We start from the raw sequence: 144,179 nt of genomic DNA, 5'->3' as shown, positions 1-144,179 counted from the left end.
CTTTGCTGTTTGTACGCTGCTGTGCAAACCAACTGCTTTTTTCAAAGCACAAATCCTGTTGCTCCTTCCTTTCTGCACAGCTATCTTGTTTGTTTGTCCACACTTTTGTGTGCAGCAGTCCTTTTTATTGCTGCCTGCCATACTTTTCTGAGATTATTGTAGGGAGATAGTAATTGTAGTACAGTCCCTTTTTTTATATCTTCAAGCCACTTTCTGCCCCTGAAACTGTGCAGTGTGAAACAGTGGGCCTGTATTTTTCTGCACTGTCCCACACCTAAAAAGGGAGATTTATATTGCCAATCAGTGCATCTGTGCCAGTCCAGTCGGTGGTATCTGTCAGTCATTTTCTGCCACAGAAACTACACTGTAAAACAGTGGGCCTGATTTATTCACTAGTCTCCCATATAAAAAAGGGGAGATTAATATTGGCAAATCTGTGCATGTGTGCCAGTCCAGTCTGTGGTATCTGTCAGTCATTTTCTGCCACAGAAACTATACTGTGAAACAGTGGGCCTGATTTATTCACTAGTCTCCCATAAAAAAGGGGAGATTAATATTGCCAATATTTGCATCTGTGCCAGTCCAGTCTGTGGTATCTGTCAGTCATTTTCTGCCACAGAAACTATACTGTAATACAGTGGGCCTGATTGTTCTGCTGTCTCCCACACCTAAAAAAGGGAGATTTATATTGCCACTGAGTGCATCTGCATCAGTCCTGTTTGTGGCATATCTGTCATCCACTTTCTGCCACTCAAACTGTGTAGTGTAATACGGTGGGCCTGATTTTCCCAGCAGTCTCACACACCTATAAAGGGAGATTTAAACTCACAACAAGTTTACGTACACCTTCTAACTGGTTTTACAGTACCATATAACGTTTGTTAGTTTGGTTACATTTTTCCAAGAACGAGGAAGTCTGGTGGAAGAGGTCGTGGCCGTGGGCGGTCATTGCCAGCTGGTAATGATGGTAGTGGTGGTGGAGCATCAGGTGGTCGTGGGAAAAGCAATATAGCACCTAAGTCTCGAGCTGTTGAGCCAGCGTCATCGCCTGGCTACACAAGGTCTCGAACGCTCCCTTTTCTGGGAGTAGAAAAACCGCTTTTAAAGCCGGAGCAGCAGGAACAAGTTTTGGCTTTCCTTGCTGACTCTGCCTCTAGCTCTTTCGCCTCCTCTTCAGAAAGTGCAAAATTTAAAAGCAGTGCATCGTCAGTGGATGCTCCCGGTCAGGAACAAGTCGCTTCCTTGTGTCCTTCACCTAGAACAACAGAGAAGGATGCGTCAGGCGACATAACAGGTTACTCCATGGAGCTCTTTACACATAACGTGCCTGGGTTAGAAGGGGAAATTGTTAACAGGCCATGCCCATTACAAGATGAATCAGACATGGAGTGCACAGATGCACAGCCACAGCTAGATTATTATGCTGTTCCATTGACTCAGATCACAACATTGCCCTCGCAGTGTAGTGAGCCAGAATCTGACCCTGATGAGACTATGGTGCCCCGTCACGAACGCTATAGCACCAGCTTACACAGAGGAAGGTGCACAGGAAATAGAAGAGGAGGTCATAGATGACCCAGTTGTTGACTCCGATTGGCAGCCATTGGGGGAACAGGGTGCAGCCAGCAGTAGCTCTGAAGCGGAGGAGGAGGAGCCGCAGCAGGCATCAACATCGCAAAAGCTTCCATCTGGCAGGCCCGTATCTGGCCAAAAACGTGGGTCAAAACCTAAAACAGTTGTAGGACAGCGTGGCCATCCAGTTAAAGTAGCTCAGTGTGCAATGCTTGAAAAGGTATCCGATAGTAGGAAGAGTGCAGTCTGGCACATTTTTAAACAAGGTCCAAATGATAAGTGTAAAGTCATCTGTAAGAAATGCTCAAGGACCTTCAGCAGAGGTCAGAATGTTAAAAATCAAAATACAAGTTGCATGCATAGACATTTAACTACCATGCACTTGCAAGCCTGGACTAACTACCAAACGTCCCTTAATGTTGTTGCACCTTCTCTCACAGAAGCTAATCAGCAACGTTACATTCCTTCCCTCACTGTAAGCCCACCATTTATCACACTACCTGCAGCAAATGTGGAGGTTTCGTCGCAAGGCCAAAGCTGTCAGGGAATCACCAGGTTTGTGTTAGGAAACACTGTATGTAGGCCAACTGCAAGAATAACATCATCAGCAACCCTCAGTCTGCCATATCCACCGGCACCCCCACTAGTTCCACCATATGCAGTTCTCCAGTCCAGCTCACCCTACAAGAGACTCTCGTTAGGAAAAGGAAGTACTCATCCTCTCATCCGCTTACACAGGGTTTGAACGCCCACATTGCTAGACTAATCTCGTTAGAGATGATGCCCTACCGGTTAGTTGAAAGCGAAGCTTTCAAAGCCCTGATGGGCTACGCTGTACCACGCTACAAGCTTCCCAGTCGACACTTCTTTTCGAGAAAAGCCATCCCAGCCCTCCACCAGCATGTAAAAGACCGCATTGTCCATGCACTCAGGCAATCTGTGAGTAGAAAGGTGCACCTGACAAGAGATGCATGGACCAGTAGGCATGGCCAGGGGCGTTACGTGTCCGTCACGGCACACTGGGTTAATGTGGTGGATGCAGGGTCCACAGGGGACAGCGCTATTGGGACAGTTCTGCCTAGTTCACGGTCTAGGAAACAGTTGGCTGTAGGCGTTCGCCCCCCTCCTCCTCCTCCTCGTCCTCCAGCAGAAGCGAGAGCTCGTCCACAGACCGCAGTCGCACAACCACTCCATCCGCAGCTAACACTGTTGCACACGAGGTGTCCCATTATGGAACAGCTAGTGGCAAGCGTCAGCAGGCTGTGTTGGCAATGAAGTGTTTGGGCGACAACAGACCAGACACACCGCGGAAGTTCTGTCCGAGTTCTTGCAGCAAGATACTCAGTCATGGCTGGGCAGTGTACATCTTGAGGCAGGCAAGATAGTGAGTGATAACGGAAGGAATTTTTTGGCTGCCATAGCCCTTTCACAACTGAAACACATTCCTTGCCTGGCTCACACCTTAAACCTGGTGGTGCAGTGCTTCCTGAAAAGTTATCCGGGGTTACCCAACCTGCTCCTGAAGGTGCAAAGACTTTGCTCGCACATCCGCCGTTCGCCCGTACACTCCAGCCGTATGCAGAACCATCAGCGATCTTTGAAGCTTCCCCAGCATCGCCTAATCATCGACGTTGCAACAAGGTGGAACTCCACACTGCACATGCTTCAGAGGCTGTGCAAACAGAGGCGTGCTGTTATGTATTTGTGGGAGGATACACATACACGGGCAGGCAGTTGGATGGCAGACATGGAGTTGTCAGGTGTGCAGTGATCGAAGCTACAAGACCTGTCTCAAGTCCTTCAGTGTTTTGACGAATGCACATGCCTGGTTAGTGCAGACAACGCCATAATAAGCATGAGCATCCCCCTAATGCGTCTGCTGATGCAAAGTTTGACACACATAAAGGAGCAGGCGTCTGCAGCTGAGGACGAGGGAGCCTTGATGACAGTCAGCCATTGTCTGGTCAGGAAAGTCTACTGGACGAGGTGGCGGGCGAAGAGGAAGAGGACGAGGAGGATGATGGGGATGAATATTTTTTGGATGAGGAAGCTTCTCAGGGGGCAATGCAAACTGGTGGCGTTGCAAGGCCAGGTTCAGGGTTTTTGAGGGAGACAAGTGATGTTGATTTGCCCGAAAGTGCTCCTCAACCCAGCACAAGCAGTGAATTGACAACTGGAATATTGGCCCACATGGCGGATTATGCCTTGCGTATCCTAAAAAGGGACCCCCGCATTATAAAAATGATGACCGATGATGATTACTGGTTGGCCTGCCTCCTGGATCCACGCTATAAAGAGAGATTGCAAAATACCATGCCACATGAGAACCTTGAACAAATATTGGCAACCAAACAAGCAACTTTTGTAGACCGTTTGATTCAGGCATTCCCAGCACACGGCACCGGTTATGGATCTCACACGAGCTGCAGGGGGCAACAGGACAGAGGTGTTAGAGGTGCACAAATCAGAAGTGGCGTTGGACAGAGGGGTTTTATGACCAGGTTGTGGAGTGATTTCGCAATGACCGCAGACAGGACAGGTACTGCAGCATCAATTCAAAGTGACAGGAGACAACATTTGTCCAGTATGGTTACTAACAATTTTTCCTCCCTTATCGATATTCTCCCTCACCCGTCATTCCCATTTGATTACTGGGCATCCAAAATAGACACCTGGCCTGAATTGGTCGATTATGCATTGCAGGAGCTTGCTTGCCCAGCAGCTAGTGTGCTATCAGAAAGAGTATTCAGTGCTGCTGGTTCAATACTGACCGAAAAAAGGACTCGTCTGGCTACCCAAAATGTTCATGATCCAACTTTCATTAAAATGAACCACTCATGGATTTCTAATTATTTTGCCCCACCTTTCCCGGCTGACACCTAGCTTTCCTGTAAAAAGGTCTTGCTTTTGGACTGGTCTTACTGACTGTTCCAATTTCTCAATTTGCAGCTGCTGTATGTCCAGCATATGACATGTTTACACCTCCCTAAATGGGCTGACTCCCCCCACGGGGCCGTGGTCACCACATGGTGCAAGCACCCGTGAGAGTGCCATTTGTCTGAAGAGGTATGTGTGCCCACTTTTGGGCGACCGCACTGGCACTAGGTGCCTCATAGTACAATGAAGTGTCTCTGGCGGTGGTGGTGCGCACCCAATGTTAGGCACACCGTTGTTACATGAGGGGCCCTGGGCCAGTACCGCTGGCCATGAGAGAGTGTCCCCCGCCCCAGCTCAAACAGTGCTCTACCACTTGCAAAATTATCTCTCACTGCTCCACTACTGTTTAGTCTATGCGGTGAAATCCTTCAATGCCTGGCACTGACAATACCAATTTGTTGATGTATGTATGATGCTAGTTAAAATATTCAGGGGCCCTGTCCTACATTTACACCAGTAAATACTTGGCGCCAAATAACAATGTCTGAAAGTCAGCAGAGGAGCCTACCCCTGTACCTAAGTATGCCACCCTTTTTTTATTTGATTTGTTTTTTTGCGAGACATTAACATCTATTTATTATTTTGGAGTACTAACTGTGTCAGACACTACTTCCAATTGTCCTCCCTTGACCACACCAATGCTGCCTGTGCACCCCTACAACATAATTAAACCTGCATTGAGCCTACTTTTTTATTTTAGGCCTACTAAGTCTGTCTGCGGTCCCTCCTGCCAATTGTCCTCCGCTGATCACAGCAATGCTGCCTGTGTACCCCTGTAACCTAACAAAACCTGCATCGAGCCAACTTTTTTTAATTTAAGGCCTAGTAAGTCTGTCTGCAGTCCCTCCAGCCAATTGTCCTCCGCTGACCACAGCAATGCTGGCTGTGTACCCCTGTAACCTAATAAAACCTGCATCGAGCCAACTTTTTTAATTTAAGGCCTAGTAAGTCTGTCTGCGGTCCCTCCTTCCAATTGTCCTCCGCTGACCAGAGCAATGCTGCCTTTGTACCTGTGTAACCTAATAAAACCTGCATCGAGCCAACTTTTTTAATTTAAGGCCTAGTAAGTCTGTCTGCGGTCCCTCCTTCCAATTGTCCTCCGCTGACCACACCAATGCTGCCTGTGCACCCCTGCAACATAATTAAACCTGCATTGAGCCTAATTTTTTTTATTTTGGGCCTACTAAGTCTGTCTGCGGTCACTCCTTCCAATTGTCCTCCGCTGACCAGATGTTGTGAATTCCGCTCTTGGGCTCCCTCCGGTGGTTGTAAGTGGCACTTTTGTGAGTTCTGCTCTTGGGCTCCCTCCGGTGGTTTTAAGTGGAATGGCTGCTGTTGTGAATTCTGTGGTCAGGCTCCCTCCTGTGGTCATGAGTGGTACTTCGGCTGGTTCTGTCTATGAGCTTCCTCTGGTGGATGTGAGTGGGGCTGCGGCTTCTGAGTTTCCTTCCTCAGGTGACGAGGTTAAGTCGTTAGGTGCTGCTCTATTTAACTCCACCTAGTTCTTTGTTCCTGGCCTCCAGTCAATGTTCCAGTATTGGTCTAGCTCTCTCCTGGATCGTTCTTGTGGCCTGTCTGCCCTGCATAAGCTAAGTTTTGCTTGTGTTACTTTTGTTTGCTATATTTTCTGTCCAGCTTGCTATATTGGTTTTTCTTGCTTGCTGGAAGCTCTGAGACGCAGAGGGAGCACCTCCGTACCGTTAGTCGGTGCAGAGGGTCTTTTTGCCCCCTCTGCGTGGTTGTTTGTAGGTTTTTGTGCTGACCGCAAAGCTATCTTTCCTATCCTCGGTCTATTCAGTAAGTCGGGCCTCACTTTGCTAAAATCTATTTCATCTCTGTGTTTGTATTTTCATCTTACTCACAGTCATTATATGTGGGGGGCTGCCTTTTCCTTTGGGGAATTTCTCTGAGGCAAGGTAGGCTTGTTTTTCTATCTTCAGGGCTAGCTAGTTTCTCAGGCTGTGCCCGAGGCGCCTAGGTTTTTGTCAGGAGCCCTCCACGGCTACCTCTAGTGTGGTTTGATAGGATTAGGGATTGCGGTCAGCAGAGTTTCCACGTCTCAGAGCTCGTCCTATGTTAGTAACTATCAGGTCACTTTGTGTGCTCTTAACCACTAGGTCCATTGTGGTTCTGAATCACCTCTTCATAACAGTACTGGAGGCCAAAAGTACTAATGCTTCTCAATAGAGGGAAAAGAGAAGTTCTGAGACCCTTTTTTTTCTCTGTACTGTATTTTGTCTTTCTTTTCCCCTAGACATTTGGGTGGTTCAGGACACAGGTGTAGTGATGGACATTAAAGGTCTGTCTTCTTGTATGGATCATCTCACTGCAAGAGTACAAAATATTCAAGACCTTGTGGCTCAGAATTCTATGTTAGAACCAAGAATTCCTATTCCTGTTTCTGAGTTTCAAGAATAATTGTAAACTGTTTCTGGCTTTGAAACCCCGCTCCTCTGGTGACCCAGTTCAACAAGTTAAGATCATTATTTCTTTATTACGTGGCGACCCTCAAGACTGGGCAGTTTCCCTTGCGCCAGGAGATCCTGCATTATGTAATATTGATGCGTTTTTTCTGGTGCTCGGATTGCTGTATGATGAACCTAATTTAGTGGATCAGGCAGAGAAAAATTTGCTGGCTATGTGTCAGGGTCAGGATGAGGTAGAGATATATTGTCAGAAGTTTAGGAAGTGGTCTGTGCTCACTCAATGGAATGAATGTGCGCTGGCAGCAATTTTCAGAAAAGGTCTCTCTGAAGCCCTTAAGGATGTCATGGTGGGATTTCCTATGCCTGCTGGTCTGAATGAGTCTATGTCTTTGGCCATTCAGATCGGTCGACGCTTGCGTGAGCGTAAAACTGTGCACCATTTGGCGGTATTATCTGAGCATGGACCTGAGCCTATGCAGTGCGATAGGACTTTGACCAGAGCTGAACGGCAAGAACACAGACATCAGAATGGGCTGTGTTTTTACTGTGGTGATTCCACTCATGCTATCTCCGATTGTCCTAAGCGCACTAAGCGGTTCGCTAGGTCTGCCACCATTGGTACAGTACAGTCGAAATTTCTTTTGTCCGTTACTTTGATCTGCTCTTTGTCATCCTATTCTGTCATGGCATTTGTGGATTCAGGCGCTGCCCTAAATTTGATGGACTTGGAGTATGCTAGGCGCTGTGGGTTTTTCTTGGAGCCCTTGCAGTATCCTATTCCATTGAGAGGAATTGATGCTACGCCTTTGGCCAAGAATAAGCCTCAGTACTGGACCCAGCTGACCATGTGCATGGCTCCTGCGCATCAGGAGTATATTCGCTTTTTGGTGTTGCATAATCTGCATGATGTGGTCGTGTTGGGGTTGCCATGGCTACAAGTCCATAACCCAGTATTGGATTGGAAATCAATGTCTGTGTCCAGCTGGGGTTGTCAGGGGGTACATGGTGATGTTCCATTTCTGTCTATTTCATCATCCACCCCTTCTGAGGTCCCAGAGTTCTTGTTGGATTACCGGGATGTATTTGATGAGCCCAAGTCCAGTGCCCTACCTCCGCATAGGGATTGTGATTGTGCTATCGATTTGATTCCTGGTAGTAAGTTTCCTAAAGGTCGACTGTTTAATTTGTCTGTGCCTGAGCACGCCGCTATGCGGAGTTACGTAAAGGAATCCTTGGAGAAGGGTCATATTTGCCCGTCGTCGTCGCCATTGGGAGCAGGGTTCTTTTTTGTGGCCAAGAAGGATGGTTCGCTGAGACCTTGTATTGATTACCGCCTTCTAAATACAATCACGGTCAAATTTCAGTACCCCTTGCCGCTGCTGTCTGATTTGTTTGCTCGGATTAAGGGGGCTAGTTGGTTCACCAAGATAGATCTTCGTGGTGCGTATAATCTTGTGCGCATCAAACAGGGCGATGAATGGAAAACAGCATTTAATACGCCCGAGGGCCATTTTGAGTACCTGGTTATGCCATTCGGGCTTTCTAATGCTCCATCAGTGTTTCAGTCCTTTATGCATGACATCTTCCGTGAGTACCTGGATAAATTCCTGATTGTATACTGGGATGATATTTTGGTCTTCTCGGATGATTGGGAGTCTCACGTGAAGCAGGTCAGAATGGTGTTCCAGGTCCTGCGTGCTAATTCTTTGTTTGTGAAGGGGTCAAAGTGTCTCTTTGGTGTTCAGAAGGTTTCATTTTTGGGTTTCATTTTTTCCCCTTCTACTATCGAGATGGACCCTGTTAAAGTTCAGGCCATTTATGATTGGACTCAGCCGACGTCTCTGAAGAGTCTGCAAAAGTTCCTGGGCTTTGCTAATTTTTATCGTCGCTTCATCAATAATTTTTCTAGTATTGCTAAACCGTTGACTGATTTAACCAAGAAGGGTGCTGATGTGGTCAATTGGTCTTCTGCTGCTGTGGAAGCTTTTCAAGAGTTGAAGCGTCGTTTTTCTTCTGCCCCTGTGTTGTGCCAACCAGATGTTTCGCTCCCGTTCCAGGTCGAGGTTGATGCTTCTGAGATTGGAGCAGGGGCTGTTTTGTCGCAAAGAAGTTCTGATGGCTCGGTGATGAAACCATGCGCCTTCTTTTCCAGGAAGTTTTTGCCTGCTGTGCGTAATTATGATGTTGGCAATCGAGAGTTGCTGGCCATGAAGTGGGCATTCGAGGAGTGGCGTCATTGGCTTGAAGGAGCTAAGCATCGCGTGGTGGTCTTGACTGATCACAAGAACTTGACTTATCTCGAGTCTGCCAAACGGTTGAATCCTAGACAGGCTCGTTGGTTGCTATTTTTCTCCCATTTTGACTTTGTGGTTTTGTACCTTCCGGGCTCTAAAAATGTGAAGGCGGATGCCCTGTCTAGGAGTTTTGTGCCCGACTCTCAGGGTTTGTCTGAGCCGGCGGGTATTCTCAAAGAGGGGGTAATTTTGTCTGCCATCTCCCCTGATTTGCGGTGTGTGCTGCAAAAATTTCAGGCTAATAGACCTGACCGTTGCCCAGCGGAGAAACTGTTTGTCCCTAATAAATGGACGAGTAGAGTTATCTCTGAGGTTCATTGTTCAGTGTTGGCTGGTCATCCTGGAATCTTTGGTACCAGAGATTTGGTGGCTAGATCCTTTTGGTGGCCGTCTCTGTCGCGAGATGTGCGTTCGTTTGTGCAGTCCTGTGGGATTTGTGCTCGGGCTAAGCCCTGCTGTTCTCGTGCCAGTGGGTTGCTTTTGCCCTTGCCAGTCCCGAAGAGGCCCTGGACACATATCTCTATGGATTTTATTTCGGATCTCCCCGTCTCTCAAAAAATGTCGGTCATTTGGGTTGTTTGTGATCGCTTCTCTAAGATGGTCCATTTGGTACCCTTGTCTAAATTGCCTTCCTCCTCTGATTTGGTGCCATTGTTCTTCCAGCATGTGGTTTGTTTACATGGCATTCCGGAGAACATCGTTTCTGACAGAGGTTCCCAGTTTGTTTCGAGGTTTTGGCGAGCCTTTTGTGCTAGGATGGGCATTGATTTGTCTTTTTCCTCGGCTTTCCATCCTCAGACAAATGGCCAGACTGAACGAACCAATCAGACCTTGGAAACATATCTGAGATGTTTTGTTTCTGCCGATCAGGATGATTGGGTGTCCTTTTTGCCTTTGGCTGAGTTCGCCCTTAATAATCGGGCCAGCTCGGCTACTTTGGTTTCACCGTTTTTCTGCAATTCTGGTTTCCATCCTCATTTCTCTTCAGGGCAGGTTGAGTCTTCTGACTGTCCTGGTGTGGATACTGTGGTGGATAGGTTGCAGCAGATTTGGACTCATGTGATGGACAATTTGACATTGTCTCAGGAGAAGGCTCAACGTTTCACTAACCGCAGGCGCTGTGTGGGTCCCCGACTTCGTGTTGGGGATTTGGTTTGGTTGTCATCTCGTTATATTCCTATGAAAGTTTCCTCTCCTAAGTTTAAGCCTCATTTCATTGGTCCGTATAGGATTTCTGAGGTTCTTAATCCTGTGTCATTTTGTTTGACCCTTCCAGCTTCTTTTTCCATCCATAACGTATTCCATAGGTCATTGTTGCGGAGATACGTGGCACCTGTGGTTCCATCCGTTGATCCTCCTGCCCCGGTTTTGGTTGAGGGGGAGTTGGAGTATATAGTGGAGAAGATTTTGGAATCTCGTATTTCGAGACGGAAACTCCAGTACCTGGTTAAGTGGAAGGGTTATGGTCAGGAAGATAATTCCTGGGTCTTTGCCTCTGATGTTCATGCTGCCGATCTGGTTCGTGCCTTTCATTTGGCTCATCCTGGTCGGCCTGGGGGCTCTGGTGAGGGTTCGGTGACCCCTCCTCAAGGGGGGGGTACTGTTGTGAATTCTGTGGTCAAGCTCCCTCCTGTGGTCATGAGTGGTACTTCGGCTGGTTCTGTCTATGAGCTTTCTCTGGTGGATGTGAGTGGGGCTGCGGCTTCTGAGTTTCCTTCCTCAGGTGACGAGGTTAAGTCGTTAGGTGCTGCTCTATTTAACTCCACCTAGTTCTTTGTTCCTGGCCTCCAGTCAATGTTCCAGTATTGGTCTTGCTTTCTCCTGGATCGTTCTTGTGGCCTGTCTGCCCTGCATAAGCTAAGTTTTGCTTGTGTTACTTTTGTTTGCTATATTTTCTGTCCAGCTTGCTATATTGGTTTTTCTTGCTTGCTGGAAGCTCTGAGACGCAGAGGGAGCACCTCCGTACCGTTAGTCGGTGCGGAGGGTCTTTTTGCCCCCTCTGCGTGGTTGTTTGTAGGTTTTTGTGCTGACCGCAAAGCTATCTTTCCTATCCTCGGTCTATTCAGTAAGTCGGGCCTCACTTTGCTAAAATCTATTTCATCTCTGTGTTTGTATTTTCATCTTACTCACAGTCATTATATGTGGGGGGCTGCCTTTTCCTTTGGGGAATTTCTCTGAGGCAAGGTAGGCTTATTTTTCTATCTTCAGGGCTAGCTAGTTTCTCAGGCTGTGCCCGAGGCGCCTAGGTTTTTGTCAGGAGCGCTCCTCGGCTACCTCTAGTGTGGTTTGATAGGATTAGGGATTGCGGTCAGCAGAGTTTCCACGTCTCAGAGCTCGTCCTATGTTAGTAACTATCAGGTCACTTTGTGTGCTCTTAACCACTAGGTCCATTGTGGTTCTGAATCACCTGTTCATAACAGGCTGCTCCTTGGATTTAGCAGTCTGCAGCTGCTTCCACTGATTGTCTTTCTGCTCAGCTATTTTTGCCTGGCTCTTTCCTTCAGCCAGTGCCACTTGTCAATGGTTCCTGGTTGGATTCACATCTCTCTTGGATTTCCCTGATATCCTGACCAGTTCAGCAAAGATAAGTCCTTGCTTTGCTCTTTTCTGTCCACATGGTGTGGACTTATTCGTTCTGTGCATTCTATGTTTTGTCCAGCTTGTCAGTATGGATTAATTCAGTTAAGCTGGAACCTCTGGGAAGCAGACTTACCCTCCACACCTTTAGTCAGGTGTGTGGAGATTTTTGTAAACTCTGTGTGGATTTTTGTACTTTTTAATACTGACTGCACAGTATTCTATCCTGTCCTATCTATCTAGCTAGACCGGCCTCCTGTGCTACATCCTGGTTTCATTCTGTGTATGTCTTTTCCCTCTCCACTCACAGTCATTATTTGTGGGGGGCTATCTATTCTTTGAGGATTTTCTCTGAGGCAAGATAGCTTTCCTGTTTCTATCTTTAGGGGTAGTTAGTTCTCAGGCTGTGACGAGGTGCCTAGGGAGTGACAGGAGCATCCCACGGCTACTTCTAGTGTTGTGTTGAGCTTAGGGACTGCGGTCAGTATAGGTACCACCTCCTTCAGAGCTCGTCCCATGTTGCTCCTAAACCACCAGTTCATAACAGTACAAGTGGCCAAAAATGAATTACCGTATATACTCGAGTTAAGCCGAGATTTTCAGTCCAAATTTTTGAGCTGAAAGTGCCCCTCTCGGCTTATACTCGAGTCACGGTGGGTGGCAGGGTCGGCGGGTGAGGGGGAGAGAGCGCTGAGGCATACTCACCTAGTCCCGGCGCTCCTGACGTTCCCCCTGCTCGTCCCACGGTCTCCGGGTGCTGCAGCTCTTCCCCTCTTCAGCGGTCACGTGGGACTGCTCATTAAACTCATGAATATGGATTCCACTCCCATAGGGGTGGAGCCACATATTCATTGCTCTGAACGGTGCCAGTGACCGCTGACAGGAAGAGCTGCGGCACCTGGGGACAGTGTGACAGGCAGGGGCAGCGTCAGGAGCGGCAGGACTAGGTGAGTATTATATTCACCTGTCCCCATTCCAGCCGCCGGGCGCCGCTCCATCTTCCCGGCGCCGCTCCATCTTCCCAGCGTCTCTGCGCTCTGACTGTTCAGGTCAGAGGGCGCGATGACGCTTATAGTGTGCGCGGCGCCCTCTGCCTGATCAGTCAGTGCAGAGAGACACCAGGACGAGACGCCGGAACGAGACGCCGGGAGCTGCAATCAAGAGAGGTGAGTATGGCTTTTTTTTTTATTATTGCAGCAGCAGCAATGGCACAGCTTTATATGGAGCATCTATGGGGCAAAAATGAACGGTGCAGAGCACTATATGGCACAGCTATGGGGCAAGAAAGAACGGTGCAGAGCACTATATGGCACAGCTATGGGGCAAGAAAGAACGGTGCAGAGCACTATATGGCAGTTATGGGGCAAGAATGAATGGTGCAGAGCACTATATGGCACAGCTATAGGGCAATAATGAATGGTGCAGAGCACTATATGGCACAGCTATGGGGCAAGAAAGAACGGTGCAGAGCACTATATGGCACAGCTATGGGGCAAGAAAGAACGGTGCAGAGCACTATATGGCACAGCTATGGGGCAATAATGAACGGTGCAGAGCACTATATGGCACAGTTATGGGGCAAGAATGAACGGTGCAGAGCACTATATGGCACAGCTATGGGGCAAGAAAGAACGGTGCAGAGCATTATATGCCACAGTTATGGGGCAAGAATGAACGGTGCAGAGCACTATATGGCACAGCTAAGGGGCAAGAAAGAACGGTGCAGAGCACTATATGGCACAGCTATGGGGCAATAATGAACGGTATGGAGCATCTATTTTTATTTTTGAAATTCACCGGTAGCTGCTGCATTTTCCACCCTAGGCTTATACTCGAGTCAATAAGTTTTCCCAGTTTTTTGTGGCAAAATTAGGGGGGTCGGCTTATACTCGGGTCGGCTTATACTCGAGTATATACGGTAAATGCATCTCAAAAGAAGGAAAAAAAATTCTGAGCCATTTTTTTTTCTGTGCTCTGTTTTGTCTTTTTTTTCCTCTTGATCTCTGGGTGGTTAAGGATTTATGCTCTGGCACGGATGTTCAGGGTTTGTTTTCTCGTGTGGATCAACTTGCTGCAAGAGTACAGAGTATCCAAGATTATGTTGTCCAGACTCCGGCTTTGGAGCCTAGAATTCCTACTCCTGATTTGTTTTTGGGGGACAGATCCAAGTTTTTGAACTTTAAAAATAACTGCAAATTGTTTTTTGCTTTGAAACCCCGTTCTTTTGGTGATCCCATTCAGCAAGTTAAAATCATCATATCCTTGCTGCGTGGTGACCCTCAGGACTGGGCATTCTCCCTTGAATCAGGGGATCCGGCATTGCTGAATGCAGACGCATTTTTTCAAGCGCTCGGATTATTGTATGACGAACCTAATTCTGTGGATCATGCAGAAAAAACCCTGTTGGCCCTGTGTCAAGGTCAGGAGCGGCAGAATTATACTGCCAGAAATGTAGGAAATGGTCTGTGCTCACTAAATGGAATGAGGATGCTCTGGCTGCTATTTTCAGAAAAGGTCTTTCTAAAGCCCTTAAAGATGTTATGGTGGGCTTCCCTACGCCTGTTGGTTTGAGCGAATCTATGTCTCTAGCCATTCAGATTGATCGGCGTCTGTGCGAGCGCAAAGCTGTGCACCATATGGCAGTGTCCTCTGAGCAAAGTCCTGAGCCTATGCAATGTGATAGGATTTTGACTAGAACAGAACGGCAGGAATTCAGACGTCAGAATAGGCTGTGTTTTTACTGTGGTGATTCTACTCAAGTTATTTCTGATTGCCCTAAACGTACTAGGAGGGTCACTAGGTCTGTTACCATCAGTACTGTACAGTCTAAATTTCTTTTATCTGTGACCCTGATTTGCTCATTATCGTCCTTTTCTGTCATGGCATTTGTGGATTCAGGCGTTGCCCCGAACTTAATGGACTTAGAATTCGCCAGGCGCTGTGGTTTTTCCTTGCAGCCTTTGCAGAGCCCTATTCCTTTGAGGGGCATTGATGCTACACCATTGGCCAAGGATAAACCTCAGTACTGGACGCAGATGACCATGTACATGGCTCCAGCACATCAGGAAGATTGCCGTTTTCTGGTGTTGCATAACCTGCATGATGTTGTTGTACTGGGTTTTCCATGGTTACAGGAACATAATCCGGTGCTGGATTGGAAAACTATGTCTGTGACTAGTTGGGGTTGTCAAGGGGTACATAGTGACATTCCTTTGATGTCAATTTCCTCTTCCCCCTCTTCTGAGGTCCATGAGTTTTTGTCGGATTTCCAGGATGTATTTGATGAGCCCAAGTCCAGTTCCCTTCCTCCACATAGGGACTGTGATTGTGCTATTAACTTGATTCCAGGTTGTAAGTTCCCTAAGGGCCGACTTTTCAATCTGTCTGTGCCAGAGCATGCCGCCATGCGGAGTTATGTTAAGGAATCTTTGGAGAAGGGGCATATTTGGCCGTCTTCGTCACCATTGGGAGCGGGTTTCTTTTTTGTTGCTAAGAAGGATGGCTCCTTGATACCCTGTATAGATTATCGTCTTCTTAATAAGATCACGGTCAAATTACAATACCCCTTGCCTTTGCTTTCTGATTTCTTTGCTCAGATTAAGGGGGCTAGTTGGTTTACTAAGATTGACCTTCGAGGGGCATATAATCTTGTTCGTATTAAACAGGGTGACGAATGGAAAACTGCATTTAATACGCCCGAAGGCCATTTTGAATACCTCGTGATGCCATTCGGGCTCTCTAATGCTCCATCTGTGTTCCAATCTTTCATGCATGATATTTTCCACAATTATCTTGATAAATTCATGGTTGTATATTTGGATGATATTTAGATTTTTTCCGATGATTGGGAGTCTCATGTGAAGCAGGTCAGGATGGTATTCCAGATCCTTCGTGATAATGCTTTGTTTGTGAAGGGGTCTAAGTGCCTATTCGGAGTTCAGAAGGTCTCTTTTTTGGGTTTTATTTTTTCTCCCTCGTCTATGGAAATGGATCCTGTTAAGGTCCAAGCTATTCATGACTGGATTCAACCCACATCTGTGAAGAGCCTTCAAAAATTTTTGGGCTTTGCTCATTTCTATCGTCGTTTCATTGCCAACTTTTCCAGTGTGGTTAAGCCCCTTACTGATTTGACGAAGAAAGGCGCTGATGTGACGAATTGGTCCTCTGCGGCTGTGGAGGCCTTTCGGGAGCTTAAACGCTGATTTACTTCTGCCCCTGTGTTGCGTCAGCCGGATGTTTCTCTTCCTTTTCAGGTTGAGGCTGACGCTTTTGAGATTGAGGCAGGGGCCGTTTTGTCTCAGAGGGATTCTGATGGTTCTTTGATGAAACCGTGTGCTTTTTTTTCCAGAAAGTTTTCGCCTGCGGAACGCAATTATGATGTCGGCAATCGGGAGTTGTTGGCTATGAAGTGGGCGTTTGAGGAGTGGCGACATTGGCTTGAGGGAGCTAAGCACCGCATTGTGGTCTTGACTGATCATAAGACTCTGATTTACCTCGAGTCTGCCAAGCGGCTGAATCCTAGACAGGCTCGATGGTCCCTGTTTTTCTCCCGTTTTGATTTTGTGGTCTCGTATCTTCCGGGATCTAAGAATGTTAAGGCTGATGCCCTCTCTAGGAGTTTTTTGCCGGATTCTCCTGGAGTCCTTGAGCCGGTTGGCATTCTTAAGAAAGGGGTGATTCTTTCTGCCATCTCCCCTGATTTGCGGCGGGTGCTTCGGGAATTTCAGGCTGATAAGCCTGACCGCTGTCCAGTGGGGAAGCTGTTTGTTACTGATAGATGGACAAGTAAGGTAATTTCTGAGGTTCATTGTTCAGTGTTGGCTGGTCATCCTGGGATTTTTGGTATCAGAGATATGGTTGCTAGGTCCTTTTGGTGGCCTTCCTTGTCGCGCGATGTGCATGCTTTTGTGCAGTCCTGTGGGACTTGCGCCTGGGCCAAGCCTTGCTGTTCCCGCGCTAGTGGGTTGCTTTTGCCTTTGCCGGTCCCTGAGAGGCCCTGGACGCATATTTCCATGGATTTTATTTCGGACCTTCCTGTTTCCCAGAAGATGTCTGTTATCTGGGTTGTTTGTGACCGGTTCTCTAAAATGGTCCATTTGGTACCTTTGCCTAAGTTGCCTTCCTCCTCAGATTTGGTTCCATTGTTTTTTCAGCATGTGGTTCGTTTGCATGGCATTCCGGAGAATATTGTGTCTGACAGAGGTTCTCAGTTTGTCTCTAGGTTTTGGCGGGCCTTTTGTGCTAGGATGGGCATTGATTTGTCTTTTTCTTCGGCGTTTCATCCTCAGACTAATGGCCAAACTGAGCGAACTAATCAGACCTTGGAGTTCTATTTGAGATGCTTTGTGTCTGCTGATCAGGATGATTGGGTGGCTTTCTTGCCGTTGGCCGAGTTTGCCCTTAATAATAGGGCTAGTTCGGCTACTTTGGTTTCACCTTTCTTTTGTAATTTTGGTTTTCATCCTCGTTTTTCTTCGGGGCAGTTTGAGCCTTCTGATTGTCCTGGTGTGGATTCTGTGGTGGACAGGCTGCAGCAGATTTGGACTCATGTGGTGGACAATTTGACGTTGTCTCAGGAAAAGGCTCAACGTTTTGCTAACCGCCATCGGTGTGTTGGTCCCCGGCTTCGGGTGGGGAATTTGGTTTGGTTGTCTTCTCGTCATGTTCCTATGAAGGTTTCTTCCCCTAAGTTTAAGCCTCGGTTTATTGGTCCTTATAAGATTTCTGAAATTATCAATCTGGTGTCTTTTCGTTTGGCTCTTCCAGCCTCTTTTGCCATTCATAATGTTTTCCATAGATCTTTGTTGCGGAGATATGTGGTGCCCGTTGTTCCCTCGGTTGATCCTCCTGCCCCGTTGTTGGTTGAGGGAGAGTTGGAATATGAGGTTGAGAAAATTTTGGATTCTAGTTTTTCGAGGCGGAGGCTTCAGTATCTTGTCAAGTGGAAGGGTTATGGCCAGGAGGATAATTCTTGGGTTGTTGCCTCCAATGTCCATGCCGCCGATTTGGTTCGTGCTTTTCACTTGGCTCGTCCTGATCGGCCTGGGGGCTCTGGTGAGGGTTCGGTGACCCCTCCTCAAGGGGGGTACTGTTGTGAATTCCGCTCTTGGGCTCCCTCCGGTGGTTGTAAGTGGCACTTTTGTGAGTTCTGCTCTTGGGCTCCCTCTGGTGGTTTTAAGTGGAATGGCTGCTCCTTGGATTTAGCAGTCTGCAGCTGCTTCCACTGATTGTCTTTCTGCTCGGCTATTTTTGCCTGGCTCTTTCCTTCAGCCAGTGCCACTTGTCAATGGTTCCTGGTTGGATTCACATCTCTCTTGGATTTCCCTGATATCCTGACCAGTTCAGCAAAGATAAGTCGTTGCTTTGCTCTTTTCTGTCCACATGTTGTGAACTTATTCGTTCTGTGCATTCTATGTTTTGTCCAGCTTGTCAGTATGGATTAATTCAGTTAAGCTGGAAGCTCTGGGAAGCAGACTTACCCTCCACACCTTTAGTCAGGTGTGGAGATTTTTGTAAACTCTGTGTGGATTTTTGTACTTTTTAATACTGACTGCACAGTATTCTATCCTGTCCTATCTATCTAGCTAGACTGGCCTCTTGTGCTACATCCTGGTTTCATTCTGTGTATGTCTTTTCCCTCTCCACTCACAGTCATTATTTGTGGGGGGCTATCTATTCTTTGGGGATTTTCTCTGAGGCAAGATAGCTTTCCTGTTTCTATCTTTAGGGGTAGTTAGTTCTCAGGCTGTGACGAGGTGCCTAGGGAGTGACAGGAGCATCCCACGGCTACTTCTAGTGTTGTGTTGAGCTTAGGGACTGCGGTCAGTATAGGTACCACCTCCTTCAGAGCTCATCCCATGTTGCTCCTAAACCACCAGTTCATAACACCAGAGCAATGCTGCCTGTGTACCCCTGTAACCTGATAAAACCTGCATCTAGCCAACTTTTTTAATTTAAGGCCTAATAAGTCTGTCTGCGGTCCCTCCTTCCAATTGTCATTTCCTGACCACACCAATTCTGCCCGTGTATCCATGTAACCTTTTTTAAACCTGCATCAAGCCAACTTTGTGGTGTAAGGCCTACTACCAGTGTCTGTCTGCGCCACTCAATACAGCTGTCCTCCTCTTAAAAAAGCTGAGCTGAAATTGTCAGGTTTTCAGCCTATCGGAATTTGAAAACTGCATTGGGGCCACAAGTTTGGTTGGGTTCTACAAACGGTGTCTGCAGCTCCAAGGTATTCTCCTGGTTTCCTGTCCTGAGCTTCGATCTTCAGGCTCTCATTAAGTAGTTGTTAATATAACACTGCAGTTGGCCTACAAGTTTGGTTGGGGCCTACTAACGGTGTCTGCCGCTCCTTGCTGTTCTCCTGGTTTCCTGTCCTGTGCTTCGATCTTCAGGCTCTCATTAAGTAGTTGTTAAAATAACACTGCATTTGGCCGACTGGTTTGGATGGGGCCTACTAACGGTGTCTGCCGCTCCAAGGTGTTCTCCTGGTTTCCTGTCCTGAGCTTCGATCTTCAGGCTCTCATTAAGTAGTTGTTAATATAACACTGCAGTTGGCCTAAAAGTTTGGTTGGGGCCTACTAACGGTGTCTGCCGCTCCTTGCTGTTCTCCTGGTTTCCTGTCCTGAGCTTCGATCTTCAGGCTCTCATTAAGTAGTTTTTAATATAACACTGGATTTGGCCTACTAGTTTGGTTGGGGCCTACTAACTGTGTCTGCCGCTCCTTGCTGTTCTCCTCCACTGAACAAAGCAGTGCCGCCTGTTTACTACTGTTACTAATTTTGAACTGCATTTAGACTACTTACTGATTTGGGCCTACTCACTGTGTCAGCCTCTCATTCCAGTTGTCCTCTACTGAACAAAGCAATGCCACCTGGTTAGTCCTGTTACCAATTTTCAAATGCATTTAGCCCACTTTATTATTTGGGCCTATATCTGTGTTTCCTCCGCATCCTGCTCATTGCCCAGCTAGTGTTAGATGACTCTGCTGGTACATTGTCCCAGACTGCTACATTCCTCTTGCACGCTACACAGCCAGATTCTGACCCTGCTGAAAGTGAGGTTCCCCTTCCCGCATACTATACCACCTTACACGGGGACAAAGAGGAAGGTGCAGATGAAAGTGCAGGTTCCTTCATCAGGTGGGGGGGGGGGGAACACTCGTTGGCGATGTCACTGGCACATGGCCCCTCATAGTACGCAAAAGTGTCGCTGCCGGTGGCAGGCTCCCTGTTGTGATAGGCAATTCAGTATCACAATGGACATAGCGGTCAGAGCACATACAGTGATCTGACAATAACCCAAAATAATAGAACGAGCTCTGAGACGTGGTAACTCTGCAGACCGCAATCCCTAATCCTCTCCAAACAACACTAGAGGCAGCCGTGGATTGCGCCTAACTCTGCCTATGCAACTCGGCACAGTCTGAGAAACTAACTAGCCTGAAGATAGAAAAATAAGCCTACCTTGCCTCAGAGAAATACTCCAAAGGAAAAGGCAGCCCCCCACATATAATGACTGTGAGTTAAGATGAAAAGACAAACGTAGGGATGAAATAGATTCAGCAAAGTGAGGCCCGACTTTCTTAACAGAGCGAGGATAGGAAAGATAACTTTGCGGTCTACACAAAACCCTAAAGAAAACCACGCAAAGGGGGCAAAAAGACCCTCCGTACCGAACTAACGGCACGGAGGTACACCCTTTGCGTCCCAGAGCTTCCAGCAAAACAAATAGACAAGCTGGACAGAAAAAATAGCAAACAAATAGCAAAGAAGAACTTAGCTATGCAGAGCAGCAGGCCACAGGAATGATCCAGGGAAAAACAAGTCCAACACTGGAACATTGACAGGAAGCATGGATCAAAGCATTAGGTGGAGTTAAGTAGAGAAGCACCTAACGACCTCACCAGATCACCTGAGGGAGGAAACTCAGAAGCCGCAGTACCACTTTCCTCCACAAACGGAAGCTCCCAGAGAGAATCAGCCGAAGTACCACTTGTGACCACAGGAGTCAACTCTGCCACAGAATTCACAACAGTACCCCCCCTTGAGGAGGGGTCACCGAACCCTCACCAGAGCCCCCAGGCCGACCAGGATGAGCCACATGAAAGGCACGAACAAGATCGGGAGCATGGACATCAGAGGCAAAAACCCAGGAATTATCTTCCTGAGCATAACACTTCCATTTAACCAGATACTGGAGTTTCCGTCTTGAAACACGAGAATCCAAAATCTTCTCCACAATATACTCCAATTCCCCCTCCACCAAAACCGGGGCAGGAGGGTCAACAGATGGAACCATAGGTGCCACGTATCTCCGCAACAATGACCTATGGAATACGTTATGTATGGAAAAAGAATCTGGGAGGGTCAGACAAAAAGACACAGGATTAAGAACCTCAGAAATCCTATACGGACCAATGAAACGAGGTTTAAACTTAGGAGAGGAAACCTTCATAGGAATATGACGAGAAGATAACCAAACCAGATCCCCAACACGAAGTCGGGGACCCACACGGCGTCTGCGATTAGCGAAACGTTGAGCCTTCTCCTGGGACAAGGTCAAATTGTCCACTACATGAGTCCAAATCTGCTGCAACCTGTCCACCACAGTATCCACACCAGGAAAGTCCGAAGACTCAACCTGTCCTGAAGAGAAACGAGGATGGAACCCAGAATTGCAGAAAAATGGCGAAACCAAGGTAGCCGAGCTGGCCCGATTATTAAGGGCGAACTCAGCCAAAGGCAAAAAGGACACCCAGTCATCCTGATCGGCAGAAACAAAGCATCTCAGATAAGTTTCCAAGGTCTGATTGGTTCGTTCGGTCTGGCCATTAGTCTGAGGATGGAAAGCCGAGGAAAAAGACAAGTCAATGCCCATCCTACCACAAAAGGCTCGCCAAAACCTCGAAACAAACTGGGAACCTCTGTCAGAAACAATATTCTCTGGAATGCCATGCAAACGAACCACATGCTGGAAGAACAATGGCACCAAATCAGAGGATACAAAAAAACCCTGTTTGGGAGAGAAGAACAGACAAATCGCGGCGCCCTAAGTGCGTAAACACAATATTATAGTCTTTAAAGGGTGCACAATTTTATGCACTCACCTGATAAAAGACTAAAATGGCTTTAGATCGTGTATCCTCCAAATTCCCTCTGAGATACTTTTCAATATACAGGGCTTGCAGCTTGCCTCGGGTGGATCCAAGTGAGAGAGCCAGAGTAAGGCTCACACAGGATGAGTAGTTCAAGAAAAGCACATCCAGCCCATGAATGGCAGCGCTTCCCAGGACTCACATTCAAAGATGATATTTCATATTTTTTTATTTCATAACTTAAAATAGAAGTATCTCTTCTATTTTAAGTTATGAAATAAAAAAATATGAAATATCATCTTTGAATGTGAGTCCTGGGAAGCGCTGCCATTCATGGGCTGGATGTGCTTTTCTTGAACTACTCAACCAAATCAGAGGAGGAAGGCAATTTAGACAAGGGTACTAGATGGACCATCTTAGAAAAGCGATCACAGACCACCCAAATGACCGACATCTTTTGAGAAACGGGAAGATCTGAAATAAAATCCATAGAGATATGTGTCCAAGGCCTCTTCGGGACCGGCAAGGGCAAAAGCAACCCACTGGCACGAGAACAGCAGGGCTTAGCCCGAGCACAAATCCCACAGGACTGCACAAAAGTACGCACATCCCGCGACAGAGATGGCCACCAAAAGGATCTAGCCACTAACTCTCTGGTACCAAAGATTCCAGGATGACCAGCCAACACCGAACAATGAACCTCAGAGATAACTTTATTCGTCCACCTATCAGGGACAAACAGTTTCTCTGCTGGGCAACGATCAGGTTTATTAGCCTGAAATTTTTGCAGCACCCGCCGCAAATCAGGGGAGATGGCAGACACAATTACTCCTTCCTTGAGGATACCCGCCGGCTCAGATAAACCCGGAGAGTCGGGCACAAAACTCCTAGACAGAGCATCCGCCTTCACATTTTTAGAGCCCGGAAGGTACGAAATCACAAAGTCAAAATGGGCAAAAAACAGCGACCAACGAGCCTGTCTAGGATTCAAACGCTTAGCAGACTCGAGATAAGTCAAGTTGTTATGATCAGTCAATACCACCACGCGATGCTTAGCTCCTTCAAGCCAATGACGCCACTCCTCGAATGCCCACTTCATGGCCAGCAACTCTCGGTTGCCCACATCATAATTTCGCTCAGCAGGTGAAAACTTCCTGGAAAAAAAAGCGCATGGTTTCATCACTGAGCAACCAGAACCTCTCTGCGACAAAACAGCCCCTGCTCCAATCTCAGAAGCATCAACCTAAACCTGGAACGGAAGAGAAACATCTGGTTGACACAACACAGGGGCAGAAGAAAAACGACGCTTCAACTCTTGAAAAGCTTCCACAGCAGCAGAAGACCAATTGACCAAATCAGCACCCTTCTTGGTCAAATCGGTCAATGGTTTGGCAATACTAGAAAAATTGCAGATGAAGCGACGATAAAAATTAGCAAAGCCCAGGAACTTTTGCAGACTTTTCAGAGATGTCGGCTGAGTCCAATCATGGATGGCTTGGACCTTAACCGGATCCATCTCGATAGTAGAAGGGGAAAAGATAAACCCCAAAAATGAAACCTTCTGCACACCAAAGAGACACTTTGATCCCTTCACAAACAAAGAATTAGCACGCAGGACCTGAAAAACCGTTCTGACCTGCTTCACATGAGACTCCCAATCATCCGAGAAGATCAAAATATCATCCAAGTACACAATCAGGAATTTATCCAGGTACTCTCGGAAGATGTCATGCATAAAGGACTGAAACACTGATGGAGCATTGGCAAGTCCGAACGGCATCACTAGATACTCAAAATGACCCTCTGGCATATTAAATGCAGTTTTCCATTCATCGCCTCGCCTGATTCTCACCAGATTATACGCACCATGAAGTTCTATCTTAGTGAACCAACTAGCCCCCTTAATCCGAGCAAACAAATCAGATAACAATGGCAAGGGGTACTGAAATTTAACAGTGATCTTATTAAGAAGGCGGTAATCTATACAAGGTCTCAGCGAACCATCCTTCTTGGCTACAAAAAAGAACCCTGCTCCTAATGGCGACGATGACGGGCGAATATGCCCCTTCTCCAGGGATTTCTTCACATAACTGCGCATAGCGGTGTGCTCAGGCACGGATAAATTAAACAGTCGACCTTTTGGGAATTTACTACCAGGAATCAAATTGATAGCACAATCACAATCCCTATGCGGAGGTAGGGCATCGGACTTGGGCTCATCAAATACATCCCGGAAATCAGACAAGAACTCTGGAACCTCAGAAGGGGTGGATGACGAAATTGACAGAAATGGAACATCACCATGTACCCCCTGACAACCCCAGCTGGACACCGACATGGAATTCCAATCCAATACTGGATTATGGGCTTGTAGCCATGGCAACCCCAACACGACCACATCATGCAGATTATGCAACACCAGAAAGCGAATAACCTCCTGATGTGCAGGAGCCATGCACATGGTCAGCTGGGTCCAGTATTGAGGCTTATTCTTGGCCAAAGGCGTAGCATCAATTCCCCTCAATGGAATAGGACACTGCAAGGGCTCCAAGAAAAACCCACAACGCTTAGCATATTCCAAGTCCATCAAATTCAGGGCAGCGCCTGAATCCACAAACGCCATGACAGAATACGATGACAAAGAGCAGATCAAGGTAACGGACAGAAGAAATTTTGACTGTACAGTACCAATGGTACCTAGCGAACCGCTTAGTGCGCTTAGGACAATCAGAGATAGCATGAGTGGAATCACCACAGTAGAAACACAGCCCATTCAGACGTCTGTGTTCTTGCCGTTCAACTCTGGTCATAGTCCTATCGCACTGCATAGGCTCAGGTTTAATCTCAGGTAATACCGCCAAATGGTGCACAGATTTACGCTCACGCAAGCGTCGACCGATCTGAATGGCCAAAGACATAGACTCATTCAAACCAGCGGGCATAGGAAATCCCACCATGACATCCTTAAGGGCTTCAGAGAGACCCTTTCTGAATATAGCTGCAAGCGCAGATTCATTCCATTGAGTGAGCACGGACCATTTTCTAAATTTCTGGCAATATACCTCTATCTCATCCTGAGCCTGACAAAGAGCCAGCAAATTTTTTTCTGCCTGATCTACTGAATTAGGCTCATCGTACAGCAATCCAAGCGCCAGGAAAAACGCATCGATATTACTTAATGCAGGATCTCCTGACGCAAGAGAAAATGCCCAGTCCTGAGGGTCGCCACGCAAAAAAGAAATGACGATCCTAACCTGTTGAGCTGGGTCACCAGAGGAGCGAGGTTTCAAAGCCAGAAACAGTTTACAATTATTTTTGAAACTCAGAAATTTAGTTCTATCTCCAAAAAACAAATCTGGAATAGGAATTCTCGGTTCAAACAAAGAATTCTGAACCACAAAATCTTGAATATCTTGAACTCTTGCCGTGAGCTGATCTACCCATGAAGACAGACCTTTAATGTCCATTGTTACACCTGTGTCCTGAACCACCCAAATGTCTAGGGGAAAAAAAAGGCAAAACACAGTGCAAAGGAAAAAAAATGGTCTCAGAACTTCTTTTTTCCCTCTATTGAGAATCATTAGCACTTTAGGCTTCCTGTACTGTTATGATAGGCAATTCAGTATCACAATGGACATAGCGGTCAGAGCACATACAGTGATCTGACAATAACCCAAAATAATAGAACGAGCTCTGAGACGTGGGAACTCTGCAGACCGCAATCCCTAATCCTCTCCAAACAACACTAGAGGCAGCCGTGGATTGCGCCTAACTCTGCCTATGCAACTCGGCACAGCCTGAGAAACTAACTAGCCTGAAGATAGAAAAATAAGCCTACCTTGCCTCAGAGAAATACCCCAAAGGAAAAGGCAGCCCCCCACATATAATGACTGTGAGTTAAGATGAAAAGACAAACGTAGGGATGAAATAGATTCAGCAAAGTGAGGCCCGACTTTCTTAACAGAGCGAGGATAGGAAAGATAACTTTGCGGTCTACACAAAACCCTAAAGAAAACCACGCAAAGGGGGCAAAAAGACCCTCCGTACCGAACTAACGGCACGGAGGTACACCCTTTGCGTCCCAGAGCTTCCAGCAAAACAAATAGACAAGCTGGACAGAAAAAATAGCAAACAAATAGCAAAGAAGAACTTAGCTATGCAGAGCAGCAGGCCACAGGAATGATCCAGGGAAAAACAAGTCCAACACTGGAACATTGACAGGAAGCATGGATCAAAGCATTAGGTGGAGTTAAGTAGAGAAGCACCTAACGACCTCACCAGATCACCTGAGGGAGGAAACTCAGAAGCCGCAGTACCACTTTCCTCCACAAACGGAAGCTCCCAGAGAGAATCAGCCGAAGTATCACTTGTGACCACAGGAGTGAACTCTGCCACAGAATTCACAACAGCTCCCCCACCGTGCAAACACACCGCCGTACTTTGAGGGGCCCTGTGCCAATGCGATCGAGTGGGCCCCCCCTGCTTGCTTAGGATCACAGCACTTGCAAAGTTGAAATACTTACCACTCCCTGCTCCACTGCCGTGACGTCGTCCACGTTTCCTGGGCCCACTAAATACTTGAACCAACCATACCCCCCACAACTTTAGCCAAATGACCCCCAATTTCCAATGCCTTACTATTATTATAAGGTAAATTAAGATTGACAAGCTTCAGTACCAAGAATGGATGTTTTTGCCATTAAAATGGGCACTGTAGGTGTTTTCCTGGCCTCCACTCAATCCCGACTATGCTTCCCCATTGACTTGCATTGGGTTTCGTGTTTCGGTCGATCCCCGACTTTTCGCGATAATCGGCCGATTTCACTCAACTCGACTTTTGAGATAGTCGGGTTTCAGGAAACCCAACTCGACCCTTAAAAAGTAAAAGTCGCTCAACCCTACTCCTGGCATCATGATGTTCATCGGCCAGACGAGCGGCTTCCTAAAGAGTCATTGGCCGCCTGTCCCGAAGCCATTCCTGTGTCCCGGGGGTCAGTCCATTAAAGAATTGTTCTAACAAAAAGAGCTACAGGACGTCCTCCTCAGTGGTTGCTTGGCTCCCTTGTACCCACTGTAGCAGTGACCACCATAATTTACAGGCCCATTCAGCGTGGGTATCGGTTACGCATTTTATATGTCCGCGGAACTTTTGGCGGTATGCCTCTGGTGTCAGCACATACCGGGCCAAGATCACTTCTTTGATTTGCTCATAGTCCATACAGTCCTCATCAGGTACCGTGTGATAGGCGTCCGCTGCCCGACCTGTCAAGCTTGCTGGCCAGAATCTGAACCCGTTCCTGCGGCTTCACTTGATGAAGGGCACACTGCTGCTCAAAGTCCTGCAGAAAGCCATCAATGTCTTCCTCTGCCTCCCCCAACTGTCGGAAGGCATTATACTGGATCTTTTTGTGGCTTACTGTTGAAGGTACCTGGTCGAAGACCAGAGCTCCCCCTGCTCGCTGACTCTCCTCTCTCCGCTCTGCCATCTTCATCTTGGCTAGCTCTACTTTGGTCCACTCTGCCATCTCCATCTTGGCTAGCTCTATCCTGGTACGCTTGGCCATCTTTTCCTTCAGATCAGTACGCAAATCAGCCATCACCTCTCGTACGATCTCTACTGCAGGGTTTGGGCCATAGAACGCCAGTCTGTTCTTTACCTCCTTCTGGAATTCAGTCTCCTCCACGTTCACATTGGGGGGCGCAGCACTGTCATGTTCCATGATGGCTGCTATTAAATCCGCTTATGTTTTGTTGCTGGCGATCAACCCTCGGGCTTCCACCAGATCTTTTAATGTAGTCCTCTTTAACTTCTGGTAGTTGTTTTCCATTCATTCCTTTCCTCCTGTAGAAGGGGTATCAGATCCCGCTGTCTGCCACCAGTGTAACAGGGTCTACCAAGCTGGGGTACCTCTTTCAGTACCACCCCGTGTTTCAGGAGACCACTCTGCTTTGGCTGGAGTTTGAATGAAGGACGCTGGCTGGAATTGCTTGGTTACATGGGTGGTTATATAAAAGATCACTGCTTCTCCACATATTTCCAGTCTGACAACACTTTACTCACAGGACACAGAATATATCACACAGACACAGAGGGCAGGCCAATAGAAAAGCGGCAGGCCAGACATACATTACAATAGCCGCAGGTGGCCGGAGCCTGACGATACTTACTGTGGGAATTACAAAAGGTGGGGGGTGGACAAAAGGGGAATATCGTGTCCCCTCTGCCCAGGGGCGCAGCCTGTGGGCTGATGCATTAGGGACATGCATCTCCCATGGAACCTATTATACATACATATAACTGCACAACATATTCTGGGTGCTGAGTGGTTCCGTAACACGTAACAGTAGGTCTTCAGGTTCTTTTTGAAGTTTTCGATGGTAGGTGAGAGTCTAATATGTTGTGGTAGAGAGTTCCAGAGTAGGGGTGATGCGTGAGAGAAATCTTGTATGTGATTGTGGAAAGAGGAGATAAGAGGGGAGTAGAGAAGGAGGTCTTGTGAGGATCCGAGGTTGCGTGCAGGAAAGTACTGGGAGACGAGGTCACAGATGTATGGAGGAGATAGGTTGTGTATGGCTTTGTATGTCATGGTTAGGCTTTTGTACTGGAGTCTCTGGGTAATGGGGAGCCAGTGAAGGGATTGACAGAGGGGAGAGGCCAGGGAATAGCGGGGGGACAGGTGGATTAGTCGGGCAGCTGAGTTTAGAATAGATTGGAGGGGTGCGAGAGTGTTAGAGGGGAGGCCACAGAGAAGGAGGTGACAGTAGTCGAGGCGGGAGATCATGAGGGCATTGACTAGGGTTCTTGCAGATTCTTGGTTTAGGAATGTACGGATCCGTGAAATATTTTTGAGTTGAAGGCACCAGGAAGTGGAAAGGGCTTGGATATGCGGATTGAAGGAGAGATCAGTGTCAAGGATTACCCCGAGACAGCAAGCTTGTGGGACTGGGGAGAGTGGGCAGCCGTTTACTGTAATGGATAGATTCGTTGGGGGGGTCGCGTGAGATGGGGGAAAGACAATGAATTCTGTTTTGTCCATGTTAAGTTTTAGAAATCTAGCTGAAATAGCAGATAGACATTGAGGGAGTCTGCTTAGTAGGGTGGTGATATCTGGTCCAGAGATATAGATCTGTGTATCATCAGCATAGAGATGATACTGAAAACCGTGAGATTCTAGGAGCTGTCCCAGGCCAAAAGTGTAAATGGAGAAGAGCAGGGGCCCTAGCACTGAACCCTGCAGGACTCCGACAGATAGAGGGCGAGGTGAGGTGGCGGTGTGTGAATGAGAGACGCTGAATGTTCGGTCAGTTAGGTATGGCGAGATCCAGGATTGGGCCAAGTCTGTGATGCCAAGGGATGAGAGGGTCTGTAGTAATAAGGAATGGTCCACTGTGCCAAAGGCAGAGGACAGGTCCAGGAGCAGGAGGATAGAGTAGTGTTGCTTGCTCTTGGCAGTTAATAGGTCATTGGTGACCTTAGTTAGGGCAGTTTCAGTGGAGTGGTGTAACCGGAAGCCTGATTGTAAGCAGTTGAAGCGGGAGCAGGAAGATAGATGGGAGGACAGTTTAAGATGGAAGTGTTGTTCCAGTAGTTTTGAGGCATAGGGGAGAAGTGATATAGGGCAATAGCTAGATACAGAGGATGGGTCAAAGAGGGCTTTTTGAGAATAGGTGTGATTGAGGCATGTTTAAAGCTTGAGGGGAAAACACCAGTTGTTAGTGATAGGTTGAAGAGATGGGTTAGGGTTGGGATGAAGACTGTGGCAAGGTTTCGGATGAAGTGGGAAGGGATCGGGTCAAGTACACAGGTGGTGAGATGCGATCTTGAGAGTAGAGTGGAGAGTCGATCTTCTGTAATGGTGGAGAAGTTGGTTTTGGAGGTGGAGGACTGGGTAGTTGGGAGGAAGGGCTCTGGGGGTTGTCGGCTAAAACTGTCTCTGATATTCTCAATCTTCTGCTTGAAAAATGAGCCAAAGTCTTCAGCTGAGATGAGTGGGGAGGGAGGTGCTGGTGGACGGAGGAGAGCGTTGAAGGTGTTGAATAACTGTTTAGAGTTGTGAGACAGGGAGGATATGAGAGATGAGAAGTACGTTTGTTTTGCTGTAGCGAGTGTCGTCTTAAAAGTAGTGAGGGAATGTTTGAGTGCGATAATGTGCTAGTTGGAGTGGGAGTGTTCCAGGGCTGTCTGTTGATTTTGCGAGCTTTGGTATGTGTGAGAGGGGCAAGAGATTCCAAAGCTGCAGCTATTGTGGTGTTATATAGAGCGGCAGCGTCATCCGCATTGTGTAGGGAACTTATGTCTGTGAGAGGGAGGAGGGATTCAGAGAGAGAATGTAGATCAAGGTGTTTAAGATTTCTGTGAGGGTGTGCAAGTTTGTGGGGTGGGGATAGTAGACAAGGAGTGGAGAGGGAAGAAAATGTGAGGAGATTGTGGTCAGAAAGAGGAAGAGGTGAGTTAGAGAGGTTAGATAGGGAGCAGAGGCGGGTGAAAATGAGGTCCAATGTGTGACCATCTTTGTGAGTGCAGAAGACCATTGAGTGAGGCCGAAGTAGGAAGTGAGAAATAGAAGTTTAGTGGCAGCTGAGAGGGAAGTGTCAATGGGTATGTTGAAGTCACCCATGATGATAGTGGGGATGTCCGTAGAAAGGAAATGAAATAGCCAGGTGGTGAATTGGTCAAAGAAGGTGGTGGCTGGCCCTTGGGGGCAGTAAATGACAGCCATTTGGAGGTTGGTGGGGTCATAGATGCGCACAGAGTGCACATCAAAGGAAGGGATGGTAACAGAGGTTGGCAGTGGGATTGGGGTGAAGGAGCAGTTATCTGACAGGAGAAAATCAACTCCTCCGCCATGCTTGATGCTGGGGCGGGGTGTGTGAGAAAGGTGGAAGCTACCATATGAAAGTGCAGCAGGAGAGGCTGTGTCAGAAGGAGAGAGCCATTTTTTGGTCATGGCGAGGAAGGAAAGTTTGGTAGTAACAAAAAGATCATGGATGTAGGAAAGTTTGTTGCAGACAGAGCAAGCGTTCCACAGAGCTCCTGTTAGTGGGACAGGGCAAGTGGGGGCTGGGCGAATGGGTATAAGGTTAGAGAGGTTACGGAAATTTGTGATAAGAGCGTGGATGGGCGATAGAACTGACTGTGGGGATGTGGTGAGGAGGACCAGGATTTGGAGAGATATCATCAGCAGTGAGAAGGAGCGGAGAAAGTGTTAGCAGGTGGAAGCAGGACAGGGCATGAGTTGGTTGTCTTTGCTTGGAGACAGGATTGTATGTTAAGGAACAGTTTTGAGGAGGAGGTGAGATGGATGGGGAGGATTGAAGAAGAGATGAACAGTTCTTTACTAGGAGAAAGGATTAGGGGAGTTTGCAGAAAGTGAGGAATTATAGGGGTGAAAGTGAAAACAAACATAAACATTGTTTACAGTGACTGGCCAGTTACATTCAGTTCCCTTCTGGTTCAATTCTGGTTTTAATTCTAAATTAATCTTCACACTTCTAGGACACACTTATAGGAATCACACTGCAGACTAAAGTCAATGCAGACTTGTTCTCTGCAATATATGTACAACTAAGTGCATTCAGGTGTGAAGCAGAGAGGAGTGGTCTCTGCTCATCTTGGTCAGAGAATTAAGAGTGGACCAGATGCATACAATCAAGCCAGAGTAAGCAAAGTCATAAATAACACTGGTATGATGGTTCCCTTTGCACAATTATTTACAGGAGAATTTTGCAATTTTATTTGACATGTTTTTAACACTAAGGTTCAGATACGGCTTTAAAAAAGGCAAATACTTGCAATACAAGGCAATTTTATTGCCAACTACAAAATTCAAGGAATAGTTTGATTGAATAGTGTGAGTGCGTACACTTTTTTGTATGTGTTAATGTAAGAGAAGGGATTTCCAACCTACTCAGGTGTTCTGTCTTTTAGGTACCTACGCAATGAAGCAATAATCAGAGAGACACACGCTCGTTGTCTGTCCAAATAGTCTCTGGTCTTTTATTTTTAGGGCTGGGCTTATAAAGGCCCAAGATCAAAAGGAAATGTAGAGTTACATAATAAATTGGCACAAATGAATGTCTTATACAATAAGTTGAAAAAAAAACATCCTGGGATACAAGATGGATGAGGTGAATGAATGCGGGGAGTTGTTGTTCATGTCTGCGGTTTTATGGGATGTTGGCTAGAACTACACATTTTTGGGTGTTTTCGGACAAATACAGATGTCCTTGACATATTCTGGGAAATCTTGACCAGAGTTATATAGATATCCGGGAAATGGTACTAAATTCTACTGAGATGATAACGTTATGCAAGACTTGTTTTTTAAGCTATTTTTCTGATATTTAACAAAATGAAGATTAACCATTTCTTTAACAGAACTGCTATAATTTCGTTAACAATTCCCCTCTTTTTATCATCTGATCTACCTTGCCCTAGCTGATTCCTTCCAATCCCTAGGCCTGCAAGATAGCCCTACTTCCCAAATACACGGCTTTTCCTATGTATATCATGGGATACCAGTCCTGCTGCGTATCCTGTTGTGAATTCTGTGGTCAAGCTCCCTCCTGTGGTCATGAGTGGTACTTCGGCTGGTTCTGTCTATGAGCTTCCGCTGGTGGATGTGAGTGGGGCTGCGGCTTCTGAGTTTCCTTCCTCAGGTGACGAGGTTAAGTCGTTAGGTGCTGCTCTATTTAACTCCACCTAGTTCTTTGTTCCTGGCCTCCAGTCAATGTTCCAGTATTGGTCTGGCTCTCTCCTGGATCGTTCTTGTGGCCTGTCTGCCCTGCATAAGCTAAGTTCTGCTTGTGTTACTTTTGTTTGCTATATTTTCTGTCCAGCTTGCTATATTGGTTTTTCTTGCTTGCTGGAAGCTCTGAGACGCAGAGGGAGCACCTCCGTACCGTTAGTCGGTGCGGAGGGTCTTTTTGCCCCCTCTGCGTGGTTGTTTGTAGGTTTTTGTGCTGACCGCAAAGCTATCTTTCCTATCCTCGGTCTATTCAGTAAGTCGGGCCTCACTTTGCTAAAATCTAATTCATCTCTGTGTTTGTATTTTCATATTAACTCACAGTCATTATATGTGGGGGGCTGCCTTTTCCTTTGGGGAATTTCTCTGAGGCAAGGTAGGCTTATTTTTCTTTCTTCAGGGCTAGTTAGTTTCTCAGGCTGTGCCGAGTTGCATAGGGAGCGTTAGGCGCAATCCACGGCTACCTCTAGTGTTGTATGATAGGATTAGGGATTGCGGTCAGCAGAGTTCCCACGTCTCAGAGCTCGTCCTATGTTAGTAGCTATCAGTTCACTTTGTGTTCTCTTAACCACTAGGTCCATTGTGGTTCTGAATCACCTGTTCATAACAGTATCCATTCAGACTATACTTGGTTCCAGGCCTACCTTTCCCTTCGCAGCCCTATTTTTATAGGAACCACTATATAAGGGGATACAGATATGTATATGGAAATAATAATAATAATAAACATTGTTAATATATTAATATATATGAGTGAGTATAAAATCTAGAATATAGAAAATAAATGAATTATCCTATTAGTTGTCATAATCAGGAAAAGTCCATATAAAGTTCTTTTGTTCTTTTGGTCAAATAGCTCTCCATGGGCTTTCCGCAGTGCATGCAATCGGCCAGGTCCACGGATGTTTGCTTGTTGCAGAATATGCATTCAGGTTGGAGTGCAGTTATTGAGGTAGTCATCACTTGGGTTTACTTTATTATCAAGGTAGTCATCACTTGAGTTTGCCTTATCTCAGAGTCAGTATCGATTTTAGCTTTACGTTTACCTGGAAAACATTTGCAATTAGAACTAAGAATTTTCATTATTTCATACACAGGTTAAGGCTATGTTCACATTGCGTTAATGGGACCGTGCTAATGAACAGCGTTGCACGGCGAAATTAAAGCCGTGCAACACGTCCGTTAGCGCGCCCATTGGCAGCAATGGGAACGCGCATCGCTAGCACGTGCCATTTTCGGCACGCGCTAGCGATCTGCCGGTGTTTTGTGACGCGCCTCGGACCCTGCTTGCAGCATCTGCGGCGCGCCTGAGGTCCGTTCGGGGATCTGCGAGAGCGGGGATGTTAAACGCGACCCCGAAAAAGACAATTGCGTTAGCGCAATCCGCTAGCGCTTAGCGCTAAACGGATTGCCCTAACGCAATATGAACCTAGCCTTATAAGTACATATAAGGATTAAATAAATATAGTGATTACGTATATATGAAGATTAACTACTTACAGAATAGTTTTATCATCACCAAGAGACTTTTAAGCATCATCCGTCTGGAATATCAGAGAAGCAACACCAAGACAGAAAACCCCTGGCAGATTACCTACACTGCATGGGCGTCCCCAATTATGCAGGTATCAGCACACTGTACAGGTACCCCAGTTTTGACATCTGTCTTAGTCATGTTTCTCTGGTCTTATATAATGAATAACATCAAACCCCCACAGGCAGAGTTTCAGTAAATCTTAATGTTTTACAATGACTAACAGCAAACATATAGAGGCTTAGAACTGTTTGTGAACTGAATAAACAAACATTTATCAAGATTGTGTCACTATGAGCATTGTATGTCACATCTGTAAATGTTTTACAAGAAATGCAGCTTTGTGATTGTCTAAATGCATTCGGTATACAGTATTTCAATCTTGTTTACAAATCGCCATTTGTATATTCTCCATTTGTACATTTGAGGCAGACAAAGTTAAGGCTCGCAAGGAGAGAAACAAATATAGTGGACCAAGCTATATTTTTAATGAACTACTGAGGCAAAGAAACAGCATTGCTTTATCAAATTTATATGAAGTGTATTATGTTCAATGTTAGCAATCAGGCAACACAAAAAGGAGCTTTTCAAGTGAGCTCTTTAAGGTACACAAATGTTATGAAGTGTTTTACAACAAGGATGTGGTTTCACCAATGGGGGGTACCTTTTGTAAAAATAGACTAATGCCATCACAGCCCACCTTGACCAAACGTCGCCGGCCTATTACAGTACAAATCACGTTCACCCTGGTGATCTAGTGGCAATTAAACAAGAGATATTACAGGAGACAGAGTTAAGAAGTAGGCCCAATGGAATGCCATGCCCAATTCTCCAATGCGGGGTCCTTTTTGGACTGATTAAAATAGTGCCATCACAGCCCCCTAGACCTAAATGCCCCGTACAGACCACTTTCACCCTGGTGATCTACTGGCAGGACCTGGACAGATTGCAGGAGACAGAGTTAAGAAGTAGGCCCAATGTAATGTCATGCCCAATTCCCCAATGTAAAATTCTTTTTTTTTTAAATAAAAGAGTGGCATGACAGCCCCCTTGGCCAAAATACACCGTACAGTACACGTTGACCCTGGTGATCTAGTGGCAGGTACAGGACAGATTTCAGGAGAAAGAGTTAATAAGTAGTCCCAATGTAATGCCATGCCCAATTCCCCAATGTAAAATCCTTTTTTTTTAAATAAAAGAGTGCCATCACAGGCCTCTTGGCCAACATGCACTGTACAGAGCACGTTCACCCTGGTGATCTACTGGCAGGTACAGGACAGATTGCCGGAGACAGAGTTAAGATGTAGGCCCAATGTAATGCCATGCCCAATTCCCCAATGTAAAATCCTTTTTTTTAAATAAAAGAGTGCCATCACAGGCCCCATGGCCAACATGCACCGTACAGAGCATGTTCACCCTGGTGATCTACTGGCAGTTGCAGGACAGATTGCAGGAGACAGAGTTAAGTAGGCCCATGTAAAGCCATGCCCAAATCCCCAATGTGTTGTCCTTTTTTAAAAAATATAAAAGACCGCCATCACAGCCCCCTTGGCCAAAATGCACCATACAGAGCACGTTCACCCTGGTGATCTAGCGGCAGGTCCTTTTTATATTGCAGGAGACCGAGTCAAGAAGTCTGCCCAATGTAATGCCATGCCCAATTCCCCAATGTGTTGTTCTTTCTTAAAAAAATAAGAGTGCCATCACACCACAGCCAAAATGCACCATACAGACAAATTTCACTCTGGTGATATAGTGGTTCTGGATGAGGAGGATTAGGATAAGGAGGAAGATAAAAAAAAAAAAAAAAACAGACCAAATCTGGAAGCGCATACCCATGTGTGGTTCTGAAGAGGTGCATGAGAATACACCTCCCCAGAAGAGAGAATGTATTTGAGGTTATGTTTCACTGTTTTCACTAAGTGGTGTACAGAAGACTTTCCCAATCCAGCCATTGTTCATTTTTATAAGAGTCAGCCAGTCAGGATTTTCAGTTGACAGGCGGATACGCTTACTGTTATAATTCCACCAGTGGCACTAAAAACCCTCTCTGACAGAATGCTAGCAGCAGGGCAGGCCAGGACCTCCAATGCGTAGAGAGCCAGTCCATGCCACGTGTCCAGCTTGGATACCCAATTATTAAAAGGCACAGAGGAATCACGGGGGATGCTTGTATGATCTGCAAGGTACTCCCTCACCATCTTCCCAAACATTGCACTTCTTGTGACAGCAACCCTAGATCCTGTTCTTCCTCCTCCTCCTCATTGTATACCAATCCACGTTGAGAAGGCATGAGGCTAGGCTGAGTGTAATCCACCTGTACAGGTCCTTCTCAAAAAATTAGCATATAGTGTTAAATTTCATTATTTACCATAATGTAATGATTACAATTAAACTTTCATATATTATAGATTCATTATCCACCAACTGAAATTTGTCAGGTCTTTTATTGTTTTAATACTGATGATTTTGGCATACAACTCCTGATAACCCAAAAAACCTGTCTCAATAAATTAGCATATTTCACCCATCCAATCAAATAAAAGTGTTTTTTAATAACAAACAAAAAAACCATCAAATAATAATGTTCAGTTATGCACTCAATACTTGGTCAGGAATCCTTTGGCAGAAATGACTGCTTCAATGCGGCGTGGCATGGAGGCAATTAGCCTGTGACACTGCTGAGATGTTATGGAGGCCCAGGATGCTTCAATAGCGGCCTTAAGCTCATCCAGAGTGTTGGGTCTTGCGTCTCTCAACTTTCTCTTCACAATATCCCACAGATTCTCTATGGGGTTCAGGTCAGGAGAGTTGGCAGGCCAATTGAGCACATTAATACCATGGTCAGTAAACCATTTACCAGTAGTTTTGGCACTGTGAGCAGGTGCCAGGTCGTGCTGAAAAATGAAATCTTCATCTCCATAAAGCATTTCAGCCGATGGAAGCATGAAGTGCTCCAAAATCTCCTGATAGCTAGCTGCATTGACCCTGCCCTTGATGAAACACAGTGGACCAACACCAGCAGCTGACATGGCACCCCACACCATCACTGATTGTGGGTACTTGACACTGGACTTCAGGCATTTTGGCATTTCCTTCTCCCCAGTCTTCCTCCAGACTCTGGCACCTTGATTTCCGAATGACATGCACAATTTGCTTTCATCAGAAAAAAGTACTTGGGACCACTTAGCAACAGTCCAGTGCTGCTTCTCTGTAGCCCAGGTCAGGCGCCTCTGCCGCTGTTTATGGTTCAAAAGTGGCTTTACCTGGGGAATGCGGCACCTGTAGCCCATTTCCTGCACACGCCTGTGCACGGTGGCTCTGGATGTTTCCACACCAGACTCAGTCCACTGCTTCCTCAGGTTCCCCAAGGTCTGGAATCGGTCCTTCTCCACAATCTTCCTCAGGGTCCGGTCTCCTCTTCTCGTTGTACAGCGTTTTCTGCCACATTGTTTCCTTCCAACAGACTTACCATTGAGGTGCCTTGATACAGCACTCTGGGAACAGCCTATTTGTTGAGAAATTTCTTTCTGGATCTTACCCTCTTGCTTGAGGGTGTCAATGATGGCCTTCTTGACATCTGTCAGGTCGCTAGTCTTACCCATGATGGGGGTTTTGAGTAATGAACCAGGCAGGGAGTTTATAAAAGCCTCAGGTATCTTTTGCATGTGTTTAGAGTTAATTAGTTGATTCAGAAGATTAGGGTAATAGGTCGTTTAGAGAACCTTTTCTTGATATGCTAATTTATTGAGACAGGTTTTTTGGGTTATCAGGAGTTGTATGCCAAAATCATCAGTATTAAAACAATAAAAGACCTGACAAATTTCAGTTGGTGGATAATGAATCTATAATATATGAAAGTTTAATTGTAATCATTACATTATGGTAAATAATGAAATTTAACACTATATGCTAATTTTTTGAGAAGGACCTGTATACAGTGGCGCTCAGTGACCAGCTATGGAATAATGCTGCAGATTAGGACAACAACCACTAAGTTGTCATGATAAACCTATGAATAAAATTATAAATAAATAAATACGTGCAGAAAACCATATAGAAAACCCAAAAGCTTTTACTTGCCGATATACAAGTACCTTCCACATATAAATATTGCACCTCCCCTATTTACATACAATGGGTTTAGAAACAATACACTATAACTCTACGCGGTGGAACCTGAACAAGAAACAAACATATGCACTATTGTAGAGTGTACGTATATGCTGCTGTTCAAATGGCCATATTATATATAATCAATAGTCTTAGTAGGCCAGACTGCGGATGCCCAGTCAGAATGGAAAAAAACAGGAGACTATGAGTCTATGTTATGAAGAAGGGAGAGATCTCTCATGCACCGTGGAAAACAGCGAGCAGAACAACGGAGAAAGTAAAAAGAAGAAAAAAAAAAAAAAAAAAGGAAGAAAAAAATCCTGTGGAAACTAAATGTACTACTGTGACACCGCCCCGGCCGGTGCCGGGTGTTGCAAAGGATAGAAGTAGCAGCGTGGGACAGACGGGTTAACCGGGTCGGAAACCCGCTGTACGAGCCTACTGTTACCTTAGATGGAGCTCATATACTGCCGCTGGCTTTTCTTCAGTATACCTCCACTGAAGAAAATAATAGATCCTGGGCTGTTGGTGTGGTCGCGGCTTCCAGGCGTTCACTGCTTCCTCGCGTCTGCGATCTTCGGAGCAGGACCTGCCGTGACGTAACCAGTCATATGGAAAGAGGAGTAACTTGAAGACTGAACATTCAGTAGGTACGGGTCGCCTCGTGGCAGTATATGAGCTCCATCTAAGGTAACAGTAGGTTCGTTTCCACAGGATTTTTTTCTTCCTTTTTTTTTTTTTTTCTTTTTATTTTCTCCGTTGTTCTGCTCGCTGTTTTCCACGGTGCATGAGAGATCTCTCCCTTCTTCATAACATAGACTCATAGTCTCCTGTTTTTTTTCCATTCTGACTGGGCATCTGCAGTCTGGCCTACTAAGACTATTGATTATATATAATATGGCCATTTGAACAGCAGCATATACGTACACTCTACAATAGTGCATATGTTTGTTTCTTGTTCTGGTTCCACCGCGTAGGATGTTACATTAGTCTGACATTCATGTCCACTCCTGAAGTCTTATGTGTGAAGTCTGACCTGAAATTCGACTGCCTTGTTGCTGTTGGTAGTCAACAATGGCCCTCTTCTGCTCACAAATCCTTTCCAACATACGTATGCAGCAATATTAAAACACAGAAACACCAGAGATCACTAAAAATACTTCTGTAAAAAAATATAAAAATATTAAAATTACTAACTAATCACGGTGCTCTATGAACATTGGTGACTACCACCACCAAGTATGAGAAAGAACCAACAACCCTATGGACCGCCAGAGGAACCCCACACAGGTGTTATATCACAAAATATCTTTATTGCAAATTACTCATGACAACCATTTTAAAACAATAGATATGTACGCGCAACAGGACATATAAGATGTTTAATGACTACCTGGTATCGAAATAAATAGTCCCATAAAGTGAAACCAAGATATAATTAAATGTCCCTCATAAAAAAGCAGTGTACCCCAATCCACCGCATATTACACATATCCATACCAAAATACAATATATAAGGTGCTATGTGTTGTAAACCGACAGCAGGCAAAAACATGTGCTCAAATTCATAAAGTGCTAAGTGCAGAGGGGACAAAAAGAATAGTGGTTATATACCTTTAAGGGTTATAAACCAACAGCAAGCAACATGTGCTCTCATTTAAATAAAGGACCTGGCAACTCTTAATGTATATACCGAATATATATATTTTATGTCCCTCCTGCACATAGCACTTTATTTATGTAACATGCAGTGGATTGGGGTACACTGCAGCGTGTGGGGACATCACACAACAGTCGGTGAGCAGGAAGCTGAAACCACTGCTGTAGCACGGCAAGGGCGGCTGAAGCTGTAGCTGACTTTCTAAAATGGGCAGACAGACGGCATACTTTCGCTCCTGGTAGCTTTTCAGAAAACGTTGAACCATGAGGTTAAGCACAAGGTCCAAGCAAGGTACGTGTGTGAGCTCACCTTGCCTCAGAGCCGCCACCAGGTTACGGCCAGTGTCACACACGACCATGCCTGGTTGTAGGTTCAGTGGTGTCAGCCAAACATCTGACTGTTCTTTCAGCGCTGTCCACAACTCTTCTGCACTTTGCGGTTTGTCACCAATGCAGATTAGCTTCAGCACAGCCTGTTGCCACTTGCCTGAGGCAGTGCTGCAGTGCTTCCAGCTTCTGACTGATGTTACATAGTTATTACTTATTAAGGTTGAAGGAAGACTTTAAGTCCATCTAGTTCAACCCATAGCCTAACCTAACTTGCCCTAACATGTTGATCCAGAGGAAGGCAAAAAAAACCCCATGTGGCAAAGAGTAAGCTCCCCCTTGGGGAAAAAAATTCCTTCCAGACTCCACATATGGCAATCAGACTAGTTCCCTGGATCAACACCCTATCAAGGAATCTAGTGTATATACCCTGTAACATTATACTTTTCCAGAAATGTATCCAGTCCCCTCTTAAATTTAAGTAATGAATCACTCATTACAACATCATACGGCAGAGAGTTCCATAGTCTCACTGCTCTTACAGTAAAGAATCCGCGTCTGTTATTATGCTTAAACCTTTTTTCCTCTAAACGTAGAGGATGCCCCCTTGTCCCTGTTTCCGGTCTATGATTAAAAAGATCATCAGAAAGGTCTTTGTACTGTCCCCTCATATATTTAAAGAGAAGTTTTGGCGTGCACTCAGTCTGCTAGAGGCGAGGTGCTGGTGTAATGGACCAATTGGTCCTAAGTAATAATAAATATTTGTAATTCACCGCACACTCTAATTAAATTCTGTACAATGAGTATATGCAAATAAAATGTGGATTTATTTATACACTTGGGAGCATAACAGAATAAAGCAGCTCATGTGATCTGACACAACGTTTCGGCTCCTCCGGAGCCTTTTTCACGTGATCGCTGTAAATGAAACATATATACACCAAGTAAATAAACCAAAAAATGATAATAATAAAGGGAGAAAAACAAGAAGAAAATATGTACAAAAGAAAAAACATTACAACATCCTAGTGTCCGTGTGATGTAGACACTTTTGTTAATATAGTCTTATCTCTGGATCAATGTAGAAGGCTGTTGGACTGTCGCGGGGAACAAGACAGGGATCACTTGTGGTACAAACGAGGCGGCTGGGAGAAACAGGGGGGGGCGGGAAGGGAAGGGAAAGGGGGAAGGACGGGGGGGGGGGAAGAAAAGGGGAAGAAGGGGAAGGGGTGGGGGGAAGGAGAAGGAGGAGGGAATTCCTGAGATAGGCATCATCCACAGAGCAGCATGAATATAGGATGGCAAAAACATGGGATGACAGTAATAAAACATACCTTATTCCAGTGTGAGAGGAACATACGAATGAGGGAAAGAGATCCCAATGGTGACACTTACACTGTAAGGAACAGTGGAATATAGTTAGTATAACCAAGAAGAAGGTAAATGTGCCCAAAGATACAGACGAAAAGGGTACCTAATGAGGTTGCAACGGCCTATGATTGACTGCTGGCCAGATGAGGGTACTCTGTAACGAGAATAGTATGTGGGTACCGCTGTGTATATAAGTGTATATCAATGTATATCAATGGTGATCAGTGGTAAAGGTTTCAGGGGAAACCTGACCCTAGATGGTTACCTGTTTCAGTCGCTGTGCTAAGCGGCGCTCCCGCGCCCTGCTAGTGCTGGCGTGTGCTGCACATGGTAGGGGTCCGGCTTAAATGTAGTACCGTACCGCTGTACCGGAAGTACGCGGTCCGGACCGGAAGTGACGTATCGCCAGTGATACCCATGGAGTGCGCGTGCGCTGCCGGCGCCATTGTAACCTAGTCTATCTGACCATCAGGGTAGCTGGTGTAGTGCGCAGGCGCATAACAGCGCTGGGTAGCCTAGGAATGTACGTACGGGTGTGCGGTACGGATGTGCGGTGGTGTCACAATAAATGCTAATTAATGACCACCATGTAAATGCATATGATGTATAAGTGCTGAGATGTACAGAGACACAATTGGGTCTGTAAGTGGGCAAAAGGGATCTGGTAACTACACAAGGGGATGGGGTAGCCTACAGAGAAAAGGGGAATATATGAAAATGCAAGAGAAAATTATCTAGGGTACCAGTGAGGGGTAAGGGCAAACTCACCTAGTGCCATAGTACCTTAGCGGGTCTGTAGGGTAAAAAAGGAGAGGATAGTTAATAACATGCTCATGATAGCCAGTCTATTTCCCTATTAAGCCCTTTAGGAGTAAGGGTATCTAATTTATGTATCCAGAACGTTTCACGTGATTTGAGTAGTTTTATGTGGTCTCCCCCTCTTCTGGGACGGGGGACACGCTCGATGACCTGGAACCTAAGTTGGGCCACTCTCTCATCTCTGCATTCCAATAAGTCTATTATCTTAAAACCTGCAGACAAGGGGGGAGCCATTGTAGTGATGAACCGTGTTCATTACATACATGAAATAATCCGCCAATTATCTGACACTACCACATATGGTATTATACCACGAGACCACGAGACCCGGTTGCCACAATTAGTAACAAAATTCGTAGAGTAATCGATACATATCTCGGACGTCATATCATTGATCAGAAAAACGGCAACTTACTTAATAAATCCTCATCCAGTCACACCGGTTTTTTATGTATTGCCTAAGATTCACAAATCACTACAAAATCCCCCTGGTAGACCTATAGTCGCCTCAACGGACTCAATCTTGTCCCCACTATCTGTATTCCTAGAAAAAATCATGACACCATTGATCAAATCAACCCGTTCTTTCCTCCTTGACACTGGACATTTTCTTAAAGTAATAAACCAACTTGGCACAGTTCCATCAGACAGTACCCTTGTCACTATGGATGTCAATAGTCTGTATACCTCAATCCAGCATACTAAGGGTATAGAAGCCACCGGGTACCTATTACATCAATCCTCCCTGTCGGGAGAAGCCATTCAATTTTGCCTTGACTTACTCCATCTGGTACTCTATGAGAACTATTTCTTATTCGAGGACACTTTTTACGTACAGAAATGCGGCACAGCAATGGGCTCAAATGTTGCGCCAGCCTATGCAAATGCCTTCATGGACCATTTTGAAACCACTCACATATTTAACAACAACTCGTTCCAACAATATGTCATAGGATATCACCGTTACATTGATGATATCTTTTTTATTTGGACAGGCACTCTAGACTCTCTCAAATCCTTCCATGTTTTTCTCAATTCCATTTTCCCTGAACTCCAGTTCACCATGCACCAGAGCACTGAATCTGTACCGTTCTTGGACACCATGGTTCTAAAAGACAATGAGGGGCACCTTTCTACCGATATCTATTGCAAACCCACAGACTGTAACAGTCTCCTGCATTTTACCAGTTGCCATCCGCGAACCATGAAAAATAGTTTGCCAAGATCCCAATTCAATAGGGTAGCACGCATTGTCTCAGATTTCACTACCTTGAATGATAGATTGGATACAATGGCAAAAAAATTTCAGTCGAGATGCTATCCACCTAAACTCCTCAATCAAGAAAAAATACGTACTCTAGCACCTTCATCTCCTTCCCCTCAGACGGGATCAAAAGAAAGGATCCCCTTTGTACACACGTTCCACCCACTTATGCCAAAAGTATATTCCATTATCAAGAAACATTGGCCACTACTTACGAAAGCCTTTCCTAAAATTGCCCCCTTTGGGGAACCGGCCCTGATGTGTACAAAAAGACCTTCCAATATCAAGGACAGACTAATCAGAGCGGATATCGGCAGTGCACACCCTAATACTACACAAAGGTTCCTTACAACCCGACGCAACGGTACCTTCCCTTGTTTAAACTGCGCAGCCTGTTCCAACATCATTAAAGCAGACAATATAACCCATCCCAGGACTGGGAAAACGTATCCAATACGTGGTTTCCATACATGCAATTCTAACTTTGTTGTCTACTTAGTCAAGTGCCCATGTGGTCTCCTCTACGTGGGGGAGACCACACAACATATAAAAGACCGCATCGCCAGCCATAAGTCCACAATTAGGTGTGGCAAGACATGGCTTCCCCTGCCGGATCATTTCTCAATGTACAATCACACAGTGGCCCAACTTAGGTTCCAGGTCATCGAGCGTGTCCCCCGTCCCAGAAGAGGGGGAGACCACATAAAACTACTCAAATCACGTGAAACGTTCTGGATACATAAATTAGATACCCTTACTCCTAAAGGGCTTAATAGGGAAATAGACTGGCTATCATGAGCATGTTATTAACTATCCTCTCCTTTTTTACCCTACAGACCCGCTAAGGTACTATGGCACTAGGTGAGTTTGCCCTTACCCCTCACTGGTACCCTAGATAATTTTCCCTTGCATTTTCATATATTCCCCTTTTCTCTGTAGGCTACCCCATCCCCTTGTGTAGTTACCAGATCCCTTTTGCCCACTTACAGACCCAATTGTGTCTCTGTACATCTCAGCACTTATACATCATATGCATTTACATGGTGGTCATTAATTAGCATTTATTGTGACACCACCGCACATCCGTACCGCACACCCATACGTACATTCCTAGGCTACCCAGCGCTGTTATGCGCCTGCGCACTACACCAGCTACCCTGATGGTCAGATAGACTAGGTTACAATGGCGCCGGCAGCGCACGCGCACTCCATGGGTATCACTGGCGATACGTCACTTCCGGTCCGGACCGCGTACTTCCGGTACAGCGGTACGGTACTACATTTAAGCCGGACCCCTACCATGTGCAGCACACGCCAGCACTAGCAGGGCGCGGGAGCGCCGCTTAGCACAGCGACTGAAACAGGTAACCATCTAGGGTCAGGTTTCCCCTGAAACCTTTACCACTGATCACCATTGATATACATTGATATACACTTATATACACAGCGGTACCCACATACTATTCTCGTTACAGAGTACCCTCATCTGGCCAGCAGTCAATCATAGGCCGTTGCAAACTCATTAGGTACCCTTTTCGTCTGTATCTTTGGGCACATTTACCTTCTTCTTGGTTATACTAACTATATTCCACTGTTCCTTACAGTGTAAGTGTCACCATTGGGATCTCTTTCCCTCATTCGTATGTTCCTCTCACACTGGAATAAGGTATGTTTTATTACTGTTATCCCATGTTTTTGCCATCCTATATTCATGCTGCTCTGTGGATGATGCCTATCTCAGGAATTCCCTCCTCCTTCTCCTTCCCCCCACCCCTTCCCCTTCTTCCCCTTTTCTTCCCCCCCCCCCCGTCCTTCCCCCTTTCCCTTCCCCCCCCCCCGTTTCTCCCAGCCGCCTCGTTTGTACCACAAGTGATCCCTGTCTTGTTCCCCGGGACAGTCCAACAGCCTTCTACATTGATCCAGAGATAAGACTATATTAACAAAAGTGTCTACATCACACGGACACTAGGATGTTGTAATGTTTTTTCTTTTGTACATATTTTCTTCTTGTTTTTCTCCCTTTATTATTATCATTTTTTGGTTTATTTACTTGGTGTATATATGTTTCATTTACAGCGATCACGTGAAAAAGGCTCCGGAGGAGCCGAAACGTTGTGTCAGATCACATGAGCTGCTTTATTCTGTTATGCTCCCAAGTGTATAAATAAATCCACATTTTATTTGCATATACTCATTGTACAGAATTTAATTAGAGTGTGCGGTGAATTACAAATATTTATTATTACTTAGGACCAATTGGTCCATTACACCAGCACCTCGCCTCTAGCAGACTGAGTGCACGCCAAAACTTCTCTTTAAATATATGAGGGGACAGTACAAAGACCTTTCTGATGATCTTTTTAATCATAGACCGGAAACAGGGACAAGGGGGCATCCTCTACGTTTAGAGGAAAAAGGTTTAAGCATAATAACAGACGCGGATTCTTTACTGTAAGAGCAGTGAGACTATGGAACTCTCTGCCGTATGATGTTGTAATGAGTGATTCATTACTTAAATTTAAGAGGGGACTGGATACATTTCTGGAAAAGTATAATGTTACAGGGTATATACACTAGATTCCTTGATAGGGTGTTGATCCAGGGAACTAGTCTGATTGCCGTATGTGGAGTCTGGAAGGAATTTTTTTCCCCAAGGGGGAGCTTACTCTTTGCCACATGGGTTTTTTTTGCCTTCCTCTGGATCAACATGTTAGGGCAAGTTAGGTTAGGCTATGGGTTGAACTAGATGGACTTAAAGTCTTCCTTCAACCTTAATAAGTAATAACTATGTAACATCAGTCAGAAGCTGGAAGCACTGCAGCACTGCCTCAGGCAAGTGGCAACAGGCTGTGCTGAAGCTAATCTGCATTGGTGACAAACCGCAAAGTGCAGAAGAGTTGTGGACAGCGCTGAAAGAACAGTCAGATGTTTGGCTGACACCACTGAACCTACAACCAGGCATGGTCGTGTGTGACACTGGCCGTAACCTGGTGGCGGCTCTGAGGCAAGGTGAGCTCACACACGTACCTTGCTTGGACCTTGTGCTTAACCTCATGGTTCAACGTTTTCTGAAAAGCTACCAGGAGCGAAAGTATGCCGTCTGTCTGCCCATTTTAGAAAGTCAGCTACAGCTTCAGCCGCCCTTGCCGTGCTACAGCAGTGGTTTCAGCTTCCTGCTCACCGACTGTTGTGTGATGTCCCCACACGCTGCAGTGTACCCCAATCCACTGCATGTTACATAAATAAAGTGCTATGTGCAGGAGGGACATAAAATATATATATTCGGTATATACATTAAGAGTTGCCAGGTCCTTTATTTAAATGAGAGCACATGTTGCTTGCTGTTGGTTTATAACCCTTAAAGGTATATAACCACTATTCTTTTCGTCCCCTCTGCACTTAGCACTTTATGAATTTGAGCACATGTTTTTGCCTGCTGTCGGTTTACAACACATAGCACCTTATATATTGTATTTTGGTATGGATATGTTGGATATGGATATGGATATGCATTTACCTTCTTCTTGGTTATACTAACTATATTCCACTGTTCCTTACAGTGTAAGTGTCACCATTGGGATCTCTTTCCCTCATTCGTATGTTCCTCTCACACTGGAATAAGGTATGTTTTATTACTGTTATCCCATGTTTTTGCCATCCTATATTCATGCTGCTCTGTGAATGATGCCTATCTCAGGAATTCCCTCCTCCTTCTCCTTCCCCCCACCCCTTCCCCTTCTTCCCCTTTTCTTCCCCCCCCCCCGTCCTTCCCCCTTTCCCTTCCCTTCCCCCCCCCGCCCCCCCCCCTGTTTCTCCCAGCCGCCTCGTTTGTACCACAAGTGATCCCTGTCTTGTTCCCCGGGACAGTCCAACAGCCTTCTACATTGATCCAGAGATAAGACTATATTAACAAAAGTGTCTACATCACACGGACACTAGGATGTTGTAATGTTTTTTCTTTTGTACATATTTTCTTCTTGTTTTTCTCCCTTTATTATTATCATTTTTTTGTTTATTTACTTGGTGTATATATGTTTCATTTACAGCGATCACGTGAAAAAGGCTCCGGAGGAGCCGAAACGTTGTGTCAGATCACATGAGCTGCTTTATTCTGTTATGCTCCCAAGTGTATAAATAAATCCACATATTATTTGCATATACTCATTGTACAGAATTCAATTAGAGTGTGCGGTGAATTACAAATATTTATTATCCCTCATATATTTATACATTAACATAAGATCACCCCTTAGTCTTCGTTTTTCCAAACTAAATAGCCCCAAGTGTAATAATAACCTATCTTGGTATTGCAGACCCCCCAGTCCTCTAATAACCTTGGTCGCTCTTCTCTGCACCCGCTCCAGTTCAGCTATGTTTTTCTTATACACCGGAGACCAGAACTGTGCACAGTATTCTAAGTGTGGTCGAACTAATGACTTGTATAGAGGTAAAATTATGTTCTCCTCATGAGCATCTATGCCTCTTTTAATGCATCCCATTATTTTATTTGCCTTTGTAGCAGCTGCCTGACACTGGCCACTGAATATGAGTTTGTCATCCACCCATACACCCAGGTCTTTTTCATTGACGGTTTTGCCCAGAGTTTTAGAATTAAGCACATAATTATACATCTTATTACTTCTACCCAAGTGCATGACCTTACATTTATCCCCATTAAAGCTCATTTGCTAATTATCAGCCCAAGCTTCTAGTTTACATAAATCATCCTGTAATATAAAATTGTCCTCCTCTGTATTGATTACCCTGCAGAGTTTAGTGTCATCTGCAAATATTGAAATTCTACTCTGAATGCCCCCTACAAGGTCATTAATAAATATGTTAAAAAGAAGAGGGCCCAATACTGACCCCTGTGGTACACCACTGCTAACCGCTACCCAGTCCGAGTGTGTTCCATTAATAACCACCCTTTGTTTCCTATCCCTGAGCCAGCTCTCAACCCACTTACACATATTTTCCCCTATCCCCATTATTCTCATTGTATGTATCAACCTTTTGTGTGGCACCATATCAAAAGCTTTTGAAAAGTCCATATACACTACATCTACTGGGTTCCTATGGTCCAGTCCGGAACTTACCTCTTCATAGAAACTGATCAAATTAGTCTGACATGAACGGTCCCTAGTAAACCCGTGCTGATACTGGGTCATGAGGTTATTCCTCTTCAGATACTCCAGTATAGCATCCCTTAGAATGCCCTCCAGGATTTTACCCACAGTAGAGGTTAAGCTTACTGGCCTATAATTTCCAAGTTCAGTTTTCTTCCCCTTTTTGAATATTGGCACCACATTTGCTATATGCCAGTCCTGTGGTACAGACCCTGTTATTATGGAGTCTTTATGGAGTCAGACACATCTGACTGATGTGTTGATTTCAGACATGATTTAAAAAATAGCCAGACTCGGGAAGATCTCACAGGTGGAATGGCAACTTCACTCATGTTGGTGTTACTGGGAACGGATGCACGCCTTCTGTCTGTGGCCACCATACTGCTTCTTCCTGCATGTTGGGTGGATATGCCTCCTTCCCCATTTGTGCTGCTGTCCTCGCTATGCCTATCCTACTGCCAGGTTGGGTCAGTCACTATGTCATCCACCACCTCGTCTTCCATATCCGCACCCTGCTCCTCATCCTGACTTTCTGGCAATTGTGTCTCATCATCGTCCACCTCTTGTGACACTTTTCCACCATCGCCTTCGTGTGACTGGGGCTGGTCAAAGCTTTGGGGAGCTCTACATGCGATCGCATCTTTCCCCACTTCAAGTTGACCAGCAGAGATTTCTGAATCTTAAAATGGAAAACTGAACAGCTCTTCAGAGTGTCCAAGTGTGGGATCAGTTGTCTCAGGGCACTCGGCATGGTGGGAGGAAGGAGCATCAGGGTGAGGAATATCCTGGCCACACTCACGGCTACTAAGACTTGACTGTGTGGAAGACAAGGTGGTGGAGGTGGCTAAGTGACTGGAAGCATTATCCGCTCTACAACCAACAACCGTTTCACACTTCTCTGGCTTCAATATTGGTGTTCTGCGGTCCCCTAGAAACTGGGACAGGAAGGTCAAGCGAGAAGATGTGGGTCTTTGTTGTTGCCCACTTTCACCTTGCCCATGGCCTCGTCCTCTGGATGCACCATCAGCATCACGTCCACTTCCCCATCCCTTGCCTTGCCCATTTTAAATGGACTACTGCACTATTTCAAATGCTCAACACAACACAAATGTCTTTATTAGTAGCGAATTAATATGTGATCAGTATGCCTGCAAATCTATGATTTTTCAAACCCAAACACCAGGCAGGCCTCAGACTGTATTCAATTTTTTTTTTTAAAGTTCATTTATGCAAAATAGTGCTGCATAGGATTTGAGTATCTCACAGCCAAAAAATAAGTACACCGGCCTCCAATGCCAAAACTTGGATCAGAGATATATGACGGCTGTAACAGAAATACCACACTGGCAAATCTGTGGCCTTTCAAATTTTTTTTAGGCTGAATAGCGCTGTATAGAATTTGAGAATCACACAGCCAAAAAAAAGTACACGGGCCTCCAATGCCAAAACTTGGAGCAGAGATTTATGACAGCTGTAACAGAAATACCACACTGGCCATTCTGTGGCCTTTCAAATTTTTTTTAGGCTGAATAGCGCTGTATAGAATTTGAGTATCACACAGCCAAAAAATAAGTACACTGGCCTCCAATGCCAAAACTTGGAGCAGAGATATATGACGGCTGTAAAAGAAATACCACACTGGCAAATGAATGGCCTTTAAAAAAACTTTTACGCTGAATAGCGCTGTATAGAATTTGAGTTTTTTTCACACAGCCAAAAAATAAGTACACCGGCCTCCAATACCAAAACTTGGAGCAGAGATATATGTTGGCTGTAACAGAAATACAACACTGGCCAATCTGTGGCCTTTCAATTTTTTTTAGGCGAAATAGTGCTGTATAGAATTTGACTATCAGACAGCCAAAAACAAAATACACCGGCCTCCAATGACCAAACTTGGAGCATGCAGATATATGAGTCCTTTTTCGGTGAATTTAAAACACCCCAAAAAAAGGGACACAAGGGTAAGCACACACAACTATGCTACGTATGCCTGACAAACTATAATTTTTCAACAGGCCTCAGTCTCACAGAACAGACTGTATATTTTTTTGTTTGGGGGGGAATTTTTGGGGAAAAAAAAGGTATAAAGACAGTAAATAAGCTGCAGCAGCAGGCAGTTATGGAGCTTTGGGAAGGATGCAGTGGGACCAATGGACGCACATACAGTGTCTGCAGGCCTTGCACTGATGTGGATATGTCACGCTCTGCCTGCCTAGCGCTGCAATATCGGGACCCACGAATTAGCCCTAAAAAGGACTGTGGATTTAAGAGTTGCAGACCTACACTAACTCTAAAACCACGATTCTGACCCTATCTTGGCAGCAGCTCTTCCTACTCTTGCTGAAACAGGAACGGAATGCGGCGAGCAGGGCGGCGCCAGGTCTCTTATACTCGGGATGATGCTGTGCGACCCAGCCAATCACTGCACGACCACAACAAAGATGGCTGCGGCGTTTCATTCCTGGCAGACAATCCCTGCACCGTGATTGGGTTTCTAAAGTCCGCCAAAACTGCTGAAGACTGAAATTACTGCCGAATTATCCCGTAAATGCTCGCTGCTCGCCGAGTACGCCAAGCATAGCGATACCCGGGCGTCTAACGACTAGTGATGAGCATTCCGATACTGCAAATATTGGGTATCGGCCGATATTCGCGGTATCGGAATTCCGATACTGAGTTCTAATACTTTCTCAATATCGGATACAGGAATCGGAAGTTCCCATAATTCAATTAGCCAGTTTGATTTAATTCAGCCAATGAGGAATCCTAAGAAGTGTGAGCACATCCTGTTATGCATGTTAGGCATGTAATTAAGGGCATGGCTGTGATTGGCTGCTGAAATGATGTCATGATGCACTATAAAAGCCGCTGCCGCCATTTTGGGTTCACTCTGCTGTGAATTCCGTTAGGGACAGAACACTGCTGTTCTGACTGAGGGATAGTTTGAGATAGCGATTTGCTTCATTGTGCTAAACCCAGGCTAATTTAGCAACCGCTGTGTGAGAACCTTGTTTTTGCCTCGCAGCGCTGTTCACGGCTGTCTGCAAGGTCTGTTGTTATGATCCGGTGACCTTGGAGCAGCATGAGAACTTTCACTGGGGAAGGTGGTCACTATACTGACCGCAATCCTGAACTTAACATCACAACTAGAAGTAGCCGTGGAGTGTACCTAACAATCCTAGACACCTCGTCACAGCCGGAGAACTAAATACCCCTAAAGATGGAAATAGGAATACTATCTTGCCTCAGAGCAGATCCCCAAAGGATAGACAGCCCCCCACAAATATTGGCGGTGAATCGGAGAGGAAAAAACATACACAGGCAGAAAAACAGGATTTAGCACAGGAGGCCACTCTAGCTAAATAGGACAGGATAGGACAGAGTTCTGTGCGGTCAGTATTAAAACCCTTCAAAAATATCCACAGCATAATATACAAAAACTTCCTACATCTAACTAAAGATGTAGGAGTGTATATCTGCAACTCCAGCGAATCCTACAATAAGAGCAGGAATACAATCAAAAACAAGCACACAGCAGTGTGCCACAGACACAAAAAACAAACACTTATCTTTGCTGAATTTGGCAGCTAAGCAGGAGAAGCCAGAAAGTGATCCAACACTTCACAAGGAACATAGACAACTGGAAAGGGCTAATGAATCCTGCACACCTAAATATCCCAGTCAGAATTGTAATAAGCAGATACACCTGGCCAGGACTGTGACTCAGAGACAAGTGCATTCCCACTTACAACCACTGGAGGGAACTCAAGAGCAGAATTCACAACAGTCTGTGTGTGAGTGCAGCTCACTCTGTAGTCTGTTCTGCAGCCACAGCTGGTTGTAGTCAGCTCAGAGTGCGTCACTGCCTCATACTGTTCCATTGTCCTTTTTTCAATTAGTGCAGCCTGTTGCACCTTTTTTAGATTTATCCTATTAGTGGGTTTCCATCCGTATCCTGCTGGATTGTGGAAAAACACTATATAGGATTACATAGAGGAGCTGTTTTGGCCTTGCAGTGCTGTTCACGTCTGTCTGCAAGGTTTGTGTGTGAGTGCAGCTCATACTGTAGCCTGTTCTGCAGCCACAGCTGGTTGTAGTCAGCTAAGCGTGCGTCAATGCCTTATACTGTTCCATTGTCCTTTTCTCAATTAGTGCTGCCTGCTGCACATTGTTGCAGATTTATCCTATTAGTGGGTTTCCATCCGTATCCTGCTAGATTGTGGAAAAACACTATATAGGATTACATAGAGGAGTTTTTTTTGGCCTTGCAGTGCTGTTCATGGCTGTCTGCAAGGTCTGTGTGTGAGTGCAGCTCACACTGTAGCCTGTTCTGCAGCCCCAGCTGGTTGAAGTCAGCTCAGCGTGCGTCATGGCCTCATACTGTTTCATTGTCCTTTTTTTCAATTAGTGCTGCCTGCTGCACATTTTTTCAGATTTATACTATTAGTGGGTTTCCATCCGTATCCTGCTAGATTGTGGAAAAACACTACATAGGAGTACATAGAGGAGCTTTTTTTGGCCTTGCAGCGCTGTTCACGGCTGTCTGCAAGGCCTTTGTGTGAGTGCAGCTCACACTGTAGCCTGTTCTACAGCCACAGCTGGTTATAGTCAGCTCAGCGTGTGTCACTGCCTTATACTGTTCCATTGTCCTTTTTTCAATTAGTGGTGGCTCTTGCACATTGTTCCAGATGTATCCTATTAGTGGGTTTCCATCTGTATCCTGCTAGATTGTGGAAAAACACTATATAGGATTACATAGAGGAGCTTTTTTTGGCCTTGCAGCGCTGTTCATGGCTGTCTGCAAGGTCTGTGTGTGAGTGCATCTCACGCTGTAGCCTATTCTGCAGCCACAGCCGGTTGTAGGCAGCTCAGCGTGCGTCACGGCCTCATACTGTTTCATTGTCCTTTTTTTCAATTAGTGCTGCCTGCTGCACATTTTTTCAGATTTATCCTATTAGTGGGTTTCCATCCGTATCCTGCTAGATTGTGAAAAAACACTACATAGGAGTACATAGAGGAGCTTTTTTTGGCCTTGCAGCGCCGTTCACGGCAGTCTGCAAGGTCTCTGTGTGCGTTCAGCTCACGCTGTAGTCTGTTCTCCAAAAAAAACTAAAAGTTAATAAAGTTCACCAAACACTCCACTTTACAGTTGTGTAGACCACATTAGTTCATATTAAAGTGTAGTCCACACTTTATAAAATTAGTGTTTCTTATACCTGATAGCAGCTGTTCAGGAATAAGCACACTAAAGCCCTTAGTACTTTTCTGCCTATCTTTATCAGTCTAACAAGATGAAGAAGGCAGGGAGTAAGGCACGTGGTCGTGGGCGTGGAGTTTCTGCAGGGAGAGGTTGTGGGAATTCTGTGCCTGCTGCGGGCACCAGTGACTCGTCATCATCCCCCAGTTTTAGCAGGGAACAGTCCTTCATGCGCAGCTTTGTAGGAGCTCACCATACCCCACTGCTGCGGGACGAACAAATTGAAGCCGTTGTCAGATTGATGGCAGCTAATGCATCGACTTCAATTGGTGCCATATCCTCTCAGGCACAGCACTGAAGAGCACCCATCTGTCTCCTCACCACCTGCCAAATTGCCCTGGCAGTCAGAGAGCCCTGTACAGGAGCCATCTCTACTTCAGTTCTCTGAATCTCTTGGTGTGGAAAGAGGGGGCCAGCCAAGCAGCATTCAACTGCTTTGTCTCTCTGAATCTGAAGAGGCGGGTGGGCTAGTGTCTCCGGTCAGCACACTTCAGTACGCATCTGATGAAGAGACTGAGGTGCCACTTTCTGGTGTGTACTGTGCTGCCAAGACTACCCAGGAGAATCAGGTGTTGGAAGAGGGTAGTGTAGATGATGAGGTCCTTGACCCATCATGGCGTGAGGTGCAGGAAGGTGGTGGGAGCAGCTCTGAGGAAGAGATTCCCCGAACGGCACAAAAAGGAAGGGAGAGGGAGTGGGAAGACTGCGTTGCCTGTAGTCTCCACTTCGGCACCCATTAGGAGCATGCCTCTTCCAAAAGCCAAAATGGGTGCTCCCAAGACTTGCAGTGCCTGGTCCTTTTTTGACACAGTTGCGGATGACATTTGCTTTGTCAAAAAGTCAAAAGAGGGAAGTGTCAGCAACCTCAATACCACAAATATGTGGAAACATGTGTGGAACAAGTGCGTGGTTGAGTTACAAAAACACACTGAAGACCTAGGCCAACCTACAGCGGCACCTACCACCTCTTCAGCTCGTGTTGTAGCCTCTCCCTCCAGCTCACACACAGCTGGTTTGGCTTCCTCAGAGGATCACCATGGAAGAACCTCTGGCACTGTTGTACAGAGACCAAGTGTAATTCCACTCAGAGCACCACGTTCCCTGTCATCCTCACATTCCCAGCCCAGTCTACAGCCATCGGTAGCACAGGCATGGGAGAAAAGGCAGCCATTCTCGGCAAACCACCCCCGAGCACAGGCTCTGAATGCTGGCATTGCAAAACTACTGTCCCTTAAAATTCTGTCATTGAGGCTGGTGGAGACTGACACCTTCCGTAACTTGATGGCATTGGCAGTCCCACAATACAACATGCCCAACCACTTTTATTTTAGCAGGCAAGCCGTCCCTGCCCTGCAAAAGCATGTGGAAGGAAACATTAAGCATGCGCTACTAAACACCGTCAGTAGCAAGGTCCACCTCACCACTGATGCGTGGACCAGTTACCATGGACAGGGACGATACCTTTCCCTCACTGCCCATTGGGTAAATGTTGTGAAGCCGGGTACAGATCTTCGGAGTGGCGCTGTACGTGTTCTGCCAACTCCAAGGATTGCAGGAATCCAGTCTGTACACATTGACTTCTCATCCTACTCCAGTTCCTCTGAATCAGCACTGTAGGAGTCAACACAGTCTACCTCCACATGGACCCGTGAACGCTTACCTGTTACAACCGATATGAGCACAGCCGTGGCCAAACGTCAAAAGGCCATATTGAAATTAATTTCTTTGGGGAATCGAAGCCACGCAGCGCAGGAGCTCTGGAATGCCATCAAGCAGGAGAGCGACGTGTGATTTGTGCCAGCGAATCTCCAGCCAGGCATGGTAGTGTGTGACAATGGCCAAAATCTTGTGGCAGCACTGGGCCTAGGCAACCTCACTCACATCCCATGTCTGGCACATGTGCTTAACTTGGTCGTGCAGAGTTTTTTGAGGGACTATCCAAATCTTGATGCACTGCTGCACAAGGTCCGCCTAGAGTGTGCTCACTTATAGCGTTCCAGCATGGAAAGATAGCGCATTGCAGCCTTCCGGAACATCGCATCATATGTGACCTACTCACCAGGTGGAATTCAACGTTAAATATGTTGGAGCGGTTGTGTGAGCAGCAGGCAGCAGTAATGGAGTACCAGCTGCATCAGGCGCAAAGAAGTCGCACTGTGCACCTGTCAGACTTCACAACCACTGAGTGGGAAACTATGAAGGACATCTGCCAGGTTTTGCGGGCCTTCGATGATTCCAAGCGGATGGCGAGTGCAGATGATGCACTAGTCAGCATGACTTTCCCCCTTATCTGCCTGTTTCAAAAAACACTGCAAGCGCTAAGGGATGAGGTTGTGGAAGAGGTGGAGGATGAGGAGTCACAAATGCCATCTGCTTCTGGACAGTCTGCGCAACGTGGTTCCTCACAAAGGCCTAGGCAGGGGGCACTTTGTGAGGAGGATGAGGAAGAGTCAATGGAGGAGGAAGACATCTGTCCAGAGGAGGGAGTTACACAATGCTCCAGTAGTCAGTATGTAGAGCAAGAGTGGGGTGATGCAGAGCTGGCAGAGATCACGCCTCAAGCAGTAGACAGCGTTTCTTGGCCAGTGGGCAGTCTGCAGCACATGGTTGATTTCATGCTGCTGTGCCTGAGAAACAACCGCTGCATCACCCACATTCTCAACACGGCTGATTATTGGGTGTACACCCTCCTAGATCCGTGCTACCGGGACAACTTACAAAGCCTCATAACACCGTTGAACCGGGAGCGTAAAATGCGGAAGTACCAAGACACACTGGTGCATTCCATCATCTTCTCAAGTCCAACCGAGAGCAGTGCTGCTAGTGCAGCTCAGTGCGTCAAGGCAGTAGAGGAAACTCTGCACAAAGAGGGAGCAGAAGCAGTGCATCAGCATAAGGCAAGACCAGTATGGCCCAACTGTGGCAAAGTTTTGTGTGCCCGCCGCAAATGTCTACACCATCACAGATGGCTCCAGTCAGCAGGAGGCAACGTTTCCGTCAGATGGTGACAGACTACATGTCTTGCCCTCTCCGTGTACTCCAAGACAGCTCTTCCCCCTTCAAGTTTTGGGTCTCTAAGCTGGATACATGGTCAGAGCTTAGCCAGTATGCATTGGAGGTGCCGGCTTGCCCTGCTGCTAATGTATTATCGGAACACGTCTTTACTGCCGCAGGTGGTGTACTAACAGATCGTCGTATGCGACTATCCTCTGATAACGTTGACCGGCTTACTTTTCTGAAAATGAACAAGGCCTGGATCACGCAAGAATTTGCCACTCCTCTTCCAGATTAAATAATTGGTTGGCAACAGTATCCAGGTCTCCTGTTGTGTTCATGTTTCTACCACCTGAACTGTAATCCCTGGGCTCCAACACCGCCAGTTGCTGCTCAGAAGTGCCATCTGCACAGTGAACACTTGCTGCCATGTTATTGGGTTTCAGTAACATCAGCTGATCCCCAGCTGTGTATCCGGCAATTTGTCCTGCTACCTCCACACTCACACTACTTCACATATTAAACTTGCTCCAATTAGGCCTCGGCCTACTCTCTGCTTCTCCTGGATTCCCTGGGCTCCAACACTGCCAGTTGCTGCTCAGAAGTGCCGTCTGCACTGAGGAAAATACTAGCTCCTGTGTTAGTGGGGTTCAGTAATGTCAGCTGATCCCCTGCTGTGTGTGCGGCAATGCCTCCACTCTGCTTCTCCTGCATTCCCTGGGCTCCAACACCACCAGTTACTGCTCGGAAGTGCCGTCTGCACAGTCAACACTTGCTGCCGTGCTATTGGGTCTCAGTAACATCAGCTGATCCCCTGCTGTGTATCTGGCAATTCTTCCACTCTGCTTCTCTTGCATCCCATGGGATCCAACACTGCCAGTTGCCGCCCGGAAGTGCTGTCTGCACAGTCAACAGTTGCTCCTCTGTTATTGGGGTTCAGTAATGCCAGCTGATCCCCTGCTGTGTGTGCAGCAATTTCTCCTGCTACCTCCACACTCACAATACTACAGATTTGAAACTTGCTCCAATTATGCCTCGGCCTACACCCTGATTGACCCTGGGCTCCAACACCGCCAGTTGCTACCCAAAAGTGCTGTCTGCACAGTCAACACCTGCTCCAGTGTTATTGGGGTTCAAGTAACGCCAGTTGCTCCCCTGCTGTGTGTGCGGAAATTTCTCCTGCTACCTCCACACTCACAATACTACAGATTTGAAACTTGCTCCAATTAGGCCTCGGCCTACACCCTGATTGATCCTGGGCTCCAACACCACCAGTTGTTGCTCAGAAGTGCCATCTGCACAGAGAAAAACACTAGCTCCTGTGTTAGTGGGGTTCAGTAACGTCAGCTGCTCCCCTGCTGTGTGTCTGGAATTTGCTCCTGCTCCCTCCACATTCACATTACATCAGATATTAAACCTGCTGCAATTTGGCCTCAGCCTACACCCTGATTGACCCTGGGCTCCAACAACGCAAGTTGCTGCTCAGAAGTGCCGTCTGCACAGAAAAAAAACACTAGCTCCTGTGATAGTGGGGTTCAGTAACGTCAGCTGCTCCCCTGCTGTGTATCCGGCAATTGCTCCTGCTCCCTCCACATTCACATTACATCAGATATTAAACTTGCTGCAATTAGGCCTTGGCCTACACCCTGATTGACCCTAGGCTCCAACAACGCCAGTTGCTACTCAGAAGTACTGTCTGCACAGAGAAAAACATTAGCTCCTGTGTTAGTGGGGTTCATGTTATGACCTGGTGGTTAGGAGCACCAGGAATGACCTGATAGTTAAACCTCAAACAGGACAAGCTCTGGGATGTGGGAGCTCTGCTGACCGCAATCCCTAATCCTATCACACACACTAGAAATAACCGTGGAGCGCTCCTGACGCTCCCTAGGCGCCTCGTCACAGCCTAAGAACTAGCTAGCCCTAGAGATAGAAAATAAAGCCTACCTTGCCTCAGAGAAATTCCCCAAAGGAAAAGGCAGCCCCCCACATATATTGACTGTGAGTAAAGATGAAAGTCACAAACGCAGAAATGAAACAGGTTTCAGCAAAGGGAGGCCAGACTTACTAAATAGACAGAGGATAGGAAAAGTAGCTTTGCGATCAGCACAAAAAACTACAAAAGACCACACAGAGTGTGCAAAAAAAGACCTCCGCACCGACTAACGGTGCGGAGATGCCACTCTGCATCCCAGAGCTTCCAGCTAGCAAGACAAAATCATGATATCCAGCTGGACAAGAAAACAATGAACGAATTAGATAATATCAGGAACTTAGCTTCTGCTGGAGTAGACAGGTCACCAGAAAGATCCAAGAGCGAACTGAAGCAATGCAGAAACATTGACAGCTGGCATGGAGTAACGATCTAAGTGGAGTTAAATAGAGCAGCAAACCAAAGGATAAACCCCGTCACCTGTGTAAGGAACCTCAGAAGCAGCAGCTCCACTCACAGCCACCAGAGGGAGCCCACGGACAGAACTCACCAAAGTACCATTCAAGACCACAGGAGGGAGCTCGACAACAGAATTCACAACAGTACCCCCCCTTGAGGAGGGGTCACCGAACCCTCACCAGAGCCCCCAGGCTGATCAGGATGAGCCAAATGAAAGGCACGAACTAGATCGGCAGCATGAACATCAGAGGCAAAAACCCAGGAATTATCCTCCTGACCATAACCCTTCCACTTGACCAGGTACTGGAGTTTCCGTCTTGAAACACGAGAATCCAAAATCTTCTCCACCACATACTCCAACTCCCCCTCGACCAACACCGGGGCAGGAGGATCAACGGAGGGAACCATAGGCACCACGTATCTCCGCAACAACGACCTATGGAACACATTATGGATGGCAAAAGAAGCTGGAAGGTCCAAACAAAATGACACAGGATTAAGAATTTCAGAAATCTTATATGGCCCAATGAAACGAGGCTTAAACTTAGGAGAGGAAACCTTCATAGGAACATGACGAGATGACAACCAAACCAAATCCCCAACCCAAAGTCGGGGACCAACACAGCGCCGGCGGTTAGCGAAACGTTGAGCCTTCTCCTGGGACAATGTCAAATTGTCCACCACATGAGTCCAAATCTGCTGCAACCTGTCCACCACAGTATCCACACCAGGACAGTCCGAAGGCTCAACCTGCCCTGAAGAGAAACGAGGATGGAATTGCAGAAAAAAGGAGAAACCAAAGTAGCCGAGCTGGCCCGATTATTAAGGGCGAACTCAGCCAAAGGCAAGAAGGACATCCAATCATCCTGATCAGCAGAAACAAAGCATCTCAGATATGTTTCCAAAGTCTGATTAGTTCGTTCGGTTTGGCCATTAGTCTGAGGATGGAAAGCCGAAGAAAAAGACAAATCAATGCCCATCTTAGCACAAAAGGACCGCCAAAACATTGAAACAAACTGGGAACCTCTGTCCGAGACGATGTTCTCCGGAATGCCATGCAAACGAACCACATGCTGGAAAAACAATGGCACCAAATCAGAGGAGGAAGGTAATTTAGACAAGGGTACCAAATGGACCATCTTAGAGAAGCGATCACACACCACCCAAATGACCGACATCCTTTGAGAAACAGGGAGATCAGAAATAAAATCCATGGAAATATGCGTCCAGGGCCTCTTCGGGACCGGCAAGGGCAAAAGCAACCCACTGGCACGAGAACAGCAGGGCTTAGCCCGAGCACAAGTCCCACAGGACTGCACAAAAGAACGCACATCCCGTGACAAAGAAGGCCACCAAAAGGATCTAGCCACCAAATCTCTGGTACCAAAGATTCCAGGATGACCAGCCAACACCGAACAATGAACCTCAGAGATAACTCTACTAGTCCATCTATCAGGGACAAACAGTTTCTCCGTTGGACAACGGTCAGGTCTATCAGCCTGAAACTTCTGCAGCACGCGCCGCAAATCAGGGGAGATGGCAGATAAAATTACCCCCTCTTTAAGAATACCCGCCGGCTCCGGAACACCCGGAGAGTCAGGCACAAAACTCCTTGACAGGGCATCAGCCTTCACATTCTTAGATCCCGGAAGCTATGAAACCACAAAATCAAAACGGGAGAAAAAGAGCAACCATCGAGCCTGTCTAGGATTCAACCATTTGGCAGACTCGAGATAAGTCAAATTCTTGTGATCCGTCAAGACCACCACGCGATGTTTAGCTCCTTCAAGCCAATGTCGCCACTCCTCGAATGCCCACTTTATGGCCAACAACTCTCGATTGCCAACATCATAATTGCGCTCAGCAGGCGAGAATTTTCTAGAAAAGAAGGCACAAGGTTTCGTCACCGAGCCATCAGAACTTCTTTGCTACAAAACAGCCCCTGCTCCAATCTCAGAAGCATCAACCTCGACCTGAAACGGGAGCGAAACATCTGGCTGGCACAGCACAGGGGCAGAAGAAAAACGACGCTTCAACTCCTGAAAAGCCTCTACAGCCGCAGAGGACCAATTGACCACATCAGCACCTTTCTTGGTCAAATCAGTCAACGGTTTAGCAACACTAAAAAAATTAGCGATGAAGCGACGGTAAAAATTAGCAAAGCCCAGGAACTTCTGTAGGCTCTTCACCGATGTCGGCTGAGTCCAATGATAAATGGCCTGGACCTTAACAGGGTCCATCTCGATAGTAGAAGGGGAAAAAATGAAACCCAAAAACGAAACCTTCTGAACTCCAAAGAGACACTTAGACCCCTTCACAAACAAGGAATTCGCACGAGGGACCTGGAACACCATTCTGACCTGCTTCACATGAGACTCCCAATCATCCGAAAAGACCAAAATGACATCCAAATATACAATCATGAATCTATCCAGGTACTCTCGGAATATGTCATGCATAAAGGACTGAAACACAGATGGAGCATTAGAAAGCCCGAATGGCATTAACAGGTACTCAAAATGGCCCTCGGGCGTATTAAATGCTGTTTTCTATTCATCGCCCTGTTTAATTCGCACAAGATTATACGCCCCTCGAAGATCTATCTTGGTGAACCAACTAGCCCCCTTAATACAAGCAAACAGATCAGACATCAGCAGCAAAGGATACTGAAATTTGACTGTGATCTTATTAAGAAGGCGGTAATCAATACAAGGTCTTAAAGAGCCATCCTTCTTGGTCACAAAAAAGAACCCTGCTCCCAATGGTGACGACGACGGGCGAATATGACCCTTCTCCAAGGATTCCTTTATATAACTCCACATAGCAGCGTGCTCTGGCACAGATAAATTAAACAGTCGGCCCTTAGGAAACTTACTACCGGGAATCAAATTAATAGCACAATCGCAATCCCTATGAGGAGGTAGGGCACCGGATTTGGGCTCCTCAAATACATCCCGGTAATCTGATAAAAACTCAGGGACTTCAGAAGGAGTGGAAGGCGAAATTGACAACAATGGAACATCACCATGTACCCCTTGACAACCCCAGCCGGACACAGACATAGATTTACAATCCAATACTGGATTATGGACCTGTAGCCATGGCAACCCCAAAACGACCACATCATGCAGATTATGCAACACCAAAAAGCGAATATCCTCCTGATGTGCAGGAGCCATGCACATGGTCAATTGCGTCCAGTATTGAGGTTTTGTTCTTGGCCAAAGGCGTAGCATCAATTCCTCTCAATGGAATAGGATACTGCAAGGACTCCAAGGAAAAACCACAGCGCCTGGCAAACTCCAAGTCCATCAAATTCAGGGCAGCGCCTGAATCCACAAATGCCATAACAGAATAGGACGACAGAGAGCAAATCAGAGTAACGGACAAAAGAAATTTAGACTGTACTGTACCAATGGTGGCAGACCTAGCGAACCGCTTAGTGCGCTTAGGACAATCGGAGATAGCATGAGTGGATTCACCACAGTAAAAACACAGTCCATTCCGACGTCTGTGTTCTTGCCGTTCAGCTCTGGTCAAAGTCCTATCACACTGCATAGGCTCAGGCCTATTCTCAGAGAACACCGCCAAATGGTGCACAGCTTTGCGCTCACGCAAGCGCCGATCGATCTGAATGGCCAAGTACATAGACTCTTTCAGACCAGCAGGCGTGGGAAATCCCACCATGACATCCTTATGAGCTTCAGAAAGATCCTTTCTGAAAATTGCCGCCAGGGCACACTCATTCCACTGAGTAAGCACAGACCACTTTCTAAACTTCTGACAGTACACCTCCGCTTCATCCTGACCCTGACACAATGCCAGCAAGATTTTCTCTGCCTGATCCACTGAATTTGGTTAATCATAAAGCAATCCAAGCGCCAGAAAAAACGCATCAACATCACGCAATGCAGGATCTCCTGGCGCAAGGGAAAATGCCCAGTCTTGAGGGTCACCACGCAACAAAGAAATAATGATTTTTACTTGTTGAGCGGGGTCACCAGAGGAGCGGGGTTTCAAAGCTAGAAACAGTTTACAATTATTTTTGAAATTCAGAAACTTAGATCTATTCCCAGAAAATAAATCAGGAATAGGAATTCTAGGCTCTAACATCGGATTCTGAACCACAAAATCTTGAATGTTTTGTACCCTTGCAGTGAGATGATCCACACAAGAGGACAGACCTTGAATGTCCATGTCTACACCTGTGTCCTGAACCACCCAAACGTTTAGGGGAAAAGAAAGACAAAACACAGTGCAAAGGAAAAAAATGGTCTCAGAACTTCTCTTATCCCTCTATTGAGATGCATTAATACTTTTGGCCAGCTGTACTGTTATGACCTGGTGGTTAGGAGCACCAGGAATGACCTGATAGTTAAACCTCAAACAGGACAAGCTCTGGGATGTGGGAGCTCTGCTGACCGCAATCCCTAATCCTATCACACACACTAGAAATAGCCGTGGAGCGCTCCTGACGCTCCCTAGGCGCCTCGTCACAGCCTAAGAACTAGCTAGCTCTAGAGATAGAAAATAAAGCCTACCCTGCCTCAGAGAAATTCCCCAAAGGAAAAGGCAGCCCCCCACATATATTGACTGTGAGTAAAGATGAAAGTCACAAACGCAGAAATGAAACAGGTTTCAGCAAAGGGAGGCCAGACTTACTAAATAGACAGAGGATAGGAAAGGTAGCTTTGCGATCAGCACAAAAAAACTACAAAAGACCACGCAGAGTGTGCAAAAAAGACCTCCGCACCGACTAACGGTGCGGAGATGCCACTCTGCATCCCAGAGCTTCCAGCTAGCAAGACAAAATCATGATATCCAGCTGGACAAGAAAACAATGAACGAATTAGATAATATCAGGAACTTAGCTTCTGCTGGAGTAGACAGGTCACCAGAAAGATCCAAGAGCGAACTGAAGCAATGCAGAAACATTGACAGCTGGCATGGAGTAACGATCTAAGTGGAGTTAAATAGAGCAGCAAACCAAAGGATAAACCCCGTAAGGAACCTCAGAAGCAGCAGCTCCACTCACAGCCACCAGAGGGAGCCCACGGACAGAACTCACCGAAGTACCATTCACGACCACAGGAGGGAGCTCGACAACAGAATTCACAACAGGTTCAGTAACATCAGCTGCTCCCCTGCTGTGTATCTGGCAATTGCTCCTGCTACTTCCACACTCACACTACTTCAGATTTTAAACTTGCTCCAATTAGGCTTCAGCCTACATGCTGATTGAAAAAATGCATACCACGAGATACGGTTAGCTGTTTTTGATATTAGTGTTAGGACCCGCAATATTATGGGGACCCTTGACGTTGGGTTGCGGGCTTACTTTATTTTGGCCAAAATATTAAACCAATACCTCATATAGTGTATGTATTTATCATCCCGCTACATTTAGCCCAACTTGGGTCTCTCCCTAAGGTGGCTAGCATGTATGTATTTATCATATGCATGCATTTTTTGCACTATATCATATCTATTTCTGCAGGATGTGGCCAGGCCTCTTTATGTTGGCTAGGTTTTTCTGGGGCGTCTTTCACTGTGCGCTGCATTTTTATAGTGCTGGGCAGCCCGCCTGTTAATACAAGGGGCGTCATCAATAGGTTGCATACAGACACTGTGCACCGCACCTATCAGTGTGACTGGCATCCTATGTGAGTTATATCAATGTGCATTTTTTCTGCTAGGCAGCCAACCCCTGCAATGTTTGGTTGGGGTGGTTGTTTTTATCAAGTAGTTTGCACCTGTGCCGCTCCTAGCCTGTATCAGTGGAGGCCTGCTGCATCCTGCTAAGTGTGCATTTGTCATCAGACAGGGTTTTGGGAAGGCCGTATCTTGTGGTATGCATTTTTTCTGAATTTTTTCTATGTTAGGTGTACATGCTGATTGACCCTGGGCTCCAGCACCGTCAGTTGCTGCCCGGAAGTGCTGTCTGCACAGTCAACAGTTGCTCCTCTGTTATTGGAGTTCAGTAACGCCAGCTGCTCCCCTGCTGTGTGTGCGGCAATTTCTCCTGCTACCTCCACACTCACACTACTACAGATTTGAAACTTGCTCCAATTAGGCTTCGGCCTACACTCTGTTTCTCCTGTAATCCCTGGGCTCCAACACCACGAGTTGCTGCTCAGAAGTGCTGTCTGCACAGTCAACACTTGCTGCCGTGTTATTGGGGGTTCAATAATGTCAGCTGATCCCCTGCTGTGTATCTGGCAATTTCTCCTGCTCCCTCCACACTCACAATACTACAGAAATTAAAGGGAACCTATCCCCCCCAGGCGTTTGTAACTAAAAGAGCCACCTTGTGCAGCACTAATGCTGCACAAGGAAAAGGTGGCTCTTTGAGTTATGCTCCTTGCACACGCTGAACTAAACACTTATAAAATGTTTCCCCTCATACTGTGAAAGTCCCAGAGGCGGGATTTTCCTTCCTAATCAGAGGCGGCACAGCTGTCATTCATACTTCCTTGGCGCCGTGCGTCACCTCCTGAGCGTTGTTTGAATCTGTCCTGGAGCCTGCGCTGTTGTTATCCCTTGGCCATGCGCAGTTAGCGCTGCCCATCTTCTGACATCATTTGATGTCAGGCTGACTGCACCTGTGCGGCCGCGCTGCCCGAGATCCCGCCCCGCAGTGTCTTCTGATTTATTCACACTGCGGGGCTGGTATTCATGCGCATGCGCAGTGCATCTCTTCGCCTCTCACTCATCTCCCTCCGCCTTCTTCAGACTGTGCGGCGTCAGCTGATCCCTAATCACCGTGGCATGCGCTTAGGGATCAGCTGACGCCGCACAGTCTGAAGAAGGCGGAAGGAGATGAGTGAGAGGCGAAGATATTTACAGCGCATGCCCATGAATCCCATGGTTGTCGTATTCGCTCATCACTAGTAGTCTGCAATCTCTCTGTCAGTGTCAGTGACTAAAGACAAACAGGGGCCTTATGGAGAGTGACATACCAGCTCTGGCTTGTCTAGGTAAGGAGGCTTATTTGCTGTGCAATGCTCCTCTGGGAAATTTATTATGCAAATTGCTTCTTCAGAGAAAAAGAGGACTTAAACTCTATAGCGCCACCTGTTGGAAGTAGCGATCCTACAACTCACAATCAACCTTTTAACGAGTCGTGCAATATGACTTAGGGTAAAAGCCAAATCAGTATCTCCAACAGGTGGTGCTATAGAGTTTAAGTCCTCTTTTGTCTTTAATATGCAAATTGCCTCCTCAGAGAAAAACACTAATGTGAATCATAAGATGAAAATTGCCATTACTTTTGGCGATGTATTCAATTTGGTATCTAAGAATTCTTGTATTTTTGTAACCTTGCCATGGTTGTCTGGTCTAGAGTTGTGACCATATTCTTAGCTTTGGTTGCTTGGGTGTGTGGGAGTCCTGGATGTCTGAAGAACGAGTGTCCTGTCTGACAGATGACTTGACTGTATACCTGGACCTGGTTGACAGGAGGACTGAATGTATACTTAGCCCTAGTTATCTGGAGGAATCCATATATACCTGGCCCTGGTTGACTGGAAGAATAAGTGTTTATGTAGCCTTGATAGACAGGAGTAGGGAAAGTGCAGCGCCCCAGAGACCTGGTTGTTGCAGTATGGCACTCTGCCGCTAAGGAGAGTGGCGGTACGTCTGATGGCACTAAGGAGTTCTCCTCACCAGGTATCACCAGAACACATTACACTTCACACTCTGGCCACTAGGGGGAGAAAAAGGCTTTATTTATTGGCCCACTCCTCACACTGGTAAAACTAGGGGCTGGGGAGGAAGTTAGTCAGAAGCTGACTGGGTTGGAACCAGGCAACATCCCGTGGCAGGGGGTGTTGCAGGGAGAAGGCGTGGGAACCTGGCAGGTGCCTAGCGAACAAAACAGAACGTAATGGAACCGCGCCTGCACACCCTGCGGCGGTATCCAGGAGAGAGAAACGAAGGGAAGGATATTGTGGAACAGTGTAAACGAGATCAAGCACAAAGGAGAGCCAGTAAGAGTCGTGCCAAGAGAGAGAGAGGCAACATCTTACTGAGGCGCGTAGTCGGTGGCCAGAACACGGCAGGAGTAACTGACTTCAAGCCTTACTTCAATCTCCGCCGGACAGTCAATTATAGGTTGGCTGTCTACCTTAAATTTCCTAAGCAGACATAGGGGCAACATTGGGAGAGGGGCGTCTCTAGGGTCCCGGAAGACCTCCAAGCCTTCCCGTCATATGGGTGCGTCCTAGCCAAAACATACTAGGGGACGAGAAACTAGTGACATCTGGAACTGAAGAGAGAGAGAGAGAGCTGTAGAGAACGAACGAACGAGAACAGCAGTTGTGAGGACTATTCGGAATGCTCAGCAGGGTAGGACTACAACACACAGGCGCTAGTGGTAGGCAACGATTTCCATCTGCGAAGGAAACTCTGGATGTGCCCATCGGACCGGCCGGTCTCTGATAGCCCTGTTAAACGTGCTCTGGATTGAGGATCCTGAAGTCTTCAGTAAAGAGGTAAAGAGACTGCAACCCTGTGTCCTCGTTATTGCCTGCACCTCACACCATCACCATCCACCTTACTGGGAAGCCCTGGGGACACACTTCACCTGTGAGAAATTATACCATCCAGATGCCATTCCATCACCCCAGCGGACCCCACAGCAGCGTCGGTCACCCTGACCGAATACCACAGGTGGCGTCACGAACCCCTGACAGACTGTATCACCACCTTCATTGGATGCCCCTTAGCAGGGTCGCGGACCGGGCCTAGCCACCGTGACAGCCTCAGAACCGAACCAGAGAGGCTCGGTACCGAGAACCCGTGGCCCTGTGACTGGGGGCGATCCAACTTGGCGTCACGAACAGGATCGTACTTAAGCCTGAAGAATTGGGTCATGTGTGCCTTGGAACTGTGATTGAAACATATTGGACTGTGATTTATTGCAAAGACTGTGTATTGCTATTGACGCATGATTCCCGCCAAAACCGCCGCCATTGCCGCGCCACGAGGAGCGCAGGAGAAGAAGGAGGACGTGTCATGGGAGGAGATCGAGAAAATGGCGCGAACACAAGACCCACCCACTCCGACTACGGCTGCAGGAGGACGAGCTCAGGAATGGAGGAGCTCACACCCCAGAAGATGACGGAGCCTCGTGCGTGTGCTGCTGCAGACCCAGGAGCGGAGCTGATGACCAGCGGGTACCTGAACGACAACGGAGTGACCCGGGAGCACCGCAGCCCAGCGGAGCCGGACCAGGGTTTGCCATCACAGGGAAACCCGGATCCCCTGGAGTTGCCGGAGGAGGCCCCGGACCACCCGACTCCAGACGAGGGGTCGGCGACTTTGAGGAAATGGAAGTCGGTGCTGTGCTGGAAGGCCGCCCAGGGGGAGCCGTGGTCAGGGCCGCAGCGGACTCCAGCGTCCTCATCAGCGGAGCCGACCGACATCGGTGGAACCACATCAGACGCAGGTACCAACAGCGCCCCTGCCCCACCAACTGTTCCGGCTCTGGTGACCGCTCCCCAGCCCATTGATGACTGGTGTCCCGCTACTGAGATCGTGGTGGCAGCCCTTTACGCCATGAAGGGGATCCTGCCCCCACTACTGACACCTCTGGGTATACCGATCGACATCAGCCCCAGGGGAGTGGTCTTTGAGTGGAATGCTCCCCGGTTTCAGCCAGACGGGTCCCGACAGGAGGGCTCCTACGTCATCAGGCTCACCTGGGATCAGTATAGGCGAAGCCTGATCTCACAATGGGAAGATTGGGAGCGAATGGAACAGACTGTCCGACCCGAGGAACGGGTGCCCCTCGTCAATTGCTGCCCTGAGAGTTTGATAAAACAGGGGATTGTGCTGGCCTTCCACCGAGGGAGGGGTTGTGGCTTCATATTAGACCCAGGGCTGCTGACCGAGGTCTATGTGACTAGCTGCAACGTGGAACCCCAGTCCCGCAGTGTACTTCCACTCTGAAACTTGTACAGAGGGGACCATGTGACCTACACCCGCCACTGGAGTGAGCGAGGGTGGTATGTCAAGAGAGTCAAACGCTGTGCGCTAGTGGTTGCGCCATCTATGATCATGACTGAAACTGGTGGCGGGACTCCACTGACCCCTGACCCCACAGGACCCAGCACTACCACCTTGGCGCATGGTGTCCTGCTTGCGGAATCTGCCACCGGCATCGCCGCTCGTACCCAGACCGCTGAAGATCCGACAACCCGTGGCAGGGGGTGTTGCAGGGAGAAGGCACAGGGGGGTCCCTGTCAGGCGTGGGAACCTGGCAGGTGCCTAGCGAACAGAACAGAACGTAATGCAACCGCGCCTGCACACCCTGCGGCAGTATCCAGGAGAGAGACACGAAGGGAAGGATATTGTGGAACAGTGTAAACGAGATCAAGCAGAGCCAGTAAGAGTCGTGCCGAAAGAGAGAAAGGCAACATCTTACTGAGGCGCGTAGTCGGTGGCCGGAACACCGCAGGAGTAACTGACTTCAAGCCTTACTTCAAACTCCGCCGGACAGTCAATTATAGGTTGGCTGTCTACCTTAAATTTCCTAAGCAGACATAGGGGGCAACATTGGGAGAGGGGCGTCTGTTATGAACTGGTGGTTTAGGAGCAACATGGACGAGCCCTGAAGGAGGTGGTACCTGTACTGACCGCAGTCCCTAAGCTCAACACCATACTAGAAGTAGCCGTGGGATGCTCCTATCACTCCCTAGGCACCTCGTCACAGCCTGAGAACTAACTATCCCTAAAGATAGAAACAGGAAAGCAATCTTGCCTCAGAGAAAATCCCCAAAGGATAGATAGCCCCCCACAAGTAATGACTGTGAGTGGAGAGGGAAAAGACATACACAGAATGAAACCAGGATGTAGCACAGGAGGCCAGTCTAGCTAGATAGATAGGACAGGATAGAATACTGTGCAGTCAGTATTAAAAACTACAAAAATCCACACAGAGTTTACAAAAGTCTCCACACCTGACTAAAGGTGTGGAGGGTAAATCTGCTTCCCAGAGCTTCCAGCTTAACTGAATTAATCCATACTGACAAGCTGGACAAAACATAGAATGCACAGAACGAATAAGTCCACAACATGTGGACAGAAAAGAGCAAAGCAACGACTTATCTTTGCAGAACTGGTCAGGATATCAGGGAAATCCAAGAGAGATGTGAATCCAACCAGGAACCATTGACAAGTGGCACTGGCTGAAGGAAGAGCCAGGCATAAATAGCCGAGCAGAAAGACAATCAGTGGAAGCAGCTGCAGACTGCTAAATCCAAGGAGCAGCCATTCAACTTAAAACCACCGGAGGGAGCCCAAGAGCAGAACTGTTGTGAATTTGCTTTTTGGCTCCCTCTAGTGGTTACTAGTTTTTTGACTCTGGTTTTTCTGTCTTTCCTTTTATCCGCACCTGGGTCGTTAGTTAGGGGCGTTGCTTTATAGCTCCCTGGACACTCAGTTCTATGCCTGGCAACGTAGTTATCAGAGCTAATCTGCTGTGCTCTTGTCTACTGATCCTGGTCCGGTTATTCAGCTAAGTCATTTACTTTGCTTTTTGCTATTTGTTTTTGGTTTTGTATTTTTGTCCAGCTTGTTCCTAATCTGTATCCTGACTTTTGCTGGAAGCTCTAGGGCGCTGGTGTTCTCCCCCCGGACCGTTAGACGGTTCGGGGGTTCTTGAATTTCCAGTGTGGATTTTTGATAGGGTTTTTTGTTGACCATATAAGTTACCTTTCTATATTCTGCTATTAGTTAGCGGGCCTCTCTGTGCTAAACCTGGTTCATTTCTGTGTTTGTCATTTCCTCTTACCTCACCGTTATTATTTGTGGGGGGCTTCTATCCTGCTTTGGGGTCCCTTTCTCTGGAGGCAAGAGAGGTCTTTGTTTTCCTCTACTAGGGGTATTTAGATTCTCCGGCTGGCGCGAGTCATCTAGGATCAACGTAGGTATGACCCCCGGCTACTTCTAGTGTTGGCGTTAGGAGTAGATATATGGTCAACCCAGTTACCACTGCCCTATGAGCTGGATTTTTGTATCTTGCAGACTTCCACGTTCCTCTGAGACCCTCGCCATTGGGGTCATAACAGTTTGCCAGGCCCATATTAAATGTTTAATGCATTGCAAAAGAGGGATTATAAGAAAGAAGATTCTGAGTTTTTTTTTTTCTCCTCTCTCATTTTTTTTTTTTTTTTCTTCATCCCCTTTACCTCAGAGTGGCTTATGCTTGCTGCAGACATGAATGTCCAGACCTTGATTACAAGTGTGGACCAGCTGGCTACTCGTGTGCAGGGCATACAAGATTATGTTATCAGAAGTCCTGGGTCAGAACCTAAGATACCGATTCCTGAACTGTTTTCCGGAGACAGGTTTAAGTTTAGGAATTTCAAGAATAATTGTAAATTGTTTTTGTCCCTGAGACCCTGTTCATCTGGAGACTCCGCTCAGCAAGTAAAAATTGTTATTTCGTTCTTACGGGGTGACCCTCAAGATTGGGCTTTTTCGCTGGCGCCAGGAGATCCGGCATTGGCTGATATTGATGCGTTTTTTCTGGCGCTCGGTTTACTTTATGAGGAACCCAATCTTGAGATTCAGGCAGAAAAGGCCCTGCTGGCTATGTCTCAGGGGCAGGACGAGGCTGAAGTGTATTGCCAAAAATTTCGGAAATGGTCCGTGCTGACACATTGGAACGACTGTGCACTGGCCGCTAATTTTAGAAATGGTCTTTCTGATGCCATTAAAGATGTTATGGTGGGTTTTCCCATTCCCACAGGTCTGAATGATGCTATGGCACTGGCTATTCAAATTGACCGGCGATTGCGGGAGCGCAAGACCGCAAATTCCCTCATGGTGTTGTCTGAACAGACACCTAATTCGGTGCAATGTGATAGAAAAACCGCAAATTCCCTCATGGTGTTGTCTGAACAGACACCTGATTTAATGCAATGTGATAGAATCCTGACCAGAAATGAGCGGAAAATTCATAGACGCCGGAATGGCTTGTGCTACTACTGTGGTGATTCTACACATGTTATCTCAGCATGCTCTAAACGTATAGCTAAGGTTGTTGGTCCGGTCACCGCTGGAAATTTGCAACCTAAATTTATTCTGTCTGTAACTTTGATTTGCTCACTGTCGTCTTATCCTGTCATGGCGTTTGTAGATTCAGGTGCTGCCCTGAGTCTTATGGATCTGTCATTTGCTAAGCGCTGTGGTTTTACTCTTGAACCATTAGAAAATCCTATTCCTCTTAGGGGTATTGATGCTACGCCATTGGCAGCAAATAAACCGCAGTATTGGACACAGGTTACCATGTGCATGACTCCTGAACACCGCGAGGTGATACGTTTTCTTGTTTTACATAAAATGCATGATTTGGTTGTTTTAGGGCTGCCATGGTTACAGACCCATAATCCCGTCCTGGACTGGAAGGCTATGTCAGTTTCTAGTTGGGGCTGTCGTGGTATTCATGGGGATATCCTGCCTGTGTCTATTGCTTCTTCTACGCCTTCGGAAGTTCCGGAGTATTTGTCTGATTATCAGGATGTCTTTAGCGAGTCCAGGTCCAGTGCATTGCCTCCTCATAGGGACTGTGACTGTGCTATAGATTTGATTCCAGGCAGTAAATTTCCTAAGGGAAGACTCTTTAATCTGTCGGTACCTGAACATACCGCTATGCGTTCGTATATCAAGGAGTCTTTGGAGAAAGGACATATTCGTCCGTCTTCTTCCCCTCTTGGTGCAGGATTCTTTTTTGTGGCTAAAAAGGACGGATCTTTGAGGCCTTGTATTGATTATCGGCTTTTAAATAAGATCACTGTCAAATTTCAGTATCCTCTGCCGCTGTTGTCTGACTTGTTTGCCCGAATTAAAGGTGCCAAGTGGTTCACCAAGATAGACCTTCGTGGTGCGTACAACCTTGTGCGTATTAAGCAAGGTGATGAATGGAAAACCGCATTCAATACGCCCGAAGGTCATTTTGAGTACTTGGTGATGCCTTTTGGGCTCTCCAATGCGCCTTCAGTTTTTCAGTCCTTTATGCATGACATTTTCCGGAAGTATCTGGATAAATTTTTGATCGTTTATCTGGATGATATTTTGGTTTTTTCTGATGATTGGGACTCGCATGTGGAGCAGGTCAGGTTGGTCTTTAAAATTTTGCGTGAAAATTCTTTGTTTGTCAAAGGCTCAAAGTGTCTCTTTGGTGTACAGAAGGTTCCCTTTTTGGGGTTTATTTTTTCCCCTTCTGCTGTGGAGATGGACCCGGTCAAGGTCCGAGCTATTCTTGATTGGACTCAGCCCTCGTCAGTTAAGAGTCTTCAGAAGTTCTTGGGTTTCGCTAACTTCTACCGTCGTTTTATCGCTAATTTTTCTAGCGTTGTGAAACCTTTGACGGATATGACCAAGAAGGGCTCCGATGTAGCTAACTGGGCTCCTGCTGCCGTGGAGGCTTTCCAGGAGTTGAAACGCCGGTTTACTTCGGCGCCTGTTTTGTGCCAGCCCGATGTCTCACTTCCCTTTCAGGTTGAGGTGGATGCTTCGGAGATTGGAGCAGGGGCCGTTTTGTCGCAGAGAGGCCCTGGTTGCTCTGTTATGAAACCTTGTGCCTTTTTCTCTAGGAAGTTTTCGCCTGCCGAGCGAAATTATGATGTGGGCAATCGGGAGTTGTTGGCCATGAAGTGGGCATTTGAGGAGTGGCGTCATTGGCTCGAGGGTGCTAAGCATCGTGTGGTGGTCTTGACTGATCACAAAAATCTGATGTATCTCGAGTCTGCTAAACGCCTTAATCCGAGACAGGCCCGCTGGTCATTGTTTTTCTCCCGCTTTGATTTTGTTGTCTCGTATTTACCAGGTTCAAAGAATGTGAAGGCCGATGCTCTTTCTAGGAGCTTTGTGCCTGATGCTCCTGGAGTCGCTGATCCTGTTGGTATTCTTAAGGATGGAGTTATCTTATCAGCTATTTCTCCGGATCTGCGACGTGTGTTGCAGAGATTTCAAGCTGATAGGCCTGAGTCTTGTCCACCTGACAGACTGTTTGTTCCGGATAAGTGGACCAGCAGAGTCATTTCCGAGGTTCATTCCTCGGTGTTGGCAGGTCACCCGGGAATTTTTGGCACCAGAGATCTGGTGGCCAGGTCCTTTTGGTGGCCTTCTTTGTCAAGGGATGTGCGGTCATTTGTGCAGTCCTGTGGGACTTGTGCTAGAGCTAAGCCTTGCTGTTCTCGTGCCAGCGGGTTGCTCTTGCCCTTGCCTGTCCCGAAGAGACCTTGGACACATATCTCCATGGATTTCATTTCTGATCTTCCGCTATCTCAGGGCATGTCTGTTATCTGGGTGATATGTGATCGCTTCTCCAAGATGGTCCATTTGGTTCCTTTGCCTAAGCTGCCTTCCTCTTCCGATCTGGTTCCTGTGTTTTTCCAGAACGTGGTTCGTTTGCACGGCATCCCTGAGAATATTGTGTCAGATAGAGGATCCCAGTTCGTTTCCAGGTTCTGGCGATCCTTTTGTAGTAGGATGGGCATTGATTTGTCGTTTTCCTCTGCTTTCCATCCTCAGACTAATGGACAGACGGAGCGAACCAATCAGACTTTGGAGGCTTATTTGAGGTGTTTTGTCTCTGCTGATCAGGACGATTGGGTGACATTCTTGCCGTTGGCTGAGTTTGCCCTTAATAATCGGGCTAGTTCCGCCACCTTGGTTTCGCCTTTTTTCTGCAACACTGGTTTCCATCCTCGCTTTTCTTCAGGTCATGTGGAGTCTTCTGACTGTCCTGGGGTGGATTCTGTGGTGGATAGGTTGCAGCGGATCTGGAATCATGTGGTGGACAACTTGAAGTTGTCACAGGAGAGGGCTCAGCGCTTTGCCAACCGCCGCCGCGGTGTGGGTCCCCGACTACGCGTTGGGGATTTGGTATGGCTTTCTTCCCGCTTTGTTCCTATGAAGGTCTCCTCTCCCAAATTTAAACCTCGTTTTATTGGTCCTTACAAGATATTGGAAATCCTTAATCCTGTATCTTTTCGTCTGGATCTTCCTGTGTCGTTTGCTATTCACAATGTATTTCATAGGTCCTTGTTGCGGCGGTACGTTGTGCCTGTAGTTCCTTCTGCTGAGCCTCCTGCTCCGGTGTTGGTTGAGGGCGAGTTGGAGTACGTGGTGGAGAAGATCTTGGATTCTCGCCTCTCCAGGCGAAGACTTCAGTACCTGGTCAAGTGGAAGGGCTATGGTCAGGAGGATAATTCCTGGGTGGTCGCCTCTGATGTTCATGCGGCCGATTTAGTTCGTGCCTTTCATGCCGCTCATCCTGATCGCCCTGGTGGTCGTGGTGAGGGTTCGGTGACCCCTCACTAAGGGGGGGGTACTGTTGTGAATTTGCTTTTTGGCTCCCTCTAGTGGTTACTAGTTTTTTGACTCTGGTTTTTCTGTCTTTCCTTTTATCCGCACCTGGGTCGTTAGTTAGGGGCGTTGCTTTATAGCTCCCTGGACACTCAGTTCTATGCCTGGCAACGTAGTTATCAGAGCTAATCTGCTGTGCTCTTGTCTACTGATCCTGGTCCGGTTATTCAGCTAAGTCATTTACTTTGCTTTTTGCTATTTGTTTTTGGTTTTGTATTTTTGTCCAGCTTGTTCCTAATCTGTATCCTGACTTTTGCTGGAAGCTCTAGGGCGCTGGTGTTCTCCCCCCGGACCGTTAGACGGTTCGGGGGTTCTTGAATTTCCAGTGTGGATTTTTGATAGGGTTTTTTGTTGACCATATAAGTTACCTTTCTATATTCTGCTATTAGTTAGCGGGCCTCTCTGTGCTAAACCTGGTTCATTTCTGTGTTTGTCATTTCCTCTTACCTCACCGTTATTATTTGTGGGGGGCTTCTATCCTGCTTTGGGGTCCCTTTCTCTGGAGGCAAGAGAGGTCTTTGTTTTCCTCTACTAGGGGTATTTAGATTCTCCGGCTGGCGCGAGTCATCTAGGATCAACGTAGGTATGACCCCCGGCTACTTCTAGTGTTGGCGTTAGGAGTAGATATATGGTCAACCCAGTTACCACTGCCCTATGAGCTGGATTTTTGTATCTTGCAGACTTCCACGTTCCTCTGAGACCCTCGCCATTGGGGTCATAACACAGAACTCACAAAAGTGCCACTTACAACCACCGGAGGGAGCCCAAGAGAGGAATTCACAACAGTACCCCCCCTTTAGGAGGGGTCACCGAACCCTCACCAGAGCCCCCAGGCCGATCAGGACGAGCCAAGTGAAAAGCACGAACCAAATCGGCGGCATGGACATCGGAGGCAACAACCCAAGAATTATCCTCCTGGACATAACCCTTCCACTTGACAAGATACTGAAGCCTCCGCCTCGAAAAACGAGAATCCAAAATTTTCTCAACCTCATATTCCAACTCTCCCTCAACCAACACCGGGGCAGGAGGATCAACCGAGGGAACAACGGGCACCACATATCTCCGCAACAAAGATCTATGGAAAACATTATGAATGGCAAAAGAGGCTGGAAGAGCCAAACGAAAAGACACCGGATTGATAATTTCAGAAATCTTATAAGGACCAATAAACCGAGGCTTAAACTTAGGGGAAGAAACCTTCATAGGAACATGACGAGAAGACAACCAAACCAAATCCCCCACACGAAGCCGGGGACCAACACACCAACGGCGGTAAGCAAAACGCTGAGCCTTTTCCTGAGACAACGTCAAATTGTCCACCACATGAGTCCAAATCTGCTGCAGCCTGTCCACCACAGAATTCACACCAGGACAATCAGAAGGCTCAACCTGCCCCGAAGAAAAACGAGGATGAAAACCAAAATTACAAAAGAAAGGTGAAACCAAAGTAGCCGAACTAGCCCTATTATTAAGGGCAAACTCGGCCAACGGCAAGAAAGCCACCCAATCATCCTGATCAGCAGACACAAAGCATCTCAAATAGGTTTCCAAGGTCCGATTAGTTCGCTCAGTTTGGCCATTAGTCTGAGGATGAAATGCCGAAGAAAAAGACAAATCAATGCCCATCCTAGCACAAAAGGCCCACCAAAACCTAGAGACAAACTGAGAGCCTCTGTCAGACACAATATTCTCCGGAATGCCATGCAAACGAACCACATGCTGAAAAAACAATGGAACCAAATCTGAGGAGGAAGGCAACTTAGGCAAAGGTACCAGATGGACCATTTTAGAGAACCGGTCACAAACAACCCAGATAACAGACATCTTCTGGGAAACAGGAAGATCCGAAATAAAATCCATGGAAATATGCGTCCAGGGGGTCTCAGGGACCGGCAAAGGCCAAAGGCAACCCACTAGCGCGGGAACAGCAAGGCTTGGCCCGGGCGCAAGTTCCACAGGACTGCACAAAAGCACGCACATCCCGCGACAAGGAAGGCCACCAAAAGGACCTAGCAACCAAATCTCTGGTACCAAAAATCCCAGGATGACCAGCCAACACTGAACAATGAACCTCAGAAATTACCTTACTTGTCCATCTATCAGGAACAAACAGCTTCCCCACTGGACAGCGGTCAGGCTTATCAGCCTGAAATTCCCGAAGCACCCGCCGCAAATCAGGGGAGATGGCAGAAAGAATCACCCCTTCCTTAAGAATGCCAACCGGCTCAAGGACTCCAGGAGAATCAGGCAAAAAACTCCTAGAGAGGGCATCAGCCTTAACATTCTTAGATCCCGGAAGATACGAGACCACAAAATCAAAATGGGAGAAAAACAGGGACCATCGAGCCTGTCTAGGATTCAGCCGCTTGGCTGACTCGAGGTAAATCAGATTCTTATGATCAGTCAAGACCACAATGCGGTGCTTAGCTCCCTCAAGCCAATGTCGCCACTCCTCAAACGCCCACTTCATAGCCAACAACTCCCGATTGCCAACATCATAATTGCGTTCCGCAGGCGAAAACTTTCTGGAAAAAAAAAGCACACGGTTTCATCAAAGAACCATCAGAATCCCTCTGAGACAAAACGGCCCCTGCCCCAATCTCAGAAGCGTCAACCTCAACCTGAAAAGGAAGAGAAACATCCGGCTGATGCAACACAGGGGCAGAAGTAAATCGGCGTTTAAGCTCCCGAAAGGCCTCCACAGCCGCAGAGGACCAATTCGTCACATCAGCGCCTTTCTTCGTCAAATCAGTAAGGGGCTTAACGACACTGGAAAAATTGGCAATGAAACGGCGATAGAAATTAGCAAAGCCCAAAAATTTTTGAAGGCTCTTCACAGATGTGGGTGGAATCCAGTCATGAATAGCTTGGACCTTAACAGGATCCATTTCCATAGACGAGGGAGAAAAAATAAAACCCAAAAAAGAGACCTTCTGAACTCCGAATAGGCACTTAGACCCCTTCACAAACAAAGCATTATCACGAAGGATCTGGAATACCATCCTGACCTGCTTCACATGAGACTCCCAATCATCGGAAAAAATCTAAATATCATCCAAATATAAAACCATGAATTTATCAAGATAATTGCGGAAAATATCATGCATGAAAGATTGGAACACAGATGGAGCATTAGAGAGCCCGAATGGCATCACGAGGTATTCAAAATGGCCTTCAGGCGTATTAAATGCAGTTTTCCATTCGTCACCCTGTTTAATACGAACAAGATTATATGCCCCTCGAAGGTCAATCTTAGTAAACCAACTAGCCCCCTTAATCTGAGCAAATAAATCAGAAAGCAAAGGCAAGGGGTATTGGAATTTGACCGTGATCTTATTAAGAAGACGATAATCTATACTGGGTCTCAAGGAGCCATCCTTCATAGCAACAAAAAAGAAACCCGCTCCCAATGGTGACGAAGACGGCCAAATATGCCCCTTCTCCAAAGATTCCTTAACATAACTCCGCATGGCGGCATGCTCTGGCACAGACAGATTGAAAAGTCGGCCCTTAGGGAACTTACAACCTGGAATCAAGTTAATAGCACAATCACAGTCCCTATGTGGAGGAAGGGAACTGGACTTGGGCTCATCAAATACATCCTGGAAATCCGACAAAAACTCAGGGACCTCAGAAGAGGGGGAAGAGGAAATTGACATCAAAGGAACGTCACTATGTACCCCTTGACAACCCCAACTAGTCACAGACATAGTTTTCCAATCCAGCACCGGATTATGTTCCTGTAACCATGGAAAACCCAGTACAACAACATCATGCAGGTTATGCAACACCAGAAAACGGCAATCTTCCTAATGTGCTGGAGCCATGTACATGGTCATCTGCGTCCAGTACTGAGGTTTATCCTTGGCCAATGGTGTAGCATCAATGCCCCTCAAAGGAATAGGGCTCTGCAAAGGCTGCAAGGAAAAACCACAGCGCCTGGCGAATTCTAAGTCCATTAAGTTCAGGGCAGCGCCTGAATCCACAAATGCCATGACAGAAAAGGACGACAATGAGCAAATAAGGGTCACAGATAAAAGAAATTTAGGCTGTACAGTACTGATGGTAACAGACCTAGCGACCCTCTTAGTACGCTTAGGGCAATCAGAAATAACATGAGCAGAATCACCACAGTAAAAACACAGCCTATTCTGACGTCTGAATTCCTGCCGTTCTGTTCTAGTCAAAATCCTATCACATTGCATAGGTTCAGGACTCTGCTCAGAGGACACTGCCATATGGTGCACAGCTTTGCGCTCGCGCAGACGCCGATCAATCTGAATGGCTAGAGACATAGATTTGCTCAAACCAGCAGGCGTAGGGAAGCCCACCATAACATCTTTAAGGGCTTCAGAAAGACCTTTTCTGAAAATAGCAGCCAGAGCATCCTCATTCCATTTAGTGAGCACAGACCATTTCCTAAATTTCTGGCAGTATAATTCTGCCGCTTCCTGACCTTCACACAGGGCCAACAGGGTTTTTTCTGCATGATCCACAGAATTAGGTTCGTCATACAATAATCCGAGCGCTTGAAAAAATGCATCTACATTCAGCAATGCCGGATCCCCTGACTCAAGGGAGAATGCCCAGTCCTGAGGGTCACCACGCAGCAAGGATATGATGATTTTGACTTGCTGAATGGGATCACCAGAAGAACGGGGTTTCAAAGCAAAAAACAATTTGCAGTTACTTTTAAGGTTCAAAAACTTGGATCTGTCCTAAAAAAAACAAATCAGGAGTAGGAATTTTAGGCTCCAAAGCCAGAGTCTGGACAACATAATCTTGGATACTCTGTACTCTTGCAGCAAGTTGCCAGAGCATAAATCCTGAACCACCCAGAGATCAAGAGGAAAAACAAAGCCAAAACAGAGCACAGAAAAAAAAATGGCTCAGAATTTTTTTTTCCTTCTTTTGAGATGCACTTAATTCATCTTTGGCCACTTGAACTGTTATGAACTGGTGGTTTAGGAGCAACATGGACGAGCTCTGAAGGAGGTGGTACCTGTACTGACCGCAGTCCCTAAGCTCAACACCACACTAGAAGTAGCCGTGGGATGCTCCTGTCACTCCCTAGGCACCTCGTCACAGCCTGAGAACTAACTACCCATAAACATAGAAACAGGAAAGCTATCTTGCCTCAGAGAAAATCCCCAAAGGATAGATAGCCCCCCACAAGTAATGACTGTGAGTGGAGAGGGAAAAGACATACACAGAATGAAACCAGGATGTAGCACAGGAGAACAGTCTAGCTAGATAGATAGGACAGGATAGAATACTGTGCGGTCAGTATTAAAAACTACAAAAATCCACACAGAGTTTACAAAAGTCTCCACACCTGACTAAAGGTGTGGAGGGTAAATCTGCTTCCCAGAGCTTCCAGCTTAACTGAATTAATCCATACTGACAAGCTGGACAAAACATAGAATGCACAGAACGAATAAGTCCACACCATGTGGACAGAAAAGAGCAAAGCAACGACTTATCTTTGCAGAACTAGTCAGGATATCAGGGAAATCCAAGAGAGATGTGAATCCAACCAGGAACCATTGACAAGTGGCACTGGCTGAAGGAAGAGCCAGGCATAAATAGCCGAGCAGAAAGACAATCAGTGGAAGCAGCTGCAGACTGCTAAATCCAAGGAGCAGCCATTCCACTTAAAACCACCAGAGGGAGCCCAAGAGCAGAACTCACAAAAGTGCCACTTACAACCACCGGAGGGAGCCCAAGAGAGGAATACCCAACAGGCGTCTCTAGGGTCCCGGAAGACCTCCAAGCCTTCCCGTCATACGGGTGCGTCCTAGCCAAAACATACTGGGGGACGAGAAACTAGTAACATCTGGAACTGAAGAGAGAGAGCTGTAGAGAACGAACGAACGAGAACAGCAGTTGTGAGGACTATTCCGAATGCTCAGCAGGGTAGGACTACAACACACAGGCGCTAGTGGTAGGCAACGATTTCCATCTGCGAAGGAAACTCTGGATGTGCCCATCGGACCGGCCGGTCTCTGATAGCCCTGTTAAACGTGCTCTGGATTGAGGATCCTGAAGTCTTCAGAAAAGAGGTAAAGAGACTGCAACCCTGTGTCCTCGTTATTGCCTGCACCTCACACCATCATCATCCACCTTACTGGGAAGCCCTGGGGACACACTTCACCTGTGGGAAGTTATACCATCCAGCTGCCATTCCATCACCCCCGCGGACCCCACAGCAGCGTCAGTCACCCTGACCGAACACCACAGGTGGCGTCACGAACCCCTGACAGACTGTATCACCACCTTCATTGGATGCCCCTTAGCAGGGTCGCGGACTGGGCCTAGCCACCATGACAGCCTCAGAACCGAACCAGAGAGGCCCGGTACCGAGAACCCGTGGCCCTGTGACTGGGGGCGATCCAACTGTATACCCAGTGATGGTTGCAAGGAGGAAAAAGAGTATAAATAGCACTGGTTGTCAGGAGAAGTTAGAGTATACCAAACCCTGGTTGTCTGGAGAAGTGAGAGTATACCAAACCCTGGTTGTCTGGAGAAGTGAGAGTATACCAAACCCTGGTTGTCTAAGGAATTAGAGAATACCATGCCCTGCTTGTCAAGAGGAGTTAGAGCATGGCAGGCACGGTACTGCATAAGGAATGTGCCTCTAACTGTGGAGCCCATATGACAAATGCCAAGAAAATACTGTCAGTGCACAGTTCCCCCCTCGCACCACTTCCCTTGGTGATGCACTAATTGGGATGCCCAGATGGCCAATGGTTCTTAAATGGGAAGGTTCCTACGGCCGCACCTACAGGGGTTAAATCCAGGTGTCCGGGGCAGTAACTTCCACTTTCCCCGGCGGGCATCTGGAATCTTTTGTCTCTCTTGAACTCCCTGGGATCCCCCTGCAGCATGTCAGATGCTTTGATAATTGAGGACATGAGGAGAGTGGCACAGGAAGGTGAGCACTGGATTCAAATCATTATTAATGGATTTAGTGTTCAACCCCCCCCTGTTCCCTCTCCTCAACCCTCTCCCAGGCCTGCGTCCATTCTGTTTTTGGGCAGGGCTCCCTCAGTGCACCACCGGCCATTACTGTCCCATCGCACACAGTGGGCCCATCGGCCCCGGCGTTATCCCCGGAGATAAACTGCCCGCCACTGGTGCAGCAGCCTCAACCCTCATTCTCCCCTGCCGAGATCCTCATTGCTGGCCCACCTGCGGTGTGTCCGGCATCTGCTGCCATGATGGCGCACGCCGATCCTCCGGCACCAGGCTCAGGGTGGAGGGGTTTGCCTCCAGCGTGGGGAGGCCGCCAGTCCATGTGGTGCCCCTGCCATCCGGAGTGCCTGCAGGTCAGAGATGTGGCCGCGTTCCTGGCCGTGAAGCTGCGAGCCTTCCGGCAGCAGGCCAGGACGCGTGGGGCCCAGGTCCATGCTGCTTCCGCTGGGCTTCTGACGTGTCACAGGCAAGCCCCGCCCACTCCTCCATGTAATTTTCAGTCCCCAGAGAGGCAGCGGCAGCTCAGCCCGGGCCCAGTTTCCACACTATCCCCGGCAGGTGCAGCCCCTATGCCTGCACAGGGGTGCTGGGAGACCTGCCTGAGAGCCACTATGGCAGCTGGAGAGTGCACTGTTTGGTCCAACCTGACTGATCATAGCGCTCTACCGCTGCAAGATGCATATTATTCCAATATAACAGTAGCCGCACTAAATACTGACACATTTACAGTCATGGACAAAAATTTTGAGAATGAGACAAATATTAATTTTTCCAAAGTCTACTGCTTCATTTTTTCTAATGGCAATTTGCATATACTCCTGAATGTCAGAGTGATCAGCTTAACAGCAATTACTGTACTTGCAAAGTCAATATTTGCCCAGAAAATGAACTTTAACCCCCAAAACACATTTCAACATCATTGCAGGCCTGCCTTAAAAGGAGCAGCTAACATCGTTTTGTGATTGATCCATTAACACAAGTGTGGGTGTTGATAAGGACTTTTTTTTGCAAAAAAACGTATTAACTAAATACCCTGTATTTTTTCATTTTTTAACTAGCACTTGCTTATTTACTGTGACCTTTTTACAACAGAGTATTTTTTTACCTCTCTGTGCGCTTTTGTGTCTTCAAGTTCTTTGGTGGTGTGAACAGGTTTTTACAGACCTGTTCACCGTGCAAGTAGCCTATGTGTTTTTGGTTTTATAATTGTTCTCTTGTTTCTACAAGACTGGGGAGTCCACCACTCCTCTGTGGGTCATTTGCATTGTAGCTGTTCCATCTTTCAAGTTCTGCATGGATATTTTCTCTCTGAACCCTGTTCACACAGGTACTATACAGATGATCAGGTTTTTAAATACATCAGATAGGGATTATATACATTAGACAGGACGGCTCTATTATGGGTATACCTTGGCGATTGGTGGAGCAGCTTAACATACTTTTTTTGCAAAAAAACGTATTAACTAAATACCCTGTATTTTTTCATTTTTTGACTAGCACTTACTTATTTACTGTGACTTTTTTTACAACAGAGTATTTTTTTACCTCTCTTTGCGCTTTTGTGTCTTCAGGTGGTGCTATAGAGTTTAAGTCCTCTTTGTCTTTAATATGCAAATTGCCTCCTCAGAGAAAAACACTAATGCGAATCATAAGATGAAAATTGCCATTACTTTTGGCGATGTATTCAATTTTGTATCTAAGAATTCTTGTATTTTTGTAACCTTGCCATGGTTGTCTGGTCTAGAGTTGTGACCATATTCTTAGCTTTGGTTGCTTGGGTGTGTGGGAGTCCTGGATGTCTGAAGAACGAATGTCCTGTCTGACAGATGACTTGACTGTATACCTGGACCTGGTTGACAGGAGGAGTGAATGTATACTTAGCCCTAGTTATCTGGAGGAATCCATATACAGTATACCTGGCCCTGGTTGACTGGAAGAATAAGTGTTTATGTAGCCTTGAAAGACAGGAGTAGGTAAAGTATACCCAGTGATGGTTGCAAGGAGGAAAAAGAGTATAAATAGCGCTGGTTGTCAGGAGAAGTTAGAGTAAACCAAACCCTGGTTTACTGGAGAAGTGAGAGTATACCAAACCCTGGTTGTCTGGAGAAGTGAGAGTATACCAAACCCTGGTTGTCTAAGGAATCAGAGATTACCATGGCCTGCTTGTCAAGAGGAGTTAGAGCATGGCAGGCACGGTACTGCATAAGGAATGTGCCTCTGACTGTGGAGCCCATATGACAAACGCCAAGAAAATACTGTCAGTGCCCAGTTCCCCACTCGCACCACTCCCCTTGGTGATGCACTAATTGGGATGCCCAGATGGCCAATGGTTCTTAAATGGGAAGGTTCCTACGGCCGCACCTACAGGGGTTAAATCCAGGTGTCCGGGGCAGTAACTTCCACTTTCCCCGGCGGGCATCTGGAATCTTTTGTCTCCTGAACTCCCTGGGATCCCCCTGCAGCATGTCAGATGCTTTGATAATTGAGGACATGAGGAGAGTGGCACAGGAAGGTGAGCACTGGATTCAAATCATTATTAATGGATTTAGTGCTCAACCCCCCCTGTTCCCTCTCCTCAACCCTCTCCCAGGCCTGCGTCCATTCCGTTGTTGGGGCAGGGCTCCCTCAGTGCACCACCGGCCATTACTCTCCCATCGCACACAGTGGGCCCATCGGCCCCGGCATTATCCCCGGAGGTAACCTGCCCGCCACTGGTGCAGCAGCCTCAACCCTCTTTCTCCCCTGCCGAGATCCTCATTGCTGGCCCACCTGCGGTGTGTCTGGCATCTGCTGCCACACTGGCGCTGCACGCCGATCCTCCGGCACCAGGCTCATGGTGGGGGGGTTTGCCTCCAGCGTGGGGAGGCCGCCAGTCCATGTGGTGCCCCTGCCATCCAGAGTGCCTGCAAGTCAGAGATGTGGCCGCGTTCCTGGCCGTGAAGCCGCGAGGCTTCCGGCAGCAGGCCAGGACACGTGGGGCCCAGGTCCATGCTGCTTCCGCCGGGCTTCTGACGTGTCACAGGCAAGCCCCGCCCACTCCTCCATGTAATTTTCAGTCCCCAGAGAAGCAGCGGCAGCTTAGCCCGGGCCCAGTTTCCACACTATCCTAGGCAGGTGCAGCCCCTATGCCTGCACAGGGGTGCTGGGAGACCTGCCTGAGAGCCACTATGGCAGCTGGAGAGCGCACTGTTTGGTCCAACCTGACTGATCATAGCGCTCTACCGCTGCAAGATGCATATTATTCCAATATAACAGTAGCCGCACTAAATATTGACACATTTACAGTCATGGACAAAAATTTTGAGAATGAGACAAATATTAATTTTTCCAAAGTCTACTGCTTCATTTTTTCTAATGGCAATTTGCATATACTCCTGAATGTCAGAGTGATCAGCTTAACAGCAATTACTGTACTTGCAAAGTCAATATTTGCCCAGAAAATGAATTTTAACCCCCAAAACACATTTCAACATCATTGCAGGCCTGCCTTAAAAGGAGCAGCTAACTTCGTTTTAGTGATTGATCCATTAACACAGGTGTGGGTGTTGATGAGGACAGGGCTGGCGATCAATCAGTCATGATTAAGTAAGAATGACATCACTGGACACTTTAAAAGGAGGCTGGTGCTTGGTATCATTGTTTCTCTTTAGTTAACCATGGTTATCTCTAAAGAAACACGTGCAGCCATCATTGCACTGCACAAAAATGGCCTAACACGGAAGAGTATCGCAGCTACAAAGATTGCACCTCAGTCAACAATCCATCGCATCATCAAGAATTTCAATGAGAAAGCTTCCATTGTTGTCAAAATGGCTCCAGAGCGCCCAAGAAAGACCAGCAAGCGCCAGGACCATATCTTAAAACTGTTTCAGCTGCGGTATCGGACTACCAGCAGTGCCGAGCTTGCTCAGGAATGGCAGCAGGCTGGTGTGAGTGCTTCTGCACGCACTGTGGGGAGGAGACTCTTTGAGCAAGGCCTGGTTTCAAGGAGGGCAGCAAAGAAGCCACTTCTCTCCAGAAAAAACATCAGGGACCAACTGATATTCTGCAAAAAGGTACAGGGAGTAGACTGCTGAGGACTGGGGCAAAGTCATTTTCTCTGATGAATCCCCTTTTCGATTGTTTGGGACATCTGGAAAACAGCTTATTCGGAGAAGAAGAGGTGAGCGCTACCACCAGTCTTGTCTCATGCCAACTGTAAGGCATCCTGAAACCATTCATGTGTGGGGTTGCTTCTCATCGGCTCACTCAGTCTTGCCTAAAAACACAGCCATGAATGGTACCAGAATGTCCTCCAAGAGCAACTTCTCCCAACCGTCCAAGAGAAGTTTGGCGCCCAACAATGCCTTTTCCAGCATGATGGAGCACCTTGCCATAAAGCAAAGGTGATAACTAAATGGCTCATGGAACAAAACATAGAGATTTTGGGTCCATGGCCTGGAAACTCCCCAGATCTTAATCCCATTGAGAACTTGTGGTCAATCATCAAGAGGCGGGTGGACAAACAAAAACCAACAAATTCTGGCAAAATGCAAGCATTGATTATGCAAGAATGGACTGCTATCAGTCAGGATTTGGTCCAGAAGTTGATTGAGAGCATGCCAGGGAGAATTGCAGAGGTCTTGAAGAAGAAGGGTCAACACTGCAAATATTGACTTGCTGCATTAACTCATTCTAACTGTCAATATAACCTATTGGTACTCATAATATGATTGCAATTATATTTCTGTATGTGATATAAACATCAGACAAACACTAATAAAAACCAAAGGGCAGCAGATCATGTGAAAATATAATTTTGGTGTCATTCTCAAAAATTTTGGCCATGACTGTACACCTCCCACCATAGCACAAATACCTAACAAAGATTTCCTATTAACCCCTGCCCCGTCACATCCCAGCAATAGTATTAGCTAATAATAATACAGTAACTTTTTAACCTCCCCCTGTGCTTCTGCGAAGTTAAAAGAGTAACCCTCCAGCAAATGCAGGCATTATTGGGTCGACTGACATTTGCCTGCCACGTAATGCCGGTTGGCAGAGCATTCTCGCGCCGACTATCGTTGGCAACCAAAGGCATTTCCCAGTCCGGCCAGACTGAGTTAAAGGCAGATCTGCTAGTATGGAAGATGTTCCTGCAATCGTACAACGGACTTACATGTGTCATGGCTAGAGAAACTGCAAGCAAGGACCTAGGGCTGGCAATAGGGTGGAGCAAAAAAGAAAGAGGGTTTTGCAGCAATCTGCAAAAACCAATGGTAATGGTGCAAAAGCGATTGGCCGGAGTTATGGACAACATCAAACTGGGGGCGCGATCCAGTCCTATGGGAAATTTTCGCAATAGTGGTGGCTGTTGAGATATGGGCTATTCGGTTGAGAAACACTAACATTTGTTTTGAAACCAAAAATATGAGAACAGCAAAGAACCTAAACCACATGTCATCTTCATTCTTTCCCATACTCGCTCTCTTACGCCGGCTAGCGCTGATATACTTGGATACAAACAATATTTGATGTAGAGCCACATTTGTGGTGGAAGTAGACGATAATATCATTAACTCACTGTTATTTTCCGACTGGCAGGCTTTTAGAATCCAGCGCCCCAAAGCGCAACACTGGGGTATTCAGTGTCCACCATCCCTACCGGACAATGGCCAATCACTGATGCCCTTAATCCTTGCCTCCATTTCGCCGACTATCTGGCAGGTCTATGGTATGGCTTGGGAGAAGTGGTGCTCATTAATACAGGGTAGGTGTCATGGCCGCTGCTCCCTCCACTTCTGGCGCTACTTACCTCTCTAGGCGTCGCGCTGTCGTCGTTCCCTTCCCGGTCGCTCCTCCTGCTCCAGGGTCCACTCTCCCGCTTCCTCCTCGCCGTTCTGGACCCCTAGCTACCATCTCCGCTGCTGCAGTCTCTGCTGCCGCTGTCCCCGGAAGTTCTGCTCCCGCTGTCCCCGGAGGTTCTGCACCGCCTCCTTCCTTCTGGCACCGCGCTCTTCCTCCGTCCTCCTTTGCAGCCATCTTTTCTACCGACCTGTGTCTGCTCCTTGCAAACCCCTTATGTTGCGGGCGTGTGCTCTTCCCTGCAGTTAACCCCTTCAGTTTCTTCCCAGCAGTCCTTGCCTCCCAATCAGCCTTCAGCACAGGATATATCAGGCAGTTCCGCCATTATGGCGGCGCCTGATTATCGTGTGCATTCCATAGGTGCTTCTGGCCCGTTCCCTGTTCCGTTCTGTTCATTTAGCAGTGCTTGTATTCCTGTTCCTCTCTGAAACTAGCATCGCTGTTACCCTGTCCTGTGCTTTTTCTCCCCTGAGCCGTCCCTCTTGGTTCCAGCTGTTGCGGCATCTGACTCCCTCGGGCCTGCTCCTCACGGTCCCTGTATAGGGGTTGTTCCCAGGTTCGCTCATCTGTTGGAACCTCAGTGCCATGACCGGACCCAGAGGGTCCACTCTTGTTTCACGTCTTCACGATGTCATAGTATAATCAGGCCATGGACCCCACTGGTTCCTCAGCCGCGACTCAAAAATAATTACTTTTCCTATGAGAGAATCAGACCCGGATCATGTCCATTATGGAATTAATGGATACCCGGCTGTCTGCTTTACAATCGTCTGACCCCGGTAATGCATCCCTTTTGGCCGGACTCCAACAGGATCTCGCGCAGCAGCAGGATACTCAGTCCCAAATTCTCAGTTACATGGCATCCCTTAATGAACGTTTACTTGCTTTGCAGACCTCTGCGGCCGCAGCTGTTTCTGTTCCTCTGCGTGATCCTGTGCCTCACCCACCGCCTCAATTGGGTAAACCCCCCAGATTTGCAGGAGATCCCAAGCTGTGTCAAGGCTTCCTTAACCAGTGCCGCTTACATTTTGAGCTCTTGCCTCAGCAATACCCTTCGGATAGAGCTAAGGTGGCATTTATTGTATCCTACCTCGAGGGGGAAGTTTTGGCCTGGGTGAATCTTTTGTGGGAGAGGGATGATCCGGTAGTTACTAACATCCAAAACTTTTTGGCCACTTTCCGCAGGGTTTTCGATGAACCCGGGCGCTTGGCCTTCACCACCGAGTCCCTTTTCAGTCTCCAACAGGGAACCCTCTCGGTCGGGCAATATGCCATCCGCTTTCACACTTTATCTTCGGAGCTGGGGTGGAATAATGAAGCTTTGGTCGGGGTTTTCTGGAGGGGACTTTCGGGTAAAATTAAGAACGAGCTTGCTGGGCAGGATACTCCTTCTGATCTGGAGGACCTAATATCTCTGGCCACGCGAATTGATTTACGCTTCCAGGAACGCTATTGAGAAGCGGGTAGGGATAAGAGATCTCCTAGGTTTAATCGTTTATCAGTTCCTAGTCCAACCAGTCCTTCCAGTGGTTCGGCTCCTGAACCCATGCAAGTTGACCGTATAAAGTTATCGGAGCAACGTCGCAGAGATAGACTTGCGCAGGGGTTGTGCCTCTACTGTGGAGAAGCTAATCATTTCCTGTGTTCCTGTCCCAAAAGAGTGGGAAACTCCTCCACCACGCCAGGTAAGGTAGGCTTTCCTAGGTGACTTTAACCCCTTCATGACCCAGCCTATTTTGACCTTAAAGACCTGGCCGTTTTTTGTAATTCTGACCAGTGTACCTTTATGAGGTAATAACTCAGGAACGCTTCAACGAATCCTAGTGGTTCTGAGATAGTTTTTTCGTGACATATTGGGCTTCATGTTAGTGGTAAATTTAGGTCGATAATTTTTGCGTTTATTTGTGAAAAAAATGGAAATTTGGCCAAAATTTTGAACATTTTGCAATTTTTAAATTTTGAATTTTTATTCTGGTAAACGAGAGAGTTATGTGACACAAAATAGTTAATAAATAACATTACCCACAAGTCTACTTTACATCAGCACAATTTTGGAGCCAAAATTCTTTTTTGCTAGGAAGTTATAAGGGTTAAAATTTGACCAGCGATTTCTCATTTTTACAGCAAAATTTACAAAACCATTTTTTTTAGGGACCACCTGACATTTGAAGTCAGTTTGAGGGGTCTATATGGCTGAAAATACCCAAAAGTGACACCATTCTAAAAACTGCACCCCTCAAGGTACTCAAAACCACATTCAAGAAGTTTATTAACCCTTCAGATGCTTCACAGCAGCAGAAGCAACATGGAAGGAAAAAATGAGCATTTAACTTTTTAGTCACAAAAATGATGTTTTAGCAACAATTTTTTTATTTTCCCAAGGGTAAAAAGAGAAACTGGACACCAAAAGTTATTGTACAATTTGTCCTGAGTACACCGATACCCCATATGCGGGGGGAACCACTGTTTGGGCGCACGACAGGGCTCGGAAGGGAAGGAGCGCCATTTGACTTTTTCAATGAAAAATTGGCTCCAATCTTTAGCGGACACCATGTTGCGTTTGGAGAGCCCCTGTGTGCCTAAACATTGGAGTTCCCCCACAAGTGACCCCATTTTGGAAACTAGACCCCCCAAGGAACTTATCTAGATGCATAGTGAGCACTTTGAACCCCCAGGTGCTTCACAAATTGATCCGTAAAAATGAAAAAGTACTTTTTTGTCAAAAAAAATTCTTTTAGCCTCAATTTTTTCATTTTCACATGGGTAACAGGATAAAATGGATCCTAAAATGTGTTTGGCAATTTCTCCTGAGTACATCGATACCTCATATGTGGTCACAAACCACTGTTTGTGCACACGGCAAGGCTCGGAAGGGAAGGAGCGCCATTTGACTTTTGAATGAAAAATTAGCTCCAATCATTAGCGGCCACCATGTCGCGTTTGGAGAGTGTTATGATTAGGTAATTCAGAATCACAATGGACCTTGAAGTTTAGAGCACACAAAGTGACCTGACAATAACCAAAAGACATAGGACATAGTAACATAGTAACATAGTAACATAGTTAGTAAGGCCGAAAAAAGACATTTGTCCATCCAGTTCAGCCTATATTCCATCATAATAAATACCCAGATCTACGTCCTTCTACAGAACCTAATAATTGTATGATACAATATTGTTCTGCTCCAGGAAGACATCCAGGCCTCTCTTGAACCCCTCGACTGAGTTCGCCATCACCACCTCCTCAGGCAAGCAATTCCAGATTCTCACTGCCCTAACAGTAAAGAATCCTCTTCTATGTTGGTGGAAAAACCTTCTCTCCTCCAGACGCAAAGAATGCCCCCTTGTGCCCGTCACCTTCCTTGGTATAAACAGATCCTCAGCGAGATATTTGTATTGTCCCCTTATATACTTATACATGGTTATTAGATCGCCCCTCAGTCGTCTTTTTTCTAGACTAAATAATCCTAATTTCGCTAATCTATCTGGGTATTGTAGTTCTCCCATCCCCTTTATTAATTTTGTTGCCCTCCTTTGTACTCTCTCTAGTTCCATTATATCCTTCCTGAGCACCGGTGCCCAAAACTGGACACAGTACTCCATGTGCGGTCTAACTAGGGATTTGTACAGAGGCAGTATAATGCTCTCATCATGTGTATCCAGACCTCTTTTAATGCACCCCATGATCCTGTTTGCCTTGGCAGCTGCTGCCTGGCACTGGCTGCTCCAGGTAAGTTTATCATTAACTAGGATCCCCAAGTCCTTCTCCCTGTCAGATTTACCCAGTGGTTTCCCGTTCAGTGTGTAATGGTGATATTGATTCCCTCTTCCCATGTGTATAACCTTACATTTATCATTGTTAAACCTCATCTGCCACCTTTCAGCCCAAGTTTCCAACTTATCCAGATCCATCTGTAGCAGAATACTATCTTCTCTTGTATTAACTGCTTTACATAGTTTTGTATCATCTGCAAATATCGATATTTTACTGTGTAAACCTTCTACCAGATCATTAATGAATATGCGGTACCCCACTGGTCACAGCGACCCAGTTAGAGACTATACCATTTATAACCACCCTCTGCTTTCTATCACTAAGCCAGTTACTAACCCATTTACACACATTTTCCCCCAGACCAAGCATTCTCATTTTGTGTACCAACCTCTTGTGCGGCACGGTATCAAACGCTTTGGAAAAATCGAGATATACCACGTCCAATGACTCACCGTGGTCCAGTCTATAGCTTACCTCTTCATAAAAACTGATTAGATTGGTTTGACAGAAGCGATTTCTCATAAACCCATGCTGATATGGAGTTAAACAGTTATTCTCATTGAGATAATCCAGAATAACATCCCTCAGAAACCCTTCAAATATTTTACCAACAATAGAGGTTAGACTTACTGGCCTATAATTTCCAGGTTCACTTTTAGAGCCCTTTTTGAATATTGGCACCACATTTGCTATGCGCCAGTCCTGCGGAACAGACCCTGTCGCTATAGAGTCACTAAAAATAAGAAATAATGGTTTATCTATTACATTACTTAGTTCTCTTAGTACTCGTGGGTGTATGCCATCCGGACCCGGAGATTTATCTATTTTAATCTTATTTAGCCGGTTTCGCACCTCTTCTTGGGTTAGATTGGTGACCCTTAATATAGGGTTTTTATTGTTTCTTGGGATTTCACCTAGCATTTCATTTTCCACCGTGAATACCGTGGAGAAGAAGGTGTTTAATATGTTAGCTTTTTCCTCGTCATCTACAACCATTCTTTCCTCACTATTTTCTAAGGGGCCTACATTTTCAGTTTTTATTCTTTTACTATTGATATAGTTGAAGAACAGTTTGGGATTAGTTTTACTCTCCTTAGCAATGTGCTTCTCTGTTTCCTTTTTGGCAGCTTTAATTAGTTTTTTAGATAAAGTATTTTTCTCCCTATAGTTTTTTAGAGCTTCAATGGTGCCATCCTGCTTTAGTAGTGCAAATGCTTTCTTTTTACTGTTAATTGCCTGTCTTACTTCTTTGTTTAGCCACATTGGGTTTTTCCTATTTCTAGTCCTTTTATTCCCACAAGGTATAAACCGCTTACACTGTCTATTTAGGATGTTCTTAAACATTTCCCATTTATTATCTGTATTCTCATTTCTGAGGATATTGTCCCAGTCTACCAGATTAAGGGCATCTCTAAGCTGTTCAAACTTTGCCTTCCTAAAGTTCAATGTTTTTGAGACTCCCTGACAAGTCCCCCTAGTGAAAGACAGGTGAAACTGCACAATATTGTGGTCGCTATTTCCTAAATGCCCAACCACCTGCAGATTTGTTATTCTGTCAGGTCTATTAGATAGTATTAGGTCTAAAAGTGCTGCTCCTCTGGTTGGATTCTGCACCAATTGTGAAAGATAATTTTTCTTGGTTATTAGCAGAAACCTGTTGCCTTTATGGGTTTCACAGGTTTCTGTTTCCCAGTTAATATCCGGGTAGTTAAAGTCCCCCATAACCAGGACCTCATTATGGGTTGCAGCTTCATCTATCTGCTTTAGAAGTAGACTTTCCATGCTTTCTGTTATATTTGGGGGTTTGTAACAGACCCCAATGAGAATTTTGTTACCATTTTTCCCTCCATGAATTTCAACCCATATGGACTCGACATCCTCATTCCCTTCGCTAATATCCTCCCTTAAAGTGGACTTTAGACAAGACTTTACATAGAGACAAACCCCTCCTCCTCTCCGATTTTTACGATCCTTTCTAAACAGACTGTAACCCTGTAAGTTAACTGCCCAGTCATAGCTTTCATCTAACCATGTCTCGGTTATTCCCACTATGTCAAAGTTACCTGTAGATATTTCTGCTTCTAGTTCTTCCATCTTGTTTGTCAGGCTTCTGGCGTTTGCGAGCATGCAGTTTAGAGGATTTTGTTTTGTTCCAATCTCCTCACTGTGGATTGTTTTAGAAATGTTCTTACCTCCCTTCTGAGTATGTTTTCCTGGGTCGTCTTTGTTCGAGTCTAATGTTTTTCTTCCCGTCCCCTCTTCTTCTAGTTTAACGCCCTCCTGATGAGTGTAGCGAGTCTTCTGGCGAATGTGTGTTTCCCAGGTTTGTTGAGGTGTAGTCCGTCTCTGGCGAGGAGTCCATCATACCAGTAATTCACACCGTGGTCCAGGAATCCAAATCCTTGTTGTCTGCACCATCGTCTTAGCCAGTTGTTTGCATCAAGGATCCTGTTCCATCTCCTGCTGCCATGCCCGTCTACTGGAAGGATAGAAGAAAAAACTACCTGTGCATCCAGTTCCTTTACTTTCTTCCCCAACTCTTCAAAGTCCTTGCAGATTGTCGGTAGGTCCTTCCTTGCCGTGTCATTGGTGCCAACATGTATCAGAAGAAATGGGTGGACGTCCTTGGAGCTGAAGAGCTTTGGTATCCTATCGGTCACATCCTCGATCATCGCACCTGGAAGGCAGCATACTTCTCTTGCAGTTATGTCCGGTCTGCAGATGGCTGCTTCGGTGCCTCTCAGTAGTGAGTCTCCCACCACCACCACTCTTCGTTGCTTCTTGGCTGTACTTTTTGCTGTCACTTGTTGCTGTGTGCCCTTTTCTTTTTTGCTTGCTGGTATTGCTTCATTCTTAGGTGTGCCATCTTCATCCTCTACAAAGATTTGATATCGGTTCTTCAGTTGTGTGGTTGGTGATTTCTCCATGGTCTTCTTGCTTCTTTTGGTCACATGCTTCCACTCATCTGCTTTTGGAGGTTCTCTGACACTTTTTGCACCTTCTGTGACCAGTAGAGATGCTTCTGTTCTGTCTAGAAAGTCTTCATTCTCTTTGATGAGTTTCAAAGTTGCTATTCTTTCTTCCAGACCCCGCACCTTTTCTTCTAAAAGGGCCACTAGTCTACACTTCTGACAGGTGAAATTGGATTCTTCTTGTGGTCGATCTGTGAACATGTAGCACATGCTGCAGCTCACCATGTAGGTTGTCACATCTGCCATGTTGCTCCTAGATCCTGCTGACTTGCTGTGTGTTTTCCTTCTTGTGTAATCTACTCAGCCAAGCTCTCTTGCAATAATGTCCTACAGGCAAAAATTCGGTTTGGTGATGCTTTCGAAGCAGCTGGTCCCGGCTGTACCCAACGATCTTCTAGCTTAGGGAGACTTCGCTTCTCCCAGAAGGCACCTGGAATATGCAAATTAGCCTCCTGAAGCTTGAATCCCTGGTTTTGTCGTTCAATAATCTCAGTGAAATGGGGCAACGGCATTCTTGGCTCGGTTGAAGCCTTTTCCAGCCTTTAATGGCTTGCTTAATGAAAAAGAACTTTGCTACATCGGCCTACCCCATTAGTTGAAAGAAAAAAGGCTAATGCCGGGTTCACATTGCGTTAATGGCAATGCGCTGACGGCATCCATTACATAGCGGCACTAACGCTATGAAACAGATGCATTAGCGCACCCATTGACTGCTATTATGTAGCGCATTGCTAACGCATGTCATAATCGGCATGCGTTAGCGATGTGCCGTCATTCTGTGACAGACCCTCGGATGCGGTCTGCAGCGTTTATGGGTCCATCACTGCTAGCGCAGATGGAGCATCTGCGCTAGCACGATCGCGTAACGCGATCTTTAACAGCACTTGCGTTAACGCAGTCCGTTTAAAGCATGCATTGAACAGACTGCACTGGTTTGGTGATGCTTTCGAAGCAGCTGGTCCCGGCTATACCCAACGATCTTCTAGCTTAGGGAGACTTCGCTTCTCCCAGAAGGCACCTGGAATATGCAAATTAGCCTCCTGAAGCTTGAATCCCTGGTTTGGTGATGCTTTCGAAGCAGCTGGTCCCGGCTGTACCCAACGATCTTCTAGCTTAGGGAGACTTCGCTTCTCCCAGAAGGCACCTGGAATATGCAAATTAGCCTCCTGAAGCTTGAATCCCTGGTTTGGTGATGCTTTCGAAGCAGCTGGTCCCGGCTGTACCCAACGATCTTCTAGCTTAGGGAGACTTCGCTTCTCCCAGAAGGCACCTGGAATATGCAAATTAGCCTCCTGAAGCTTGAATCCCTGGTTTGGTGATGCTTTCGAAGCAGCTGGTCCCGGCTGTACCCAACGATCTTCTAGCTTAGGGAGACTTCGCTTCTCCCAGAAGGCACCTGGAATATGCAAATTAGCCTCCTGAAGATTGAATCCCTGGTTTGGTGATGCTTTCGAAGCAGCTGGTCCCGGCTGTACCCAACGATCTTCTAGCTTAGGGAGACTTCGCTTCTCCCAGAAGGCACCTGGAATATGCAAATTAGCCTCCTGAAGCTTGAATCCCTGGTTTGGTGATGCTTTCGAAGCAGCTGGTCCCGGCTGTACCCAACGATCTTCTAGCTTAGGGAGACTTCGCTTCTCCCAGAAGGCACCTGGAATATGCAAATTAGCCTCCTGAAGCTTGAATCCCTGGTTTGGTGATGCTTTCGAAGCAGCTGGTCCCGGCTGTACCCAACGATCTTCTAGCTTAGGGAGACTTCGCTTCTCCCAGAAGGCACCTGGAATATGCAAATTAGCCTCCTGAAGCTTGAATCCCTGGTTTGGTGATGCTTTCGAAGCAGCTGGTCCCGGCTGTACCCAACAATCTTCTAGCTTAGGGAGACTTCGCTTCTCCCAGAAGGCACCTGGAATATGCAAATTAGCCTCCTGAAGCTTGAATCCCTGGTTTGGTGATGCTTTCGAAGCAGCTGGTCCCGGCTGTACCCAACGATCTTCTAGCTTAGGGAGACTTCGCTTCTCCCAGAAGGCACCTGGAATATGCAAATTAGCCTCCTGAAGCTTGAATCCCTGGTTTGGTGATGCTTTCGAAGCAGCTGGTCCCGGCTGTACCCAACGATCTTCTAGCTTAGGGAGACTTCGCTTCTCCCAGAAGGCACCTGGAATATGCAAATTAGCCTCCTGAAGCTTGAATCCCTGGTTTGGTGATGCTTTCGAAGCAGCTGGTCCCGGCTGTACCCAACGATCTTCTAGCTTAGGGAGACTTCGCTTCTCCCAGAAGGCACCTGGAATATGCAAATTAGCCTCCTGAAGCTTGAATCCCTGGTTTGGTGATGCTTTCGAAGCAGCTGGTCCCGGCTGTACCCAACGATCTTCTAGCTTAGGGAGACTTCGCTTCTCCCAGAAGGCACCTGGAATATGCAAATTAGCCTCCTGAAGCTTGAATCCCTGGTTTGGTGATGCTTTCGAAGCAGCTGGTCCCGGCTGTACCCAACGATCTTCTAGCTTAGGGAGACTTCGCTTCTCCCAGAAGGCACCTGGAATATGCAAATTAGCCTCCTGAAGCTTGAATTCCTGGTTTGGTGATGCTTTCGAAGCAGCTGGTCCCGGCTGTACCCAACAATCTTCTAGCTTAGGGAGACTTCGCTTCTCCCAGAAGGCACCTGGAATATGCAAATTAGCCTCCTGAAGCTTGAATCCCTGGTTTGGTGATGCTTTCGAAGCAGCTGGTCCCGGCTGTACCCAACGATCTTCTAGCTTAGGGAGACTTCGCTTCTCCCAGAAGGCACCTGGAATATGCAAATTAGCCTCCTGAAGCTTGAATCCCTGGTTTGGTGATGCTTTCGAAGCAGCTGGTCCCGGCTGTACCCAACGATCTTCTAGCTTAGGGAGACTTCGCTTCTCCCAGAAGGCACCTGGAATATGCAAATTAGCCTCCTGAAGCTTGAATCCCTGGACGAGCTCTGAGACGTGGGAACTCTGCTGACCGCAATCCCTAATCCTATCCAACCACACTAGAGGCAGCCGTGGATTGCGCCTAACGCTCCCTATGCAACTCGGCACAGCCTGAGAAACTAGCTAGGCCTAAGATAGAAAAATAAGCCTACCTTGCCTCAGAGAAATACCCCAAAGGAAAAGGCAGCCCCCCACATATTATGACTGTGAGTAAAGATGAAAATACAAACGCAGAGATGAAATAGATTTAGCAAAGTGAGGCCCAACTTACTGAACAGACCGAAGATAGGAAAGATAACTTTGCGGTCAACACAAAACCCTACAAACAACCACGCAGAGGGGGCAAAAAGACCCTCCGCACCGACTAACGGTACGGAGGTGCTCCCTCTGCGTCCCAGAGCTTCCAGCAAGCCAGAAAAACCAATTAAGCAAGCTGGACAGAAAAAATAGCAAACAAAAATAACACAAGCAAAACTTAGCTTATGCAGAGCAGACAGGCCACAGGAACGATCCAGGAGGAAACAAGACCAATACTAGAACATTGACTGGAGGCCAGGAGCAAAGCACTAGGTGGAGTTAAATAGAGCAGCACCTAACGACTTAACCTCATCACCTGAGGAAGGAAACTCAGAAGCCGCAGTACCACTCACCTCCACCAATGGAAGCTCATAGACAGAATCAGCCGAAGTACCACTTGTGACCACAGGAGGGAGCTCTGCCACAGAATTCACAACAGGAGAGCCCCTGTGTGCCTAAACATTAGAGCTCCCCCACAAGTGACCCCATTTTGGAAGCTAGACCTCCCAAGGAACTAATCTAGATGTGTTGTGACCACTTTAAACCCTCAAGTGCTTCACAGAAGTTTATAACGCAGAGCCATGAAAATAAAAATTCATGTTTCTTTCCTCAAAAATGATGTTTTAGCAAGCAATTTTTTATTTTCACAAGGGTAACAGGAGAAATTGGACTCCAATAGTTGTTGCCGAGTTTGTCCTGAGTACACTGATACCCAAAATGTGGGGGTAAACCACTGTTTGGGCACACGTCGGGGCTCGGAAGGGAAGTACTGACTTTTGAAATGCAGACTTTGATGGAATGGTCTGCGGGCGTCACGTTGCGTTTGCAGAGCCCCTGATGTGCCTAAACAGTAGAAACCCCCCACAAGTGACCCCTCTTTGGAAACTAGAACCCCCTAGGAACTTATCTAGATATGTGGTGAGCACTTTGAACCCCCAAGTTCTTCACAGAAGTTTACAACGCAGAGCCGTGAAAATAAAAAATCATGTTTCTTTCCTCAAAAATGATGTTTTAGCAAGCAATTTTTTATTTTCACAAGGGTAACAGGAGAAATTGGACCCCAATAGTTGTTGCCGAGTTTGTCTTGAGTACACTGATACCCACTATGTGGGGGTAAACCACTGTTTGGGCACACGTCGGGGCTTGGAAGGGAAGTAGTGACTTTTGAAATGCAGACTTTGATGGAATGGTCTGCGGGCGTCACGTTGCGTTTGCAGAGCCCCTGATGTGCCTAAACAGTAGAAACCCCCCACAAGTGACCCCTCTTTGGAAACTAGACCCCCAAGGAACTTATCTAGATATGTGGTGAGCACTTTGAACCCCCAAGTGCTTCACAGAAGTTTACAATGCAGAGCCGTGAAAGTAAAAAATCATTTTTCTTTCCTCAAAAATTATGTTTTAGCAAGCAATTTTTTATTTTCACAAGGGTAACAGGAGAAATTGGACCGCAATAATTCTTGCCCAGTTTGTCCTGAGTATGCTGGTACCCCATATGTGGGGGTAAACCACTGTTTGGGCACACGTCGGGGCTCGGAAGGGAGAGAGCACCATTTGACTAACCCTAACCTTAGTGGGGCTAAGAAAAAAAAAAAAAAATGTCTTTATTTTATTTTTGTCCCTACCTATGGGGGTGATAAAGGGGGGGTTTATTTATTATTTTTTTATTTTGATCGCTGTGATAGAACCTATTACAGCGATCAAAATGTACTTGTAACGAATCTGCTGGCAGATTCCTTGGGCGCACTGCGTATGCGCCCGCCATTTTCCAAGATGGCGGCGCCCATGCAGCAGCCGGATGGACACCGGGAGGCACACGAGAGGTCGGTAAGTATGATGGGGGGGATCGGACAGCGGGGGAGGGGACCGGACAGCGGGGGGAGCGGACAGGAGGACGGAGGGGAGCGGGGGACACTATTTGACCGGACGGAGGACCGGAGGGGGGGTGATCGGTGGCGGGGGGGGCACATCGCGATCTCCAGCCATGGCTGATGCTATTGCAGCATCGGCCATGGCTGGATAGTAATATTTCACCAATTTTCATTGGTGAAATATTATTATCGCTCTGATTGAAAGTGAAAGTGAAACGTCACTTTCAACAGCCAATCAGAGCGATCGTAGCCACGGGGGGGGGGGTGAAGCCACTCCCCCTGGGCTAAAGTACCACTCCCCCTGTGCCCGCAGGCCGGGTGAAGTTACAGTTAACCCTTTCATCCGACCTGCAGGAGCCCAATCCGGCCATGACGCATACCTTGCGTCAAAGGTCGGGAAGGGGTTAATTCCTCTCTACCCCTTACTTTTTCAGTTGTTATCTCTTTAGGTCAGGAGTAGGGTTGAGCGAAATGGATCGGACAAATTGAAAAATCGCCGACTTTCGGCAAAGTCGGGTTTCGTGAAACCCAACTCGATCCTAGTGTGGGATTGACCATGAGGTCGGCGATCAGCACTCCAAAGTTGCGTTTCGTATGACGTTTTCAGCGCCATTTTTCATCCAATGAAGGAGGACGCAGAGTGAGGGCAGCGTGATGACATAGGTCTCGGTCCCCACCATCTTAAAGAAGGGCATGACAGTGATTGGCTTGCTTTCTGCGGCGTCACAGGGGCTATAAAATGGCATGCACGCCGACCGCCATCTTACTTCTGCCGATCTTAGCATAGGGAGAGATTGCTGCAGCTGCATCAGAAGGAGGGATATAGTTAGGGAGGGACAATTAAGCCCCGAAACTGCTTGTACTGTAGCGATTTCCACTGTCCAACACCACCTTTTCTTTGCAGGGACAGTGGAGTTTATATTTTTGGGCATCAGTGCTGTAGCTTATTAGGCTGCCTTATAAGGCTCCCTGATAGCCGCATTGCTGTTTGTACGCCGCTGTGCAAACCAACTGCTTTTTTAAAAACAAAAATCATGTTGCTCCTTTCTGCACAGTTATCTTGTTTATTTGTCCACACTTTTGTGTGCAGCAGTCCTTTTTATTGCTGCCATACTTGTCCTGAGATCATTGTAGGGAGATTGAAATTGTACTACAGTCCTTGTATTTTTTGATATATCTTCCAGCCACGTTCTGCCACTTACATTGTGTAGTGTAATACACTGGGCCTGAGTTTTGTTGCAGTCTCCCCCCCAAAAAAGGGAGATTTAAATTGGCACTAAGTGGATCTACGTCAGTTCTGTTAGTTTGTCGTACATCTTCCAGCCGCGTTATGCCACTTACATTGTGTAGTGTAATACACTGGGAGTGAGTTTTGTTGCAGTCTCCCCCCAAAAAAAAGGGAGATTTAAATTGGCACTAAGTGGATCTACGTCAGTTCTGTTAGTTTGTCGTATATCTTCTAGCCACGTTCTGCCACTTACATTGTGTAGTGTAATACACTGGGCCTGAGTTTTGTTGCAGTCTCCCCCCTCAAAAAAGGGAAATTTAAGTTGGCACTAAGTGGATCTACGTCAGTTCTGTTAGTTTGTCGTACATCTTCCAGCCATGTTCTGCCACTCACATTGTGTAGTGTAATTCACTGGGCCTGAGTTTTGGTGTAGTCTTCCCCCCAAAAGAGGGAGATTTAAATTGGCACTAAGTGGATCTACGTCAGTTCTGTTAGTTTGTCGTATATCTTCCAGCCACGTTCTGCCACTTACATTGTGTAGTGTAATACACTCGGCCTGAGTTTTGGTGAAGTCTCCCCCCCAAAAAAGGGAGATTTAAATTCTCCACAAGTTTATATACACTTTCTACCTTGTTTCACAGTACCATATAATGGTTGTTATTTTGGTTAGATTTTTCAAAAAATGAGGAAGTCTGGTGGAAGAGGCCGTGGGCGGTCGTTGCCAGCTGATACTTATGGTGGTGGTGGTGGAGCATCTGGTGGTAGTGGGAAAAGCAAAATAGCACCAAAGGCTCGAGGTGTTGAGCCAGCATCATCGTCTGGCTACACAAGGCCTTGAAGGCTCCCTTATCTGGGAGTAGGAAAACCACTTTTAAAGCCGGAACAGCAGGAAAAAGTTTTGGCTTTCCTTGCTGACTCAGCCTCTTGCTCTTTCGCCTCCTCTTCAGAAAGTTCGAAATATAAAAGCAGTGATTCGTCAATGGATGCTCCCAGTCAGGAACAAGTCACTTCCTTGTGTCCTTCACCCAAACCAAAAGTGAAGGATGCGGCAGGCGACACTACAGTTTACTCCATGGGAGCTCTTTACACATACCGTGCCTGGGTTAGAGAGGGAAATTGTTGAAAGCTCATTACAAGATGAATCGCACATGGAGTGCACAGATGCACAGCCACAGCTAGATTATTATGCTGTTCCATTGACTCAGATCACTACATTGCCCTCGCAGTGTACTGAGCTAGAATCTGACCCTGATGAGACTATGGTGCCCCGTCCTGAACGCTATAGCACCTTACACAGCGACACAGAGGAAGGTGCACATGAAATTGAAGAGGAGGTGATAGATGACCTAGTTGTTGACCCAGATTGACAGCCATTGGGGGAAGAGGATGCCGCCGCTAGTAGCTCAGAAGCGGAGGAGGATGATCCGCAGCAGCCATCTACATCGCAACAGCTTTCATCTGGCAGGCCCATATCTGGCCAAAAACGTTTGTTAAAACCAAAAACAGTTTTAGGACAGCGTGGCCATCCAGTTAAAGTAGCACAGCGTGCAATGCGTGAAAAGGTATTCCATAGCAGGAAGAGTGCAGTGTGGGAATTTTTTAACCGAGATCCGAGTGATCAGTGCAAAGTTATCTGTAAGAAATGCTCAAAGACCTTTAGAAGAGGGAAGAATCTCCAAAATTTAAATACAACGTGCATGCTTAGGCATTTAACCAGCATGCACATGCAAGCCTGGACTAACTACCAAACGTCCCGTAACGTTGGTGCACATGCTCAAAATGAAGGTAGTCAGCAACGCTACATTGCTTCCCTCACTGTAAGGCCACCGGTTAGGACAACACTAGCAGCAAATGTGGAGGTATCGTCGCAAGGCCAAAGCAGTCAGAGAATCACAAGGTTATTGGTAGGAAACACTGTATGTAGGCCAACATCAAGAATACCATCACCAACCCTCTCTCAATCTGCCATGTCCAACACCACCCCCCGCTAGTTCCACCATATGCAGCTCTCCAGTCCAGCTCACCCTACAAGAGACTCTCATTAGGAAAAGAAAGTACTCATCCTGTCATCTGCGTACACAGGGTTTGAATGCCCACATTGCTAGACTAATCTCGTTAGAGATGATGCCCTACCGATTGATTGAAAGCGAAGCTTTCAAAGCCCTGATGGCCTACGCAGTACCACGCTATGACCTACCCAGTCAACACTTCTTTGCGAGAAAAGCCATCCCAGCCCTCCACCAGCATGTCAAAGACCGCATTGTCCATGCACTGAGGCAATCATTAAGTAGAAAGGTGCACCTCACAACAGATGCATGGACCAGTAGGCATGGCCAGGGACGTTACGTGTCCATCACGGCGCACTGAGTTAATGTGGTGGATGCAGGGTCCACAGGGGACAGCCATAGTGGGACAGTTCTGCCTAGCCCACGGTCTAGGAAATATTTGGCTGTAGGCGTTCGCCATCCCTCCTCCTCCTACTTCTCCAGAAGCAAAAGCTTATCCACAGGGCTCAGTCGCACGCCCACTCCATCCGCAGCTGCCAGTGTTGTACACGAGGTATCATATTATGGAACAGCTAGTGGTAAGCGTCAGCAGGCTGTGCTACAAATGAAGTGTTTGGGCAACAACAGACACACCACGGAAGTACTGGCCGAGTACTTGCAGCATGAAACTCAGTCATGGCTGGACAGTGTACATCTTGAGGCAGGCAAGGTAGTCAGTGATAACGGAAGGAATTTTATGGCTGCCATAGCCCTTTCAGAACTGAAACACATACCTTGCCTGGCTCACACCTTGAACCTGGTGGTGAAGTGCTTCCTGAAAAATTATCTGGAGTTACCAGCCCTGCTCCTGAAGGTGCGAAGACTTTGCTCGCACATCCGCCGGTCGCCCATACACTCCAGCCGTATGCTGAACCATCAGCGATCGCTGAATCTTCCCCAGCACCGCCTAATAATCGACGTTGCAACAAGGTGGAACTCCACACTGCACATGCTTCAGAGGCTGTGCGAATAGAGGCGTGCTGTCCTTTATTTGTGGGAGGATACACATACACGGGCAGGCAGTTGGATGACAGACATCGAGTTGTTTGGTGTACAGTGGTCGAAGCTACAAGACCTCTGTCAAGTCCTTCAGTGTTTTGAGGAATGCACACGGCTGGTACGTGCAGACAACGCCATCATAAGCATGAGCTTCCCACTAATGCGTCTGCTGATGCAAAGTTTGATGCACATTAAGGAGCAGGCGTCTGCAGCCGAGTAGGAGGGAAGCCTTTATGACAGTCAACCATTGTCTGCTCAGGGAACTCTCCTGGACGAAATGGCGGACGAAGAGGAGGAGAATGATGGGGATGAATATTTATGGGAGGAGGATGCTTCTCAGGGGGCAATAGAAACTGGTGGCATTGCAAGGTCAGGTACAGGGTTTTTGCGGGCCACAAGTATTGTTGATTTGCAAGAAAGTGCTCCTCAACCCAGCACAAGCAGTGAATTGACACCTGGAACATTGGCCCACATGGCTGAGTATGCCTTGCGTATCCTAAAAAGGGACCCCCGCATTATCAAAATGATGACCGATGACGATTACTGGTTGGCCTGCCTCCTGGATCCACGATACAAAGGAAAATTACAAAATATCATGCCACATGAGAACCTTGAGCAAATATTGGCTACCAAACAAGCAACTCTTGTAGACCGTTTGGTTCAGGCATTCCCAGCACACAGCGGCGGTGATGGTTCTCACACGAGCTGTAGGGGGCAACATGGCAGAGGTGTTAGAGGTGCACAAATCCGAAGTGGTGTTAGACAGAGGGGTTTTATGACCAGGTTGTGGAGTGATTTCGCAATGACCAAAGACATGACAGGTACTGCTGCATCTATTCAAAGTGACAGGAGACAGCATTTGTCCAGTATGGTTACGAACTAGGCCATTTTTATACCTCCCTAAATCGGCTGACTCCCCCCACAGGACCGTGGTCAACACTTGGCGCAGGCACCTGTGCGAGTGCCGTTTGCCTGGACAGGTGGGTGTGCCCACTCTTGGGTGACGGCACTGGCACAGGGTTCCTCATAGTACAATGAAGTGTCTCTGATGGTGGTGGTGCACAACCAACGTCAGACACACCGTCGTAATATGAGGGGCCCTGTGCCAGTACTGCCGCCCACGAGAGAGTGTTCCCCCCAGCTCGAACAGTGCTCTACCACTTGCAAAACTTACCTCTTCCTGCTCCACCACTGTGTAGACTGTGCTGTTAAATCCTTCAATGGCACTGCCAATACAAATTTGTTGAAATGATAGATGATAGTAAAAATATACAGGGGCCCTGGCCTCCATTTAGACCAGTTAATACTTTGCGCTAACTACCACTGTCTGCTACTCAGCAGAGGAGCCCACCCCTGTACCTAGCTATGCCACCTGTTTATTTATGAACAATATTTTGGCAGACATTTAGCCCACTTTATTATTTTGGCCTACTAACTGTGTCAGCCACTCATTACAGTTGTCCTTCACTGAATAAAACAATGCCGCCTGTTTAGTCCTGCTACGAATTTTTAACTGCATTTAGCCTACTTTTTTATTTTAGGCCTACTGAGTCTGTCTGAGCCACTCATTACAGTTGTCCTCCTCCACTGAACAAAGCAATGCCGCCTGTGTACTCCTGTTACCAATTTTGAACTGCATTTAGCCTACTTACTTATTTGGGCCTAGTAACTGTGTCAGCCTCTCTTTACAGTTGTCCTCCGCTGAACAAAGCTATGCCGCCTGAGTACTCCTGTTAAAAATTTTAAACTGCATTTAGCCTATTTACTTATTTGGGCCTAGTAACTGTGTCAGCCTCTTATTACAGTTGTCCTCCGCTGAACAAAGCTATGCCGCCTGTGTACTCCTTTTACCAATTTTGAACTGCATTTAGCCTATGTCTCGATTCACACTGTGACCGTCACCCCCAGGTCACGGATCGGGGTGACTTTAGGCCAATAGACGGCTATTACATGTGCAGGGGGGCTTATCTTATTTACCCCTCTACTGCAACAATGTGATTAAAAAAACACACACAAGGCTATTGACCTCTTAGTTTACAGCAGGGGCTTATTTTAGGTATCCCACTGCTCTTCAATATAACACGAACTGCAGGGATTTATGTATATCCCGCTTTACAGTTCTGCTTGAATTTGCAGCTCTCTGGCACCACCCTTACCTGAGGTCATATTAGGTACTGCACCTAGGGTAATTAGTCACCAGAAAGGCTGCCTGCTATGTACTGGCTATTGGGCACGCTGCAGCAACGCAATATAACTACTCCCACTCAGGCAGGAACAATAATTATCAATGCCGCAGTCGCTACAATGACTCCCAAAGGCACCGTACAAGGTATGCTGCCACCAGCTTCATTTAAACGGGTCCGAAGCTAACCTTAAACAGTAGCGTAATTCCCTCCAGAAGACTTAGGGTACGGTTTAGAGCAGGAAGAACGAAAACTAGTAATTTATATATTTTACTCCGAAATTAAGGCAGTGTTTATAAAAAGGCATATAAAGATGTTACAATATGAGACAATTGAAAATATGTACAAAGGTAATTATAAAAATAACAGGGATTAAATAAGAAATCAACACTTACATGTGTTCAGATCATGACAGGCAGAACCAAGCTAGTGGGCGGAGCTCCCATATGACCCAGTTCATCAGGGCTAGCAGTCAGGGCTCCTCAGGTAAAACTCAACTGCTGGGGGCCTGGCAGAAACTTATAAACCGCAGCCCGTGACATCACCAACAGGGCTGGTTTACCAGACTCTCCTCTTTCCTCAGCCTTATAGTTTTCTCCAACAATTCTTATAATTTGTGTATTTTCGTTCCAGAACATGTCAGAATCATAACACACCCAAAATTCACCTTATTTTAAAATTGGCTTTCCAATAATTTGTGCTATTTGGGATGCACAGTTCCAGAGAAATCCATACTTTGTACCTGATGGAGTTAGAGGCTCATGTTTACAGCGGCTGACAGATCCGCCGATGGACGTTAACAATATGTACTTTTTATTTTCCTAGCCTAAATCATTGGTGCAATATCTTGCAATATTACGACAAAAAAACTCATGTTTTAAAAGGGAGATCCGACCAGTTTCAGCTGGTACAACTGTCTATGCATCTATGCTGATCATAAAAATTCCTTTAGGAGGGGCATGAAGGGTTTGGGAGCTGAAAGTCAGGAATGCAGCAAGAAGCAATAAAAGCTCTTCTACACCCATTGAAAAGAAAAGCTAAACCCTGAAGTGAAGGGGGGTCAACGCCCACCCTATAGGTGCTGGCAGAGAAACTAAACTTATTATATATATTTTCCTCACAGCCTACTTACTTATTTGAGCCTAGTAACTGTGTCAGCCTCTCATTACAGTTGTCCTCCGCTGAACAAAGCTATGCCGCCTGTGTACTCCTGTTACCAATTTTGAACTGCATTTAGCCTACTTTTTTAATTTAGGCCTACTAAGTCTTTCTGGGCCACTCATTACAGTTGTCCTCCTCCACTGAACAAAGCAATGCCGCCTGTGTACTCCTGTTACCAATTTTGAACTGCATTTAGCCTACTTACTTATTTGGGCCTAGTAACTGTGTCAGCCTCTCTTTACAGTTGTCCTCCGCTGAACAAAGCTATGCCGCCTGTGTACTCCTGTTACCAATTTTGAACTGCATTTAGCCTACTTACTTATTTGGGCCTAGTAACTGTGTCAGCCTCTCATTACAGTTGTCCTTCGCTGAACAAAGCTATCCCGCCTGTGTACTCCTGTTACCAATTTTGAACTGCATTTAGCCTACTTTTTTATTTTAGGCCTATTAAGTCTGTCTGAGCCACTTATTACAGTTGTCCTCCACTGAACAAAGCAATGCTGCCTCTGTACTCCTGTTACCAACTTTGAACTGCATTTAGCCTACTTACTTATTTGGGCCTAGTAACTGTGTCAGCCTCTCATTACAGTTGTCCTCCGCTGAACAAAGCTATGCTTCCTGTGTACTCCTGTTACCAGTTTTGAACTGCATTTAGCCTACTTTTTTATTTTGGGCCTACTGTGTTTGCGCCAATCGTTACAATTGTCCTCCACTGAACAAAGCAATGCCGCCTGTTTAGTCCTGTTACCAATTTTGAACTGCTTTTAGCCTACTTTTTTATTTTGGGCCTATATCTGTGTTTCCTCCTCATCCTGCCCATTGCCCAGCCACTGCTAGATGAGTCTGCTGGTACATTGACCCAGACCACTACATTCCCCTTGCACTCTACACAGCCTGAATCTGACCCTGCTGAAAGTCAGGTTCCCCTTCCCGCATACTATACCACCTTACACGGGGACAAAGAGAAATGTGCAGATGAAAGTGCAGGTTCCTTCATCAGGTAAGGGGGCATACTTGTTGGCACTGGCACAGGGCCCCTCATAGTACACAAATGTGTCTCTAGCAGTGGGAGGCACCGCCCGCCGTCAAACACACCGCCGTACTATGAGGGGCCCTGTGCCAGTGCCAACTAGTGGGGTCCCCCCTGCTTGCTCAGGATCACAGCACTTGCAAAGTTGAAATACTTACCTCTCCCTGCTCCACCGCCGTGACGTATTCCATGTTTCCTGGGCCCACGAAAATCTTGAGCCAGCCCTACCCCCCCACAACTTTAGCCAAATGAGCCCCTGTTTTCAATGCCTAACTATTAATATAAAGTAAATTAAGATTGACAAGCTTCAGTAATATGAAGTGATGTTTTTGGCATTAAAATGGGCACTGTAGGTATTTTCCTGTCCTCCACTCACTGCTGACTTTGATTCCCCACTGACTTGCATTGGGTTTCGTGTTTCGGTCGGCCCCCGACTTTCGAAATAATCGGCCGATTTCACCCGTCCCGACTTTTGAGAAAGTTGGGTTTCGCGAAACCCGACTCAATCCTAAAAAGTAAAAGTCGCTCAACTCTAGTCAGGAGCATAAGTCCTTTGAGGCGTATGTGGACTCGGGTGCAGCTGGCAATTTCATTCGTCAAGAGGAGGTGGACAAGTTCCGAATACCAGTCGTGTCTCTTGAAAATCCGCGTGTTATTACTGCTGTGGATAGCAAACCGTTACCAGTTTCCGTTACTTCAGATACCATCGAATTGGAGATGCAAGTAGGAGCTCTTCATCGGGAAAGGATCGCTTTTTATGTTTTGCCCAACTTGTCTCACGCTCTGCTACTTGGTCTGCCTTGGCTCAGGTTGCACGAGCCAGTTCTGGATTGGCATTCCAGGGAGGTTCTCCGCGGGGGTCATTCCTGTCATGAACATTGTCTCCTGCCCGTTACACCTTCTACTCCTTCTCGTGCATCAATCGATCTTCCCGGTCTTCCTTCGGCATATCATTCTTTTTCCGACGTCTTTGACAAAAAAGAGGCGGAGTCTCTTCCTCCACATCGGGCTTATGACTGCCCCATCGAGCTTATTCCTGGAACCACACCTCCTAGAGGAAGAACTTATCCTCTGTCACCAACAGAAACCTCGGCTATGTCCGATTACATCAGAGAGAACTTAGCCAAAGATTTCATCCGGAAATCATCTTCCCCGGCTAGGGCCAGATTTTTCTTTGCTCGAAAAAAAGATGGATCCCTTCGGCCTTGCATCGATTACCGGGGCTTGAACAACATCACAGTCAAGAATAGGTATCCTCTTCCACTTACCCCGGAGCTTTTCGATCACCTGAGAAGGTCCCGAATCTTTTCCAAACTGGACGTGAGTGGAACATATAATTTGGTCTATATCCACGCTGGAGACAAATGGAAAACTGCATTTAATACTCAGGATGGCCATTATGAGTATTTGGTCATTCCCTTTGGCCTCTGTAAAGCTCCTGCAGTCTTCCAAGAATTTGTTAATGAGGTCTTTCGGGATCTTCTGTACTCCCGTGTGGTGGTATACGTAATTGGGCAACATCCTCATCTTTTCTCTCGATCTTTCCTCCCACAGAAAGAGTGTCCGTCTGGTCCTGCAACGTCTTCAGGAGAATCGTCTCTATGCAAAAATTGAAAAATGTTTATTTGAATAATCCTCTTTGCCTTTCTTGGGCTATATTATTTCTTACTCTGGCTTGAAGATGGATCCTAAAAAATTGTCTTCCGTGCTTCAGTCGCCGTGTCCACTTGGTACTAAAGCCATCCAATGTTTCTTGGGTTTTGTAAATTATTATAGACAGTTTATACCTTATTTTTCTTCTCTCACTAAGCCACTCACCATCCTTACCTGGAAAGGAACTAAACCTAACTCTTGGCCGCCAGAGGCTGAAGATGCCTTTATCGCCGTGAAATGGGCCTTCGCCACTGCACCTGTTCTGCACCGGCCAGTGGCCAGTAAACCTTTCATTCTTGAGATAGATGCCTCCTCCACAGGAGCCGGAGCAGTTCTTTCTCAAAAGTCAACCTCGGGACGTCTAGTTCCCTGTGGGTTTTTCTCAAAATCTTTTTCCCCCGCTGAATGCAATTATACTATTGGGGATCGGGAGCTCCTAGTCATTAAAATGCCTTTGGAGGCATGGCGATATCCTTTGGATGGGGCCATCCAATCTTTTACAATATCCACCGACCACAAAAATCTTGCCTATATCCATTCGGCACAAAGACTTAATTCCAGACAAGCCAGATGGTCTTTGTTCTTTTCTCGCTTTGATTTCAAGCTTCACTTTCGACCAGGTGGCAAGAATACTAAAACAGATGCACTTTCTCATTCTTAACAAACTAGAGAGTCAGAAGAGGTTCCGTCGCACATTATTGATCCAGCAAAATTCATCTCAGTAGCTCCCGTGAGTTTTTTTCCTGTTCCGCCTGGAAAAACCTTTGTCCCGTAAGACAAGAGACTAGAGGTATTACATTGGGGACACTCTTCTAAGATCGCTGGACTTGTCAGAATTAAGAGGACTCTCAACTTTCTCTCCCGCTATTACTGGTGGTCTTCCCTTCGACAGGATGTGTCTGACTTTGTACTCTCCTGCGAGACCTGCGCTAGGAATAAAGTAACTAGAAAATTACCTTTCGGACTTGTGCATCCCTTGCCTGTTCCAGAGGGTCCTTGGAAACATATCGGCATGATTTCATCACTGATTTGCCCTGCTCTTCTGGATGCACAACAATCCTGGTGGTAGTGAATCGGTTCTCCAAGATGGCCCATTTCGTTCCGCTACCTGGATTACCTTCAGCTCCTGAACTAGCCAAGATTTTCATTCTTCAGATCTTCAGATTGCATGGGCTTCCTCAACAAATCGTATCTGATCGGGGGGTTCAATTTACTTCCCGTTCTGGTCAGGTGGAGCGTATTAATCAGGTTCTAACTTCATATCTACACAACTTCACTAACGGTCATCAAGATGACTGGGTAGGTCTTCTTCCTTAGGCTGAGTTCTCTCATAACAATCATTCCAGTGAATCTACCTCCAAGTCTCCATTCTTCGTGGTTTTGGTTGGAATCCTGGTATGTCTCTTCCTTTGACTCCTTCCTCCGGCGTTCCTGCTGCTAATGTCCTTTCTCAGGAGTTCTCTCAAGTTTGGAGGGAGACTAGGGATGCTCTCATTCAGGCAAAGTGTGGTTATCTACTAAACATATTCGCTTGAAAATCCCTTCCTACAAACTGGGTCCCCGGTATATCAGTCCATTTGAGGTTCTTGGACGCATTAGCAATGTGGTCTATAAAATGGGGTTGCCTGCTTCACTTCGAGTCCCTAACGCCTTCCATGTTTCGCTCATAAAACCAGTCATCCTTAACAAGTTTTCTTCCGTTCCTACTGCTCTTCCTTTTAGGGGATGACAATAATTTTGAAGTTAGAGATATCTTGGCCATGAAGAGGCTCGGAGGTAAGCCTTTCTTTCTTGTCAATTGGAAGGGAATCGGTCCGGAGGAGAGGTCCTGGGAGCCCCGCGAGAACATTAATGCTCCACGTATTTTGAGGAAATTTTTGGCCAATTTGGGGAGGGGGAGTCTTAGAAGGGAGGGTACTGTCATGGCCGCTGCTCCCTCCGCTTATGCTGCTACTTACCTCTCCAGGCATCACGCTGTCGTCGCTTCCGTCGCGGTCGCTCCTCCTGCTTCGGGGTCCGCTCTCCTGCTTCCTCCTCGCTGCTCTGGACGCCTCACCACCATCTCCGCTGCTGCAGTCTTTGCCGCCGCTGTCCCCGGGGGTTCTGCTCCGCCTCCTTCCTTCCAGTGCCGCGCTCTTCCTAAGTCCTTCTTTGCAGCCACTAGGGGGCTTCAGCATGGTGCACGTCCCCATTCTTTCTCCCGACCTGTGTCTGTCTGCTCCTTGCAAACCCCTTAGGTCGCGGGCGCACCCTCTTCCCTGCAGTTAACCCCTTCAGTTTCTTCCCAGCAGTCCTTGCCTCCCAATCAGCCCTGATTATCGTGTGCATTCTATTCGTGCTTCTGGCCCATTCCCTGTTCCGTAACATTGGTATGGTCAATCTTCGTAGGGTGCTTAACCTTTACGGCCCCAGGCCCGAAGATTACTCCCTCCCCCTTTAACCCATAAACGACACTAAAGCCATCGTTGGATAATTTTGGCCACAGCAGCCTTTATTAAACAAACAAATTAACATTACATAAATAACCAATAAATAAATCGGGGGTGGGTCCTTGAAGCTTGAAAATCTGGCGATTAAACAAAACCGTAACAAACAGTGGACGAACCAACCGTAACTTACTCCCAGCCGTTACCCCCTGGCTCGGGAGCACCAAATCACCCCGAAGGGTGCCATCGTCCACTGAACCCCTGAGGATCAAGCCACCGCTGGCCAAATCCCCCCAAAATCACCAGACCAAATAACACCACATAAGACCAACTGAGGAATTCATATACCCACGGACCCCCCAGCGCAATTTAGCACCAACTTCAACGACCCCTCCCAACCGCTAGCCACTATGACCCGAAAATAAACTAACCCTTTGAGAAAATAACAAAACTGGGACGGGCGGGACTTCTCGCTGCGCTTCAGAGCGGGAAAGTACCCCGCTCCTCCCACCTTCCCCTGATAAACCCCCCTCCCATTACCATAACCACCCCCTTAAAGTGACTCATTTTACACCCACCCCCACCCCCTTTCTTCCCCAACCCCTGTCATGTCGGCTTCCACTTAGTGCCGCATGGGGGATGGGCGCCTGCTCCAGCCTGCACTTCCTGTTTATTTAGCATTGCTTGTATTCCTGTTCCTCTCTGAAACTAGCATCGCTGTTACCCTGTCCTGTGCTTTTTCTCTCCTGAGCCGTCCCCCTTGGTTCCAGCTGTTGCGGCATCTGACTCCCTCGGGCCTGCTCCTCATGGTCCCTGTATAGGGGTTGTTCCCAGGTTCGCTCGTCTGTTTGAACCTCAGTGCCGTGACCCAGAGGGTCCACTCTTGTTTCACGTCTTCTCGACGTCATAGTAGGCAAGTCGATAAATGCGACCGAACAAGAGGTGCGGTGACAACGGAATTTCTAGTGCGGCTGAAGGAAAGCGGGGCATCGGGGACGTCGGCGCATCATAAATTATCGGGGTTAGGCCAGGTTCATATTGCACTAGTGCAGTCTGTTCAATGCATGCTTTAAACGGACTGCGTTAACGCAAGTGCTGTTAAAGATCGCGTTACGCGATCGTGCTAGCGCAGATGCTCCATCTGCGCTAGCAGTGATGGACCCATAAACGCTGCAGACCGCATCCGAGGGTCTGTCACAGAATGACGGCACATCGCTAACGCATGCCGATTATGACATGCGTTAGCAATGCGCTACATAATAGCAGTCAATGGGTGCGCTAATGCATCTGTTTCATAGCGTTAGTGCCGCTATGTAATGGATGCCGTCAGCGCATTGCCATTAACGCAATGTGAACCCGGCATTAGCCTTTTTTCTTTCAACTAATGGGGTAGGCCGATGTAGCAAAGTTCTTTTTCATTAAGCAAGCCATTAAAGGCTGGAAAAGGCTTCAACCGAGCCAAGAATGCCGTTGCCCCATTTCACTGAGATTATTGAACGACAAAACCAGGGATTCAAGCTTCAGGAGGCTAATTTGCATATTCCAGGTGCCTTCTGGGAGAAGCGAAGTCTCCCTAAGCTAGAAGATCGTTGGGTACAGCCGGGACCAGCTGCTTCGAAAGCATCACCAAACCGAATTTTTGCCTGTAGGACATTATTGCAAGAGAGCTTGGCTGAGTAGATTACACAAGAAGGAAAACACACAGCAAGTCAGCAGGATCTAGGAGCAACATGGCAGATGTGACAACCTACATGGTGAGCTGCAGCATGTGCTACATGTTCACAGATCGACCACAAGAAGAATCCAATTTCACCTGTCAGAAGTGTAGACTAGTGGCCCTTTTAGAAGAAAAGGTGCGGGGTCTGGAAGAAAGAATAGCAACTTTGAAACTCATCAAAGAGAATGAAGACTTTCTAGACAGAACAGAAGCATCTCTACTGGTCACAGAAGGTGCAAAAAGTGTCAGAGAACCTCCAAAAGCAGATGAGTGGAAGCATGTGACCAAAAGAAGCAAGAAGACCATGGAGAAATCACCAACCACACAACTGAAGAACCGATATCAAATCTTTGTAGAGGATGAAGATGGCACACCTAAGAATGAAGCAATACCAGCAAGCAAAAAAGAAAAGGGCACACAGCAACAAGTGACAGCAAAAAGTACAGCCAAGAAGCAACGAAGAGTGGTGGTGGTGGGAGACTCACTACTGAGAGGCACCGAAGCAGCCATCTGCAGACCGGACATAACTGCAAGAGAAGTATGCTGCCTTCCAGGTGCGATGATCAAGGATGTGACCGATAGGATACCAAAGCTCTTCAGCTCCAAGGACGTCCACCCATTTCTTCTGATACATGTTGGCACCAATGACACGGCAAGGAAGGACCTACCGACAATCTGCAAGGACTTTGAAGAGTTGGGGAAGAAAGTAAAGGAACTGGATGCACAGGTAGTTGTTTCTTCTATCCTTCCAGTAGACGGGCATGGCACCAGGAGATGGAACAGGATCCTTGATGCAAACAACTGGCTAAGACGATGGTGCAGACAACAAGGATTTGGATTCCTGGACCACGGTGTGAATTACTGGTATGATGGACTCCTCGCCAGAGACGGACTACACCTCAACAAACCTGGGAAACACACATTCGCCAGAAGACTCGCTACACTCATCAGGAGGGCGTTAAACTAGAAGAAGAGGGGACGGGAAGAAAAACATTAGACTCGAACAAAGACGACCCAGGAAAACATACTCAGAAGGGAGGTAAGAACATTTCTAAAACAATCCACAGTGAGGAGATTGGAACAAAACAAAATCCTCTAAACTGCATGCTCGCAAACGCCAGAAGCCTGACAAACAAGATGGAAGAACTAGAAGCAGAAATATCTACAGGTAACTTTGACATAGTGGGAATAACCGAGACATGGTTAGAAGAAAGCTATGACTGGGCAGTTAACTTACAGGGTTACAGTCTGTTTAGAAAGGATCGTAAAAATCGGAGAGGAGGAGGGGTTTGTCTCAATGTAAAGTCTTGTCTAAAGTCCACTTTAAGGGAGGATATTAGCGAAGGGAATGAGGATGTCGAGTCCATATGGGTTGAAATTCATGGAGGGAAAAATGGTAACAAAATTCTCATTGGGGTCTGTTACAAACCCCCAAATATAACAGAAAGCATGGAAAGTCTACTTCTAAAGCAGATAGATGAAGCTGCAACCCATAATGAGGTCCTGGTTATGGGGGACTTTAACTACCCGGATATTAACTGGGAAACAGAAACCTGTGAAACCCATAAAGGCAACAGGTTTCTGCTAATAACCAAGAAAAATTATCTTTCACAATTGGTGCAGAATCCAACCAGAGGAGCAGCACTTTTAGACCTAATACTATCTAATAGACCTGACAGAATAACAAATCTGCAGGTGGTTGGGCATTTAGGAAATAGCGACCACAATATTGTGCAGTTTCACCTGTCTTTCACTAGGGGGACTTGTCAGGGAGTCACAAAAACATTGAACTTTAGGAAGGCAAAGTTTGAACAGCTTAGAGATGCCCTTAATCTGGTAGACTGGGACAATAGCCTCAGAAATGAGAATACAGATAATAAATGGGAAATGTTTAAGAACATCCTAAATAGGCAGTGTAAGCGGTTTATACCTTGTGGGAATAAAAGGACTAGAAATAGGAAAAACCCAATGTGGCTAAACAAAGAAGTAAGACAGGCAATTAACAGTAAAAAGAAAGCATTTGCACTACTAAAGCAGGATGGCACCATTGAAGCTCTAAAAAACTATAGGGAGAAAAATACTTTATCTAAAAAACTAATTAAAGCTGCCAAAAAGGAAACAGAGAAGCACATTGCTAAGGAGAGTAAAACTAATCCCAAACTGTTCTTCAACTATATCAATAGTAAAAGAATAAAAACTGAAAATGTAGGCCCCTTAAAAAATAGTGAGGAAAGAATGGTTGTAGATGACGAGGAAAAAGCTAACATATTAAACACCTTCTTCTCCACGGTATTCACGGTGGAAAATGAAATGCTAGGTGAAATCCCAAGAAACAATGAAAACCCTATATTAAGGGTCACCAATCTAACCCAAGAAGAGGTGCGAAACCGGCTAAATAAGATTAAAATAGATAAATCTCCGGGTCCGGATGGCATACACCCACGAGTACTAAGAGAACTAAGTAATGTAATAGATAAACCATTATTTCTTATTTTTAGTGACTCTATAGCGACAGGGTCTGTTCCGCAGGACTGGCGCATAGCAAATGTGGTGCCAATATTCAAAAAGGGCTCTAAAAGTGAACCTGGAAATTATAGGCCAGTAAGTCTAACCTCTATTGTTGGTAAAATATTTGAAGGGTTTCTGAGGGATGTTATTCTGGATTATCTCAATGAGAATAACTGTTTAACTCCATATCAGCATGGGTTTATGAGAAATCGCTCCTGTCAAACCAATCTAATCAGTTTTTATGAAGAGGTAAGCTATAGACTGGACCACGGTGAGTCATTGGACGTGGTATATCTCGATTTTTCCAAAGCGTTTGATACCGTGCCGCACAAGAGGTTGGTACACAAAATGAGAATGCTTGGTCTGGGGGAAAATGTGTGTAAATGGGTTAGTAACTGGCTTAGTGATAGAAAGCAGAGGGTGGTTATAAATGGTATAGTCTCTAACTGGGTCGCTGTGACCAGTGGGGTACCGCAGGGGTCAGTATTGGGACCTGTTCTCTTCAACATATTCATTAATGATCTGGTAGAGGGTTTACACAGTAAAATATCGATATTTGCAGATGATACAAAACTATGTAAAGCAGTTAATACAAGAGAAGATAGTATTCTGCTACAGATGGATCTGGATAAGTTGGAAACTTGGGCTGAAAGGTGGCAGATGAGGTTTAACAATGATAAATGTAAGGTTATACACATGGGAAGAGGGAATCAATATCACCATTACACACTGAACGGGAAACCACTGGGTAAATCTGACAGGGAGAAGGACTTGGGGATCCTAGTTAATAATAAACTTACCTGGAGCAGCCAGTGCCAGGCAGCAGCTGCCAAGGCAAACAGGATCATGGGGTGCATTAAAAGAGGTCTGGATACACATGATGAGAGCATTATACTGCCTCTGTACAAATCCCTAGTTAGACCGCACATGGAGTACTGTGTCCAGTTTTGGGCACCGGTGCTCAGGAAGGATATAATGGAACTAGAGAGAGTACAAAGGAGGGCAACAAAATTAATAAAGGGGATGGGAGAACTACAATACCCAGATAGATTAGCGAAATTAGGATTATTTAGTCTAGAAAAAAGACGACTGAGGGGCGATCTAATAACCATGTATAAGTATATAAGGGGACAATACAAATATCTCGCTGAGGATCTGTTTATACCAAGGAAGGTGACGGGCACAAGGGGGCATTCTTTGCGTCTGGAGGAGAGAAGGTTTTTCCACCAACATAGAAGAGGATTCTTTACTGTTAGGGCAGTGAGAATCTGGAATTGCTTGCCTGAGGAGGTGGTGATGGCGAACTCAGTCGAGGGGTTCAAGAGAGGCCTGGATGTCTTCCTGGAGCAGAACAATATTGTATCATACAATTATTAGGTTCTGTAGAAGGACGTAGATCTGGGTATTTATTATGATGGAATATAGGCTGAACTGGATGGACAAATGTCTTTTTTCGGCCTTACTAACTATGTTACTATGTTACTATGTTACTATGACATGACCCTGGTAATGTCGAGTACCCGGGGTATGATAGGACAACCTCACCACACCTTCTAACACCATAACATTGCCGTTAACTCCAAATAAAAACGTAAGTCAATTTTTTCTTTGGAAATTATAGGCCAGAGCAGCCTTTTAATTTAACATTAAAAATAAATACATTACAATAAACATTAACAATTTTAAAACTAGGAGGAGTCCTTGGAGCTCCCAAGAATCTGGTGATTAACAACATGCCGGGATCTCCTAACCATTTCCTACATTACAATTAAAGTGGACTTAAGGTGTATTGTTTTAGTTTTCACTTTTCAAAAATATGCAATCACAGGACAGACTAGCAAAAGTGGCTCAGGTGTTTGGTGGTATTGGTCTGGATCCAGTGGGGAGTGGTGATTTCGCCACATGTCTAAATGAACTAGAGAAATTAATGAAAACTGAAACGAAACTATGGTGGAATTACACCACTCTAGAAAATTACCTAACGAAAGAAATGATTCCTAGAGGTCTGAGGATCAAAAAAAATCTCAACAACGTCTTACTCTGATGAGTTTAATAAAGAGTGGAATCAGATCCTCACGGATTGTTCCTTCAGGTTAATGAAACTCCTGATTACAAATGAAGAGCACAAATTGAAAGAAACACAAGAAAATTTGGAGAAAACTAAAAAGACTCTGGAGGAATATAAATCGTTATCTCATTATGAACTATCGCTGGAAAAAATTAAAGGAAATGTGAATGCGTTTGAAGATGAGATTATGAATCGAAAAAAACGCAAGTTTGAGAGAGACCTTACCGATTACTCAACCGACACCGTGTATGAATGGGGGCAATGGGAAAAATCTTATAAATCACCGAAATCCATTCTGAAAAATAGCCGAGCTCGACAAAATCCAACCAACAGACCACAAGTGAATTTTTCATCCACAGACTTTGATTCCTCGGATACAAATGCGAGCACGTCAGACATCTCAATGACGAGTAATATCTCAGGAAATAAAAAGAAACACAGAAAGTCGTCAAAAAACGTAAAAGACGGGGAGGAAGGAAGCACAAAAAGTCTGCCAGGAATTATGACCCGATACAAGAGGAGACAGAAGTAGCAGCAGAAAAAAGTAATGTGGTGAATTTATCCTCCCACATTCTAACACAAGAACAATTAAATTTATTGGCTTTGGGTTTAAATTTTGTACCTGATTCAGATTTCAATTTATTTATGACTATTCTAGATATTAATAAGTTCATTAGAAATCTGACTATAAAAAAACATTTTTTTTCAGAGGAAAACATTACACCTGGTACTCCTGGTAGTGAATGAATTTGAAAATCTAAACTTTAAAGAACAGGTGACATTGAATTGCCTCATGAGACTCTCAAAGGAACAACAGGGGGAATCCACTTTTGGTTCCTGTAATACATCTGAGAAATTCAAAACAAAAAAACCCTTTTTCTATCCTCTACAGACAAGAGTCGAATGCATGGACAAATTCCAAGAAGTAATTGAAAGGGATCTGAAGATGTTGTATGATGTTCATAATAAAAAAGAACATAATAACTTGTCTCAAAGTCAGCGGAAGGCATTGCATGAACTGAAATCTTTAAATAATATTGTCATCAAGAAAAGTGATAAAGGTGGATTAATAGTGGTTATGAATGAGAAGCACTATAAGGAGAAAATATATGAACTACTGTCTGATACATCCACTTATAAAAAACTTGGAAGAAATCCAACCAAAGACATCAATGCCAGAATCGTCATTTTGATTGAGGAAGGGGTTAGTTTGGCGGTCATAAATAAAAAACAGGCTGACTACTTATATGTGGAGTCCCCTAGATTACCAATTATGTATGGACTCCCCAAATTACACAAAGGGGATGGTTTTCCGGCGATGCGTCCCATTATATTGGGAATTGGATCTATGTCGGAGCATTTATGTGAGTGGATGGACTCACTATTACAACCCCTTGTCATGAGAATGCCGGGATACATCAAAGACTCGAGGGCAGTTCTAAAAACGCTTTCGGACTGGACTTGGAAAAAAGAGTTTAGCTGGTTAAGTTGCGATGTCGTGTCTCTTTACACGAGTATACCGCATGATATAGCTATGCAAGCTGTCGAGTTTCATCTAAAAGACTATGGCGAATACTCTGAGGATTTGATTAATTTTTTTTTGCAGGTTTTATCCTTCCTCATGCAGAATAATATTTTTTCGTTTGACAATGAAATATATGTCCGGAAGTCGGGAGTCCCTATGGGAGCTAAATACTCACCGTCTTTGGCCAATTTAACTATGGCATATTGGGAGCAGAAATTTATGTTCTCTGCCGATAATCCTTTTGTTGAATGCATCTCCTGGTATGGCAGATACATTGATGACACCCTCATTATTTGGGGGGGCGATGTGTCTGCCATACCGGGATTTGTAGAATACATTAATTCTAATGATTGCGGTATCAAGTTCACTTTTGTTTGTGATCAGTTTAACATTTCTTTTTTGGATCTGGATCTGTGCGGATGTGTTGGGGAGAAAATTATAAGTAAAACGCATACAAAACCCATTAGTGGGAACACATTGCTGCACGCGCAGAGTAGCCATCCAGCCCACACTATTAGATCCATACCTGTGGGAGAATTTATTAGGTCTAAACGTAATTGCAGTGGGGAGGAAGATAGACAGAAGGAATTTAATAAATTAAACAACAAATTTAAAATCCGTAAATACCCTAGTTGGACTTTAAGAAGAGCCGCAAACGTAGTCAATAGAAAACGGAGGGAGGATTTATTAATTCCAAATAGTGATAATCTATTAAGAAAGAAAAAGTATGACAAAAAACCTTATGTGTGTTTGCAATTCTCCTCCCAATTCAATCAAATCAAAGGTATTATCAACAGGAGATTATCTATCCTATATGAGGATGAAATATTGTCGGATATTTTGAAGGATGGAATAAATGTGGTAGCGAGAAGGGCACGTACTATTGGTGATTCAATTGCCCCAAACTCTTCCTCTGTTTCTAATAAAACCAGATCCAGTACATGGCTGGAATGTAAGGGTTTTTTTAGATGTGGGACTTCTGCATGTAGCACCTGTGCACATATACAATTAGGTAACATTTTCCAGAATTCGGATAATACCAAAGAGTATAAAATAAATAGTTTTATAAATTGCCATACGAAAAATGTGGTATATAAGGTAGATTGCATATTATGCCAGATCTCTTATATAGGGTGTATGTCATGTAAATTAAAAACTCGAATAACTGAACACATTAGAGACGCTATTAACCCTAATATAAGAAATACAAATAAAAACATCTCTATGGTATCGAGACATTTTAATTTACAACATAATGGGGATATCACCGCTCTAAGGGTGCAGGGTATTGAGAAAGTGTTTATGTCACATCGTGGAGGAGATTCAAGGAGACGCCTGCTCACTAGAGAGGCTTTTTGGATCTACAATCTAAATACTCGTTATCCTGCAGGCATGAACAAGAAAAGTGAAATTATGTATCACTACTGTTAGTGTTTTAGTATGTTGTGTATGTTATAGTCTATTTTTAATACGTTCAGACATTTGTAGCTCTAGGACCTTACGAACCTGTCATGTGATTTGGGGGGCGTGTCTTAAGCCTGTATGGGAGATATAGCGCGCTCATTCCTGGAGCTGCATGTGCATGAGTAAGACCGCTATAGGTCGAAACGCGTAGCCGTTTTCTTACAATCACCTGTCTGGTCCACTTGTTGTAAGGAATTTTTCTGCTTTTATTGCCACTTTGGATTAATAAAATTTGCAACTTTTTATCCATCTTGCTGGAGCTGGAGTGTCTACTTTGTTGGAAGTGCTGAATCTGGTGATTAACACTGCATAGCGTGAACGCACATCAAACCAAATTAGCCAGTCGCTACCACCCTGGCTCGGGAGCACCAAAAACTCCAGCGAGTTCACTGTTCACGCTAAAATTCACGGGGAACCGACCACCTGCCGGAACTCCCTTCCACCATTCACCAGATCTAACAAATCCAATGGATCCCCCAACCCAATTTCCACCAACTCCAAGGACTCCACCCAGCCACCATAATGAGGGTCTTTGAATACCTCAAAGGCCCGAGACCCCACCACAACAAAACGCTATGGCCTTCTCCACACCTTCTTGCAAACCAAGAGCCCAAAAATCAATACCAACCGCATTCAAGTGTACTCCATCGGCCAACCAGAAGGCACCATCCCCCCTCTCCAACTCAAAATGCCTAACAGCAACCCCACCGTTCCTGACCACAAACGCTGACGAATCCCTGTTAACTTTTATCCTGGGCTTGTCCAGCTTCTCCAACGACCGCATATTCCTCCAGCGTTTGCGCAGCACAATATCAGACCAGACAACAGATAACCCAGGATACAAAAGCCATAAACGCAACAAATCTTGCTTTATGTCCCTGACCAATTCACGAAAAGGCCGCACCCCAAATCATTACCCCCAACATGCAGCACCAAAATATCAGGGGCCTTATCCAAACTTACAGCATTATGTATTTCCCGCAAAACCCTGCTCCATGCCATTCCCCTAAAACCAATCCATCTGACCACAGCCGTCTTGAGATCGAATCTCAGCTGCCTACACTCCGACCGTACATCAGCTCGCAGCGCTCCCCAGTGTACATAGGAATGGCCGAAAATCCACACCAAGAGCGGCAACGGACCTGGAAAATACAAGCACAAGTCACTCAAAAACACGCCACTGACATTTTTTTTTTTATAAATACATAAAAATTCCACAGTTCCAGGGGCCAACCAGACACCTTCTAAGTCCTCATGTAACTGCGATACCTATCGGATTTCCATCTCCCAATCCGCTTAATGGCCTCAACCCCCAACAGCCGCCTCAGTTGCCGCCCCAATTCGAAACGAGTGAGGTGCAAATCGATCATCATCCAACCCCAAAACTCTAAGCGCTTTCCTGAAAACCATATTAAACTGATATCTGGAAAAGAAGGAACCATCTTCATGGCAGAGTAGAGGTCCAACCCTACGAGGCATGAGCTTCCAAAAACGTACCAGACAGTCAACCGGACACATTCCCGACCCGGCGACAGCACCCAATACAATCTTCTTACTTCATCCTTCAGGGTCTGTTTTAGAACGGCGTAACCAAAACTCCACCCGCCCTTGTGACAAGAAGACATCTTGTACTAAAATGCCCCCCATCAGTTTTTTGGTGGGAGACACCAGCTCCCCAATTCTCATTGCCCCAAAGAAAGCGAGCAAAAAAGCCAAACCAAAAAGCCAACATTCAAAATCGGACCCACAACAAGAAAACAACACCTCCCCCAATCTTTCCAACAAACAAAAAGACACCAGACGCCTCAAATCCAAATGACCCTTGCCTCTACGATAGCCCTTCACGGCCTGTCTCACCAAAAAATTCTTGGACAAATCCTGTTGCCCCCGCAACTTGAAACCGAAAGCTAGCGCAGCCATAATGCGAGACACTTTCGTACAAGACCAACCCTCAGAAGTCCCACGACTGAACCAAGACAACAGTACCCCTACTTGTTCATCAGTGCCTCCCCCACAAGGGCAAGCCGCCAAAACCCCCTCCCAAGACATGCAAACCGCCTGATAAGCCTCCCATGTTTTTGGAGCCAGCGACGACTTGATCAACTCTTCTGCGTCCCTGATGCCACAAGCCAAAGGTCCGCCGGGAATTCCAAACCGATGACCTCTGCCTCCAGAGCCAACGACTGAAAACGCTCGAACTGAAATCGAGAAAGCGAGTCGGCAATAGAGTTACGAATACCAGGCACATGAGACGCCATAACATGAGAGTTCAGGGCCAAACAAGATGACACCAACTGCCGAAGCACCCGCACCGCAGGCGGTGACGACGCCATAAGACCGTTTACCACACAAACCACCCCCATGTTATCACAGTTAAAACGAATTCACCAAATTCAGAAAAAGTTCCAGTAAAGTTCCAGTAAAGTAATGTTTCGCACCAAACCCGACGAAAACCACTCGGTCGGCCAGGGCGCTGCACACCACTGCCCCTTGAATTAAGCTCCAAAGCCAGTACCTCCAGTCGCATCCGTAAACAGTTCCAATGAATCGCTGTCCATGACTTCGTCCATAAGCAACGAACGACAGTTATAAGTCTCCAAAAACGTACTCCAAACTGCCAAATCCTCCTTCAATTCCACCGGCAATCGGATGAAATGATCCGGGGCACGAACCCCAGCCGTGGCCCTTGCCAGTTTCCTGGAAAACACTCTCCCCATGGGCATAACCCGACAGGCAAAGTTAAGCTTGCCAAGGAAAGACTGAAGCTCCTGCAACGTCACTTTCTTCAACCGCTGAACCCGGGACAAGTCCTTGCGCAACCCTTCAATCTTCTCAATAGGCAATCTGAACTCCCACTTGACTGTGTCTATAACAATGCCCAAAAAACTGAAACATGTACTCGGGCCTTCTGTCTTCCCAGGAGCCAGGGGAACACCAAAACGATCAGCCACCCATTCCACAGCCTTCAAAAGCCTCCAACAACGATCTGACTCCGCTGGGCCGATACACAGAAAATCATCCAGATAGTGAATAACAGAATCGCAACCCGAAACGTCCTTCACTACCCATTCCAAAAAAAGAACTAAAAGTTTCAAACAATGCGCACGTTATGGAACAACCTATGGGTAAACATCGATCCACAAAGAAACCCCCCTCCCAAAAACAACCCAGAAGCTTAACGCTATCCGGATGAACAGGCAATAACCTAAATGCTGCCCCTTTTCCGGACCTACGAACCCACGCAATCACCTTATCAAAGGACGCATATACCACCGAGCAAAGTTCCGGCGCAATACCATCATTAATGGATGATCCCCCGCGGGTATGACAGGTGGTGAATCAAGCGGAATTTGCCAACCTCCTTCTTGGGAACTACCCCCAACGGTGAAACAACCAAATCCTCAAACGGAGGAGACACAAAGGGGCTGGACATTCACCTCAAAGCCACCTCTTTTTTTAACTTCTCCGAAACCACTTCCTTGTAAACTACTGCAGACCGCAAATTTTTTAGAACTCGAAGGACCTCAAACAGAGGGGACGGAATAACAAAGCCTTCCCGAAAACCTTGAAACAACAGCTCCGCCGCCTCACTAGTAGGATATCTACTTAGATAAGGGGCCATCTTTTCCAGTTTCACCAGAGTCTCCCCCATGGGTATTAGTGGCCCCCGACTTTGGCTTTCTTGAAGCATCTTGAGGCTCCGTGACTGGAAGCACTGCAGTGGGAACAAAGATGTTTGAACTTACAATTGCTCCCGAACTTACACTGACCATCATTGTACTGCCAGCATAGACCCGATTTGTGCCCCCCTGATTACCCAGATTGTCCCACCAAAACGGACTGACTATTTTGACCGGAACCTCCGGACGCTCCTGGAAAGGAGTGACCGAACTTATACTGCGCCATAATACGCAGCCATAGCCCAATGTCCTTTTGGTCCCATCTCAGAGCCGGACGGATGGCTTTTCTCTGCCGAAATTGCTCATCATACCTGAGCCAGGCCTGCCCTACATAAACTCTATGCGCCTCCCCAATAGAATCCATGTAGCAAAAGAGGCCAGAACAATTTTCTGGCGCTCGTTCCCCGATTACGCTTGCCAATATTGCAAAGGCCTGAAGCCAGTTTATAAAAGTCTGTGGTATCAACCGCCACCTACGCATCTCTTCCTCCTCTTTTTTGCTGTCTTCCTTCTTCCCCTTATCCAAATTGAATTTATCTAAAGGGAGAAACGAAAACATTTCCACATATTCATCCTTTAAAATCTTCTCCCTAACCTCTTTTTTAAGGTGCGCCCCCTGAGGGCCCTCAAAACATACATAGACCTCACCATGAGCCCTATCATCCAAATGAATCCTACACTCTTTTTCCTTCTCAGTCTGGACCGATACGGAAACAGGTACCGCAGATGTCACCACCACCTCCCTTAAACCGACAGCCCCTCCATGTGGACCTACCCACTCCGCCAAATGCCTTTGCTCGTCCATTCCCCTCTCCAGCCTCATCAGCAAATCCCGTACGTTGGCTAACACTGCGCTCACACCCGTCCCGTCAGCGCCCCCCGGGACCCCCGCCGCGCCCACGGAAAACAAGTCCCCCTGCCGCCCCTCAAAAGCAGGAGAAGAAGAAAGCTGAGAAGACAGTAAAGACAAAGACGCATACTCACCAGGCTGCGAGGGAGCTGTGATCCCTCCAGCCGGAATGCCGGGCTCCTGTTGCCACTGTCCTGTCGGATCCGTGCCCGTACCGTCTGCGGACGCTTGCTGGTGGGCTCCTTGGCTTGAAGTCGAGCGAGACCCCCGAAACACCGCATCAGTCGTCGCTGTAGAAGGACCAGGTAACTGGCTCTGGGCAGGCTGCTGCGCTTGAAACCCTGCTGCCACAGCGTACAGGCCCCCATCATCCAGGAACGACTCCTGTGATGTGGCCGCATCCACCCGCGCAGGTGAGCACCCTGCAAACGCATGAAGAGCAGGCCCCACTCCTGCTTGTCCGGGACCACCCGCAATCGACCGCGCCGCACTGCTTCGCCCGCCAGATGATGCTGCAGAGGCAGGCCGCGTGGCAGGAACATCACCGCCGCGGCCCCCCGAAATGGAACCTCCTGATACATGCCTGGCGCTCACTTGCACAGCCCCACGAGCGCTGCGGGGCGAAGGCCTAGCAGCTGCCACTGGACCCCGCCGAGCTATAGGATTCCTCCCAGGCTGGGGCCTGCTGGAAGCGCGGCTTACCGGCACCCGGCCTGTAGGGTCCCTGGAGGGGCTCCTATGCCTGCGGGGGGCCCTGGGAGCGGAGTCTGGGGACAAACGTTCTGGCGGCCTTGTCCACCTCGAGCGCCTCACCAGAGACGCCGCAGCCGCCAGCACCGGAATCGAGCTCCCACCAATAATTGCCGCCACCTGCTCTTCTAACCACCCCTGGGGCCGCAAAGCTGCCGATGTCCGCAAGGTCTCCAGAACGCGATCCACGGCCGCCATGGTGAGTGGACACACGTTGCTTCCAGAGCGGGAAGTGAATAAGCCACTTCCCTCCCCTTCACATCCCCTGTTTTTGTTCAAAACAAAAACCACCCACCTCCCTCACCCTAACCCCTACCTCCATACCATCGTCATGCTGGCCTCCTCCTACGCCGTGGGGGGAGGGGTGGCTCAGCTCCGGCCAGTACTTTATTTCAATATTCCCATCAGTCTGCACAATTGCGATACGAGGTGGTACTCATATCCGCAGCTTTTGCGATCGCTGTTATTAGCGAATTGCTACCGCGGTCAAAAAATGTGTTGGAAGGTGGCCTAATTAACGAGGAGGTTTTTTAAAAAACCTGAGCTGATCCGAAGGAGTACGGAACACATTCGTTCTGAATCGGTGCAGCCACCGAAGCAGCTAGGGCAGGAGTGTCAGAGGCTGAGGCGCAGAGAATGGGAAATCCGCATGCTTTGCCAGATACATAAGACCTGATTTGCTGAATTAACATACTTTATCTCTTTCAGGAGTAGAAGTTTGGGTTGTAGGACATTCCTTTGTCTATTGGGCGGAAAAAAGGGCAAACTGCAGCCAGGAGGAAGAAATCTAGGCTTCCTGGGCGTAGAAGTGAACTGGAGGGGTATCAGAGGCCTCCAATGGAAACAGGTGTTCAAAAAGATAGTTGACATCTCAAGGAGGGCGAAACGCCCGGTGATAATAGTGTTACACGTGGTTGGCAACGATCTAGGCAAGCGAAAGGTCGCTGATATTTATAAATGGATGACAACAGACAGTGAACGTTTCAGTTGTTTATTCGCGAATATGGCACTGGTGTGGTCCGAGATGATACCAAGGGCAGTCTGGCATGGCGCAAGGGATAAAAAAAAGCCATAGAGCGCACAAGGAAAAAATTCTATGCTCGGATGGGAAAATTTGTGAGAGGAAATTTTTATTCATAAAAATTCATTTAAAATTAGTCATAAGAGCTCTGCTGCATCCAAACATTTCATCCATAAACATAATGGGGATATCAGCTCATTGGAGGTCGGTGGTACTGAAAGGGTTAAACCTCCATTTCGAGGGGGAGATATAAAAAGGAAAATAACCAACAGAGAGATATGGTGGATGTATCAACTTAATCCAGAGCTCCCCTAGGCATGAATATCCGGCAGGATCTTATGAATTATTATGAACTAGATGGTGGCCTGATTCTAACACATCGGGTATTCTAGAATATGTATGTAATTTATTTATGAATTTTTCAGAATAATGCAATTTATACACAGGATTTGACTGGCCGGGCGCGACCAATTAGCGAAGCGTGGTTCAAATTCCACACCAATTCGCGGCTGGACTGCGCCTGTCGCTGATTGTTCGCGGCCGGGCATGACCAATCAGTGAAGCCAGGGCCTGCTTCAGGTTTTTGAGGGCCCCGGGCGAAAGTGTCTCGCCCACATAGCATATAGCACAGCCACATAGCATATAACACAGCCACGTAGCATATAACAGCCCACGTAGCATATAACACAGCTCACATAGCATATAACACATCCATGTAGTATATAGCGCAGCCTCGTAGTATATAGCACAGCCCACGTAGTATATAGCACAGCCCATGCAGTATATAGCACAGCCCGCGCAGTATATAGCACAGCCCATGTAGTATATAACACAGGCCACGTAGTATATAACACAGCCAACGTAGTATATAACACAGCCATGTAGTATATTACACAGCCACGTAGTATATTCCCTAGCCACGTATATTGCACAGCTATGTAGTATATAGCACAGCTCACATAGTATATAACACAGCCACGTAGTATACAACACAGTCACGTAATATATAGCACAGCTCACGCAGTATATAACACAGCCACGTAGTATATTGCCCAGCCACGTAATATATTGCACAGCCATGTAGTATATAGCACAGCCCAAGTAGTATATAGCACAGCTAACGCAGGATATAACACAGCCACGTCGGATATTTCCCAGCCACGTAATATATTGCACAGCCACATAATATATTGCACAGCCCACGTAGTATATAGCACAGCCCACGTAGTATATAGCACAGCCCACAAAGTATGCAGTATATTGCCCAGCCACGCATTATATTGCCCAGTCATGTAATATATTGCACAGCCACGTAGTATATTGCACAGCCCACAAAGTATATAGTACAGAGACGTAGTATATAACACAGCCCATGCAGTAGTATATTGCGCAGCCATGTAGTATATAGCACAGCCCACGCAGTATATAACACAGCCACATAGTATATAACACAGCCCACGCAGTATATAACACAGCCCATGCAGTATATAACACAGCCCACGTAGTATCTAACACAGCCCACGTAGTATATAGCAATGTGGGCACCATATCCCTGTTAAAAAAAAAAGAATTAAAATAAAAAATAGTTATATACTCCCCTTCCGGCGGCCCCCGGATCCAGACCAGGCCTTTACCAATGCTCATCGCAACGCTCCGGTCACAAGAATGCATTGTGGTGTTGCGAGATGATGGCGTAGCGGTCTTGCGAGACTGCTACATCATCATCTCGCAAGACCGCAATGCATGGCCCGGAACGTCGAGAGGAGCGAGGAAAGCGCTGTATAGGTGAGTATATAATGATTTTTTATTATTTTTAAAATGAGTTTTTTTTACTATTGATGCTGCATAGGCAGCATCAATAGTAAAAAGTTGGTCACACAGGGTTAATAGTATCGGTAACGGACTGCGTTACACCGCGGCATAACGCCTTACGCTTGCAGCTTAGTCATGGAGTCAGAAGACTAGCTCTGGTTGTCTGGAGGAGTGAGACTATATCCAGCCCTGGTTGTCAGGAGGAGTGAGTGTGTAGCAAACCTGGTTGTCTGGCGGAGTTAACGTATATCTGCCCCTGGTTGTCTTGAAGACTGAGTGTATATCCAGCACTGATTCATAGGAGGATTGAAAGTGTACTTTGCCCTGGTTGTCAAGAGGACTTAGAATATTCCAAGCTCTAGTTGTCTGGAAGAATCAATGTATACCTGTCCTTGTTGTCTGAAAAAGTAAGTGAATATCTAGCCCTGCTTGACATGATTGAGGATGAAAACTATACAGCCTAGATACTGATTGACAGGAGGAGTTACAGTATAACAAGTCCAGGTTGTTTGGAGAAGTGAGAGTATACCCAATCCTGGTTGTCTAAGGAGTGAAAATATACCAGTCCTTGGTTGTCTGGAAGAGGGAGTGTAAATATAGCCTTGGTTGTCAGAAGGAGTGTATTACAGGAGCAGCAGCGCTCCTGCACGTGTTCTCCCTCCCCCTTGCAGAGATGCAGCGTGTGTACTCACCTGTCCGTGCTCCCTAGTCATCTGCTCCCTCTCAAGTCCTGCTTACGGCAAGCAGGCTTCCTCGGAGTGTACTTAGGGAGCACACTCTCCCTGCCTCTTAAAGGGCCAGCACACGTTGCTACAACGTCCCCAGTCAATAGCTGGGAAATGCTTGGTATATAAGGCATCCTCCCCTTAAGGTATGTGTCCACGGGCCGTATTACATACAGAATAGCTGTGGACTGAATGTTGCGAAGAGCCGCAGCGTTCAATCCGCAGCGTCCAGATGTTACAACATAGTGGAGGGGTGTTATAGCAGGATCCAGTTTATCTTGTTTGCCTCCATTTTGTGTAAGTGTTACTAAAGTTTTAGAAAAACAAGTTGTTATTCACTATTCTTCATGCAGCTGTTATTTGCTTAAGGACTGATTGTGGCAGGGCATGGGGGATGATAGATAGATAGATAACGAATAATGTTCTGTGTAGAAAAATATGATTGCAAAACCACAGGGAGACAAGTTTTAAACTCTCCGACGCTTAGCCCATATATGGTAAATCCGCTTCCGACATAAGTATGAATAAAAAGTCTGTGTAAGCTCAATAAAATAGAGATACTTAAAATACATACTTGGTGTACTGTGTCTTGTCTCTCCGGCGCAGTGACGTCATCTCTAAGGTGGACTCATCAGAGTCGCTGCATCACTGCAAGGTAAAACACAGGGCCCTTTGTGTGGGGTGCAATGATTCCGGATGTGTGCAATGAACACATCCGGAATCACCGCGTCTACAGAAGGGGGCGGTGCTTTGGGCGGAGCAAGTTTTCCGCTCCGTCCAAAGTGCCGGCCATCCTGAACGTGGACACATACCCTTAGTGTACCCTGCTATCTAGTTATTAGGTTTCTGTATTTATCAAAAAATATCTCACAGAATATCAAATAAAGTGTCCTATTTTTAACTCCTCACCGACATATGACACCATCAAAGGTACAGTGAATGACACCAATAAAACTTAACATTTACTAACTTTAATATTAAAACAATACAACATACACGACCTAAAAACACGTATGGCTGCTAATAAAGATACAAAGTGCACAAATTCCATATAGGGCCAACTATCTGTACCCTATTTAAATGTCACTGGGTTTAGGGCACTGTTGCACCTTTTTCTGCACTATTTTTGCACTTTTATCTGTGCCTCATTGGCTCACCTGCCTTGGTAATTTTTCACCATAGGCTATTTTTGGTCTGTTCCCTTTTTTCTATTGTAGGGCTTTATAGGGACAGACGACTACAGCGGGGGCGCAATTTGCGCAGGATAATAGGGTGCCAACCCGTGCAGGCAGACAGGGCGTATCTGTAGGTACAGCATAAGGGTTTTTGTTTTAGGCTTCATATGTGCAATATAGCATGCGAGTGTTCAATTATACACTTGTTGCACAGCCTTTGAACTGCACAATAGATGTATCTTTAATATATGTGCAAAAAATATTTTCCATCTAGTATATCTCTTGCATTTTTGTAGTCCTAGTGACATTTGTTTGTTTTGTCTTGTCTGTATGGTCTGCTGAGTGGTATCTTATTTTCCACACGACAGGGCCTACTAGGGTCAGTTGGGGCTAGTCTACATTGAGCGGGGGCGCCAATGCGCAGGTTCTATAGGGTGCCAACCTCCACTGCAAGGTAGGGTACAGATAGTTGGCCCTATAGGGAATTTGTGCACTTTGTATCTTTATTAGCAGCCATACGTGTTTTTAGGTCGTGTATGTTGTATTGTTTTATTATTAAAATTAGTAAATGTTAAGTGCGTGCTCCATACAGAATAATGAGCCCCATATATTTCTCCATACATTATTATGGGCACCACATAGTGCTCCATACAGAATGAGGCCCATTTATTTCTCCATACAATATTATGGGCACCACAAAATCCTCCATGCAGAATATGTATTGCTCCATACAAAATAATGCACCCCATATAATGCTCCATACAGTATTATGGGCAACACATATTGCTCCATACAGAATAATGAGCCCTTTATATTGGTCCATACAGTATAGTGATACACATACAGCTCTGGCAAAAATTAAGAGACCGCTACATCAAAGCCCTGTCATGGACAGCCCAATCTCCAGACCTGAACCCTATTGAAAACCTCTGGAAAGTAATAAAGAGGATGATGGATAGTTACAAGCCATCAAACAAAGAAGAACTGCTTAAATTTTTGCGCCAGAAGCAGTGTGAAAGACTGGTGGAAAACATGCCAAGACGCATGAAATTTGTGGTTAAAAATCGTGGTTATTCAACAAAATATTGATTTCTGAACTCTTCCTGAGTTAAAACATTGGTATTGTTGTTTCTAAATGATTATGAACTTGTTTTTCTTTGCATTATTTGAGGTCTGAAAGCACTGTTTTTTTTATTTTGAGCATTTATCTTTGTCAGAAAAAAATACAATATTTATTGCTTGGAAATTCAGAGACATGTCAGAAGTTTGTAGAATTGTAGAATAAAAGAACAATTTACATTTTACTCAAAAATATACCTATAAAGAGAAAAATCAGACAAACTGAACATTTTGCAGTGGTCTCTTAAATTTTGCCAGAGTTGTATATTGCTCATAAGAGCCCAATATATTGCTCCACACAGAATAACGGGCCTCATTTATTGCTCCACACAGCATATAATAGGCCCTATTTAATGCTCCATACAGTATAATGAGCCTCATATATTGCCGCATACAGTATAATGGGCCCTATATATTGCTCCATACAGTATAAAGGGCCCCATATATTACTCCATACATAAGGAGAGCCATATAATGTTCAATACCATATATGATGGGCCCCATATAATGCTCCATTCAGAATGGGTCCCATATAATGCTCCAGTACAGTTGTGTTGATAAGTTTATATACCCCAGCAGAATTTTTGCTTTCTTGACCTATTTTCAGAGAATATGAATGATAACACCAAAACGTTTTTCTCCACTCATGGTTAGTGGTTTGGTGAAGCCATTTATTGTCAAACCACTGTGTTTTCTCTTTTTAAATCATAATGACAACCTAAAACATCCAAATGACCCTGATCAATCCGGTGATAGATTGGCGGTCCAGGGAAGTAATTAGTTGGGACCCATCTTGTAAAGACTGTTGCCTGGGAGCAACAATCTCTGCCATCCTTCTCAAACTTACCACGTCTTCTCCAGTGGAGGCATCTAAGGTGCTATCAGGGAGTAGGGGCAAGATTCAATCCTCACCACAAGTAAACCCTGAGTCTCAATGTCCTCTCAGGAGGAGGTATCAGGGGATGGTGGTGGTTCCCTCTTTATATAGTGAGGGTATGGGTTTGGTGATACAGGGGTATGCCTCTGTTGTCTGTTCATCTTTTGGCAAATGCATGCATAGAAATAAATGTTCACTAAAAACATTAGGTGGAAGTACGCATATGGGACATGGAGTTATAGAGTGATCAGGCCGTATCGGGTGTTAGACTTTTGTGGCACCCCAGGAGTTGGGTTGCCACAGTGGCATTGCCTCCCTAACCGAGGGTGATGCCATGCCTGGAAGCAAGGAGGGGTCCCCTTACCAGGTAATACTAGCATCCAACACCTTCCTGACTCCAGACCAGAAGGGGGAGCTCTAACACCCGGTTGCAAGGGAGCTTCCCTGTAAGTTCTGGCCTGGAGGCAGAGTTAGTCAGTTAGTTACTTAGTTTTACCCAATTTGTGGCAAAGGCCGACCATTGCTGGCGACCATTGTTAAATCATTATCTGGGCTGCGGGTAATATCAGAGTCAGTCCAGTACCGTTTGTAAAGAATATATGGCATAGTCGTCACCTCGGAGCCAGTTGCCAGTAAAGTGTTCATCAGGATGCCATCAATCACGATTGTAAAGATGAGAAAAAGAGATTAGATTATACTCATCCATGGGTGGTCCCGCTGTGGTCCGGTCCGATGGGCGTCACGGTCCGGTCCGGGGCCTCCTATCTTCTTACGATGACGTCCTCTTCTTGTATTCACGCTGCAGCTCCGGCGCAGGCGTACTTTGTCTGCCCTGTTGAGGGCAGAGCAAAATACTGCAGTGCGCAGGCACCAGGAAAGGTCAGAGAGGCCCGGCACCTGCGCACTGCAGTACTTTGCTCTGCCCTCAACAGGACAGACAAATTTCGCCTGCGCCGGAGCCGCAGCCTGAAGACAAGAAGAGGATGTCATCCTATGAAGATAGGAGGCCACCCGGATCAGACCGTGACGCCCATTTCTCATCTTTCAGGATACATCGGGGGCTTATCTACAGCATCACAGAATGCTGTAGATAAGCCCCTGATGCTGGTGGGCTTAGCTCATCTTCGATTTTTGGGGTTACAGGTTCCCTTTAAGCATGAGAGCCTACAGAGACTTACTGTATGAACTTTGAAAAATATTCATAATAACCTTTTGAAGGACAATTGAGCCACAGGACTATATGTGGTCAGGACCTTTACTTGTACATAATTACCCCGACTTGGCCTTGAAAATAAGCCGCTGGCTGTTATGGCTGGCAATCAGGCAACACAGCGTGCAGTAATCAGCGCACATACAGAGATCTGGCAAAAACCCAAAACAATAGGACGAGCTCAGAGACGTGGAATCTCTGTAGACTGCAGTACCTGAACTGTCCTCACACAACTGGAAGCAGCAGTGGATTGCGCCTATCACTACCTATGCAACTCGGCACTGCCTGAGGAGCTGACTAGCCTGAAGATAGAAATACAAGCCTGACTTACCTCAGAGAAATACCCCAAAGGAATAGGCAGCCCCCACATATAATGACTGTTAGCAAGATGAAAAGACAAACGTAGGAATGAAATAGATTCAGCAAAGTGAGGCCCGATATTCTAGACAGAGCGAGGATAGCAAAGAGAACTATGCAGTCTACAAAAAACCCTAAAACGAAAACCACGCAAAGGGGCAAAAAAGACCCACCGTGCCGAACTAACAGCACGGCGGTGCACCCCTTTGCTTCTCAGAGCTTCCAGCAAAAGATAATAACAAGCTGGACAGAAAAAACAGAAAACAAACTAGAAGCACTTATCTAGCAGAGCAGCAGGCCCAAGGAAAGATGCAGTAGCTCAGATCCAACACTGGAACATTGACAAGGAGCAAGGAAGACAGACTCAGGTGGAGCTAAATAGCAAAGCAGCCAACGAGCTCACCAAAACACCTGAGGGAGGACGCCCAGAGACTGCAATACCACTTGTGACCACAGAATTCACAACAGTACCCCCCCCTTGAGGAGGGGTCACCGAACCCTCACCAGAACCCCCAGGCCGACCAGGATGAGCCACATGAAAGGCACGAACAAGATCTGGGGCATGGACATCAGAGGCAAAAACCCAGGAATTATCTTCCTGAGCATAACCCTTCCATTTGACCAGATACTGGAGTTTCCGTCTAGAGACACGAGAATCCAAAATCTTCTCCACAATATACTCCAATTCCCCCTCCACCAAAACAGGGGCAGGAGGCTCCACAGATGGAACCATAGGTGCCACGTATCTCCTCAACAACGACCTATGGAATACATTATGTATGGAAAAGGAGTCTGGGAGGGTCAGACGAAAAGACACCGGATTGAGAATCTCAGAAATCCTATACGGACCAATAAAACGAGGTTTAAATTTAGGAGAGGAAACCTTCATAGGTATATGACGAGAAGATAACCAAACCAGATCCCCAACACGAAGTCGGGGTCCCACACGGCGTCTGCGATTAGCGAAAAGCTGAGCCTTCTCCTGGGACAAGGTCAAATTGTCCACTACCTGAGTCCAGATCTGCTGCAACCTGTCCACCACATAATCCACACCAGGACAGTCCGAAGACTCAACCTGTCCTGAAGAGAAACGAGGATGGAACCCAGAATTGCAGAAAAATGGAGAGACCAAGGTAGCCGAGCTGGCCCGATTATTAAGGGCGAACTCAGCCAACGGCAAAAATGACACCCAATCATCCTGGTCAGCGGAAACAAAACATCTCAGATATGTTTCCAAGGTCTGATTGGTTCGTTCGGTCTGGCCATTAGTCTGAGGATGGAAGGCCGAGGAAAAAGATAGGTCAATGCCCATCCTACCACAAAAGGCTCGCCAGAACCTTGAGACAAACTGGGAACCTCTGTCAGAAACAATATTCTCAGGAATGCCATGTAAACGAACCACATGCTGGAAGAACAAAGGCACCAAATCAGAGGAGGAAGGCAATTTAACCAAGGGCACCAGATGGACCATTTTAGAAAAGCGATCACAGACCACCCAAATGACAGACATCTTTTGAGAAACGGGAAGGTCAGAAATGAAATCCATCGAAATATGTGTCCAAGGCCTCTTCGGGACCGGCAAGGGCAAAAGCAACCCACTGGCACGTGAACAGCAGGGCTTAGCCCTAGCACAAATTCCACAGGACTGCACAAAAGCACGCACATCCCGCGACAGAGACGGCCACCAAAAGGATCTAGCAACCAACTCCCTGGTACCAAAGATTCCTGGATGACCGGCCAGCACTGAACAATGAAGTTCAGAGATAACTTTACTAGTCCACCTATCAGGGACGAACAGTTTCTCGGCCGGACAACGATCAGGTTTATTAGCCTGAAATTTCTGCAACACTCTCCGCAAATCAGGGGAGATGGCAGACACAATGACTCCTTCCTTGAGGATACTCGCCGGCTCAGATAACCCCGGAGAGTCGGGCACAAAACTCCTAGACAGAGCATCCGCCTTCACATTTTTAGAGCCCGGAAGGTATGAAATCACAAAATCAAAACGAGCAAAAAATAACGACCAACGGGCCTGTCTAGGATTCAAGCGCTTGGCAGACTCAAGATAAGTAAGGTTCTTATGATCAGTCAAAACCACCACGCGATGCTTAGCACCCTCAAGCCAATGACGCCACTCCTCGAATGCCCACTTCATGGCCAGCAACTCTCGGTTGCCCACATCATAATTACGCTCAGCAGCAGAAAATTTCCTGGAAAAGAAAGCACATGGTTTGAACACTGAGCAACCAGAACCTCTCTGTGACAAAACCGCCCCTGCACCAATCTCAGAAGCATCAACCTCGACCTGGAACGGAAGAGAAACATCAGGTTGACACAACACAGGGGCACAGCAAAAACGACGCTTCAACTCCTGAAAAGCTTCCACGGCAGCAGAAGACCAATTAACCAAATCAGCACCCTTCTTGGTCAAATCGGTCAATGGTCTGGCAATGCTAGAAAAATTACAGATGAAGCGACGATAAAAATTAGCAAAGCCCAGGAATTTCTGCAAACTTTTTAGAGATGTCGGCTGAGTCCAATCCTGGATGGCCTGAACCTTAACCGGATCCATCTCGATAGTAGAAGGGGAAAAGATGAACCCCAAAAATGAAACTTTCTGCACACCGAAGAGACACTTTGATCCCTTCACAAACAAGGAATTAGCACGCAGTACCTGGAAAACCATTCTGACTTGCTTTACATGAGACTCCCAATCATCTGAGAAGATCAAAATGTCATCCAAGTAAACAATCAAGAATTTATCCAGATACTCACGAAAAATGTCATGCATAAAAGACTGAAAAACAGATGGAGCATTGGCAAGTCCGAACGGCATCACCAGATACTCAAAATGACCCTCGGGCGTATTAAATGCCGTTTTCCATTCATCTCCCTGCCTGATTCTCACCAGATTATACGCACCACGAAGATCAATCTTAGTAAACCAACTAGCCCCCTTAATCCGAGCAAACAAGTCAGAAATCAATGGCAAGGGATACTGAAACTTAACAGTGATCTTATTAAGAAGGCGGTAATCAATACACGGTCTTAGCGAACCATCCTTCTTGGCTACAAAAAAGAACCCTGCTCCCAATGGTGACGACGATGGGCGAATATGTCCCTTCTCCAGGGACTCCTTCACATAACTGCGCATAGCGGTGTGTTCAGGTACGGACAAATTAAATAAACGACCCTTAGGGAATTTACTACCAGGAATCAAATCGATAGCACAATCACAATTCCTATGCGGAGGAAGGGCATCAGACTTGGACTCTTCAAATACATCCTGAAAGTCCGACAAGAACTCTGGGATGTCAGAAGGAATGGATGACGAAATAGACAAAAATGGAACATCACCATGTACTCCCTGACAACCCCAGCTGGTTACCGACATAGAGTTCCAATCCAATACTGGATTATGGGTTTGTAGCCATGGCAACCCCAACACGACCACATCATGCAAATTATGCAGTACCAAAAAGCGAATAACTTCCTGATGTGCAGGAGCCATGCACATGGTCAGCTGGGCCCAGTACTGAGGCTTATTCTTGGCCAGAGGTGTAGCATCAATTCCTCTCAACGGAATAGGACACCGCAAAGGCTCCAAGAAAAATCCACAACGTTTAGCATAATCCAAATCCATCAGATTCAGGGCAGCGCCTGAATCCACAAACGCCATGACAGAATATGATGACAAAGAGCACATTAAGGTAATGGACAAAAGGAATTTGGACTGTACAGTACCAATAACGGCAGAGCTATCGAACCGCCTAGTGCGTTTAGGACAATTAGAAATAGCATGAGTAGAATCACCACAATAGAAACACAGTCTGTTCAGACGTCTGTGTTCGTGCCGTTCTACTTTAGTCATAGTCCTGTTGCACTGCATAGGCTCAGGCTTACTCTCAGACAATACCGCCAGATGGTGCACAGATTTACGCTCGCGCAAGCGACGACCGATCTGAATGGCCAAGGACATAGACTCATTCAAACCAGCAGGCATAGGAAATCCCACCATTACATCCTTAAGAGCTTCAGAGAGACCCTTTCTGAACAAAGCCGCTAGTGCAGATTCATTCCACAGAGTGAGTACTGACCATTTTCTAAATTTCTGACAATATAGTTCTACATCATCCTGACCCTGGCATAAAGCCAGCAGATTTTTCTCAGCTTGATCCACTGAATTAGGCTCATCGTAAAGCAATCCCAGCGCCTGGAAAAATGCATCAATATTACTCAATGCAGAATCTCCTGGTGCAAGAGAAAACGCCCAGTCCTGTGGGTCGCCGCGCAAAAAAGAAATAATAATCAAAACCTGTTGAATAGGATTACCAGAAGAATGAGGTTTCAAGGCCAAAAATAGCTTACAATTATTTCTGAAGCTCAGGAACTTAGTTCTGTCACCAAAAAACAAATCAGGAATCGGAATTCTTGGTTCTAGCATCGATTTCTGATCAATAGTATCTTGAATCTTTTGTACATTTACAACGAGATTATCCATTGAGGAGCACAGAGCCTGAATATCCATGTCCACAGCTGTGTCCTGAAGCACTCTAATGTCTAGGGGAAAAAAAAGACTGAAGACAGAGCTAAGAAAAAAAAATGATGTCAGGATTTCTTTTTTCCCTCTATTGGAAATCATTGAATTGGCTCCTTGTACTGTTATGGCTGGCAATCAGGCAACACAGCGTGCAGTAATCAGCGCACATACAGAGATCTGGCAAAAACCCAAAACAATAGGACGAGCTCAGAGACGTGGAATCTCTGTAGACTGCAGTACCTGAACTGTCCTCACACAACTGGAAGCAGCAGTGGATTGCGCCTATCACTACCTATGCAACTCGGCACTGCCTGAGGAGCTGACTAGCCTGAAGATAGAAATACAAGCCTGACTTACCTCAGAGAAATACCCCAAAGGAATAGGCAGCCCCCACATATAATGACTGTTAGCAAGATGAAAAGACAAACGTAGGAATGAAATAGATTCAGCAAAGTGAGGCCCGATATTCTAGACAGAGCGAGGATAGCAAAGAGAACTATGCAGTCTACAAAAAACCCTAAAACGAAAACCACGCAAAGGGGCAAAAAAGACCCACCGTGCCGAACTAACAGCACGGCGGTGCACCCCTTTGCTTCTCAGAGCTTCCAGCAAAAGATAATAACAAGCTGGACAGAAAAAACAGAAAACAAACTAGAAGCACTTATCTAGCAGAGCAGCAGGCCCAAGGAAAGATGCAGTAGCTCAGATCCAACACTGGAACATTGACAAGGAGCAAGGAAGACAGACTCAGGTGGAGCTAAATAGCAAAGCAGCCAACGAGCTCACCAAAACACCTGAGGGAGGACGCCCAGAGACTGCAATACCACTTGTGACCACAGAATTCACAACAGCTGGCATGGCGGAAAACCAGGCCCACTGACAGAGTGCCCTGTAGACACGCCCAGGGTCGATACATAAAGTGGGCTAAGGCAGTTTCCACCAACCAAACTCCAGGTACATGGATAAGGAAAATTTCTGGACAGCAGTGTAAGAACTAGGCGCTGCCGTAACTGAGTTGTTGTTTTTTCCTTTTTGGGTTTTTGTAATATTTTTCATTTTTAAGACTTTCTAAACATTCATTAATTGTTATTACTAATTGTTCACTTATTAATGTTTATGTTTCCTCAGTCCAGTAGTACTGAATTGAACTAGTTGAACTAGGGGGAATGTGGCACCCCAGGAGTCCGGTTGCCACAGTGGCATTGCCTCCCTCACAGAGGGTGATGTCATGCCTGGATGCAAGGAGGGGTCCCCTTACCAGGTAATACTAGCATCCAACACCATCCTGACTCCAGACCAGAAGGGGGAGGTCTAACACCCGGTTTCAAGGGAGCTTTCCTATAAGTTCTGGCCTGGAGGCAGAGTTAGTTAGAGTGTGTGAGAAGTCTGAGTCTGAGAGGGAGAGAAGTGGAGGAGAGTGGAGCTGTGACCAAGCTCACCCCAGAACAGAGCGCTGAAAAGGCTGGCCACCAGAGTACTTGTCTGTGTGGGTGCTGTACGCCCCAACAGCTGACTCTGGAGGGCACGGAACTGCAAGCTCCCTGGCCACACCGAACATCTAGAGGCACCACAGCAGATCAAGAGCCGGGGCTACCAGGGAACAGGCAGTTCCCGTGATAGGCACATGGTGCCTGCCATACAGGTTAGGAGCAACAGATAGTGAGAGGAAATTCTGCAGAGCTTAAGGCAGCAAGTACCTGAGAAAACAGAGCAGAAGGAAGACCTGGCAAGGTGGATCCTAAATTGCTTCCAGGCTGCCTGGACCACATCATCACTTTTTACCTGTGCCCTGCACTGCACCTGCAATTAACAAGTAAAGGAAAAGGAAACTGAAATCCTTGAGTCCTCCAGTCATTTCCCACACCCTCATTTCTGCACCCCATCGTCTATGATCCCTTACCAACTTTACTGGTATTCCTGGGGCCCCACTCCACCTGTGGGGAGCAGAACCATCCTAGCTGCATCACTATCGGCCCCAGTGGTCCCCTTAAGCAGCATCAGCCATCCATTGCCAAACACCACAGGTGGCGTCACAAACTAATTCCCTATAGACTTTATTTCCCCTTTATTTCATTAATTTTATTGGATGCCCAGGGTCAACTGCTGCCATGATAACCCCCTGAAGAACCATTGACCCGGCCCGAGTACCCCACGGTCCTAGCGGGTGCTCTGCTTTCTCCGCCCGAGAACTTTCCAGCTGGACTTACCCCAGTAATGCAGGTACATAACGTATTCCACAGGGCGGCACTCTGCAGATTTTTTGCACCTCCAGAGCCTACATTATTCCCATCTCCCTTGGGCTGTGTTTGTTGTAACCTTGTGGATCAGGTGACTGTGGAGGTGCATCCTAGAGGGTCAAGCCGTCATTTCTGATGAAGCTCTGTGTTGAGGGTTCAGAGGCCCCTCATTAAAAGGGATACTAGCATGAATCATTTTTGGATTCGTGGCAGGTCTGGTTCTGCTATAATTTAAAAGTAGCTTTTTTACTTTTGGGCCAGCAAGGTTTAATGTCAGTTTCCTTGCTGGCAGCTGCTTTGTTGCTGATCAGCTGATGTGGACTGTAAGTAGTGATAGGCAACCACTAAAATGCACGGGCTCTCGTTGCTCAGGTTGAGCAAATTGGAATACTTGGATACTCGACCCGAGCAACGAGCTCAATGTAAGTCTATGAGAAACATGAGCATCTTTGCCGCGATCCCCCCCGGGGTCCTTTTAGATCTAAAAATGTCTGAAATCGATGGGAACAGTGCTCAAATGACACGGCAACATCATGGGGAAGAACACTGGAAGCATTTCTGACTCTTAGGACACTGCTGTGACCAATGTTGTCAGAGTGTGACGTCACTTTTACAGGTGCACACTAAAACAAAACCAAAATGGATTTTCCATGGAAATATGATAAGGAACATCCTTTCCAGGGTAATAATTTGTATGTACGGCAAAAGAAAAAATGCCCCAAAAAAGTACCTCCACCACTTGGGCTATGTTCACACGTAGCGTTTTTGATGCGTTTTTCAACTTTAGCATTGCTTTCAACCAATACAAATGCATTCACTGGGAAATGTCATTTTAATATTGATCAAACTTAGCTGGCCATGCGGTGTGTGACACATCATCAGACACATCTTTTTTCTTTTATAAAGGAGGGACTCTGAAAGTCATAAAGCCTATTTTTATAGGGGCATCAGGCGGCATTAATATTCTAAAAGGACCATTATTAAACAGTGGGTTTCCTATAATATTATTGCCTAGGCAGTGAGTGGCTGGGCTGCCAGAAATTAGGACGCACCCCAATACCCCTTTCAAGAGACGTACAGGAGGGCCTCCTCAAAAAATGTTCCCAGTATAAGAAAGTAGGTCTTCCATAGTGTTTGCCTATGCATTGAATGCAAGGCCTGCCCTGCCACAAAATTACACGCACCCAAATAAGCCTTTTAACCCACTTACTGGTTGGCTACAGGAAAACCAAGTTCACATTTTTCATTGGTA

The 144,179-nt window shown here is 46.4% G+C and overlaps 2 long non-coding RNA genes across 4 annotated transcripts; one reads left to right on the top strand and one right to left on the bottom strand.

Moving 5' to 3' along the window:
* Positions 1-31,636: 31,636 nt before the first annotated feature.
* On the bottom strand, positions 31,637-131,588 carry LOC138680729 (uncharacterized). Of its 3 annotated transcripts, XR_011321754.1 has the most exons (5): positions 131,380-131,588; positions 42,423-42,447; positions 41,618-41,679; positions 39,334-39,459; positions 31,637-33,696 (listed from the first exon to the last, which is right to left on the bottom strand). It is a non-coding gene; the product is annotated as an uncharacterized lncRNA (long non-coding RNA). The 3 variants fall into 3 exon arrangements; XR_011321755.1 differs by lacking the exon at positions 42,423-42,447; XR_011321752.1 differs by lacking the exons at positions 39,334-39,459; positions 42,423-42,447 and having other exon boundaries at positions 31,638-33,696.
* Positions 44,570-47,442, top strand: LOC138657950 (uncharacterized). The gene is made up of 3 exons (XR_011317272.1): positions 44,570-44,598; positions 45,342-45,403; positions 47,298-47,442. It is a non-coding gene; the product is annotated as an uncharacterized lncRNA (long non-coding RNA).
* Positions 131,589-144,179: the final 12,591 nt, after the last annotated feature.

Source organism: Ranitomeya imitator, chromosome 1 (genome assembly GCF_032444005.1).
Source record: "Ranitomeya imitator isolate aRanImi1 chromosome 1, aRanImi1.pri, whole genome shotgun sequence".
NCBI classification, from domain to species: domain Eukaryota; kingdom Metazoa; phylum Chordata; class Amphibia; order Anura; family Dendrobatidae; genus Ranitomeya; species Ranitomeya imitator.
This window is presented reverse-complemented; position numbering and strand designations above follow the sequence as displayed.